Source organism: Staurois parvus, unplaced genomic scaffold, assembly GCF_062004578.1.
Source record: "Staurois parvus isolate SC_StPar_1 unplaced genomic scaffold, SC_StPar_1.0 ptg001052l, whole genome shotgun sequence".
In the NCBI taxonomy this organism is placed as follows: domain Eukaryota; kingdom Metazoa; phylum Chordata; class Amphibia; order Anura; family Ranidae; genus Staurois; species Staurois parvus.
Window position 1 is genome coordinate 294,410 of NW_028318848.1, and position 129,249 is coordinate 423,658.

Sequence of the window (129,249 nt, forward strand, 5' to 3'; positions counted from 1 at the left end):
ACACAATACACAGAGCTCTCCCACACGTACACACGTACACAATACACAGAGCGCTCCCGCACATACACATGTACACAATACACAGAGCTCTCCCACACATACACACGTACACAATACACAGAGCGCTCCCGCACATACACATGTACACAATACACAGAGCTCTCCCGCACATACACACGTACACAATACACAGAGCGCTCCCACACATACACATGTACACAATACACAGAGCGCTCCCGCACATGTAAACAATACACAGAGCTCTCCCACACATAGAAAGCTGCTCTTTGTTACTCCGGTCTCCTCCCCGGCTGTCTTCTCATTCATGTTAGGCACACTGGAACATTTTTGTGCCGGGAGCAGAAAACTGCTAAACACAGCAAAATCATGTGTACACGCGGTACCGTGTTTATGTGCGTTTTGCTGCATGTAGCAGTTGGACATTCATTTGTTTCATTGATCAGAGTACTTGCCATTGAAATTAATAAACCCCCCAGGTGATAAGTGCAGTTAGCGCTCAGGCAGGTCTAGACGCGTGTTGCCATGTTTAGCGGTTTTCTGGCCAAAACATTCCTTTCCTGAACGCGATTCATCTGCATCCAGGAGAGAGACGTGTAACTGGCCCTAAACTTTGCTGCTGGTAAACGTGGTGAAGCCTATGTATGCATGGACACGTGTGCTTTATTGGGTTCAGTTCAGGGGGTTTGGCAAAAAAAACGCCAAAATCTCTTGAAGTCGCATCTATGAGCTGCAGCGTGCATGAGACCTAATAGGTTACTGTCCTCCTCTATATTGTGTACACACAGCGCCACCTGCTGGACAATCCTTGTAATGACAGACAAGTGATTTCCAAGAATCGGCATGACTTCACATAACAGAGGAATGCTGCATCGCCCAGCTGAGTACAGAGAAGTCTTATACTGCCACCTACTGCTCGGATGTAGTACTGCAACAGCATCTCTACTAAGAGGTAGTAAACCACAAGAAAGAAAAGTCCCCTGCAAGGTAATGTAATAATGTGCTAATATGCATCGCCTACCGACACATTATGTAACACTTACCTTGAAACAAAGCCCTCCAGCGGCACGCTGTCACTGCTACAGAGGCTTCCATCTTCACCCGGTCCTTCTTCTGGGTTCGCAATCTACGGTCACCTTCACCCAGTCCTTCTTCTGGGTTTGTGATCTCCAGCCATGTTCATCTGATCCTTCTTCTAGGTTCATGATCTTCGGCCATCTTTACCCGGTCCTTTTGGGTTTTTGATCTCCAGCCACCTTCATCTGGTCCTTCTTTTGGGTTCGCGATCTCCGGTCATCTTCATCTGATCCTTCTTCTAGGTTGATGATCTTCAGCCATCTTCTGGGTTCATGATATCCGGCCATCTTCACCCGGTCCTTCTGGGTTCACGATCTCTAGCCATCTTCACCCGGTCCTTCTTCTGGGTTCGTGATCTCCGGCCATCTTCACCCGGTCCTTCTTCTGGGTTCGTGATCTCCGACCATCTTCACCCGGTCCTTCTTATGGGTTTGCAATCTCCGGCCACCTTCACCCGGTCCTTCTTCTGGGTTCACGGTCTTCGGCCATCTTCACCCGGTCCTTTTTCTGGGTTCACGATCTCCGGCCATCTTCATCCGGTCCTTCTTCTGGGTTTGCGATCTCCGGCCATCTTCACCCGGTCCTTCTTCTGGGTGAGCGTGGGAGTCCCAGGTCACAGCACACAGCTCTGAAGGAATGGACAGGGCAAGCCGTTCCTTCAGTGCACATGCCCCGGCGTTAGAAATTACAGAATATCTCCTACATGGGGCACATTTAGGAAATATTCATTCTACCTACAGATGCACTTTATTATGAGCTCACCTGTAGGTAACAATTAAAAAACAATTTTCCGACCACTGTAAAGGAGACGATCACCTTTGGGAACGTTACATGTTCTGTCAGTTTTTTAGGTAGAATATGTAACATGTTCCCAATACGGCAGCCGCTGCCTGATCCCCCTCCTTGTGACAGAACTATGGGGAGAAGTTCCCCGTACTAGATGTCACTTTTTAAAACCACCTCGGCCGTGCAGGGCTCCGCCCACATGACCACGCCATTCATTCACAGAGTTCTGGGAATGACTGAACTGCCTTCGCGTCTGTCGGCTTGTAGTTCTCAATAGACTACCATGGCACTGTGGAGCGCTGTGCTAGTTCATTGATTCTTCCTGTCAGTATATCTGCCCATATGGGACCTACGAGAACACAGATACACTGACAGGTCTGCAGGAGACCTGCATGGCATCACTGATCTGCTGATCGCTGGTGCAATGCTTTCCAGGCTCCTGCAGTACAAAATAAATGCACATTGTTTACCTGCGAAAAAAAGTGCATTTACTATTTTTTTGTCAAAAGGTGAACTTATCCTTTAAAAATAAAACAGGATAGGTGTCCAGGTCATGCAGGACCTTCTCATCGCAGGGACTGCTTCATCTCAAACAGTGGCTTTAGCCGGGACGGATGGCTTAGACCAGGGGTGGGCAAACTTTTTGACTTGAGGGCCGCAATGGGTTCATATATTGGACCCGGGGGCCGGACCAAGAGTAGATGAATGATGTGTATGTGTCATCCATAGTAAGTATAGTAATATTCCCCCATAGTAAGCATAGTAATTAATCCCCCATATAGTAATTCATCCCCCATAGTAATTCATCCCCCATATAGTAATTCATCCCCCATATAGTAATTCATCCCCCATATAGTAATTAATCCCCCATAGTAATTCATCCCCCATATAGTAATTCATCCCCCATATAGTAATTCATTCCCCATATAGTAATTCATCCCCCATATAGTAATTCATCCCCCATATAGTAATTCATCCCCCATAGTAATTCATCCCCCATAGTAATTCATCCCCCATATACCGTATATACTCGAGTATAAGCCGACCCGAATATAAGCCGAGGTACCTAATTTTACCACAAAAAACTGGGAAAAACTATTGACTCGAGTATAAGCCGAGGGTGGGAATACCAGTGGGAAGAATCGTGCCTCATCATTGGTGTCAGTGGGAGGAATAGTGTCCCATCATTGGTGTCAGTGGGAGGAATAGTGCCCCATCATTGGTGTCAGTGGGAGGAATAGTGCCCCATCATTGGTGTCAGTGGGAGGAATAGTGCTCCATCATTGGTATCAGTGGGAGGAATAGTGCCCCATCATTGGTGTCAGTGGGAGGAATAGCGCCCCATCATTGGTGTCAGTTGGAGGAATAGTGCCCCATCATTGGTATTAGTAGGAGGAATAGTGCCCCATCATTGGTATCAGTTGGAGGAATAGTGCCCCATCATTGGTATCAGTGGGAGGAAGAGTGCCCCATCATTGGTGTCAGTGGGAGGAATAGTGCCCAATCATTGGTATCAGTGGCAGAAATAGTGCCCCATCATTAGTATCAGTGGGGGAAATAGCACCCCATTATTGGTGTCAGTGGAATAGTGCCCCATCTTTGGTGTCAGTGGGAGGAATAGTGTCCCATCATTGGTGTCAGTGGGAGGAATAGTGTCCCAACATTGGTGTCAGTGGGAGGAATAGTATCCCATCATTGGTGTCAGTGGGGGGGTGGAGGAATAGTGCCCCATCGTTGGTGTCAGCGGGGGGGAGGAAAAGTGCCCCATCGTTGGTGTCAGTGGGGGGGAGGAATAGTATCCCATGATTGGTGTCAGTGGGGGGTGGAATAGTGCTCCATGATTGGTGTCAGTGGGGGGTGGAATAGTGCCCCATCATTGGTGTCAGTGGGGGGGGGGAGGAATAGTGCCCAATCGTTGGTGTCAGTGGGGGGGGGAGGAAAAGTGCCCCATCGTTGGTGTCAGTGGGAGGAATAATGCCCCATCATTGGTATCAGTGACACCAATGATGGGGAACTATTCCTCCCACTGACACTTGCTGACCCCTGTTCCAGTATGGTGCTGCTGCAGCCAGCATATGTGGTTGCAGCAGCACCTAAGCACGGCACACTTACCTGCATCTCCTTCACTCGATTTTCGCGGGGCCGCTCAGCTCCGCCTCCTCGCCGGTGATTGGCCGCCTGTGTGCCTTTCCTGAGCTACAGTTCTGGCGGCCAATCACCGGTGAGAAGGCGGAGCCGAGCAGCCGCGCGAACATCCAGTGGACGAACCGAATGAAGGAGCAGCCACGCTTCCTGGACCGGATCGTCGTGGGACCGGAGCCAGGTAAGAGACAGCAGCCCCCTGCAGACGTTGACTCGAGAATAAGCCGAGGGGGCCGTTTTTCAGCACAAAAAATGTGCTGAAAAACTCGGCTTATACTCGAGTATATACGGTAGTAATTCATCCCCCGTATAGTAATTCATCCCCCGTATAGTAATTCATCCCCCGTATAGTAATTCATCCCCCCTATAGTAATTCATCCCCCCTATAGTAATTCATCCCCCATATAGTAATTCATCCCCCATAGTAATTCATCCCCCATATAGTAATTCATCCCCCCTATAGCAATTCATCCCCCATATAGCAATTCATCCCCCATATAGTAATTCATCCCCCCTATAGTAATTCATCCCCCATATAGTAATTCATCCCCCATATAGTAATTCATCCCCCATATAGTAATTCATCCCCCATAGTAATTCATCCCCCATATAGTAATTCATCCCCCATAGTAATTCATCCCCCATATAGTAATTCATCCCCCATAGTAATTCATCCCTCATATTGTATTTCATCCCCCATAGTACTATTCCCCCCCAAGTAGTAAGCCAAGTCCCCCCTGTGTCAATTCACTTACCTTTGCTCCGCGCGTTCCTCTCGCCGTGTTCCCGCGCCGTTCCGGTCTTCAGGGCGGACTGTGAGAGGAGCCTAGCTCCCCTCACGTTCGTCACGCTGCCCCGCCTACACACATCCTGACAGGCACATCCGCGGGCCGGATTAAAAGGTCCGCCGGGCCGTAGTTTGCCCATTGGTGGCTTAGACTCTCAAATGCAACAAACCAAAAATATATATACATATTTTATTTCATATAAAACCTCTTACTATCTTTTAGTGAACCCTTATTATGCCTAATCAATGGGGGGGGGGGGGGGGGCTGCATTAACGAATCTAAATGAACTAAGACAGGTGGGAAAAATGGAGAACCCACAGGGACCGTAACACATGTGAACCACAACTCAAGTACCACGAGTGTGCTAGTATATGTGAAAATAACACAAATAAACACGTCCTCAACTCAAGACATGTGCCAGAGTACTACAAGTGAACTGTATATATGAATAAAGTGGTAAAAAAATATATATAAAATACAAATAACAATAATAAACTGGTATAACAAATACAGAAAGAGCCAAAAAGTTATATATATATATATATATATATATATATATATATATATATATATATATATACACACACATATCTCAATGCAAATTAAAACGTGAATGTCAGGGAAGAATGTAAATAGATGATGAGTGAAACATAACCAGAGAAATATATACGGTATAAATAACGGCATAAATCGTGCCACTGAGGTGTGAATGAGCACAAATATCACAAGTGCACCACCGTATGTGACACCAACACAAATGGACACGTCCTCAGCTCAAGACATGTACCGTAGTGATAAACGTGAACTGTACATAAGAACCAGGAAGAGATAATGTGAATAGATGGTTTGATATATATATATATATATATATATATATATATATATATAAAAATATCTGAAACTACAGGTATAACAATATTAAAATAAATGAAGAACACAAAAGTGATATATACCAGTGCGGGACTAAACATGAATGACATAAATGTCACAAAAGAATATAAATACTGAATGAAAGAGAAGCACAAAAACAAACGCGTCATAAAAATTGCAATAAATTATGCCACAAAATGTGAATAAACACAAAGGATGGTGTAATAGTCCCCGATACACTAATACATGTAAAGTCCAATATTTAACTTCCCAAATAAACATGATGGGTGATAGTGAAAGTGATCAACTTGACAAGATATCCACCACTAGCTAAATTGCCTCCTCACCACCATGCTGTGACTCCTAGGGGCCAATGCACCTCCAAGGCGCTCAATGCCAAACAGATCAGCATCCCATGGGGGCCTTACACACTAATCCAGGAATCTCTAATCACTAAGCTCTTAGATTGTAAGCTCCCAGGATCAGGCCCTCATAACCCTCTTGTATTGAACTGTATTGTTGCTGTATTGTCTCCCGTTATATTGTAAAGCGCTGAGCAAACCGTTGGCGCCATATAAATCCTGTATAATAATAATAAAAAACACTGAAACTGTACTAATGGCACTGGGCAGGAAGTGGATAACATCTGGGGCAATCAAAGGGTTAACTGTGTGCTGTGTTTGTTGTACTGTGTAAGCATGCTGCTTTGTATTGCTCTGCTATGCAGTAGTTGTAAACCCCCAACATGAAATATGAACAAAGCATATTCCTCTATAGTGTGTACTTGTCTCAATCCAGAGCACTGAGTGTCATTTCTGTCTGCTGTCTCATTCCTCAGCTATCAGCACGAGTCACTTCTGATGAGTTTTCCTGATGGTGACAGGGGAGGGATCTCCTGCAGATTGACAGTCTCAGCTCCGCTCTGAAGATAAATGAAGGGGGGGGGGGGGGGGTCTCTTCCCTCCAGTCAGCTCTTAGAGCTCTCCTCACTGAACTAAGCAGTGTAATTTCAGCTCTCCGCCCCATTTTTTCTGCACTCTCAAACAAGCTTTATAAATTCAGCCCTTCAAACGTACAACTTATGTAGGAGGATTTGTTTCATCTCAATGTATCACCTGAAGCCAGTCACTTCACTGCGTATAAGGAAGAGTTCACAACCACTTGAAAACCGGCCAAATCTGACATTTCTCAAATTCTCATGAAAAATTACTTCAGTGACTTTTAGTGCACAAATACTCACTGAAATTACCAGAAGACACGTGTAGAACGAAAACGGATGTTTCATCTCAATTTGTCACTTAAATAATTTTGTTTCACTAAAAAACTTTGTAATTTTTAGAATTCCTTTAGCTTTGTTTAGTTTTGTTTATGAATTGATTTCGAATTTTCCTAATTCTTTGGAATTGAATTCGACCGAATCGATAAATATCGAAATTGGTATTCAAATTTGTTCTATTCAGAATATGAATTTTGGAAGATGTTCATTCTATTCTACTGTTTTTTTTTCTATTCTGTTCTTTACTATTCCTTTATTTTTTATTCTATTCTTCTCTTCTGTTCTACTCTCTTCTATTCTATTCTATTTTATCCTGTTTTATTATCAAAATTTTAATTTCAGAAGGCGGCTATATTCTATTTTATGCAATTCTAATCTATTTTTTTTCTATTCTATCATATTCTATTCTCCTATTTCTTCTGTTTTATTTTATTCTGTTTTGTTTTACTCCATTCGTTTTTATTCTTTTATTTTCTCTTCCTTTATTTTCTATTCTATTCTGTTCTACTCCATTCTTTGCTATTCTTTTATTTTCTCTTCCTTTATGTTCTACTCTATTCTTTTCTATTCCTTTATTTTCTACTCTATTAAATTCTTGTTTTCAAATTTGATTCAAATTCAACAAAGTTTTCTTTCATTATTTCAGATTTGTTTGAATTCCCTACTATTGTAATTTAGATATTTGTATACATCTCAATCTCCCAATAACAAAAAATCATCCAAATTTCAATTTGGAATGAAATGAACCACATGCCTACTATCCAGCTTTTTGATCAAATATAAAGCTGATGTTACGTCGAGTATATAGATACCGAACGTCACACTTTAAAAACAAACATGGTCATTGAATGGAGACAAACAACACAACCTGACAATCTCTATAGGAAATGCTTCGTAAGTCGTTATAAGTTACCAGTGTAGAGTCACACAGGAGGTCTGTTGTTCAAATGATCCATGACGATACATCACATGTGTGGTGCGATCACCATCTACATACAGTGGGGCAAAAAAGTATTTAGTCAGCCACCAATTGTGCAAGTTCTCCCACTTAAAAAGATGAGAGAGGCCTGTAATTGGCATCATAGGTAGACCTCAACTATGAGAGACAAAATGAGAAAAAAAAATCCAGACAATCACATTGGCTGATTTGGAAAGAATTTATTTGCAAATTATGGTGGAAAATAAGTATTTGGTCAATATGAAAAGTTCATCTCAATACTTTGTTATATATCCTTTGTTGGCAATGACAGAGGTCAAACGTTTCCTGTAAGTCTTCACAAGGTTGGCACACACTGTTGCTGGTATGTTGGCCCATCCTCCATGCAGATCTCCTCTAGAGCAGTGATGTTTTGGGGCTGTCGCTGGGCAACACGGACTTTCAACTCCCTCCAAAGGTTTTCTATGGGGTTGAGATCTGGAGACTGGCTAGGCCACGCCAGGACCTTGAAATGCTTCTTACGAAGCCACTCCTTCGTTGCCCGGGCGGTATGTTTGGGATCATTGTCATGTTGGAAGACCCAGCCACGTTTCATCTTCAGTGCCCTTGCTGATGGAAGGAGGTTTGCACTCAAAATCTCACGATATATGACCCCATTCATTCTGTCCTGTACATGGATCAGTCGTCCTGGTCCCTTTGCGGAGAAACAGCCCCAAAGCATGATGTTGCCACCCCCATGCTTCACGGTAGGTATGGTGTTCTTTGGATGCAACTCAGCATTCTCTCTCCTCCAAACACGACGAGTTGTGTTTCTACCAAACAGTTCTATTTTGGTTTCATCTGACCATATGACATTCTCCCAATCCTCTTCTGGATCATCCAAATGCTCTCTAGCAAACTTCAGACGGGCCCGGACATGTACTGGCTTAAGCAGGGGGACACGTCTGGCACTGCAGGATCTGAGTCCCTGGCGGCGTAGTGTGTTACTGATGGTAGCCTTTGTTACGTTGGTCCCAGCTCTCTGCAGGTCATTCGCTGGGTCCCCCCGTGTGGTCCTGGGATTTTTGCTCACTGTTCTTGTGATCATTTTGACCCCACGGGGTGAGATCTTGCGTGGAGCCCCAGATCGAGGGAGATTATCAGTGGTCTTGTATGTCTTCCATTTTCTAATTATTGCTCCCACAGTTGATTTGTTCACACCAAGCTGCTTGCCTATTGCAGATTCAGTCTTCCCAGCCTGGTGCAGGTCTACAATTTTGTTTATGGTGTCCTTCGACAGCTCTTTGGTCTTCACCATAGTGGAGTTTGGAGTATGATGGTATGATGGGGGTCCGGAAGGCTAGTACCGGAGGGACAGAAACCAGGGAGCGCCATGATTCGTTCTGGGGCCTTGGGAGTAATTCCAGACTGGAAAGACCCAGTACCTCCTGATTTGGACGGATCTACCTTGGTCTGGCCTGGGGCTGGGGACGCAAAAAGTCCGCAAACTCAGTGCCCCCTGGGGAAGACGCTCTCAGGGGTGTCACTAGTAACACTTGGGTGTGGGACCCCACGGTGTGAAGATGACACATGGCCACTGTTTTTTACCTCTTTTTGCACAGCGCCCTAAGGACCAGGTCTTTTGGCTAAGTCCAGGGCAATTTTTGCTACGGGCCTCAGGGCCTGGTCTGTGCACAATTCGGCACGGAACCACTTTTTTATTTTTTCCTTACTATTATTTATTATGCACTCCCACGTTTGTCACTTTTTTTGCTCTTCTGTGTGTGTTTTTCACGGATGGAGGGTGTGGGTCCTCGGGCCTACCCTGAAGTCTAGGGGGAGGATGTGTGGCCCTTCGGTTCCTTCCTCCCCTGATCCCTAGGGGGCTTTTCTTCGGGAGAGCCCCCTTGCCTAGTACTGGATGTCCGGCTTCGGCTGGGCATAGGGAACGGTGGTCCACCAGGCCTTTTGGGAACCTTGGGAACCTTGTCCCCGTCAGGAGCTTCGTGCCCCGGGGGATCAGGGTAAGCGGTCCAAGCCCCTTTAGGGGTAGGACACAGCACACCCCTAAGTGCACTTTTTCGTGTGGTGTTTTGCACTTGCACTTTTTTTGTGAACACTTACGGGTTTTTTCGTTATAGTTGCACGTTTGAGGACTTAAAAAAAAAATAAAAATAGTGGAGTTTGGAGTGTGACTGTTTGAGGTTGTGGATAGGTGTCTTTTATACTGATAACAAGTTCAAACAGGTGCCACTGATACAGGTAATGAGTGCAGGACAGAGGAGCCTCTTAAAGAAGAAGGTACAGGTCTGTGAGAGCCAGAAATCTTGCTTGTTTGTAGGTGACCAAATACTTATTTTCCACCATAATTTGCAAATAAATTCTTTCCAAATCAGCCAATGTGATTGTCTGGATTTGTTTTCTCATTTTGTCTCTCATAGTTGAGGTCTACCTATGATGCCAATTACAGGCCTCTCTCATCTTTTTAAGTGGGAGAACTTGCACAATTGGTGGCTGACTAAATACTTTTTTGCCCCACTGTATACAGTCACATATGTGGATATAAATTCACATACATAAATATACATTCACTTATACATTCACATGTAGATATACATTCAAACACATAAATATACATTAATTTATACATTCACATACACGGATGTACATTCACATACACGGATGTACATTCACATACACGGATGTACATTCACATACACAGTGAAGTGTTTTTTTCTGGAGATTTTCGGGCACTTTTTGTTAATGTAAAAACGCTCCAAACCCTCCTGAGTGTGAATGCAGCGAAGGGCAGCGGGATCCATTGTCAGCCCCCAATTCCTGACCCTTTGTGTAACAGATCCGGGAGTCTCTACCCCCACCGACGTCTGCTGTGCTGGGAATGTCAGAATTCTAAGCCCCCTTCACACCAGTGCGGCGTGTCATGTGATCTGACAGATTCGGGTCACATGACAAGTGACACCCCATTCTCTGCACTCACATTGTGAAAGTCATTCCTGCACGACTTCCTCCACATTCAGGTACAACTTCCATAGACATCGGGGATGAAGCCGCACACACGTCTTCCACGTCGCACCGACATGTGACTTCCAGTGAACTTGTATGATTTCACAGCGACGTACAGTGTGGACGGGAGATCCGTGTTCCTGACACCCCCCAGGAATTCCCCGCATTGCGTCTCTCAGAGCCGGAGGAGAGGAATGGAATGAAGTCTGCCTGGAAATCATCAATAAATACCAAATACAGAGAGAAGTCCGATCCCAACCCGACGGAGGAGAATGTCCGATCCCAACCCGACGGAGGAGGAAGTCCGATCCCAACCCGACGGAGGAGAATGTCCGATCCCAACCCGACGGAGGAGGAAGTCCGATCCCAACCCGATGGAGGAGAATGTCCGATCCCAACCCGACGGAGGAGGAAGTCCGATCCCAACCCGACGGAGGAGAATGTCCGATCCCAACCTGACGGAGGAGGAAGTCCGATCCCAACCCGACGGAGGAGGAAGTCCGATCCCAACCCGACGGAGGAGGAAGTCCGATCCCAACCCGACGGAGGAGGAAGTCCGATCCCAACCCGACGGAGGAGGAAGTCCGATCCCAACCCGACGAAGGGAGGAAGTCCGATCCCAACCCGACGGAGGACGATGTCCGATCCCAACCCGACGGAGGACGATGTCCGATCCCAACCCGACGGAGGAGGAAGTCCGATTCCAACCCGACGGAGGAGGAAGTCCGATCCCAACCCGACGGAGGAGGAAGTCCGATCCCAACCCGACGGAGGAGGAAGTCCGATCCCAACCCGACGGAGGAGGAAGTCCGATCCCAACCCGACGAAGGGAGGAAGTCCGATCCCAACCCGACGGAGGACGATGTCCGATCCCAACCCGACGGAGGACGATGTCCGATCCCAACCCGACGGAGGACGATGTCTGATCCCAACCCAACGGAGGACGATGTCCGATCCCAACCCGACGGAGGACGATGTCCGATCCCAACCTGATGGAGGACGATGTCCGATCCCAACCCGACGGAGGGCGATGTCCGATCCCAACCCGACGGAGGAAGATGTACGATCCCAACCCGACGGAGGAGGATGGCCGATCCCAACCTGACGGAGGAGGATGGCCGATCCCAACCTGACGGAGGAGGATGGCCGATCCCAACCTGACGGAGGAGGATGTGCGGGAACATCTCAGGAACAACTCCATGTTGGTTTTGTGTCTGGGAGGGTCAGTGTTCCCAGATAGGATCACAAAGCACAATGCGCACCACTTGGATTCCTCCTACTAGAGCAGCGGTTCTCAACCTGTGGGTTGCGATCCCTTTGGGGGTTAAACGACCCTTTTTACAGGGGTCGCCTAAGACCATCGGAAAACACATATTTCCGATGGTCTTAGGAGCCGAGACACCGCTCCTCTATCTGTCTCCAGTCTCATAGACTCTATGAGGTAGTGGTGATGGCGGTCGGAGGGGCTCGGAGGGATGTCCCGCACTCCCGGCTTGCTGCGAGCCTTTCCTGCTGAACACCAGCATACTGACTGGTCCGCTCCCTCTTCCCTGTGCGTTATGAGTGGCCGGCCAGGCTGGAGGCTCCTCCCCTGCAAGGGGCGGGTCGGAGGTGCCCCGCTGCCGCCCATTGGCTGCCCTTGCACCTGCTGCATGTTCTTCCCCAGCAGGCAGCTGCTCACAACAGCTGGATAGATGTGAGCCGGGCCCCCCTTTGTCTCCGGGGAGGGGGATCTGGTTACCCGCAGAGCGTGTGCCCTACAGCCACTCACCTCCCACGGAGGCTTCTCCTCACAGCACTTGTATGAGGGCTGGCACCGGGACCCACGGCCCGCTAGAGGTAGGTACACAGCGACCAGCAATCCCAACCTTTCCGGGGTCATACAAGGAGCCTCAGGACAGACGACTTGGTGTAGGAGAGGACTGATATCCCTGGGGGGGAGGGGGGGAATACTGGCCATACACACTTCAATTTTAATATCAGATCCAATTAGCAATCAGATTAACTTCCGTTCCCCTCAAATTCCTTCAGTCGATTGACCAGGGCGCAAAATGGAAACGCTTTCTGATAATCTGATGGTTAGTACTCCGCTGTCACGGGCTGGTCATGACAGTTCATGAGAAAATATCCCAAGGGACAGGCACAGAAATGTCCTCGTACAATCACAGAAGGAACTATCGAGAATACGTCCTGCATATCAGATATTTACATTACAATTCACAATAGCAGCAGAATTACAGTTATGAAGTAGCAGCAAAAATCATTTTATGGTTGGGGGGTCACCACAACAGGAGGAATGTATGAAAGGGTCGCTGGAACGGAATGGGACCGACTGTGCTTGGGTATTTCTGTTAGACTCCCGCTTCCCTGTCCGGACACAGATCCCCCCGGACACAGATCCCCCGGACACAGATCCCCCAGGACACAGATCCCCCAGGACACAGATCCCCCCGGACACAGATCCCCCCGGACACAGATCCCCCGGACACAGATCCTTGTGACAGAACTATGGGGAGAAGTTCCCCGTACTAGATGTCACTTTTTAAAACCACCGCGGCTGTGCAGGGCTCCGCCTACATGGCCACCCCATTCATTCACAGAGTTCTGGGAATGACTGAACTGTCGGCTTGTAGCTCTCAATAGACTACCATGGCACTGTGGAGCGCTGTGCTAGTTCATTGATTCTTCCTGTCAGTATATCTGCCCATATGGGACGTATGAGAACACAGATACACTGACAGGTCTGCAGGAGACCTGCATGGCATCACTGATCTGCTGATCGCTGGTGCAATGCTTTCCAGGCTCCTGCAATACAAAATAATAAATACACATTTTTTACCTGCAAAAAAAAGTGCATTTATTATTTTTTCTCAAAAGGTGAACTTATCCTTTAAAAATAAAACAACAGGATAGATGTCCAGGTCATGCAGGACCTTCTCATCGCAGGGACTGGTTCACCTCAAACAGTGGCTTTAGCCGGGACGGACAGCTTAGACTCTCAAATGCAATCTGAAAATATATAGTTTTTATTTCATATAAAACCTCTTATTAAACTTTAGCGAACCCTTATTATGCCTAATCAATGGGGGGGGGGGGGGGGGGGGGTTGCTGCGCTAACGGATCTAAATGAACTAAGATAGGTGGGAAAAATGGAGAACCCACAGGGACCGTAACACATGTGAACCACAACTCAAACAGCACAAGTACCACGAGTGTACTAACATATGTGAAAATAACACAAATAAACACGTCCTCAACTCAAGACATGTGCCAGAGTACTACAAGTGAACTGTGTATATGAATAAAGTGGTAAAAATATATATAAATACAAATAATAATAATAAACTGGTATAACAAATACAGAAAGAGCCAAAAAGTGATATATACCAGTGCAAACTAAAACATGGATGTCATGAATGTCAGGGAAGAATGTAAATAGATGAGTGAAACATAAACAGAGAAATATACACGGCATAAATAATGGCATAAATCGTGCCACAGAGGTGTACAAGTGCACCACCGTATGTGACACCAACACAAATGGACACGTCCTCAGCTCAAGACATGTACCATAAAAAATTTCATCATAAATTTAGGCCAAAATGTATTCTGCGACATGTGTTTACTAAAAAAAATCCCAATACGTGTAAATTAATTGGTTTGTGTGAAAGTTATAGCGTTTACAAATGGTGGTGTATATATACTGGAATTATATATATATATATATATATATATATATAAATATATACACACACACTACTAATGACGGCGATCAGTGACTTATGGCGGGATTGCGGCGGGCATTCTGACACTGGGGGGAACTGACTAACTGCCACTGACATCCCCAATGACACTAATACAGTGATCAGTGCTAATAAAAAGGACTGACGCTGTACTAATGACACTGAGCAGGAAGGGGTTAACATCTGGGGTGATCAAAGGGTTAACTGTGTGCGTTGTACTGTGTAAGCATGCTGCTTTGTATTGCTATGCTATGCAGTGGTTGTAAACCGCAGACATCAAATATGAACAAAGCATATCCCCCTATAGTGTGTACTTGTCTCAATCCAGAGCACTGTGTGTCATTTCTCTCTACTGTCTCCTTTCTCTGCTATCAGCACGAGTCACTTCTGATGAGTTTTCCTCATAGTGACAGGGGAGGGATCTGTTCCGGAGATGAGTGAAGGGGGGGGGGGGTGTGTATCTTCCCTCCAATCGGCTGTTAGAGCTCTCCTCACTGAGCTAAGCAGAGGAGAATTTCAGCTCTCCACCCCCTTTTTTTTCTCAACTCTCAAACAAGCTTTATAAATTCAGCCCTTCAAACGTACAACTTATGTAGGAGGATTTGTTTCATCTCTGTGTATCACCTGAAGCCAGTCACTTCACTGGGTATAAGGAAGAGTTCACAACCACTTGAAAACCGGCCAAATCTGACATTTCCCAAATTTTCATGAAAAAATACACTTCAGTGACTTTTAGTGCACACATACACAACGAAATTACCAGAAGACACGTGTAGAATGAAAACGGTTGTTTCATCTCAATTCGTCACTTAAATAATTTTGTTTCGTTAAAAACAAAATTACATTTTTAGAATTCATTTAGCTTTTTTAGTTTTATTTGTTTTTGAATTGATTTCACATTTTCCAAATTCTTTGGAATTGAATTCAATTCGGCCGAATCGATAAATATCGAAATCGGTATTCAAATTTGTTCTATTCAGAATTTGAATTTTGGAAGATGGTAATGTTCATTGTATTCTATTGGTTTTTCTATTCTGTTCTTTTCTATTCCTTTATTTTTTATTCTATTATTTTATTTTCTATTCTATTCTTACTCTCTTCTTTTCTATCCTGTTTTATTATTATTTTATTCTTTTCAAAATTTGAATTTCAGAAGGCGGCTATATTCTACTTTATTCAATTCTAATCTATTCTCTTTTTTTCTATTCTATTCTGTTTTATTATGTTTCGTTTTACTCCATTCTTTTCTATTCCTTTATTTTCTACTCAGTTAAATTCTTGTTTTCAAATTTGATTCAAATTCAACAAAGTTTTGTTTCATTATTTCGGATTTGTTTAAATTCCTCACTATTGTAATTTATATATTTGTATACATCTCAATCTCCCAATAACAAAAAAATCATCCAAATTTCAAAGTATAATGAAACAAACCACACATGTCTAATATGCAGCTTTTCGATAAAATATAAAGCTGATGTTACGTCGAGTATATAGATACCGAACGTCACACTTTAATAATAAGCATGGCCATTGAATGGAGACAAACAACACAACCTGACAATCTCTATAGGAAATGCTTTGTAAGCCGTTATAAGTTACCAGTGTAGAGTCACACAGGAGGTCTGTTGTTCAAATGATCGTTCTCACTCCACATCCATGACGATACATCACGTGTGTGGTGCGATCACCATCTACATATGTGTGCGTGACCAACATATACATTGGCATTTATGAGTGAGTACGGGGAAACGGCGGCACTTTAATTTTTTTTATTATCTATTTTATTTAAATGTATTTTTTACACAGCCCCTTTAATTTTTTTTTAAATCAACTTTATTGCTATCACAAGGTATGAACAACATCTGTTGTGATAGCATGGCCTGTGACAGATCCACTTTACTGAGAGATCTGGGGTCTAATAGATTATTATAGATCTCTTTTCTCCCTGCAAAGCTACCAATCGATGTTAGACTGGTTTGATCAGTTGCTTTACTAGCCGGTAACAACTAGTAAACAAATAGCCGAACCCGGAAGTGAAAAAATTCTCATTGCTTCTGGTTATGTATACCATAGAGATAAGCAGGGAGTGTAAGTTCCTCCATCATCTCTATGGTCAGCTGACATGACTGGTGGGACAGGAGAGGTCAGAAATGGTGCCACTTGTAAAAGTGATCCCGTGGCTATTTAGCCACTCAGGTCACTTCTACCATTTAGGGCATCGCTGGATGTAAAACATGATATATGGGCAGCACAGTGGCTAAATGGTTAGCACTTCCGCCTGGCAGCTCTAGGGTTGTTGGTTCGAATCCCAGCCACGTCACCACCTGCCTGGAGTTTGCATGTTCTCCCTGTGCCTGCGTGGGTTTCCTCCGGGAACCGGTTTCCTCCCACACTCCAAAGGATATGCTGGTAAGTTAATGAGATCCTGTCTAAATTGTCCCTAGTATGTGTATGTATGAATGTGAGTTAGGGCCCTTAGATTGTACGCCCCTTGAGGGTTAGGGACTGATGTGAATGTACAATATATATGTCAAGCGCTGCGTAAATGGACTGCGCTATATAAGTATCTGAAATAGATAAATATCTGGATGATGGCAGCACCTGCAGCCACGTCACCACTTCCAGAGGATGTATATACAGTATATGTATATCAGGAAGTGGTTAATGCATTCCCCGCATTCATGTAAAAAATGCCCCCTAACTGTTCTCCCCTCCCCCACCCTGACTCCTGTCACTGCTCCAGTACTGACTGGGCTGCACTTCTGCTCCTCCCACTTCCTGGGCTCCCAGAAGACACCAAGGCTGCATTATCACCCGGGCATTTCTGAAACGCACCACAAAGCCACAGAAAATGTGCGTTTTGCTTTCCGTTTCAGAAACACTCAGCACACGTGTCTCCCACCTGCACTGACAGTAATTGTTCATGGCGCCCAAAGAACTGGTAGCAGACGCATGTTCAGCAAATGTGCTACTAATGTGCAGGTCACACTCCACGCTCCGCCCCAAAAAACGTTCCGGAGCTTCTTTGGGGCGTTTGTCACACATAGTGCAGCCAATCCAGTAAGAGCGCTGGCCTCCGCATGACCAGCAGAAATGCTCACACTAAAAACACGCCGGAACGCCAGATCCTGATATGAATGCAGCCTAAAGCAACTGTCAGGCGGGGATCACACTCATGTGGTGCGGGACATCACACGTGATTCACATACAAACCGCACCGCGTGAGTGTGCAAATCACATGATAGTTCTGTGCGGTGCGATATGAGCCATGCATTATGTATGATGCAAATCACACCGCATCCGCTCCAAAAAGGTGCAGGACTCTTCTTTGGGTCCGCACTAGAATCGGATCGCATCGGGGCGTTTTTATAAACTCACCAAACATGCCCCAAAGATGCTGCAAGCAGGAGTTTTTACACCACAAATGCAACACCTCATTATGAAAACATATATAGACGTACATTCACATACATAGATGTACATTCACATACATAGATACACATTCACATACAGATACACATACACAGGTATACATTCACATGCATAGATGTACATTCACAGATGTATTCACATACAGATACACATATACATTCACATACTACATTCACATCCAGATATACATTCACATGCAGATATACATTCACATACATGGATATACATTCACATGTAGATGCACATTCACATACATAGATCTACATTCACAGATGTACATTTACATGTAGATATATATTCACATACATAGATGTACATTCACATACATAGATATTCATTCACATACACAGTGAAGCGTTTTTTTCTTGAGCTTTTCAGGCGCTTTTTTTAATGCAAAAACGCTCCAAACCCTCCTGAGTGTGAATGCAGCGAAGGGCAGCGGGATCCATTGTCAGCCCCAAATTCCTGACCCTTTGTGTAACAGATCCGGGAGTCTCTCACCCCCACCGACGTCTGCTGTGCGGGGAATGTCAGAATTCTAAGCCCCCATCACACCAGTGCAGCGTGTCATGTGATCTGACAGATTGGGATCACATGACAAGTAGCACCCCATTCTCTGCACTCACATTGTGAAAGTCATTCCTGCACGACTTCCTCCACATTCAGGTACAACTTCCATAGACATCGGGGATGAAGCCGCACACACGTCTTCCACGTCGCACTGACATGTGACTTCCAGTGAACTTGTATGATTTCACAGCAACGTTCAGCGTGGACGGGAGATCCGTGTTCCTGACACCCCTCAGGAATTCCCCGCATTGCGTCTCTCAGAGCCGGAGGGGAGGAACGGAATGAAGTCTGCCTGGAAATCATCAATAAACACCAGAGAGAACCCGACAGAGGAGGAAGTCCGATCCCAACCCGACGGAGGAGGAAGTCCGATCCCAACCCGACGGAGGAGGATGTCCGATCCCAACCCGACGGAGGAGGATGTCCGATCCCAACCCGACGGAGGAGGAAGTCCGATCCCAACCCGACGGAGGAGGATGTCCGATCCCAACCCGACGGAGGAGGATGTCCGATCCCAACCCGACGGAGGAGGAAGTCCGATCCCAACCCGACGGAGGAGGAAGTCCGATCCCAACCCGAAGGAGGAGGAAGTCCGATCCCAACCCGAAGGAGGAGGAAGTCCGATCCCAACCCGAAGGAGGAGGAAGTCCGATCCCAACCCGACGGAGGAGGATGTCCGATCCCAACCCGACGGAGGAGGAAGTCCGATTCCAACCCGACGGAAGAGGAAGTCCAATCCCAACCTTAGGGAGGAGGATGTCCGATCTCAGGCACGGCACCACCTGCCTGGAGTTTTCATATTCTCCCTGTGCCTGCGTGGGTTTCCTCCAGGTACTTCGGTTTCCTCCCACACTACAAAGATATGCTGGTAGGTGAATTGGCTCCTGTCTAAATTGTTCCTAGTATGTGTATGTATGAATGTAAATTAGGGACCTTAGATTGTACACTCCTTGAGGGTTAGGGACTGATGTGAATGTACAGTATATATGTAAAGTGCTGTGTACAGTGATGGCACTAGCAGTACCTGAAATAAACAAATAAATGTGCGGGAAGATCTCAGGGACGACTCCATGTTGGTTTTGTGTCTGGGAGGGTCAGTGTTCCCAGATAGGATCACAAAGCACAATGTGGACCACTTGGATTCCTCCTACTAGAACGGGTGTCGGCAAACCGCGGCTCTTTTTCACCTTTGCTGCGGCTCCGGAGCACACTGCCCACCAGGTGACAGGCAATAGAGTTGCCGTAGCTGCAGTGGTCGGCAAGCCGCGGCTATTTACACTCTTTAATGCGGCTCTTCTGTGTGCCGGGCGCCCGCTCCCCTCCCTCCTCCAAACATTGGCTGTCAGGATGTAGGCGGGGCAGCGTGACGAACTCCTCTCCTCTCACAGTCCGCCCTGAAGACCGGAACGGCGCGGGAACACGGCGAGAGGAACGCGCGGAGCAAAGGTAAGTGAATTGACACAATATGGGGGATGAATTACTATATGGGGGATGAATTACTATAGGGGGGATGAATTACTATAGGGGGGATGGATTACTATAGGGGGGATGAATTACTATATGGGGGATGAATTACTATGGGGGATGAATTACTATGGGGGATGAATTACTATGGGGGATGAATTACTATATGGGGGATGAATTACTATGGGGGATGAATTACTATATGGGGGATGAATTACTATGGGGGATGAATTACTATGGGGGATGAATTACTATATGGGGGATGAATTACTATGGGGGATGAATTACTATGGGGGATGAATTACTATATGGGGGATGAATTACTATAGGGGGGATGAATTACTATATGGGGGATGAATTACTATGGGGGATGAATTACTATAGGGGGGATGAATTACTATGGGGGATGAATTACTATAGGGGGGATGAATTACTATATGGGGGATGAATTACTATAGGGGAGATGAATTACTATATGGGGGATGAATTACTATATGGGGGATGAATTACTATGGGGGATGAATTACTATGGGGGATGAATTACTATACGGGGGATGAATTACTATATGGGGGATGTATTTTCAGTTTTAAAAATGTGTCTCTCAAAATAAATTTCAATTGTGGTTTTGGCGAGATTTGGCTCAGTTGAAAAAAAAGGTTGCCCACCACTGACCTAAGGCTATGATTGTGATTATGACGATACACTGTGGCCCTAATTAACCCTTTGCTTACTGGGCCCTTAAACCCCCTTCATGACCAGAGCGCTTTTTGCAATATATGCAGTGTCGGATTTGTTTTAAATGTTGCAATGGTTTTGCGGCTCCCAGTCTTTTTTTCCCTCTCGGAAACGGGTCCAAGTGGCTCTTTATGTCTTAAAGGTTGCAGACCCCTGTACTAGAGGAACAAACACAACACTTTGTGGCATTGCTGTGATGTCACAAGGAAGACAATGAGAAGGTGAAATGTATTGTCAGCGGATACACTGTGTACACTGTGTATACACTGTGACAGTCTGTGTACAGGAGGGCGGAGCTCTGTGCTGATTGGAGGAGGCATCCTCTCTACCCAATAGGAAAATCAGGAAATGGAGGGTCAGCAGTTACCGGGCAGAGTGACACTGAGAAGGTTGGAGAGGAGAAGCCACAAAGTGAAAATGAAATCTGGAGACATCCAACCAATAGGATTCCAGGAATCCAAAGATCGTGAATGTGCAAATCCCCCCAATCATCTCCTGATACCGGGCATGGGAGGGATCCACAGGAAACCCCGGAGACCAATCACAGGAGGGATCTCTATTGACCTACAGAGATCCCTCCGCACCATTCCACCCCAGAGAAGGAGCTTACAATCTAATGCCCCCCCACTGACATACAGACACACTCAGGACAATGCCGGGGAATCCCCATCATCTCAGAGAGACCATTCCCAGCTTGTTCCCAGATTCCCCCATCCATTTCCCACTGACAGGGGTGCTTACAATGGTCAGCATTTATTCATTCATGGAAAACTTTTATCTGGAATAGAAGAAATGCGTCTATAAGGCTCCATGTACACCGGAACGCTTTTCTGCTGGTGGAGGAAAAACACGAAATGCGGCAAAAACGCGTGTAAATGCGGTAATGAGATGAGATGTGTTTAGCGCTCGGACGTTCAGTCATTTCATCGGTCAGAGAACTCGCCATTGAAATGAATAAACACCCAAACGCTAAACGTGGTCGGCGCTTAGACTTTGTTTTTGCAGCATTTAGCGTTTTTTCAACCAAAATGTTCCTTTCCTGAACACGATTCTTCTGCGCTCCGGAGAGGGACGCTTTACTGGCCCTAAACTCTGCTGCTGATAATCCGGATAAAAGTCGATGTGTGCATGGACGAATAGGCGTCTATGGAGCGAGTTCAGGGGCTCTGGTGCCTATGGACCCGGGAGTTCTTCTACTGGGTGTCTGTGATGCATTGAATACAACCCATCATAACCCCGGGTTCACGCTAGTGCCGGCCACGCGGACCACGTGTGCTCAGGACTGGCAGCCTATTCCTCTGAACGGACTGCTGTGCCACGTGAACCACAAAGAAAAGGCTGCATGTACCTGTTCCCAAATGTATCCGCAGGGAATCCCACCATCCCTTTGTCCATGCAGTTTCCCTGCGGTTCCCACACCTGCGATCGCGCTGCGGGATGAGATGTGTTGGGGTGACATCAGAATGAATGGCACCCCCGCCCGTCTAACAAGAGAAATGTGATGCAGCTGCAGGTGGGTGCAAGTTTGGGAATCGCATGGATTGCACACCCCCAACCAGCCTGCAGCGTGCCGCCTAGTGTGCACCGAGCCCAATGATGGATTTTGTTCTATGCTTTGTATTATGCAGGAAATGGATTCTTCATCATTGGAAGTTGCCGGCTCCACCTACAATACAGCAGTGGCTTCTCTTGTCACTCCGGGGTTGTCTTTGTATAAACGGACGCATCTTAGCGGGAACTGACCTAAAACATTCCACAAATATGGGGGGCCGGGATCAAAGCTGGGGGCCCGACGCTTTATGTCGTTACTATATCTCTGGGGTCAGTCTATTCCAGGCCACAACTGTCTTCCCTTCTTTGCTCCTCCCCCTTCTTTGCCCCTCCCCCCTCTCTCTCACCTTCGGTGGATGACCCCCATATTTCCTCAATAGGTGGCAAAAAAATAATAATAATTTCCCAACTTCTGAATGATTTTGGTCAAACCATCGATTGTACAGAGAATTTCTGTATACATTTTCATTGTAGAATCTTCTAGTACACGGGGCCCCAAACTGTAAAAAAAAGGGCCAGTTTACTGTCCTCAGACTTTAGGAGGATCAGTGCTGCATGCTTGGTGTCAGTGGGAGGAATAGTGCCCAATCATTGGTGTCAGCGAGAGGAACAGTGTCCCATCATTGGTGTCAGCGGGAGGAACAGTGCCTCATCATTGGTGTCAGTGGGAGGAATAGTGCCTCATCGTCGGTGTCAGTGGGAGGAATAGTGTCCCATCATTGGTGTCAGTGGGAGGAATAGTGCCCCATCATTGGTGTCAGTGGGAGGAATAGTGCCCCATCATTGGTGTCAGTGGGAGGAATAGTGCCCCATCATTGGTGTCAGTGGGAGGAATAGTGTCCTATCATTGGTGTCAGTGGGAGGAATAGTGCCCCATCATTGGTGTCAGTGGGAGGAATAGTGCCCCATCATTGGTGTCAGTGGGAGGAATAGTGCCCCATCATTGGTGTCAGTGGGAGGAATAGTGCCCCATCATTGGTGTCAGTGGGAGGAATAGTGCCCCATCATTGGTGTCAGTGGGAGGAAAAGTGCTGCATGCTTAGTGTCAGTGGGAGGAATAATGCCCAATCATTGGTGTCAGTAGGAGGAAAAGTGCCCCATCATTGGTGTCAGTGGGAGGAATAGTGCCCCATCATTGGTATCAGTAGGAGGAAAAGTGCCCCATCATTGGTGTCAGTGGGAGGAAAAGTGCTGCATGCTTAGTGTCAGTGGGAGGAATAATGCCCCATCATTGGTATCAGTGGGAGGAAAAGTGCCCCATCATTGGTGTCAGTGGGAGGAATAGTGCCCCATCATTGGTATCAGTAGGAGGAAAAGTGCCCCATCATTGGTGTCAGTGGGAGGAAAAGTGCTGCATGCTTAGTGTCAGTGGGAGGAATAATGCCCAATCATTGGTGTCAGCGAGAGGAACAGTGTCCCATCATTGGTGTCAGCGGGAGGAACAATGCCTCATCATTGGTGTCAGTGGGAGGAATAGTGCCTCATCATTGGTGTCAGTGGAATAGTGCCTCATCGTCGGTGTCAGTGGAAGGAATAGTGCCTCATCGTCGGTGTCAGTGGGAGGAATAGTGCCTCATCATTGGTGTCAGTGGGAGGAAAAGTGCCCCATCATTGGTGTCACTGGGAGGAATAGTGCCCCATCATTGGTATCAGCGGGAGGAATAGTGCCCAATCATTGGTGTCAGCGAGAGGAACAGTGTCCCATCATTGGTGTCAGCGGGAGGAACAGTGCCCCATCATTGGTGTCAGCGGGAGGAAGAGTGCCCCATCATTGGTGTCAGCGGGAGGAAGAGTGCCCCATCATTGGTGTCAGCGGGAGGAATAGTGCCCCATCAGCGGCCTCAGTGGGAGGAATAGTGCCCCATCATTGGTGTCAGTGGGAGGAATAGTTCCCCATCACTGGTATTAGTGGGAGGAATAGTGCCCCATCATTGGTGTCAGTGGGAGGAATAGTGCCCCATCATTGGTGTCAGTGGGAGGAATAGTGCCCCATCATTGGTGTCAGTGGGAGGAATAGTTCCCCATCATTGGTGTCAGTGGGAGGAATAGTGCCCCATCATTGGTGTCAGTGGGAGGAATAGTGCCCCATCATTGGTGTCAGTGGGAGGAATAGTGCCCCATCATTGGTGTCAGTGGGAGGAATAGTGCCCCATCATTGGTGTCAGTGGGAGGAATAGTGCCCCATCATTGGTATCTGTAGGAGGAATAGTACCTCATCGTCTGTGTCAGTGGGAGGAAAAGTGCCCCATCGTCGGTGTCAGTGGGAGGAAAAGTGCCCCATCGTCGGTGTCAGTGGCAGTAACTATGTCCCAGTGTTGGTATCAGTGGGGCAAATAATGCCCAAGGGCCAGATAAAGGAGGCAAAGGGCCACATCTGGCCCCTGGGCCACAGTTTGGAGATCCCTGTCCTAGTATACAGGCAGCCTTAATCTGTTAATTCATCTAACACTTCCCTCTCCAGACAATGCTCCTGTCCAGGGGCAGCTCCATCGCTTCTCCATAGATAGAGGTACACATACACACTGCCACCTGATTGTACAATCTCTGAACAATCTCATTCCAATTCAAAAAAACGATGTAATAATGTAATATGAGGACAAATCTCTACAGTCTAATCCATTTCCATCAAATTTCACAGGATTTTATTTGTTATACTTGTTGGTAGATCTAAAGGAGATTGTACAATCAGATTATATCGTGTGTGATCATCTTAAGGTAGGAAGTGTGTTGCCGGGCAGATTACGAGGTGAGAATCCTAAAACAAGAAAACTAAATCTTCCGTCACATCTAAGAATTGTTATCTGCAACATAAAACCGTTTTAGGTGGAGATACGCTTCAATTATTTGATTGTTAATTTACAAAATATCAGATCCTCCCATGTGTGGCTTCAAAGCCGTATCTGAGACGGTATAAACCAGCCATACAGCTTACAATCTGATTGTACAATCTCCTTTAGATCTTCCACCGACTATGTAGTGGAAGGGTCCACCAGATTGGACTCAGATTGATTGGATAGTTTAGAAAGGTCCTCATATGACATACATTTGGTAAATCTATAGTTGATTGTACAGAGATTGTATGGTGAGATTGTAATGTGTATGGGGAGTCTTAAGGTGGTCACACCCGATATAATCTCTGTACAATCTGCTGTATAGTTATGAGGACGATGTAACGGGAGGACACACCTGAACCATCCAATCACTTTGTATCCAGACAGACCGACCCCCACACTACATATCTGATGGAAGATCTAAAGGAGATTGTACAATCAGATTGTATAGTGTTTGGGGAGCTTTATACCAGCCATAGAGGAGACGAAAAGCGGCCTATATTTCATCCTAAAAAAAAATTGTCTGATTTTCGCACTGTTAGTGGGTTAATTGGTCGGCTGTTTTTCGGGTTTTTTGCAAAATTTTTTATCGGTCATGTTGTAAAATTTGCGGCCGATTTGGACGATTGGCTGATTTTCCCGGCAATGATGGGCAAATCGGCCAATTGTTTTACCGATAAAAAATATAGATATTTCCTCAGTTCTGGAAATGGAATGACAGTCCCTAGTGAATGCACACACATGTATGTATATATATCACTTTATTTCCCCCGGAATCCTTCCTACGAACCAACATAATGTGTTTATTCCGATACAAATGGATACATTGTTGCAGCTGCAAGACTTCATATAAAATATAATAGCGGACTGGACTTCCCGCTCATAGGAAGGATTCCGTGGAAAATAAAATGATATATATATCCGTGTGTGTGCATTCACTAGGGACGATCCCTGTACGTATTGCTGTCACATTGTACGGTGCGCTCCCGTCTGTCAAACTGGTTTCTTCTCCCATTCTTTCGTGAGCATTGGTGGCAGCATCCATGGCGGCAACGACCGATTTTTCGTTTATCGGCCAACAATTCAGCCGATAAATGACCCGTCTATGGCCTGCTTTAGATTTACCAGATCTATGCGATGTGAAGGTGTACCTAAAGTATCCAACAAACTCCTCTACAGGCAGACAGACAGGACCTCACTGCTCCCACCCATACACATGTACACAGACACCGTACACAATACACAGAGCACTCCCACCCATACACATGTACACAGACACCGTACACAATACACAGAGCGCTCCCACCCATACACATGTACACAGACACCGTACACAATACACAGAGCGCTCCACACATACACATGTACACAGACACCGTACACAATACACAGAGCACTCCCACCCATACACATGTACACAATATACAGAGCTCTCCCGCACATACACATGTACACAGACACCGTACACAATACACAGAGCGCTCCACACATACACATGTACACAGACACCGTACACAATACACAGAGCGCTCCACACATACACATGTACACAGACACCGTACACAATACACAGAGCGCTCCACACATACACATGTACACAATACACAGAGCGCTCCACACATACACATGTACACAGACACCGTACACAATACACAGAGCGCTCCACACATACACATGTACACAATACACAGAGCGCTCCACACATACACATGTACACAGACACCGTACACAATACACAGAGCACTCCCACCCATACACATGTACACAGACACCGTACACAATACACTGAGCTCTCCCACACATACACGGAGCTCTCCCGAACGTATACACGGAGCTCTCCCACACATATACACAGAGCTCTCCCACACATATACACAGACAGCTGCTATTTGTATTCTCTCTTCTTCATGTAATAGGTAACTTTCCTCTACTTTGTGTACACACAGCGCCACCTGCTGGACAATCTGTGTAATGACAGACAAGTGATTTCCAGGAATCGGCATGACGTCACATAACAGAGGAATGCTGCATCACCCAGCTGAGTACAGAGAAGTCTTATACTGCCACCTACTGCTCGGATGTAGTACTGCAACAGCATCTCTGCTCCAGACAGAGAACTCTGTGACCTTGTGTAAACTGGCAGCAGCAGGATGGTAACAATAGCAAGTTGAGCCTCATTTTTGTGACTCCCACACTCTCCCCCCTAACCTAACATGGTGACTGGAGGGGGTGGTACACGTTACAGACACAATGTTGTGCTTTGCAGCCATGGTAAATGAGGGCCTCAAGTTTAGCTGAGTCCTTTAACCCCTCGCCTACCAGACACTGTCACCCCCTTCCTGCCCAGGACAATTTTCAGCTTTCAGCGCTGTCACACTTTGAATGACAATTGCGCGGTCATGCAACACTGTACCCATATGACTTTTTTTCATACAAACAGAGCTTTCTTTTGGTGGTATTTAGTAACACTGGGGGGGGGGGGGGGGGGTATTTTTTTGCACTATAAACAAACACATTGAAAAAAAAGTTTTTCTTTGTTTTTATTATAAAATTTTGCAAACAGGTAATTTTTCTCGTTCACTGATGTATGGTGATGAGGCTGCACTGATAGGGCTGTATTGATGAGGAAGCACTGATATGCAGCAATGATGGGCACTGCTGACTGATGGCACTGATGGGTGTACTGCTGGGCACTGATGATCAGTGCTGATCTGTTCTGTCACATTTGCCGGTTATCGGCAATACTTTCCTTATACTGTGACAGCGTGAGGAAAGTGCTGCCAATAACTAGCAACTGTATTTACATTGTGATCTGTTGTGTCATTGGACACAGCTGATCACGTGGTAAAAGGACGCTGTGATTGTCTTTTTACCTCATCATGTGATCAGCTGTGTCCGTAGGATGGAGTTCGTCGGCACACAGGAGGGCGCGTTCTGGGAGGACCTCATATGACACCCTCCCAGGACTGGACAAGCGCACTGTAGTTATCATTCAGCTATAGCACGGTTGGCAAGTGGTTAAGGACTGTGGCCACTAGATACTTATCCCAGGCTCGCCAGGCCTTCTCATTGCTGGGGGAGGTACACATGTGGCAAACGCACTGGGTGCCAGGAAGAACTAATGGCCCCAATGTGAGAAGACCGGTTATTTCTGTGCGGTGTGGGAAAACACACCATTTTGCACACATTTTTGCACCACACTAGGTGTGAGGAAGCCCTGAGGCTCTGTTCACATTTGAGGGTTTTGTAGTTTGTAGCCCAAAAACCCTCAACAAGCAAAACCGATTGTTTTCATGAGCCATTGTTCACATCCCAGCGTCTCGTTGCTTGTAGCAAAACGCCTGTCACTCAAAAAAGTACATGAGCTGCTTTTCACACAGAATTGAGTGTTTTTGTCCCCATAGACTTCAATGGAAATGCCTGGAAAGCGTGGCGTGCTTTTTTGAGCTTTTATTTGCTGGTTTTCGGCTCAGAGAGCAGCTCTCCAGCCCATTTTTAGTCGCACTCTACACCTTTAATTTGAAAAACGCCTGGAAAAAGCTGCAAAAACACACAATTCTCATAAATGATCGAAAACACCACTTGGAAAGGTGACACTTAGGTGTGGATGTAGCCTGAGGGTGTCGAGGGGCTTTTGCTCCCATCAGAATTCCTTCTCTTCCCTCACAAATACAAAGCAGCCTGAAGCAGGTCCGGAGGAGGCCCACTGCGGGTCACATCCAGCAGTCATTACATTCGGAATGATCTCAGAACAATCCAAACTGATGTCCAAAGCTCATGGACATGAAGCTAAATGTCACCGACACCGGAAGAGTCTGGCTCAGCTGAGGTGGGAGAAAGCAATGCAATGCCCATTGCTGCCAGAAACCTGCACATTGGATGGAGGTCAGTGTGTGAGTCCTAAATAACAATGAATAGACAGAACCCCGACTAGGCCGAGGCAGTGGGGTGAAAATCGGAGGGTTTGGTGAGGAGGATGGAACTATGGAGAACAACAAAAGAAGAATCAGAAGGACAGAAAACGGCTGAACAACTCAAGTCCATAGAAATAGCAAGAAGAACCCTTGTGGCCGAGCAATATGAATGTCATTGTATAGAGATGAATTATGGGTACAACTTTAGGAGAAAAGAACTTTGTAGGGTGGGGGGTATAAATTCAGTCACAACAGCTTAAACCTGCCCCTCCCCCCCAATCTAAGCCTTTTCACACCACCCTGTAAAGATGTCTTTACTGACCTATTCTGAGGGGGTTCCAGTCCAATCTCATGACCGGCTTCAGTGTAGAGAAGGGACAGCAAATAATGGAGGCCCCATAGGAAGTCTATGGCTGATGTCATTGCATCGGCTCTGCAGCCATCGTCAGCAATCTCTCCTCTTCACTGAAGCCGGCCACTGAGGAGCGGACCAGAGAGCCTTCAGAATAGGTCAGTATAGAGATCTGTCCTTCTGGGGGGGGGGGGGGATAGTATATGGGGTGGGAGCAGGTTTAAGCTTGGATCGGTTTTGAATGAACTTCTACTTTCAGCTAACAAAGGATTTAGTGACATCGCCTCCTCATCACTATAGAAGCCATTCTGTACAATAGTCCAAGAATAATTATCCCCTTACAACAATTCAATGCCTAAGCACAATTTTGCAACTTTGACATGTGTCAGCAAAACCGTACATATCATCATAGCTACTTGTGCATCCGGGTGGATTATACCGCGTTTTTACAGCATGAATTGGACTTTTATTTGGTGGTAAATGGTAATGGATATTCTCCAAAGGAAAACTGCCCAAAATGGTAAAAAAAAAACATTTTTTTTTTTAAATTTAGCTGTGTATTTCTTGCTGATAAAAAATATATGGAATAAAATGAGCGCTAGATCTATGCGAATGGAGCCGCTATCATAAAAGGTAATAACCTCGGAACCTTCTAAATATAATGTATACAACAACATCCAGCGCTGAGATGGATGGTAATTATCATAATTTGTTAGTAATATAATCAATGTCAAACACCAGTATAGTGTACTGATATATATAGTGTCTCTCAATATCGGAAGGAATACATTGAACAACACTCCAAAACGGTGCAAATCAGTGGTATGAACGTGACAGTCTTTCAAAAGATCAGGGTAGCAATGGTGACATTGGTGGTAGATAGAGATGTAGATTGCACTAACCAGATAGCGCTTATTAATGCGCACATGAATGATGACACATGGGTCATCTGAAGTTGGACATCTAGGATTCGGATGATCCGATGGGCAGCAACAGGAATTACAGCATGTCAGCCACGTTTCCAGATGCTTGAAATGCAGTCAAAATCCACCAGAGGGAGCCAGCGATCAAGAGGTCATCTCAGGTCTTTAACCCAGCATCGAGGTGTATGTAGTACACACGAAATCCACTAGAGGGAGCCAGCAGTAATGATGTCATCAAAGGGTTTCCTTTTAAAAGGCAGGCTCATAGGGGAATGAGCCCAAGCACAAAGAATGTCATAGTGCAACATTGCTTAATTAACCATTTGCCACCCGGCCAATAACCGTTTGGCAGCCAGCAAAATGCTTTACCTTTCCGGGTGGACGCCATTTGGCGTCCTCCCGCACATGCGCAGTTTTCGCGCTTGCAGAGCAGCGCAATGTCACTGGCCGTGTACCTCGGACACGGCCGATGACAGATCTGAGTATCGGCCCTGTTGCCGGTACCATGTGACCTGCTGTGACCAATCACAGCAGGTCACATGACAGATGTATACAATGGATGACTTCATTCATGCCATCCATTGTATACTAGTGCCTAGCTGTGAATGGTCACAGCGATCACATGCACATGTCATGTGATTAGCTGTGGCCAAATCACAGCTAAGCACCAAAAAAAAAACCTGAATGAATCAATGTTATTCAGGTAAATGCTTGCATATAGCAAAGTAATTCTTTGCTATAAGCAAATTGTGTAAAAAAAAAAACTGATCACTTCCCCAAAGTAGTACAATGTTACTATGGTAACATTGTACTACTTTGGATATAGTGAAATATGAAAAAGAAATCTTAAAAAAAAAAAAATGTAATAAAAAATTAAAAATAAACAAAAATGTAAAAAAATTTTTTTTTTTTTTTTTTTTATACTGTCACCAGTCAGTGTCCCTGATCACCGCCATGCCAGTTATATGAAGACACTGTACTGCACTGCTGACAGTATGTAAAAACAAAAATTGCGAAAATAATTTTTTTAATTTGTTCATTTTCCGAAAAATTATGACAAAAAAAAAATACAACTTCAAAAAACTCGCCATGCCTCTTATGAAGTACGTCGGACTGTCTACTCTGCAAAAAGGGGTCATTTGGGGGATATCTGTACTGTTCTGACATTCTTGGACCTCAAGAAATTAGATTGGCCGTCAGTACTTCAGGATTGATCAACATTCAGATCTATACCATAGTTTGTGAACTCTATAACTTTCCTACAAACTAAAAAATACATCCTAATTTGGGTTATTTTCACCAAAGACATGTAGCAGAATACATCTCGGCCTAAATTTATGAAGAACAATTATTTATTTGCAAACTTTTATAACAGAAACAAACATAAGTTTGTTAACTTAGCAAAAAATAAAAACCTCGGCGGTGATTAAATACCACCAAAAAAAAAGCTCTAGTTGTGTGAAGAAAATGATAAAAGTTTAGTTTGGGTACAATGTTGTATGACCGCGCAATTGTCATTCAAAGTGTGAGAGCGCTGAAACCTGAAAAATGGCCTGGGCAGGAAGGGGGAAAATTGACTGGTATTGAAATGGTTAAGATGGGTAACAATGAAAAGAATAAAACTTACAAATAACTTTTGGCACCTAGCCAACTAGAGTCCACGTGGTAGGGTCACTGAGAGCAACTTCCTGACATGTTTTGTGCGATAGCACGTTCTCAAAGGAAGCTGGCCGCTCTCAGTGACTGTGGGCGGCGCATGCGCATTAGATTGCTGTGACGTCAGCGCCATTCGTTCGCACATGCGCAGATCACTCGCGCGGCGGCCATTTTCTAGAAGTCCAGTACTTACATAGACTTCTATTGAAGACAATGCAGATAATAGGGAGAAATAAGGAAACTACCTCTCTACCATCTGTCCATAGGATTTCTTTTATTATAGATCCAATTAATGATAAAAATGACAAGATTCACCTGAGGAAAAGCCCAGGAACTATATGACTGATCTCATGATTCTTTATAAAAGGTTGGCAATATTAATCCATATGGATAGAGTTGTGCAAAATGGCATTAGAACTACAAGTGCCCACAAGTCAGAAAACGTTATGTATGGCATGCACAGACCCACATGTATATTGAATAAATAAATAAATATAAAAAAATGATTAAAACATTTACAATATTATGGCAATTTGAACCTGCAGAACTCAGAATGTTAATAATCAATAGAAATATAAAAAATTTATAGATATATAAATATAGAAGTCATAAAATTGAGTAATAAAATTGTAACAACATATCTAAATATATAATATAAAACATCATGATTATTTCCAAAAAATATTTTGTGCATAAATGGGATAAAATGTCAGCTAATAAATAATACATACTACCACTGTTGTCTGTTTTCAACGATATCATGTGGAATATTGCTTATAATATAGACGGAAAGCAAAGTACCAATCAATATTATAATGCTCAAAGGCCATAAGCATCTAAAATATGGTAATATAGCGCCTGAAATGGCCGCTAGACTAAAATACTAAGTGCCAGTAATATTATTAAAATATTAACCTAAAAATATCTAAAAAATATATTATAATAGCGCATTTAGACATAGACCTGATCATGTATGATAAAATCCTTGTTTCTTGCTGAGCTGTTGTAACAATTCAGAACGGGGAGAGTTAACTAGTATCAATGTAACAGTTAATATCTAATTCAGCATTAAGGCCTAGTGGTGCTGAAGTCCGTAGTAGATAAATCCACTTCGTTTCGAGCCTCTCCAATGACTGGTTAAATTATCAATCCCGATGAATTTCAGACAGTGTGGGTTTTTGTTATGGGCTACCCGAAAATGCATCGAGCCCGAATGGTCTTTGTACCCTTTTTTAATGTTAGTCAAATGCTCTCTGAGTCTATCCCGTAATCGTCTCGTGGTTCTACCCATGTACTTCCACAGGCACATTCAAGTAAATACACGACATGAGTACTATAACACGTTATTGCCGTTTGTATGTCGTATGTTTTCCCGGTGACCTTTATGATTAAAATTGAAAGAGAGCTGTCTAGGTGGGTTAACTATGTTCGTTGCTAGGGTGCTCCTTAAAGGGAGGGCTTTTCTGAACGTAATTTCTGGATGGCTGGGTAACACTTCTCCCAATATAGGATCATTCTTAAGAATGGACCAATTCTTCCTAATAATACTTGATACTCTTTTGTATTGTATCGAATAATTAGTGATGAAAGGACAGAATCTTTCCTTCCTACGGTTAACCCCAGGAACCAGGAGATTCTCTCTATTAAGATTACCAACTTCTTGAATCTCTTTATCTAGAACAGGGGTCCTCAAACTACGGCCCGCGGGCCACATATGGCCCGCCGAGGCCATTTATCTGGCTCGCCGGCAGGGGCGGGACAGGAAGGGACACTAAGTACAGGGGTGGTAGGGGGCTGCTGTACCTTACCTGGCTCTGGTCCCAGTCCCACGACGATCCAGTCCAGGAAGCGCTGCTCCTTCATTCACTCCGGCCACTCCCTCACTCCTGCCGCTTGGCTCCGCCTCCTCACCGGTGATTGGGCGCCAGAACTGTAGCTCAGGAAAGGCACACAGGCGGCCAATCACCGGTGAGGAGGCGGAGCCGAGCAGCCCCGAGAACATCGAGTGAGGGAGAGGCCAGAGTGATGAAGGACAGCTGACAGGTAAGTGTGCCGTGCTGATGGTGCTGCTGCAACCAGGTATGCTGGCTGCATCAGCACCATGCTGGAGCAAGGGTCAGCAAGTTTTGTGTCAGTGGGAGGAATACTGCCCCATCATTGGTGTCACTGATGCTAATGATGGGGCATTATTCCTCCCACTGACACCAATGATGGGGCACTATTCCTCCCACTGATACCAACAATGGGCACTATTTCTCCCACTGACACCAATGATGGGGTACTATTCCTCCCCCCACTGACACCAACGATGGGGCACTATTCCACCCCCCCCCACTGACACCAACGATGGGGCACTATTCCACCCCCCACTGACACCAACGATGAAACACTATTCCTTCCCCCATTGACACCAATAATGGGACACTATCCCCTCCCCCCCCACTGACACCAACGATGGAACACTATTCCTCCCACTGACACCAATGTTGGGACACTATCCCCCCTACTGACACCAAAGACGGGGCACTATTCCCCTCCACTGACACCAATGACGTACCATTCCTCCCACTGACACCAAAGATGGAGCACTATTCATCCCAATGATACCAATGATGGGGCAATATTCCTCCCACTGACACCAATGATGGGGCACTATTCCCCCCCACTGACACCAAAGATGGGTCACTATTCTTCCCACTGACACAAATGATGGGACACTATTCCTCCCACTGACACCAATGACGGGGCACTATTCCCCCCCACACACTGACACCAACGATGGGACACTATTCCTCCCCCCACTGACACCAATAATGGGGCACTATTTCTCTCCCCACTGACACTAATGATGGGGCACTATTCCTCCCACTGACACCAATGATGGGGCACGTTTCTTCCCACTGACACCAATGATGGGGCACATTTCTTCCCATTGACACCAATGATGGGGCACTATTCCTCCCACTGACACCAATGATGGGTCACTATTCCTCCCACTGACACCAATGATGGGGCACTATTTTGCTCCATAAGGCACACTTGGGGGGAAATGTCTGTGCGTCTTATGGAGCGGCCGGCCTAGTATTCCCGCCACCGTTGTATGTCCGCAGTCTCTGGTCATCTCCTGTACTGTGTCCGCATTTGTTCATAGTTTTTTTTTTTTTTTTAAACTATAGTCCGGCCCTGCAACGGACTGAGGGACAGTGAACTGGCCCCCTGTTTAAAAAGTTTGAGGACCCCTGATCTAGAGTGTTTTTTATAATTTTTATTTTTTACACACTAGTTTTTTGTCTCTCTGAAAGGACAAAGAGATACAATGTATCTCTCTCCTCCATTCAGAGAGCGAAAACAAGGGGGGGGACGGGCTTCACAGTGACTGATCACTGTGATAGCCAATCAGAGGCTATCACAGCGATCCGGTGACTAGGAATTCTGGGTCTCGATCGTTAGAACGTGACCCGGGGCTCTCAGTGACACCCCGGTCTTTGTGCTGGCAGCGCACCATGCGGCGCACTCCCAGCAGAAAGACAGGTACACAAATTAGTAGCCCCACGGAAAAAAGCCCAGTTCTATGAGGCCGCTAATTTGCATGCGGTCGACATCAAGGGGTTAATAGCTTCTGTGAATATCACTGATATCTTCCAACCAATCAGTCATTAAATATCTTCCACAGAGTTCATATTGTTTTGCTGGACCAAATTCTATTTGTTTTTGGTATCTGGTTCATTATATAACATTTCAGATTTATTCAACTTTTTACATCTAAAGAAAGAGAACAGAGGTGATATGAGAGAGGATATATTCTGGTATGTCACCACTTCAGGTGGTAGTATCTGAGCAGCTGCTTTTTCAGTGTCTTCTCTGGCCCATTGCCATTGGTTTGCCAACCAGATCACAAACTGCCAGCCATTCTGTGACATCTTCACCAACACTTCTGGGCGGAGCTTTACTAAGCTACATTTCTGACACCTTTAAATTTATAAGTAATACAATACCAGGAGCAGCTGCAGAATCTGCAAAGACACACCAGGACTAATACAGTAAAATACAAAACACGTCATCTTCATGTGGTTTCACATTTATTTTTCTGATAAAAAACAGTCTTTAGTAACATTTAAAGTAGTTGTCTTCATTTTATTCACATTCTAATTCCATCTTAAAGGGAATTCTTTAACTTGCATTCACATATATACATAACTGTCTATACTGAATCTAGCCAGTGATTACAACATAGATCATGCCCGCATCCAGGACGTCCCCTATCCTCTGGAACTCCCTGCCCCAACCCATCAGATTATCACCTACTCTCCTCTCCTTTAGGCGCACCCTGAAAACCCATCTCTTCAGGGAAGCCTACCCCACCCCCTGCTAACTTGCCGACCTCCTCCACTCTTCCTACCACTCCATCCCCCACAGCTATCTCCTCCTGTGCCACCATCCCCTCCCTCCTAGATTGTAAGCTCCAAGGAGCAGGGCCCTCGATCCCCTCATGTTTTGCATTGTATTGGTATTGTTCTGTCACATGTTCTGTCCCCCTTTGTAATGTACAGCGCTGACCGAACTATTGGCGCTTTATAAATACTGTATAATAATAATAATAGATGCAGAGATGGAAAGGATAATACCCAGGAAGATTTCCCCTCCCCCCTAAACAATACTTACTGCTTTAATTAGCAGAACGTGCACAACAATCCTCAGTCTGTGGCACCCATGAGGACCAATGAGAAGTCTCCGACACATTTGGAGTTGTGGGGTTTGTAGGCATCCTTTCAGTATCTTGGATCATTTTCTAGTTCACAGATTTCAATCCTTTTCTACAGTTAGAAGATAACTCTTCACTCCCAGAACTTTGTCTTCAATTTATTTTCAGTGTTGGAAAAAAGATGCCTTTTCACATCATATGTCTGCTTATTAAATTCCAAACAATTTCTATTCTAGACAGAACTTTTTGGGCACACCCGGATATTGCCAAGTGCAAACAAGTACAGGTGTTAGAAGCTGATTTTCAGATTTCACTGCTGGTACTTCTGATGTTCAGATTAGACAATAAATACCAACTACAAGTATGCTATTCTGCCACATGCTGATAAAAAGAGCACCTGTCACTCACAGATATGAAAAATACATACATCTGGGGTGGGTGGTTCGCTGCAATCGTTCTTAAAAGTCCCAACAATCCTAAAATCACAGAAGTGCACATTTTCTACCAGCCATGAATATTTCCATGTATGTTGTTATAGAATATGACAGGTTCTCAAATCAGACTGTGTATTTCTTAAAAAGAAAGATACAGAGCCAGAATGGAATAAAGAGAAAAGAAACTATCTGTGATCTTCTCCTTTGTGGACTTGCAAAGACAAAAATTGAGTTACTTATATATTCCTATAACAGATGTCTTCTTACTCTCAGAAGAAGTTTATTCGGTAATCCTGTCTATAGATGTGAGGAACGCTTTGAAAAACGGAGTTCAACTCACGAAACGCGTCAGTTTTCCTACCAGGAACCATCATCACAGGACTCCAGTCATGTGACATTGACCCATTTGGCTTCATGTTCATTTTTTACGTTCGTTTTGTGAGTATCCATTTGTTACGTTTTTAATAAATTCACTTGTAACCACGGTAATGCACAAGGAGAGTGCGCCATTTTGTGCTTTTCTTTTCTCACTCTGGTAATACATGCTATCCCATATTTGTGGATATACAGCCCCCATTTTATAAATCTAATGTGGCGCGTATACCATTTCTTTGCACACTTTGACTGTTTCAAATGAATCAGAAGATTTGTGAAAACTAAACAAAAGAAGACATACTGTATCTGCAGCTCCATATCAGCTAGGCTCTCCTCTTTACCTAAACAAGAGAACTGAGCTGTTTATATACTCAACCAATAAAAGTATCTTTTGGGGTCCATTCATATTTATGTTTTATGATAATGATCACAGTGTGGCTTGGGGTATGTAGAGGCGATTCATTATCCATAGCACCCCAATGCTCTATTACAGTAGCAGGCAGTGCACCTGCACTGCAGAACACAATGGTGCACTTGTCATGCACTGCATTAGAGGAAAGGGTCAGGTCCATTCCTCCATGTGATATGGTGCACTGCCAGCCTATTCAAATGAATGGATTGCCTTAATGTGGTGCAACTTGTCACACTGAGTTAGCACAGATGTATTTACACAAATCTTCGTGTGATTTGGCCCTCAATATGTCCAAGAAAAACCCAAAGTGATAAAAATCAGTGACAGCAAATATAAGTGGTTGTGAGTCAGAGAAGCAGTTCAGCTCAGCCCTTATTTCTCCTAATCTGGCCATTCATGGATTGAAATTTGACTGGATCAGCTGGGGCTGGCCAAATATCAATCCATGTATGGAGATGTGGTTGTATAGAAATCAATCTACCATTAAACTTCTGTACAACCACCCTGCCAGATATTCCCCACTCAATCAGCACCACTTGCTATAGTCAGCAGAACTGATCAGTGTGTGGATGGGGGAATCTGGTCCTTTTTGTTTTCATTCAACCCGCTGGTTGAATTAAAAAGGAATCATCTATGGGCTGCCTTACAAGCCAAAAGGTGAGTTTATAGAGGGAGATTTACTCCATTGAAATCCATTATACTTTACATATTATTGGACAAATATAAACTATACTGTATATAACAGAATGATTTCCCCTAACCTATCTAGTCCTATTTATGAACCAGAAATAGTTCCAATGCTTTTATGAGTCATAGCAGACCTGTGATATTTCCTCTAAAGGACTCCTAAAATGTAAGATATCCTCACCCTGGGCATTTCATCATTATAGAACTTCATCCCTTCATCATTATAGAACTGCCAGTTGTAGTTGTTGCTTGCTGCCTCCAGTGCTGTAGTGGAAGCTGCTCTATGTTATGGTGCAATAAGTCAGTGGAGATCCTAATGTCAGGGCCCCTTGCTGGTTCACAGAGGAAATAAGGGAGAGAAGAGGGGCAGCAGCCAGCACACAGCCTGGTTTGCTCCGAAAGACACTTTTTGACTTGTTCAGCCAGTTTTAAGTGTGAAACGCATTTTCATACTCAGATTTTTGAATATCAATTGTTGACAGAGCTGTGAATATAGAACGTTCCTTGGGAATATGAGGCAGTATGTAGTTGGTTTTCTTTGGGCAACTTACATTCAGGTCTTCGCTTCCTTGGAGTTGTCAAGTGGTGTCAGAAGCTGTAAAATATAAAACAATGATTTCCATGTACTTCCATTCTGGTACTAACATGGCTATATCAGTTCATATTATTCACATTCATTTGCATATGTGAAATTAATAATATAATTATTATTCTTATTGTTATAAGTAGTATCATCATTATTATTATTATTATTTCAATATCAAGCAATAGTTATTAAGTCTCTAGAGGTTTATAATATACGATTTCATAATGTAGAAAATTTACATTTAAATGTTCAACTTTTCACCACTACCAATAAAAACAACTTTGACAAGAGGTGAAATAGAATCTGGGACCGTCTGCTGAAGTAAATAGCTTGTAATATGGGAAAGCTTTGTAAATTAATTAAACAGGTCCATAGAAATGGGTCTGCCTATGTCTTAACTAATACTTTGAAATATTCTTGAATAGGAAAACACTCTGGGTAATTAACTTCACATCAGAGTATGTATAATGTATATGTATGTATGTATGTATGTATGTATGTGTATATATATATATATATATATATATATATATATATACACATATATATATACATATATACAGGTGCAAGAAAAAGTATGTGAACCCCTTGGGATTACGTGGAGTTTTGCATGAATTGGGCATAAAATGTGCTCTGAACGTCATTTAAGTCACAACAATAGAAGAACACAATCTGCTGAACAGAATACTACACAAACATTAGATGTTGCCATGGTTTAATTGCACATAACATGTAAACATTCACAGTGCAGGGAGGAAAAAGCATGTGAGGCCCTAGCTTAATGACTTCTCCCAGAGCTAATTGGAGCCAGGAGTGAGCCAACCTTGACTCCAATCAGTGTGATGATATTGGATGTGTTGCTGACAGCTGTCCTGCCCTTAAAAAACACACACCTGTTTTGGGTTTACTGGTTTCAAGAAGCACTGTCTGATGTGAACCATGCCTCGCAGAAAAGAGCTCTCGGAAGACCTACGATCAAGAATTGTTGACTTGCATGAAGCTGGAAAGGGTTACAAAAGTATCTCCAAAAGCCTTGATGTTCATGTGTCCACGGTAAGACAGACTGTCTACAAATGGAGAAAGTTTAGCACTGTTGCTACTCTCCCTAGGCGTGGTCGTCCTGTAAAAATGACTGCAAGAGCACAGCGCAGAATGCTCCATGAGGTAAAGAAGAATCCCAGAGTGTCAGCTAAAGACCTACAGAAATCTCTGGCACATGCTAACATTTTTGTTGACACATCTACAATAAGGAAAACATTAAACAAGAATGGAGTACTTGGGAGGACACCACGGAGGAAGCCATTGCTGTCCAAAAAGAATATTGCAGCACGTTTGAAGTTTGCAAAAGAGCACCTGGATGTTCCACAGCACTACTGGCAAAATATACTGTGGACAGATGAAACCAAGATTGAGTTGTTTGGGAAGAACACACAACACTATGTGTGGAGAAAAAAAGGCACAGCACACCAACATCAAAACCTCATCCCTACTGTAAAACATGGCGGAGGGAGCATCATGGTTTGGGGCTGCTTTGCTGCCTCAGGGCCTGGACGGATTGTTGTCATTGATGGGAAAATGAATTCCAGAGTTTATCAAGACATTTTGCAGGAAAACGTACGACCATCTGTCCGCCAACTGAAGCTCCGCAGAGGATGGGTGATGCAACAGGACAATGACCCAAAGCATACAAGTCATTCAACAAAACAATGGCTGCAACAGCACAGAATACGCCTTCTGGAGTGGCCCAGTCAGAGTCCTGACCTCAACCCGATTGAAATGCTGTGGTATGACCTTAAGAGAGCGATTAACACCAGACATCCCAAGAATATTGCTACACTGAAACAGTTTTGTGAAGAGGAGTGGTCCAAAATTACTCCAGATCGTTGTGCAGGTCTGATCTGCAACTACAGGAAACGTTTGGTTGAGGTTATTGCTGCCAAAGGAGGGTCAACCAGTTACAATAACGTAGATCGTAGCAACCAATCATATTGCACCACATGTAATTCTATGGTGAAACTTTGTTAAAAAAAATGGCCTGGTCCTTCTTTCTTCAGGCAAGTAATGCACTTGCTCCCGGTTGCAGCTGGTGTTAATAAAGCCTTCTGTTCCTTTGGAAATTCACTACCTGGTTGTTTTTGTTACTTTCCACATCAAATAACAGATATATGTCACACATTGCCAGTATACAGCGCACTTCAATGGAGTAACAAGATGGATGGTAGAGGCAGCAACCAATACCATATCCATGGTGGGACCCGGCACAGACTAATACAAGAACTTGGGTCTCTTTTCTCCTCCTTATACCAATATCAACAAGTAACAGCTTATGTCAGGGATGATCAAATGGCCCTCCTAACAGTAAACATTTGTGATGGGTGAAGGAGCGTGGGTTTGAATCATTGCAAATTGCTGACATTTTTACTGAATACACCCAAACATTAATGAAAAGGCGAATCATGAAAATCAATTGTGTCCATTTTCAATGCCAAAAGGTAAGGCATTGTCAGATAAAGCTGGGTATGACCAGACGGAACATATACTAATGATTTTTTTTTTTTAATTTGCCAGTTATTTTTACAAACACCCAGACTTGAAGGCTACTTAAAATGGCTATACAGACAGGATTTAAAAAACAAAAAAAACAAACAAATAAATCATACTTGCCTGCACTGTGCAATGGTTTTGCACAGGAGTAGCCTCAATCCTCCCCTTCATTGCTCCATCGATGGCAAGTCTGCCCCCCCCCCCCCCAGCTGAGTGCCCCCCAAGCAAGCTGCTTGCATTGGGGCACTTGCCCATTCCTCGTTCCTGAGCCACCTCTGTGTGTCTATTGGAGCCCCACCCCCTTCTCCTTCCTCACTGGTGTGACTGACAGCAGTGGGAGCCCCAGAACCTGTGTCATTAATATGTGTAAGGTTTAGGAATGAGATGGCAACCTTTAAGAAGAGACCTGGGAGAGCCTCAGCTCTCATGCACATTGTTCGATCTCAGGAACGAGCTCAGGTAAGTCTTAGGGGGGCTGCGGGGGGAATTCACACTGAAGGCTTTTTCCCTTCATGCACAGAATGCATAAAGGTAAACAATCTTCAGTCTTTACAACCACTTTAAAATCCTTCTAACACTAAATATTTTATGAAAGCAGAGACCCTGGAGAATGAAATAGTACACTAAAGTTCATTTAAAAAAAAACATAAACATAATAACCTTTTTTTGGTAAAATATAAAATATGAGGAAGCACTGAGTAAATAGATAATAACCATGTCAAGCCCTAATATTATGTGCACTCCTGATTGGTGACAAACTTTGACACCCTAAATGTTTCTAATATATCTATATTATAATATAGATTTGAAGGGGACCGCAGGGTCAAAACAAAAAAGTGTGCATTTCCCAAAAGGTTTTTTTAAAAAGGTGAACCCTATGGAAAAGAGGATCTGCAGATATCCAGGTCTGGTGGCTGACGTTTGCCAACTCGAACTTTGAGCTCCCTCCATAGATTTTCAGTCGGATTAAGGTCTGGAGACCAGCTAGGCCACTCCAGGACCTTAATGTGCTTCTTCTTGAGCCACTCCTTTGCTGCCTTGGATGTTTGTTTTGGGTCATTGTCATGCTGGAACACCCATCCACAACCCATTTTCAATGTCCTGACTGAGGGAAGGAGGTTCTCACCCAAGATTTGATGGTACATTGCCCCATCCATCCTCCCTTTGATACTGTGCAGTTGTCCTGTCCCCTTTGCAGAAAAACACCCCCAAAGCAGAATGTTTCCACCACCATGTTTGATAGTTGGGATAGTGTTCTTGGGGTCATAGGCAGCATTCCTCCTCCTCCAAACACAGCGAGTTGAGTTGATGCCAAAGAGCTTGATTTTGGTCTCATATCACCACAACACAGTCAACCAGTTCTCCTCTGCATCATTCAGATGTTCAGTGGCAAATTTCAGATGGGCCTGGACATGTGCTTTCTTGAGCAAAGGGACCTTTCGGGCACTGCAGGATTTGAATCCTTGTCGGCATAGTGTGTTACCAATTGTTTTCTTGGTGACTGTGGTCCCAGCTGCCTGGAGATCATTGACAAGATCCTCACGTGTAGTTCTGGGATGATTCCTCACTGTTCTCATGATCATTGACACTCCATGAGGTGAGATCTTGCATGGTGTACCAGACCTGGGAGATTGACAGTTGTTTTGACTGCTTCTAATCTCAGCTTGTTGCCTGTATGAAAGACACCTGGTAGCCAGAAATCCTGCTGAATGATAGGGGATCAAATACTTATTTCCCTCATGTACATGCAAATCTGTGCATAATTTGTTAGAAATGCATTTCTTTCGAATGTTTTGCTGCTCTTCTGTCTCTCAGTGTTTCAATACACCTACCATTTTTAGACTGATCATTTCTTTGTGAGAAAATATTCAAAATCAGCAGGGGATCAAATACTTATTTCCTTCACTGTACATGTACATCACTGCATTCAAGCAGTTATACCTGAAAGATGGCTGCAGATGTCAGCCACGATCCAGGTATCGTTTGTTCTGTCGGTGATGCCCTACACCGTAAAAGCAATCCTAGCAGCTAATTAGCCACTGGATCACTTTTAGAAGTGTCAGGAGGGATCATCCCCCTCCTGCCGCTCTCCGATGCTCTTCTGGGCTCTTCTGTCCCACTGTCCCATCCTATCCGGCGCCTGCGGCCAATGACAATAGAGGTGATTGGACATTGGAAGCAGTTAGCATTTCATCACTTCCAGTTAGGGAAAACGTAAACAGAGCAATTTAATCTGGAAAACATGAGATCAATGTTTTTTTTATCTCATGCTTTCAAGGGTAGGGGAGAGACCTGGGTTCTTAAAGATCCCACATGTCTCCATAAAGAGGACCAGTCATGCTTTATTGCTATCACAAGTGATGTTTACATTTGTTGTAACAGCAATAAAAGTGATGAAACTAAAAAACTAAAAGGAACAGTGTAAAAATGAAAAAATAAATACAAATTTTTAAAGCACCCCTATCCCCTGTACTCATGCGCAGAGGCAAATGCTTATGTAGGGTTCGCATGCAAATGTAGATGGTGTTCGCACCACACATGTGAGGCATTACCTAGAACGTTATAGCCAGAGCAATCATTCTAGCTCTAAGCCTCCTTTGTACCTCTAAACTGGTAACCTGTAAAAAGTTTTAAAACATCACCTATGGAGATTTTTAAATATAGTTTGTCGGCATTTGCGAGCATGTGCAATAAAGCGTGAGATGTTAGGCATCTATTTACTTAGTGAAACATCATCTTTTATATTTTACCAAAAAAAGGGTTGTATATTGTGTTTTGCATTAAAATGTAATAAAGTGTATCTTTTGCAACAAAATTGTGTTTAAAACACTGCTGCACATATACCGTGTGACACAAAAAAATTGAAATGACCACCATTTTATTCTCTAAGGCCTCTGCTACAAAAAATATATAATGTTTGGGGGTTCTAACAAAAAATACAGATTTTTAAATGTAGGAGAGAAGTGTCAGGATAGGCCTGGTCTTCACGTGGTTAAATGAGTGCTGAGGATACTATAATAGAATTTCATTACTAAGTTTTACTTTAAGGGTGTCCATTCAATTGTAATAATAATTAGTGAGGTACAACTGTAAATTCAGCAATCGTTTTCAACAGCAATGATGAGAAAATTCTGGAGGAAAAGGATGGGAAATTTTTCTTAAATTAAAATATTTCTAACAGCATATGTAATTTAGTTCGGGAAAGTCCATTCACTATACACTGAAAGTTAAATGCAAACAAAATTTTGAACTACTTTTGAATGGCATTTGTTAAGTCTTCAAAATGTACTGAGAATTTTCATATGAATGTTTTTTTTTGTATGGAAAAATATATTAGTGTATAGCCAGCTTTACTAGTAAAATCTATTTGGATGAGGTCAGGATGTCCAATCTTTTTTTCATATATTTTGGCTTTATGGACGTGTTAAACCCTTTTGAAGAGAAGTTCTAACTGTCTACATCTTGACGGCTGCCAGGAGAACCATTCCTCTACATTGGCTATCTACTACAACTCCCTCTTTGTCTGGATTGTTGAAGGTTATAGGAGAATGGAGTACCTAACTGCTCTTTATAGTGACACCCTTACTCTGTTTAAAGTCATATTGATCGATGGGTACTTTGTATTTCTTCCGTTTGCGAATAATCACTCCAATTGTCTCCTCACCAAGCTTCTTGCTGATGGTCTTGTAGCCCATTCCAGCTTTGTGCAGGTCTATAATATTGTCTCTGATGTCCTTTGATAGCTCTTTGGTCTCTTTTGCCCATTATGGTGAGGTTTGGATGGAAGAAAGAGCTTTTGTGGACAGGTGTCTTTTATACACATAATGAGTTGTCGTTAGGAGCACCTTCTTAAATTGACAGGACTAATCTGTGTACCACATGAGCACATAGCCAGTCTGTGGGAGCCCGAATTATTGTTGGTTGGCAGGGGATCAAATACTTATTTTACTCACTGAACTGCAACTCAATTTATAACATTTGTGTCTTGTGTTTTTCCTGGATTTTTGGTTGATATTCTGTCTCTATCATTTAAAATACACCTATGGGGGCACATGCGCGGCCGGCTCCCGTATGGACGTGTAGTGTGAACCGCTCTGTCCAGCCGCCAGAACGATCGCGGCTCACACAGACCCCAGGGGATTCTGACACCACAGCGACCTGTAATAGAGGTGCCCGAACCTCCCCAGACATGCCCCGCAGGAGGAAAACCCCGGGGCAGCCGGGGAAACTGACACATTTCTTCCCTGCCATCATGGCAGGGATCCAAGATGGCGCCAGCGGCAGTGACATGAGAGACAGCAGGCAGCAAGGGGACTACTCTGCCCAGCAACAAGACCACAGGCTGCGATATCCACTGTATCCAGGGGACCCTGGTGAGTTGTCTCCCCCTCTGTCCCCCACCACAAGAAGCCCAGCCAAGTCCAGAATCAGACTGGACCCTGAGCAGCAGCAGACATACCAGGCCCTCAGTGATTCACCCCCACAGCTACACACAGACCTCCCTGTCATAGAGGCATTCCCAGCAACAGATCAACCAGTAACTGAGATATGCATGAAGAACATGCTATTATCTCTTAAACAAAGCCTGCATAATGATTTATCATCATCTTTGGTACACATCACTAACGTGGTCAAACACCAAGAACAAAGAATACAACATATTGAAACCAAAATGGGCGACATCATTATAGCGCACAATGATTTGATTGACGCACACACAGATCATACCTCGGACATTGAACAAATTAATTTGAAACTAGCCGACCTGGAAGATCGTTCAAGGCGTAACAATATCAAGTTTAGGGGTATACCTGAAAGCGTCACTAATGAAGCATTACTATCCTATATACAACAATATATAAAAGTCCTCATTCCATCCATCTCAGATCTGGAGCTGGCTATAGACCGAGCCCACCGCCTACCTAAACCAACATTCCTATCGGCCTCCATTCCTAGAGATGTTTTAGCCCGGATTCATTTCTACCACATAAAAGATAAAATTATGCTGACAGCCAGAAATACATCTACACTCCCACCATCACATGCAAATATCCGGTTATTCGCAGACCTCTCGAAGACCACGCTGCTTAACCGCAAAAAGATGATTACCATTACTAAAGCCTTAAGGAACCATGGTATAGCATACCAATGGGGATTCCCCACGAAACTAACCGTAAAACAACACGGTAAAGCCTTCACCATTAAAAACCTCGAAGCAGGCCTGGACCTGCTTAAAGCCTGGAAAATAATACCTGAAGACACACCACAAAACGCACCTACTCATTCTCAGAGTATGGAAGCTGATTAAGCGTGTCACTACTCTCACCCGCTATAACATCAACGTAGCACCTCAAAGATGTCGTTTCCCCTCAATAATCTCTGGCGATCGGCCTAGTTTTTGGAAATTATATGTTACCAGGAATTGTTTGGCTTGACTATTTTTATGGCCAAAGCCTGTTTGAACCCCCCACATCTGAAGTAGCAATACAAGCTACTCAGACCAGTTGCATTTTCCGCAAGTCTTTTTTTTACCCCCCTCCTTTTTTCCTCTCACCTCCCTCCTTGGCACCATCACCAGTCGCTCAAATCCGCCTTAACACCTACAGATTAATGATGAACTTTCATGGAAACTTCACCTTAATCCAGCAACCGAACCTAAACCGATTTCTCACTTCTGATTACCTCCTCCCTCACATGGAGATGCTCGCACAATCTCACATCCCCTCAAATATCACCTCAAACATTTCGCTTAGCACTTTAAGACCTGCACAATGATCAACATCACATCCCTTAATGTCCGTGGCTTAAACTCTCCATTCAAGAGATCGATGCTCCAAAAAGAAACTAGGAAATTCCAGACCGATATAGTCTTTATTCAAGAATCCCACTTCGCTACAAACAAGATACCCAAATTCCACCTCCATCGTTTCCCAAACATCTTCATGGCCACGAACTTAAAAAAAAAAAAAACGGGGTCATTACAGCCATAAAAGACTCTATCCAGTTCCGACACATATCAGAAACCATTGACCCTCAAGGTCGCCACCACAAAAATTCCTAGACAATACCAACTTACCACGTCTCTCAGCATCCCAACTTACTTCGCTATCGATACCAATCTGCCCTGCAGAAATTGACCGTAGCATAAAAACACTACCCCTAAACAAATCCCCAGGAAATGACGGTTTTACCAACGAATACTTTAAAATAATGGCATCCAACCTCACAACGCATTTATCTGAAATATTTAACCATGTTGCCTCTACGGGAATATTCCCCTCTGAAATGCTACAGTCAGTAATTACAACCATTCCCAAACCAAACAAAGATCCCCAACTGGTACAAAACTATAGACCGATCTCTCTATTAAACACGGACATAAAGTTATATGCCAAAATAATTGCCCAAAGATTACTTCCTTACCTCCCCACACTAATCCACCCTGACCAGGTAGGATTTATCCCCGGTAGACAAGCACCAGACGCTACTAGAAGAATAATATCCCTCCTCCACAAGCTTGAAACCACCAAACAACCCTCATTACTCTTATCTTTAGACGCTGAAAAAGCATTTGATCGAATCCATTGGCTTTTTATGAAACTCACACTCCAAAAATTTGGTCTTACAGATTGGATGTTATCGGCAATACTCGCCCTCTATTCCAAACCATCTGCTACAGTTCTAACTAATGGTACACTCTGAAAACCCTTCCAAATTTCTAATGGCACCAGACAAGGCTGCCCCCTCTCTCCCATAATTTTCACTTTATTAATTGAACTCTTGGCCTCTAAACTCAGGGATGACCCAACATTCACAGGTATTACACATTCCAAAATGGATCATAAAATTAGCCTTTTTGCAGATGATATCATCCTAATGGTTACTAATCCCTACAAATCACTTCAATCGATACGCAGGCACCTCCACAACTACTCAGAAGTCTCCTACTACAAGCTCAATGAACCAAAATCCTCCATCTTAAGCCTATACACTCCTCCTAAGACCCAAACTTTGCTGAGCAAGCATTTTTCCTTCACTTGGGAACTACACAGCATTCCATACCTGGGAATAAAGATCACACCCTCAACTAACCAGTTATATGAAGCTAACTACAAACTTCTACTTGACTCCATTCCACGGGAGCTTAAACAACTGCACACACCCACATTATCGACAATGGGTAGAATAGCAACTTTAAAAATGTGCATATTACCTAAAATACTTTACATTTTCCGTACTCTTCCTATTCCAGTTCCTAATACCTTTTTTTCCAAACTCCAAGCGATACTAAATAAATTTATGTGGAACAAAAAAAAGCCTAGATGCACGACAAATCTACTAATAAGACCTTCCTCCAGAGGAGGAGCAGGTCTTCCTCACTTAAAATCTTACTACAACGCTGCGCTCCTAGACCAGCTCTTCTTCTGGTGGCATCCTACCAGAGATAAATTATGGACCCACTTAGAAATTCCGTCACATCTCCCACATACTCCTGACAATCTATTATTCCTTCCTCTAAATAGCCACATTCTTCCATTATCTAAACATCCATGTATAAAAGCCTCCTTACAGGCCTCGTCTGACCTCTTATCCTTTAATTACCCAGACAATGAAACAACAAAAATTCCTACTCCAATTTCTACACTGCACCTCATCATTCCCTCATTAAACCTGACACAATGGGAAAATCAAGGTATAACCCGTATTCGAGACTTATATACAGATCATAAGCTAAAACCCTTTGCTAAAATCCAAGAAAAGTTTAACCTCCCTGACAATGAAAAATTCACATACATGAGAATTGCTCACTCCTTACATACAATAGATATATCTCTAGAACTAACAATTCCCTCCACGGCATACCTCTTCTTTCAGAGAACACATTACCCCAAGAAGGGAATCTCAACCTTCTATTCGATTATAAATAACACTCAGTTTAATATACATACCACTTCCCTGACTAACTGGGAAAAAATATTCCACCAACCGTTCTCTCCTTACACTTGGTCGAAAACCTTCAATATCACATACAAAGCATCCAAATGTAACTCCCACTGGGAAGCATACATGAAAATCCTACATCAGTGGTACCTAACACCTGTTAAACTCAACCTCTACTACACACAACACTCACCCAAGTGCTGGAGACAATGCGGAGAAATAGGAACGATCCTCCATATACTTTGGTCATGTAAATCTCTCACATCGTATTGGAACAGAGTATTCCAATTGATCTCCACCATATCTAAAGTTCCAACGACTCCAAACCCAGCAATAGCTCTCCTTCATATAGGAATAGAAAATTTTCCCGTGGACTCTCGTACTATCATAATTCACGTACTAGCAGTAGCAAAAAACATTATCACTAAATTATGGAAATCCATCTCATCCCCCTCGCTCTCAACCCTCATTATTGAGCTTAATCTCCATTGTGAGATGGAAAAGAGAACAGCAATCCAAAATTTTTCATATCACAAATTCTACTTTCAATGGTCTCGGTGGCTTCAAGACCCTAATTGCTCTGTTAATTGACATCTATAATAATATACCACCATACTACTCTCAACACATTTGACTGGTGCCCCCCCTCCCCCCTCCTCTCCCTCCCTTCTAGCCCTTCTCCCCTCTACGGTTTATCACATATCCAACCATACTAAGTTCACAATCCTCTGAGCATACCTCTCAAGTATCCGAGGCCCTGCTACATCGTTCCCAGCTAAACAGTGGGAACTCGTTTTCTCTAATGTATGTTTGTTTTCTTGATTATACAATTTATTGTGAACATTTCTCGTTCTATATTTGTGTCACATGTTGTGATAAATTGTTGAAAATTTCTTCAATAAAAACCATTTGAATATAAAATACACCTATGATAAAAATTATAGACCCTTCATTTCTTTGAAAAGGGCACACTTACAAAATCTGCAGGGGATCAAGTAAATATTTTTCCCACTGTATGCAGTCATCTTCAGGTGATTGGTCACTGGAAAAAAAGCTTCCGCGACATCCCCTTTATAACCCCTCCCACTGCCAGATAGCCTCAATTTTGTAGCAAGCAATGGGGAGATCAAAAAAACAGGGGGAGGGACCTGTGACCTGTACTGTACTCCAAGAAATAGATTGTACAGGTACAATTTCCCATTTTATTAGTCATACAGTACGGCACACAGGATCTCTTGTCTTTGTCATGGGATGTCCAAAAGCAGTCCAACCGAGTGGTGAGCATAAAACACACACAGCTCCAAGTAACAATCAGTCCAGATGGGAAAACCTCATCCCTAAACAAAATGGCCCAGGACCACTTTGCCTTCTTTTTGTACTTTATATGAGGAATTAGTCCCTATGGAAAGCACTGTTAATAATAAGTAGGAGGTTGTCATGAAAGTCTGGATTACATTGTTCATTAGTCTTAGAGGATCCCTATAGGATTCTGCATAAGGATTACAGTCTACAAATCCTAATCAGATAAAATGCTACATGGAGGAACACAGCAACAGTACTCACTGTTGGTGCTGCTGTAGCCAATCTTCTTCTTCTCTGAAATATGAAGACATGGAGTTAGACACCAGAAATAGAACTTCAATCCATAAAATGTATTTAAAATATTTTCAAGCCAACAATATCACAGCTGAAAAATAAGATTGTTAGATAGAATGCACAGTTTGATGTAAATACAATTATCTTTGTTTTGTTAATGTTGTACATGAGGGCAGCCATATTTGTCCCTTAGATATGCAGGCTGTGCGTTCTGCTTTGCTCTGCTACATGATGGTTTTCACTTTACTAAATTCATTTGGGAACAGAATTTGTTTTTCGGACACAGAAATCTCAGGAGTGGATTAAGAAATCCTCCAAAAGGGGCCTCATTTTCTGGCTGTTTTCTTTTGCTGCCGAAGGAGACACATCCTCAGGTTTGTTTCATGAAGAACTCCAGGAACTGTAGCAGTTTTAAAAGTCTGCTGGTTTATAGGGGGTTAAGTCCAACAAGGTGAATGCCACCCCATGGACTTGTCTCTTTTATTTACTATTTACATTTTTTACTGAGCACCGGAAGTACAGATGTCGGTATACTATTGACACTCAGATGCTGGATCTTCAGATCTCAGATATGGAATCTACAGAGCTGCATGCAGACATTCTTCCTGTCTCTCCTCTCCTTTTGTTCAGTCATGGAAGACATTGTAAAATACAATCCCATTCACAAACTACAAAGTATTCTGTGAATGGATGGTGGGGGGAGGGGGTGGGCACACAGCAGCTGCATCTCGCCTTCCAGAGCACTTCTAGTTTAGTGATAGCTGTACCCTCAGCACTCAATACATCTGCAAATACTAAATAAAAGAGATTAATCCACAAGGTGGCATTAAACCTGTTGGACTTACTCCTAAACCGGCAGATTAGTAAAGTTTCTTTGATTTCTGGACTTTTCTTTATGTACACATGAAGGCTGTTCTTTGTCAATCTGGTCCCCAGTCCATACAGCAGGCGCCCGTTCTAAGCCTTGGGTAACCCCCTTATATTCAGAGATTCCCAAACCCTGACTGAACTGCTAGGGCTCATAAACACTTGTGTCATCCTCAGAAGAGCGATCCATGGTGGAACACTTTTCAGAGGGCTTTTGACAGGTGGATATGAGGTGTTATGTTTTTAAGTGTTACTAAACCCACAACAGTAAAATCAGTCTGTAGATGCAGATAAGCATGCTTGTTATACTCACTGTGGAACCTAAGGGGTTAATCCGCTGAAGTGTGTAAAAAGGCTGTTTGATCCTGCTTTCTCCGCCCCTCCTCTTGTTCAAATGTCCACCTGCTAAGACAGACTGAACCCATAGTCACATGCACATGCTCAGTTTAGTGTGTATTGCTAGAGGTTTTTTTTTTTCTTGGGAGAGTGCATGTGATCAGCACAGGACCAATCAGCAATGTCCAGACAGAGGTCAGGGGCTTTGCATCCTCCCAAAGCAGAAAGAAAACTCCTCCGACAAGCTTTAACCAGTGCTCTGCTGGACACTGATAGAAGACAAAAGACTACTCTAACTGTTGATGGTATTTAGCAGGTTATATTACTAAAACAATTGCACTTCCGTGTTGTGTGTACTGTGGGAGACCAGATACAGTGAATTCAGGGTCCGGGGAGATCAGATATAGTGAATGCAGGGGCTGGGGAGACCAGATATAGTGAATGCAGGGGCTGGGGAGACCAGATATAGTGAATGCAGGGTCTGGGGAGACCGGATATAGTGAATTCAGGGTCCAGGGAGACCAGATACAGTGAATGCAGAGGCTGGGGAGACCAGATATAGTGAATGCAGGGGCTGGGGAGACCAGATATAGTGAATGCAGGGTCCGGGGAGAGCAGATATAGTGAATGCAGGGTCCGGGGAGACCAGATACAGTGAATTCAGGGTCCGGGGAGACCAGATACAGTGAATGCAGAGGCTGGGGAGACCAGATATAGTGAATGCAGGGTCCGGGGAGACCGGATATAGTGAATGCAGGGTCCGGGGAGACCGGATATAGTGAATGCAGGGTCCAGGGAGAGTGGATATAGTGAATGCAGGGTCCGGGGAGAGTGGATATAGTGAATGCAGGGTCCGGGGAGAGCAGATATAGTGAATGCAGGGTCCGGGGAGACCAGATAAAGTGTATGCAGGGTCCGGGGAGACCGGATATAGTGAATGCAGGGTCTGGGGAGACCAGATAAAGTGAATGCAGGGTTTTGGGTTTAGTAACACTTTAACTCTATAGAGCCTGCACCAAACCTGTATGCAATGTATGCAGCCACTTGGCTGTGCCATTACCTTGAATTTGTTGTGAGGAGGTATAATTGTTTTGCAATGCCCATGACAGAAAGAACTCTGGCTGTGGCATGTGTACAACCCCCTCTAGCCATTGTGTTAGATTATGGGGGTGGTAAGGGAGGGGTAAAACCACTGCTCAACAGCCTAGTATTACTGCCCCCTGGCCTCAAGTGTAAAAGAGGCCTTATGTAAAAAGTAAATAGAGCTTTCATAATCGCATTTTGGCTTTCTCTTTTCTATTTCTCATGCCTTTGTGTTGGTCACCAGTTTTATTAGCTGCCTCACTGACCAATAAGAAGACATGGGATGGGAAGGCAGAGTGCTACAAATCTTAGGATACTAAAGAGCTCTAATGACATTCAAATGGTGCAGGTACCTAGAGGATTCTGTACTGCAAACTGGGGACCAATTTAATGAGGTTTACTTAAAAAATAGTTACTAGTTCCTGGATTTAATAGGAACATTTCAGGATAGAATATACTTACTCATCAAAACAACAACTGCAATAATAGCAGCAAGAACAGCAAGGACTCCAATAACAGCACCAATGATCACTCCGACTGAGAGGCCATTGCTTGGTGGATCTGACAGAGATAAACAAAGAGAATGTGAGATATTAGAGACTTTAGGATACTGGTATACAAATTATTGAGTTTACAAAAATATGAAAAGTATTGGCCACCTTTAAATGCATTATTCCTGCACTATGTATAGAAGAATGTGTAAATGCCATTTTTTTAAAATGTAAAATTTGTTTAAAAGTACTTTAAATGAATTTTGTAGTAAATACAAATTACAAGCTGAATTATTAGAGGGGTTTCGATTCATGTTCATTGCAAATATAGGAAACTTAAGCTGCCATGAAATGAGTGAAGAAGAGAAGACAGAAATTTCCTGATAACCTCCTACACAGAGCTGTGTGATGTGTATAGATAGAGACAGAGTGTACACACAAAAGAAAAAAAAACAGGAAGGTAAGAAACTTTTATGCAGAAGAAACACACAATGTAGTCTAATGTCTAAAAAAATGTTCTTTGGATGTCTTAGGGCTCATGTACACGGGGCGTTTGTAACACTTTTCTGAATGATGGAAACTGACTGCTGGAAAACATAGGTTAAAAAAACGTCAGTTTAGCCGCGTTTGCATAACGCATTTATGCACGTTTGCGTTTAGAAGCCTTTTTAAAAGATAACCTCAGGAGGCATTCCCAAATGCCCAGAATGCACTGACAAATAGTAAATTCACTAAAAAAGGCTACTAAAATACCACAGGAGTTATTTTATCAAGTCATTCGGAATTTTAGTAGTGAAAAGCATGCATCATATTTCAGCTGTCAGCGGGGTTCCCACTGACAGCTGAATGTAAAAGAAAGAATTGCCGGCAATTAAAAAATAATAAAAAAACAGCTTACTATCCCCCCTCCCATCCATACCAAGTCCTTCGGGTCTGGTATGGATCTTGAGGGGAAGCCCCACGCCAAAATGTGAAAAAAAAATGGCATGGGGTTCCCACCCAAAATCCATACCAGACCCTGAGCATGAAGCCCGGCAGGTCAGGAAAGGGGGGGGGGGGGGTGAGCGAGCACCCACCCATCCTGAACCATACCAGGCCACATGCCCTCAACATGGGGGGGGGGGAGCTCCCCCCCCCGAAGCACCTTATCTGAGACAAGGACAAGGGCCTCTTCCCTACAACCCTGGGCTGTGGTTGTGGGGGTCTGCAGGCGGGGGGCTTATCGGCATCTGGCCCCCAGATCCCCCCCCCCCCACGTGAATAAGTATGGTGTACATGGTACCGCTACCCATTCACAAGAAAAAAAACCTGTAGTGTGGAAAAAAGACAGGAGTCCTGCTTGTGCTGCCCCCCCCCTTTCCTGACCTGTCGGGCTGCATGCTCGGATAAGGGTCTGGTATGGATTTTGGGGGGGAACCCCGTGCTATTTTTTTTTGGCATGGGGCTTCTCCTCAAAATCCATACCAGACCCGTATCAGGAATGGATGGGAGGGGGGGGACCCCACGCCGTTTTTTTAAAATTATTTTTTAATTGCCGGCAATTCTTTCCTTTACATTCAGCTGTCAGTGGGAACCCCGCTGACAGCTGAAACATGATGCATGCATTTCACTACTAAAATTCTGCATGACTTGATAAAATCATGCAGTATTTTAGTAGCCTTTTAGTGGATTCAAATGGGGTTTTTTAAAAAAATGCTATGCGGTATCCTACCCCATACTCAGATGCGGTAGGACACCGCTTAGTGAATTGTGCCCTGGATATGGACCAGTCAAAAAACGCTTATAAACGCAAACTCTTATAAATGCGGTTAGCCACGTTTACAAGCGTTTGGCATTTGAAATGCTGATAAAATCTACTCCTTAACGCAAGTTTGGTGTGTTCAAAAAAATTACTGTAAACGTAACTGCCTGTAAATGACTGTAAACGACATAGCGTACATGGACACATAGGAAAATATTAGGGAAAGTTCAGGGGCTGCTGAAAAAAAATGCAGAAAAGCTCCTGAATGTCAGTTTATCAGCTGCAGTGTACATGGAGCCTTATGCATTCACATGGGTACAAGGAATGATTGCAGTATTGTGTGTGATAAAAATCATCTCCTATGATCATCAGCTCCATCTAGTGGCCATAATGAATATTTTTTTGTTATTGAGCCATTTCTGATAAATACCACATTATGGCCTCTAGATGGAGTATATGATCATAGAAGATAATTATGTAACACACAATACTTTGTATACAGACACAGGTCCCATCTGCAATATAAAGCCTTCCACTTTCCACTTTTTGGGTACACTTTTCACTTTTGTTTTCAAGTGCAGTAATTCATAGCAACCAATCAAAATATACTCTGCTAAAGTCAGACTATTATAGGATAGATTCTGATTGCTTGCTATGAGTTAGTGCACCTAAGGATACAAAATGTCTATATCTGCAAGTATTACTGGGAAGGGAGTGGGACGGCTCTGTGTGGAGATGAAATGTCCTCAATATTTAAATATTAGAATTTCATAGAAAATTGATGTCACATGGAATAAGAAAAACACTTTCAGTTGCACTCTTCCTCCACTCTTCCAGGTGTCATGTATTCTCTGTAGATATCACTCACCCCATATCACACTGAGAGTCTCATCCCCCAGACTGCTGTGGTCCACATGACAGAAGTAAGTGTCTCCCTCCTTTGTTGGCACTTCCACACTGACTCTGATCTGATAGGTGCCATCAGGATGGGGGAGAATTGGAGTCATTTCATCTGAAGGAACATGGTCCTCCCCATTCCTCATCCACTTCACATCCACAGGTCGGGGGTGAAATCCGTACACCAGGCAATGAAGTCTGGTCACATCATCCGACTGACGGCGGCCCCACACCTTCACCTCTGGACGCACTGAGAGAGAGAAAGAGAAAAATATAATTCTGCTGGTTGTACAGGAGGTCATGTTCTGATGAGTTTCAAATGAAAATTATATAAAATGTGAAACTTCCCTGGGATAGATCCGTGTAAATATGGATGATAGTAGCCAACCGTACAGTGAAAAGGATAAGACAACAGACATACCTGTGCAATAAATTTCTATATAAATTGTTTAAAAGCCTCTACAACCGATTCCTTTTCCTCATAGAGTCATCAGTGTGAAGGTGTGACAAGTGAATGTATGTAATGGATAAAGGAGACTGAATGGTATAGGAAGCAGCATGTGACATCATCTACTGGAATTATTATTTACAAGGAAGTAATCTAACTGGTACTTGTAGTCACAATTGTTTATATACATCAAACCTATTTGTCCATTACATGTGACAGCTGTGCTTCCTGCTTAGCATTGCCGCACAATTGTGCTTTATACAGAATGTATGGAGGAATCTCCCTCTGCGGTTATTGTATTTTCACAGCCTCAGCCTGTCAGAATATCAGAACAGTGGCTGCATATAACTGAATGCAGCTGCTGTATGGCCAGGTTTTCTGCTGGTCTTCTTTCGATTTTCCAAATGAAGTGTCAGGAGGGAGACAGCGACCGAGTCAACCATGCAGAAAATGTTGTCTGGTTTCTTAGGAATCGGCTATAAACACGTAGATGTGTATGCAGCTTATGGCCGACCCCAGTGTTCTCACAACCAGGGAATCATCGTCTGGGAATCCAGAGGTATCCGACTTTTATCTGATATCCTTCACCCTAATGGGAATATTGTGTCATTCTACCTGGTACAAGACACCGCACCGAAATCTCACTTCTCCAACCACATACAAGTATTTGGAAGACTCGAGGCCCAAAACCTGGAATACAGACCATGGCTCTACTGTCCCTGATTTCAAGGGACTGTCCCTGATGTGGACCAAAGTTCCTCTTTCCTCCTCATTTGTCCCTCATTTTGGTCTCATCTATATAGTTGTATATAAAAACGCATTTTTATCTTTCAAAAAGTGTTTCACAGTCGTAAACCTTTCATCTAAATTCTAAATTGCTGCTTCTGTAAATTTCAAAAGCTAGTATAAAGTAAAAGTAGTGATAAAAAGAAGCATTTATTGGTTTAACTAATCATTTTTTATATAATTCTCCTTTAAGGGGCGTGGCAAGGGGTGTTTCCGGTGGCTCCATACATTTGCTAATAGGTGTCCCTCGCCCCCATCTGGAAAAGTTGGGAGGTGTGATACAGACTCATCTGCCTGTAAAGGCTCAAGGTTTTACCTACATGCATTTTGTGCACGAATGTAAAAAACCTTCTGTGTGCAGCATCCTCCCCAATACTTACCTGAGCCCCATCTCCATCCAGCGATGTGCGCGGGAGCCTCAGCTGTCCGGAGACTCTCCCTCCTTATTGGCTGAGACAACAGCGGGAGCTATTGAGCCAATGAGAAGAGAAGTGGGGCGGGGCTGAGCTGTGGCTGTGTATGTGAAGGGACACGCAGAGCAGAAGCTGGGGGGCGAGCCTGCTTGGGTGCCTCCATAGCAAGCTGCTTGCTCTGGGAGCACTAGCCAGGAGGGAGGGGCCAGGAGCACTAGCAGGGGACCTGAGAAGAGGAGGATCAGGGCTGCTCTGTGCTAAACCATTACACAGAGCAGGTAGGAATAACATGTTTGTTTAAAAAAAAATTGCCTTTAATATCGCTTTAATCCAAAAACAAATATTTCACCCCTTGGATAAACTCTTTGCAAAAAAAGTCCAGGAAGACTTTTCCCACAAACACCCAAATGTGACATAATGGATGAGATGAACAAACCTCCCAGAAGAAGAAATTCCAGAATGAATACAAGACAGTTGGATAAAGATTAGGAAAGTCCTGTCATGTGGGACTTGGTGAGAAAATAACAATATAAAATACTTCATGGCGTCTGATATGTTTTCTACATTCAAATGAAAGAACATCAGACACCCAGACCAAGGCTGACCTACCCCCCCACTATGGTGATGTCCCTATAATGGTGGATGTATACACAGCAATGTGTGGAGTTTAGTGGGATCCATTTATTAAAGGTATACAGGCTGTTCACCCAGGAAAGTGAAAGGTTCTTTATCAAAGGTAAAGAAAAACTAACGGCAAAACTATTTTTCATTTGGATAGAGTAAAGGAGCGTTATTATCCCGGCAATGTGTGTGTCCCATTGTGGAGACTTCCCTTTACTTCCTGTCCCATAGCCAATACAGGAAGTCAGAGAAAATCTCCCCATAATGATGGAATTCCTGGTTGTCACCAAAGCTGCTGTCCCCACTGGAAGATGTCCCCTCTTTTCCTGTTCTGGTGACAACCCAAAATTTGGGGATTTTCTTTCACTTTCAGTGATAATGGTCACCAGGAATACTAGAGAGGGTGAATCTCCCTAATGGGGACAAAGACAACAATAAAAACCTGACGGGTTCTAATTTATCTCCACTTTATCCAAAATAAAATCTAAATGTTGCCTTTAGTTATAATTTAATGCTAGTAAATAAGATGACATTGTGTTCACTTTTAATTCCCAACAATGTGCCGGAAAAATTACAGAAGGCATGATTTTTGTTGGCACATGATTGGGTATTTAGGCCTCATTCACACAGATGTGCATTTTTCAAAACGGCCCGCAGGTTCCTGCTGGCAGAATCTTACATCAGAAATACATCAGTTTAAATGTATTTATCCATCGCATGGAACCCATTTACAGTTGCAAGAAAAAGTATGTGAACCCCTTGGGATTACGTGGAGTTTTGCATGAATTGGACATAAAATGTGCTCTGAACGTCATCTAAGTCACAACAATAGAAGAACACAGTCTGCTGAACATAATACTACACAAACATTAGATGTTGCCATGGTTTAATTGCACATAACATGTAAACATTCACAGTGCAGGGAGGAAAAAGTATGTAAACCTTTGGACTTAATAACTGGTTGACCCTCCTTTGGCAGCAATAACCTCAACCAAACGTTTCCTGTAGTTGCAGATCAGACCTGCACAATGATCTGGAGTAATTTTGGACCACTCCTCTTCACAAAACTGTTTCAGTGTAGCAATATTCTTGGGATGCCTGGTGTGAATCGCTCTCTTAACGTCATGCCACAGCATTTCAATCGGGTTGAGGTCAGGACTCTGACTGGGCCACTCCAGAAGGCGTATTCTGTGCTGTTGCAGCCATTGTTTTGTTGAATTACTTGTATGCTTTGGGTCATTGTCCTGTTGCATCACCCATCCTCTGCGGAGCTTCAGTTGGCGGACAGATGGTCGTACGTTTTCCTGCAAAATGTCTTGATAAATTCTGGAATTAATTTTCCCATCAATGACAACAATCCGTCCAGGCCCTGAGGCAGCAAAGCAGCTCCAAACCATGATGCTCCCTCCGCCATGTTTTACAGTGGGGATGAGGTTTTGATGTTGGTGTGCTGTGCCTTTTTTTCTCCACACATAGTGTTGTGTGTTCTTCCCAAACAACTCAATCTTGGTTTCATCTGTCCACAGTATATTTTGCCAGTAGTGCTGTGGAACATCCAGGTGCTCTTTTGCAAACTTCAAACGTGCTGCAATATTCTTTTTGGACAGCAATGGCTTCCTCCGTGGTGTCCTCCCATGTACTCCATTCTTGTTTAATGTTTTCCTTATTGTAGATGTATCAACAAAAATGTTAGCATGTGCCAGAGATTTCTGTAGGTCTTTAGCTGACACTCTGGGATTCTTCTTTACCTCATGCAGCATTGTGCGCTGTGCTCTTGCAGTCATTTTTACAGGACGACCACGCCTGGGGAGAGTAGCAACAGTGCTAAACTTTCTCCATTTGTAGACAGTCTGTGTTACCGTGGACACATGAACATCAAGGCTTTTGGAGATACTTTTGTAACCCTTTCCAGCTTCATGCAAGTCAACAATTCTTGATCGTAGGTCTTCTGAGAGCTCTTTTCTGCGAGGCATGGTTCACATCAGACAGTGCTTCTTGAAACCAGTAAACCCAAAACAGGTGTGTGTTTTTTAAGGGCAGGACAGCTGTGAGCAACACATCCAATATCATCACACTGATTGGAGTCAAGGTTGGCTCACTCCTGGCTCCAATTAGCTCTGGGAGAAGTCATTAAGCTAGGGCCTCACATACTTTTTCCTCCCTGCACTGTGAATATTTACATGTTATGTGCAATTAAACCATGGCAACATCTAATGTTTGTGTAGTATTATGTTCAGCAGACTGTGTTCTTCTATTGTTGTGACTTAGATGACGTTCAGAGCACATTTTATGCCCAATTCATGCAAAACTCCACGTAATCCCAAGGGGTTCACATACTTTTTCTTGCAACTGTATGTCCATTGTGTTTAAACACGTTTAGGCGCACATACACTCATGTACACGCATTTATATGTGTTAACCACTTCCTGTCCATCCTATAGCAGAAATAATGCTACAGGGAGGCACGGGTGCGCAAAACCACATAAATATACATGTGTGATTTTGTATCTTTGGATAGGGGGAGCGCGTGAGGCACGCAAGCGACCTACCATTTGCGGCTGTCAATCACTGGGTCCCGGCCAGTGATTACCAAGCATCTCGGACAGAGGGAGAACTGTTTGTAAAACATTTCTCCTCCCTGTCAGTTCCTGCACACTGCTCTGCATGGCTGTATAGTAAAACAGCACACAGTTAACCCTTTGATCGCCCCACATGTTAACCCCTTTAACCCCTTCCTGTCCAGTGCCATTAGTACAGTGTCAGGGATTTTCTATGAACACTTACCACTGTATTGGTGTCACTTGTGATGTCAGTGACACCAAGTCAGTGTCCCCCCCCCCCCCCCCCAGTGTCAGAATGCCTGCTGCAGTCCACTATAAGTCGCTGATTGCCGCCATTACTAGTAAAAATTAAAAATTCCAGTATCTATACCGCCATTTGTAAACACTATAACTTTCATGTAAACCAATAAATTTACACATACTGAGTTTTTGTTAGCAAAGACATGGAGCAGAATACATTTTAGCCTAAATTTATGACAAAATTAGATTTTTTTACTTTTATCACTGGACATGTTTAATAGCAAAAAAGTAAAAAATCTTGTTTTTTTTCTCAAAATTGTCGGACTTTTCTTTTTATAGCGCAAAAAATAAAAACCGCACAGACAATCAAATAACACCAAAAGAAAGCTCAGTTCATGGGGAAAAAAGGATGTAAATTTTATTTGGGTGCAGCGGTGCACAACCGCGCAATTGTCAGTTAAAGTAATGCAGCGCCGTATGGCACAAAATGGCCTGGTCAGGAGGGGGGGGGGGGGGGGGAATTCTCTGGAGGGCGAGGGGTTGAAGATCATTAGTATGTGTACACGCGGTATCAGCACAGACACTGTACGGCCACAGAGGCATCTCTGCTCTTTCCGCTGCTAAATGCAGATCTACAGAACGGCTCCACATGCCCGTCTGAACGGCCCCATAACTCTCTATTATACGGGGTACAGATGATTGTAGAACTAGAGCCGGGACACCTCTGTATACAGCATTGTGTTTATGTCGCTGGGAATGAAGAAAGATTCATTGTATTTACTAACATTACAAAGGAAATTCTCAGCCACAATCCACAAAGTAATATACAAGAGTCGGGTTATCAGACAGATGAGAAGAACATTCTCACCCTGCAAATATACAGATGTGACACTTCTACCTGTGACATCCTTCTCTGATTGGCTGCGGGATCCTCTATCCTCCGGCTCTCAGACTGGTAGGTGGACACATAACATGGATGACTCTCTCTGTATACAATGTCCACCACTAACAGACACGTGTGGCGTCCTCCATGTGTGCGCACGTTGTGCTGTGCAGAGAGGGGCCCCTGTGCAGCCGCTGTAATGAGCGGGGCCCGCTGTTCTACCATGTAAGTCACTGATTACGTTTTCATTCTCCACTTCACCTCCGGGAGATTTCCCCCCTTCCTGACCAGGACATTGTTGATATATGGCGCTGCGTTACTTTAGCTGACAATTGCGCGGTCATGCAACGCTGCGCCCAAAGGAAATTTATGTCTTTTCCCACAAATGGCGCTTTCTTTTGGTGGTATTTGATCACCTCTTTGTTTTTATTTTTGTGCTATAAACAAAATAAGACTGACAATTTTGCAAAAAAAAGAAAAACAACAAACAATTCAATATTTTTTACTTTCTGCAATAAAATATAACCAATAAAAAAATGTAAAAATCTAATTTCTTCATGAATTTAGGCCAAAATGTATTCTGCTCCATATTTCTGGTAAAAGATCCCAATAAGCTGACATTGGTTGGTTTAGTGTTCTAGTGTACAAACTATGGGATATATACTGGGATTTGTATTTATTTCTATACTAGTAATGGAGGCCGTCAGAGACTTATAGTGGGACTGCGATATTGCGGCGGACAATCTGACACTAACTGACACTTTGTGGGAACCAGTGATCAGTGCTAAAAATATACACTGACACGGTACTAATGACACTGGCTGGGAAGGGGTTAAACATCTAAGGCAATCAAAGGGTTCAATGTATGACTAACCAGTGTTCATGTGTACAATACTGAGGGATGTGCTGGATTTTATTTCTTGCTTTGCAGGGACACAAAATCCAGCACATCCCTGCTGACAGGACGGAGCACAAACCGCATCAAAAATGCACAAGTGTTGCGTTTTTTATGCGGTTTGCATTTTTTAATCTACCCAGCAACAAGTTAATCAAAAAAGAACTAAAATTCAAAAATCGCAAAACGCATCAGAAAACACATCAAAAATGAATTCTTGATGTGTTTTTAATCTGCTCAACAACCAGTTGGACAGAAAAATAAAATTCAAAAATCATAAACTGCATCAGAAAACACATCAAAAATGCAAAAAAAAAATGCAAAATAGGCAAAGCACAAACTGCATTGGTGTGAGAAAGGCCTGAAATGTATTGAAAATGCATCAAAAATGAGCACACACTGCGTTTTTTATGCGTTTTTAATCTGCCCAGCAACAATTTGGCAAAAAAACTTTTAAAAATCGCAAACCGCAGCAGAAAAGCATCAAAAACGTACACATATTGCGTTTTTGATGCAGTTTTAATCTGCTCAGCAACAAGTTGGCCAAAAAAATAAAATTAAAAAAGAACAAACCGCATCAGAAAACGCAAAGAACACTGCAAAATAGGCAAAGCACAAACTGCATTGGTATGAAACAGGCCTGAATTGCCTTTAAAATGCAACAAAAACGCACACGTGTTGCGTTTTTAATCTACCCAGAGACAAAAATCTGAAAATGTGTACATTGTGGTGGTTTATGTAAGGATTTATTCTACTTATAAAGGGCGGTGTCCCTTTCCCTTAGATGAAATATTACAGTGCCTCCAGCCGTCAAATACGGCAAATATTTAGTGAACCAATAATTTGGACACCTTGATAATTTGATCACCACTTATTATTATACCCTGAATCCTTTTAGCCAGTATGATTTCGTACCATACACACAAAATTTGCCTTATAATAGATAAATATAAAAATTTATTTATGTACAAAAATTATATATATATTAACACAAAACGCAAAAGACTGGTGATGAATGAATATTGATACACACGATCAAAGATATACTTTACCCATATCATACACGATACAATATTTCTAAATAATGAAAAACAAGATAACAATTTTTCTAGATGATAATGATTAAAAATGAAATCTAGTAATAACTGATAATTTAGAGTATCTCAGAGGTTATTTTCTCTCATAACGTGGCCATAGGAATGGGAGAAGATATTCCCTGATAAATTATACTCTAACTACTAAAATTTAATAATTTATGAAATATGAAAAATTTGCAATATGACACCAAACAATATCTAGCAGTAATACAGGATCTCTCTATATATCTAAACACCCAATGCAGCTGTTATCACTCTAATGTAACGATTATTACTCTAAACAACAGAGGAAATATGCAATACAATATTAGATAGACAGTCTCACCACACCCAGAACTTGGACTATGGCACCTTCCCAGTGGATTCAGCTGGCAATGGAAACGCCTTCAGAATAACGGCCACAGGGCAAGTGATAGATAGGTAGGGTTGGAAAATGTAGAATGGTATAGATTCAGAGAGATTAGAGGTTTAGTAAAAAGTTTTTAAAAGTTTGAAAGGGTGAAATAGTGGTTATTCAGCAGGAATGGATTTCAGCCTCTTCAGCTCCTTCAGTCAGTTTTCAGTCAGGTTCTCTTTTTCCAGTGAGGTTTTTTCTTAGTGAGGGTTTAGTGAGTTTTTTATTAGTGAGTTTTTTAGTGAGGGTCTTTCTTTTAATGAGGTGCGTGGCTTTTTATACCATCTAAACTATTGTTCTAAAAGACCCTCCCAACAGGCTTTTGATTGGCCGGTCGAGAAGTGTATGTACCAAAGCTATCTCTCACCTGTCCGCCAGATGGCAGTCATGTACCATAGAACAATTTGAGTATTGATGATGACTCACACCTCGGGTGGAATTCAAGGTGATTTTAGGTATTAAATATATGTCTCATCCAGATATATATATTTGATTATACCTATAATGTTCTAAATAGGAACCATAGGAGATATATGTGTATTCAGTTATTCATTTCCCTGAAATACAAACGTGTGTGCAAGCATTTGTTTTCTGATATAAATCTCTAACTGATACCAATTCACCATATATCTTTCTTTTCATCATTTCATACTCAATTTAGTGGTATACCATCCTCAACTCTGCTGAATATTTTTGTTTGAGAAAGAGTGGGAATAATGTATCTTTCTGTTAATGTCTTTGTGGGTAAAAGTTCCAAGCTTTAATTTTTAGTCTTAAGACTGACACAGGAAACTGTTATTTACGTCCATTGTAAAAATCAGAGGGTAAACAAACAGTTGTCCTGGTCGTTTGAAAAGACTATTTGAAAAGACTGTTGGCTCATCACTCTCTTCAATGGCTTTGTTTAACCTTCTCAGACTTGCAAAGATGTCTCATCTATTGTCCACTTGTTGTGTGGTGACTCATGTTTGAAGGTCCAAGGTCTTATTTGACTGTCTAATTAACTTTTGTATATGCGTTCTCCCCAACCCCAATATACAAACAGTATTTGTTGACATATGCACCTTTTAGTTAGTCTCATAGTCGCCAATTTAAACTTCTCAGAATTGTCAGTCTTAGGCCACCTGTAGATAGTCAAACAGTCTATTGTCTCTGGAAAAAGTTCCCTTCACCCATTATCTGCATGTCTTCACTAGAGGGTCCTTTGAATTTCAACCAAGAAAATTTAACTCTTAACAGGCGGCTAGGCTGGTCTGCTGTTGAAATAAAGTTATGTTTTTGATAAATCTCTTCAAAAGGCACTACAACATGTTGAGTTTTTGATGCGTTTTGCATTTTTAATCTGCCCAGGAACAAGTTGGGAAAAAAAATTAAAATAAGCAAACAGCATCAAACAACATGACAAAAACACACTGCAAAACGGATAAAAGCAAACTGCATTGGTGTATAAAAGGCCTGAAATGCATTGAAAACGCAGCAAAAACACATCAAATACGCACGAGTTGAGTTTTGCTTTCCCAATGCATTGCGTTTTTAATCTGCCCAGCAACAAGTTGGTAAAAAAAATCAAAAAAAAAATCACAAACCGCATCAAAAGATCAATAAGAAATGCACACATGTTGCGTTTTTCATCAAGTTGACAAAAAAAAAAATTTAAAAACCGCAAACCGCATCAGAAAACGCAAAAAACACTGCAAAATAGGCAAAGCACAAAATGCATTGGTGTGAAACAGGCCTGAAATGTATTGAAAAAGCAACAAAAACGCACAGGCACATTTTTAATCTGCCCAGAGACAAGTTGGCCAAAAACATTTTCAAAAATCACAAACTGCATTAGAAAACGCATACGTGTTGCGTTTTTAATCTGTCCAGCAACAAGTTGGGCAAAAAAAAAAAAAAAGAAAATAAGCAAACAGCATCAAACAACACGACAAAAACACACGTGCAGAAAACGCACTGCAAAACGGACATCAGCAAACTGCATTGGTGTATAAAAGGCTTGAAATGCATTGAAAACACATCAAATACGCACGTGTTGCGTTTTCGATGCATTTTGCATTTTTAATCTACTCAGCAACACGGCCAGAAAAAAAAAACATTCACACAACGCATCAAAAACGCACACGTGTTGCGTTTTTGATGCGTTTTTAATCTGCCCAGCAACAAGTTGGCCCAAAAAATTTTCAAAAATGGCAAACTGCATCAGAAAATACACCACAAGTGCACAAGTGTTACACTTTTGATGAGTATTGCTTTTCTAATCTGCCCAGCAACAAGTTGGCCCCAAAAATGTTAATAAATTACAAACACATGTGCTGCGTTTTTTATACGTTTTGTGTTTTTAATCTGCCCAGCAACAAGTTGGCCAAAAAAAGTTTAAAAAAAAATTGCAAACCGCATCAAAAATGCACACGTGTTGTGTTTTTGATGCATTGTGCGTTTTTAATCTGCCTAGCAAAAAAATGGTCCAAAAAATTTTCCAAAATCGCAAACCGCATCAGAAAATACACCAAAAATGCACAAGTGTTGCACTTTTGATGCGTTTTGCGTTTCTAATCTGCCCAGGAACAACTTGGCCCAAAAAAATTTTCAAAATCAAACCGTATCAGAAAACACATCAAAAACACACATGTGCTGCGTTTTTTGATGCATTTTGCTTTTTTAATCTGCCCAGCAACAAGTTGGTTAAAAAAAATTCAAAAATTACAAAATGCATCAAAAATGCACACGTGTTTTGTTTTTGATGCATTTTGCGTTCTTAATCTGCCCAGCAACAAGCTGGCCCCCCAAAAAATTTGAAAATCACAAACCGCATCAAAAAATGCATCAAAGACACACTTGTAAAAAAAACGCACTGCAAAACGGACAAAAGCAAACTGTATTGGTGTGAAACAGGCCTGAAATGCATTGAAAACGCATTCCGGGCCTGTTTCAAACCAATGCAGTTTGCTTTTGCACAAAATGCATCAAAAACACACATGTTGTGGTTTTGATGCGCTTTAATCCGTCCAGCAACAAGTTGGAGAAATTTTTTTCAAAAATCACAAACCACATTAACCACAAGTGTTCCATTTTTGATGTATTTTTAATCTGCCCAGCAACAAGTTGTCCAAAAAATAAAATTCAAAAATCACAAACCGCATCAAAAACACACACGTATTGCGTTTTTGATGCGTTTTTAATCTTCCCAGCAACAAGTTGGCAAAAAAAATTGCAAACAGTTTCAGACAACATGACAAAAACAAGCGTGCAAAAACACAAAACGCTGCAAAATGGGCAAAGTGCAAACTGAATTAGTGTGAAACAGGCCTGAAATGCATTGAAAACGCATCAAAAACACGCGTGTCCCTGACCCTTCCCAACAATGCAGCGGATGACAAACACATGGATGTGAACGTGTCCCATAGGAAATCATGTTATATCCACTGTAGTGAGTTTCTGCAAAACGCACTAAAACCGCATAGATGTGAGCCACGCCTTATACAGTATATCTCTGGTGCATGGCGTGTATACCATGTGGTGTGACTACATACAGCCGTGTACATAGAGCCGTGTCTGCACAGTGTAGTATGTGTACTGTATGCAGAGAGTATATAGAGTGTGTATACAGTGCGGGGTATATACGGCGTGTAGATGTAACATATATGATGTATGTAGTGCGGTGTATAGATATAACATGTATGATGTATGTAGTGTGGTCACCTCTCCTCTCCAGATCTTCTCTCCCATTGTTGATGTGTTTCTTCAGGAACTCTATACAGATATTCTCCAGATAATTCTTCCTAATCTCCCCATCTCTGACCTCCGGACTGTTCCATCTCTGTGTGGTGATCTGAGCCTCATTCATGGTCGGGATCCAGATCCCTCTCTGTGTGTCCAGAGAGCAGAAATCTCTCCCATCATATCCATACTGACCATACCCCGCAGTGGTGCCGTCATCTCTCAGCTCACAGCCGTACATCAACTGGAAGATATGGATCCCTGCAGAGAGAAGAGGGAGATGTGAGCCGGTGTAGCGGTAGGATGGTATCTACACCGGGAACCCAGGAAGAGAACGGACATCTCCTCTATACAGAGGACCTTCTACTACAATGTACCGACACCGGGGCGCCCACCCCTCCCCCACACTCAGCTCTGCATCACACATATACAGGAAAGCTGAGAATCCCAAATCCCACAAACCTTCTCCTGTACAGGACTAGGATGACCTCTGATGGGACCGGGATCCATTGTGAGGCCCGGGGAGGTCAGGGACAGGAAGGACCCGGGAGGGAGACGAGGACTTCCCATGGATCTTCCTTCCAGATGGTGTTTAGGGGGAATCCTCATATACAGAGATGATATGTTAGTCTAAGGTCACTAGGAAATGGGATCTCCCCCATGGAGGGTCTTCCATCATAGTCCGGAGACCTGCCTTCTGCATTGGAGTACACAGCTCACTGCTGGACACATCCTGTACATAACAATTGGATTCTGGGCGCCCCATTAACAGCGCATTGCTGGCGTGATGTGCGGAACATTGCAGAAATATATACCATGTACACTGGATGTACTGCATGTCACTGCACTGCTGAGCAACACACCCGCCTGTGTGAATGAGGCCGTATATATCTGCTGGGGGGACCTGTCTGTGTCATTTCTGGTGAAGCCTCCATCTGTCAATACACACAGCAGACCTGACAGGGGACAGCTCTCCATACTTCTCTATGGAGTCCCCAGACAGGAAGTCAGCTGTGCATGGAGGAAATTCTTCCCCTCACTCTGCAATGTGTGTCCTGTGTTCACTTACAAAAAAAAAAAGGAAAAAACAGAATAGTTGGTCGCACACGAATGGTTGATTGAAGTGAACACAGATTCCATTTATTTACCAATATTCACTTTGCTGAGTCAAGAAACTTTACATTCTTATCCCCCGAGCAAGCTGGACGTTTATCTCCAATGTATGGGGCTCCGGGGTTTAGCTGCAGGAGGAGGGCACGGGGGTCATGTCCAGGTCCACTGCTGTGGGGGAAGGGCACGGGGGTCCTGCTCAGGTCCACTGCTGTGGGGGAAGGGCACGGGGGTCCTGCCCAGGTCCACTGCTGTGGGGGAAGGGCACCGGGGTCCTGCCCAGGTCCACTGCTGTGGGGGAAGGGCACGGGGGTCCTGTCAAGGTTCACTGCTGGCAGCCTGTTAACCACTTGCCCTCCAGAGGATTTACCCCCCCCCCCCCCCGACCAGCAAATTTTTCGTGGCACAGGTCTGCGTTATTTTAACTGACAATTGTGCGGTCATGCAACACTGCACACTAATTAAATTTATGCCCATTTCCCCCCACAAGTAGAGCTTTCTTTCGGTGGTATTTGATCACCTGTGCATTTTTTTATTTTTTGCGTTATAAACAAAGAGACCAACAACAAAAAAAAACATCATTTTTGACTTTTTGCTATGAAACATGTCCAGTAAAAAAGTTTAAAAAAATCAAATTTCGTTATAAATTTAAGCCAAAATGTATTCTGTGTCTTTGCTAAAACAAATCCCAATAAGTGTAAAATAATTGGTTTACATGAAGGTTATATGTTTACAAATGGAGTACACATACCTGTATTCTGGAATTTTTAAAAAATGTTTTTTATACTAGTAATGGCAGCGATCAGCGACTTATAGCGGGACTGCGGGGGGCCGTCTGACACTGGGGGGGACTGACTAACTGCCACTGACATCTCCAGTGACACCAATACAGTGATCAGTGCTAATAAAAAGCACTGACACTGTACTAATGGTACTGGGCAGGAAGGGGTTAACATCTGGGGCGATCAAAGGGTTAACTGCGCTGTGTGTGTTTTACTGTGTAATGCAGGCCATAGATGGGGAGAAAAACGGCCGATTTTTCGTCCGAAAATAAAAACGGCCGATTATCTTATCGTTAGTGGACGATTTTGTCGGCCGTTTTTTGTGTATTTTGGACTTTCAGATTATCGGTGATGTTGGAAAATTTTGCGGAAAACGCCCGACTTTATCCTCATTGATGGTCAAAAACGAACGATCGTTTTCCGAAAATTTTATGCGCATGTGCAGTGACCTGGAAAGATAAGTTTGCAGCGTACGAAGTTTCGTTTCCGGTACAAGTTCTAAAATGTAAATATCACATCATTGTATGCACTAGTGTGTAAATAAGTTCTGTGTGATCTGTAATATATTTATTTAACTGTGCTGAAGTACCCCACATATTAAAATTGTTTATGTTCAATCTCACCATATATATTAACTATTATAAAAATAAAAAGTCAGATTTTTAAAGCAGAAGTGCTTTATTGAACAATTTTGCAAGTATCCAAAATAACATTATCCAAAATAAAATATTTTTTATTATTTTAGAAGCATTATGTTTATTGTTCATAAAAAACAATTTACTTTCTATTCTCAATATAAAATGTGACAATATAGATAAATATGGTTTAATGGCAGAAACCTTCAATAAAGAAGAATTTCAAGTTTGCTAATTGCTGACATGACTGTAATCATTTTGTAAAAATATGTACATGTAAGCATAATTCCAGTGCTGACATGAATGAAAGCAGTTGAAAAAATTAGTCAGCAAAAAGCATAATGGACATCCTTTAGCAAAACCTTTGTGCAGGCAAGACTGTAATCAGTTTTTTAGAATATCAGGTAAAAGGATATGCAATGCTCAAATCAACAAGCATAGCATAACCCCAGTGCTGACATTCATAACAGCAGTTCTAAAAATGTGTCTGAGAAAAGGATAATCAACCTGTGTGCAGGCAAGACTGATCAGTTTAGAATATCAGGTAAAAGGATATGCCAGTGATGGCGAACCCGTGGCACGCGTGCCACAGCCGGCACGCCGAGCCTTATCTGTGGGCACGCCAGGAGAATCTAGCGGCGCGCTGTCTTCCCGGCTGTAGTGTGCGTGACAGCCGGGTCCCAAGTGCGCATGCACAAGAAGCAGTGCTCTTTGTGAATGGTAAGGCGGTACCTGGGACACATGACAGATCCCAGAAGCCGCCGGACCAATCACAAAGCGCAGCGCTTCTCGCGCATGCGCACTGGGCATCCGGCTGTCCGACGAGCGCCCACACTACAGAAGCCGGGAAGACAGCGCGCGGCTGGATAAAGGAGCAGGTAAGATAAAAAAAAAAAAACTCTGCGGAAGTAAGAGCGGGTACCTGTCAAATTCAGGTACCCGCTCCCCCCCCCCCTCCCCAAAGGTCAGCAGTCATCTCTGTACTGTCCGCAGTCTCTGGTCATCCCTGTGCTGTCCGCAGTCTCTGGTCATCCCTGTGCTGTCCGCAGTCTCTGGTCATCCCTGTGCTGTCCGCAGTCTCTGGTCATCCCTGTGCTGTCCGCAGTCTCTGGTCATCCCTGTGCTGTCCGCAGTCTCTGGTCATCCCTGTACTATGTCCGCAGTCTCTGGTCATCCCTGTACTGTGTCCGCAGTCTCTGGTCATCTCCTGTACTGTCCGCAGTCTCTGGTCATCCCTGTACTGTCCGCAGTCTCTGGTCATCTCCTGTACTGTCCGCAGTCTCTGGTCATCTCCTGTACTGTCCGCAGTCTCTGGTCATCCCTGTACTGTCCGCAGTCTCTGGTCATCTCCTGTACTTTCCGCAGTCTCTGGTCATCCCTGTACTGTCCGCAGTCACTGATCATCCCTGTACTGTGTCCGCAGTCTCTGGTCATCTCCTGTACTGTGTCCGCAGTCTCTGGTCATCCCTGTACTGTGTCCGCAGTCTCTGGTCATCCCTGTACTGTGTCCGCAGTCTCTGGTCATCTCCTGTACTGTGTCCGAGGTCTCTGGTCATCTCCTGTACTGTGTCCGCAGTCTCTGGTCATCTCCTGTACTGTGTCCGCAGTCTCTGGTCATCTCCTGTACTGTCCGCAGTCTCTGGTCATCTCCTGTACTGTGTCCGCAGTCTCTGATCATCCCTGTACTGTGTCCGCAGTCTCTGGTCATCCCTGTACTGTCCGCAGTCTCTGGTCATCCCTGTACTGTGTCCGCAGTCTCTGGTCATCCCTGTACTGTGTTCGCAGTCTCTGGTCATCTCCTGTACTGTGTCCGCAGTCTCTGGTCATCCCTGTACTGTCCGCAGTCTCTGGTCATCTCCTGTACTGTGTCCGCAGTCTCTGATCATCCCTGTACTGTGTCCGCAGTCTCTGGTCATCCCTGTACTGTCCGCAGTCTCTGGTCATCCCTGTACTGTGTCTGCAGTCTCTGGTCATCCCTGTACTGTGTCTGCAGTCTCTGGTCATCCCTGTACTGTGTCTGCAGTCTCTGGTCATCCCCTGTACTGTGTCCGCAGTCTCTGGTCATCCCTGTACTGTCCGCAGTCTCTGGTCATCCCTGTACTGTCCGCAGTCTCTGGTCATCTCCTGTACTGTGTCCGCAGTCTCTGGTCATCCCTGTACTGTGTCCGCAGTCTCTGGTCATCCCTGTACTGTCCGCAGTCTCTGGTCATCCCTGTACTGTCCGCAGTCTCTGGTCATCCCTGTACTGTGTCCGCAGTCTCTGGTCATCTCCTGTACTGTGTCCGCAGTCTCTGGTCATCTCCTGTACTGTGTCCGCAGTCTCTGGTCATTCCCTGTACTGTGTCCGCAGTCTCTGGTCATCCCTGTACTGTGTCCGCAGTCTCTGGTCATCCCTGTACTGTGTCCGCAGTCTCTGGTCATCCCTGTACTGTTAATTAGTTTGCACTACTGTACGAGTTGTTTTTTCTAAACCAAAAGCTCGATATTCAGGTTTCATTGCAGTGTTGGCACTTTGAAAGAAATAAGTTGGTTTTGTGTTGCAGTTTGGGCACTCGGGCTCAAAAAGGTTCGCCATCACTGGGATATGCAATGCTCAAATCAACAAGCATAGCATAACCCCAGTGCTGACATTCATAACAGCAGTTCTAAAAATGTGTCTGAGAACAGGTTACAATGTGCAAAACATCCATTGACAAAACAATTGCCGACATGAATCAAGTGTAACATTCAGAGAAAAAGGGTTAGACATTTAACAGTGGAACATTTTTAAAACAATGGTAAGGGATATACAATACGCCAATCATATCAGTTTGCAGAGTGTATCCAAAACTGTATTGATCCTGCATTGCATGGTGTTCAAAGTTTCCCTCATGTCCTCAATCTGGACGTTACAAGCCATCAATTCTGCCGTCAGTTTTTGGGTGGTATAACTGTTTAGTGCTGGTGACTCTGGATTTCCTGTTAATACAAATCAGAATTATTAATGTATGTTTTCAGACAGATGAATGCATGTATAGATAACTGTATATAGATGAATACTTGCCCCAACTTGTGCTATTGACTGCATCCTCCTCAACAGGCATGAGGTTCAGTATTACTTCCTCAGAAACCTCCACAGGGTCATCCATAACATTTTTTGCCAAGTCCTTATAGACAGATTCATGTTTCTCAGATTTATCTTCATCAATATTCTTGCGTTCTCCTGTGTGAATTAATGTGAAAGTAATCAATACAGCACTGAAGTTCTATTGACTGATGACTGTAACATTATTGATCATAATAAAATATGTCACATTAAAACAGCATATTACATCAAGAAAGAGGCATAACACTTTTATCATACATATAGGGAAAACATTATACAACCTATACAAAATATTTTTTTATTGAAGACAATACTCACTTTTTTTGAGAATTTTTCTTATTCTCTTAAACTGATCAGCTTCCCTCAACTTCAGATCAGACCATCGTTTTGTCAGTTGGTCCTTTGTGCGTTTTACCCCAAATTTTTTCCAAAGCACTTTAAGTATTTTGCCCATTATTGCATCCTTCCTTTGATTGGTGTTGTTGTAAACTTGCAGCTTGCAGTCATAATCCTTTCTGAGCAGGATTCTAACCATCTCCACCATTTCCTCCAAAGACATGTTGGTTGCCTTTCTTTTTGTATCTTTCCCAGTTTGTAGAAGCTGCTGCTGCTGCTGCTGCTGTGATCCTTCTTGCTCACTAGGTTTGTTGACCTCCTTCTGCTCCGCCATCTTGTTCCCAGCAAAAGAGGGAGGAGGAAGGGGCGGTGTTTATAGTGTGAAAGAGCGCCAAAAAGCACGTACGTTCGGACGTTCGCGGACAGAACGTTCATTCGACCGCGCGATCGTATCTGCTGAGGAGGGCTGCTAGTGTCTGCGGAGGAGGGCTGCTGGTCGGAACGATAAATCGTGCATAATTCGACAGGAAAACGAATTTTCCGTGTCAAAACGACATCAAGTCATCTTTACCAGTAGGTACCTTGCAGAATTCGATACATGTTTATAGTTATGCAACATGTTGCAAGGCTTTCCTGTCTCATGTGCTGGGTGCTGTGTACAATTTAACCCATTGTGACAGCATAAGCATATTGTATTATTATCATTATTCATTATAATATATATTTGGGCCTCATTGTAAACCTTTTTTTTTTTCTTCTTTCAGCTATGGCACAGAAATTCACATCTGTGGCGTTTTTGCCAGAGTTTATTGACATGTACAGGGAGATGCCCTGTATGTGGAAAGTGAAATCTAAAGACTATTCCAATCGTTTGATGCGTGAGGAGGCCATGAAAAAACTCATAGACTTGTGCAAAACTGTGTGCGTACATGCAGATGAGACCTATGTGAAGAACAAGATTTCAAATCTGCGTACTGCATTTAAAAAGGAGTTAAATAAAATTGAAAACTCCAAAAAATCTGGTGCTGGCACAGATGAGGTGTATGTGCCACGGCTGTGGTATTTTAACAGCCTCATGTTCCTGCATGACTCAGATGTGCCAAGGGAGTCTCAATGTACTCTGCTGCCTGGTCCCTCTGATGAACCATCCTTTACACCTCTGCCTGAATTCGAGGTACCAGAGACACAGGTAATTGAAGTCAAACATATACTTTACAATATATGATCATATGTAACCTCAGAATGTACAATTAAATCAATGAACACAAATTTTGCAATATATATTTATTATTTAAATGCACACATGCACCTTTTTTTGCACAACTAAAGTCAACTTTAATCTATACATTAGACAAACTTTAATATATACTTTAGACAACATTATCCTGCCAAGATACTGCACCATGGCCCACAAAATATTGCATATAATTGACACGATTTTCACGCGCTGTCGCAGTTGACAAAACTGGACGCGCAGGAGCCAAATTTTCAAGGCCTCCATTATCGCTCCTCCATTCTCCTGGCAGAATTTCACCGCTTAACGGATCTTCTCTGTCCACTGATAGTGGTGACATATAAGCTGTGTTGGTCGACCTGAGAAAATTGTGGATTAGGCAGCAGCTCTCCACAATCACATCAATTGTGTCAACGCTCACATTGATGGGAGTGTGGAAAATCCTGAAGCGACTTGCCAGGATGCCAAAGGCATTTTCCACCACGCGTCGTGCCCTTGACAGCCTGTAATTGAACACTTTTTGATTGTGATTCATATTTCGCCATGGAAATGGCTTTAAAATATGTTCACTCAAAGGAAAAGCATCATCCGCTACAAAAACAAAATTAAGTCCTTCAACTGTATGCTCGGATGTTGGAAGATGTAGAAGTCCACCCTTCATTCTTCTGTGGAATTCAGTATTCTCCATCACTCCTCCATCGGAATTACGGCAATTTTTTCCAATATCCAGATACATAAACTCATATTTGGCGTTCACAATGGCCAATAGTATGATACTGTAGAAGCCTTTATAATTAAAGTAGTAGGACCCGGAGTGAGCCGGCAGTGTAATGCGCACATGTTTGCCATCTATGGCACCACCACAGTTAGGAAAGTTCCACAGGTCTTGGAAGTCTTTGGAAATCTGCATCCAGTCTTAAGGGCACATTGGAAACTGAAACAGATAAAAAGGTTTTTATTGCCTGTTTTTGTAACATTTAACATGTGTTCTACATTTCTGTTTGTTATAGGAAAGTGAGGCAACACCAGATAAAAATACAAGATCACTGCACGTGAACAAAGGAAAAAAAAAAAGAAACCCAGAGTCGGAAACAACATTATTTTTAAGGCAAGCATCTGCTGTCCTGGCCGAAAAAGAGGATGAATGCGACGCATTTGCAAAACACATTGCCCACAAGCTGAGAAACATGAGCCTGCAACAACGGGATATAATAGACCCACTGATGTACCAGCTATTGACTATTGGCCAAAGGGGACAGGGTACCTATGACACCCGAATTGTTGGATTCACTAGATATCCACCTCCACAGGGCACAGCACAACCACATAACATGCCTCCAAACACACCAGCCAGAGAGCCTCTTAATTTGGCTGTCTCCCCAATTAATCCACAGTGGCCAGAACAATCCCACAGTACTTGGGATGTGAACTACCTCAACCTGTGAGATAGTGCAAAAAAAGTGTTCACATTAAAAATCTTAAAATGTTTTTTTGGATCTGTGTTTAGTTCAATAAACTTGTTAAAAGTTATATAATATAAGACTGGAATCTTATTTTTTCAGAATCGTTTCTCATTGTGGTTTTCCTCTTTATTGTGTGGGGGGGTGGGGGAAGTAAGAAGAATTTATTAAATTTTTTTGCTTTTGTTCTAAATGTTTGATAATTTCACTATGACCAAAGTAGAACAATATTACCATGGTAACATTGTACTACTTTGGTGAAGTGATAATAACTTATTTAACTATTTGCAAAGTATTACTTTGCTATTAACAAGCATTTACAGTAGGGGTCCTCAAACTACAGCCCGCGGGCCACATGCGGCCCGCAGAGCAGATTCATCAGGCCCGCCGGCAGGGGACATTAAGTACAGGGGCGGGCAGGGGGCTGCTGTCTCTTATCTGGCTCCGGTCCCAGTACCACGATGATCCAGTCCGGGATGCGCAGCTCCTTCTCTCCGGCCGCTCCCTCACTCGATGTCCGCGCTGCCGCTCGGCTCCGCCACCTCGCCGGTGATTGGGCGCAAGTGCTGTAGCTTAGGAAAAGCACACAGGCAGCCAATCACCGGCGAGGAGGCGGAGCCGAGCGGCCCCACGAAAATCAAGGGAGGGAGAGGCCGAAGTGCAGGAAGGAGGACAGCTGACCGCCCGATAAGTGCCGTGCAGATGGTGCTGCTACAATCAGGTATGATGGCTGCAGCAGCACCATGCTGGAACAGGGGTCGGCTAGTTAAGTGTCATTGCTGTCAGTGGGAGGAATAGTGCTCCATCATTGGTGTCACTGATACTAATGATGGGGCACTATTCCTCCCACTGCCTCCCACTGACACCAATGATGGGACACTATGCCTCCCACTGACACCAATGATGGGACACTATGCCTCCCACTGACACCAATGATGGGACACTATGCCTCCCACTGACACCAATGATGGGGCAGTATTTTGCTCCATAAGACACACTTGGGGGAAATGTCTGTGCGTCTTATAGAGTGGCCGGACCAGTATTCCCGTTGCCGTTGTATGTCCACAGTTTCTGAACAAATGCGGACACAGTACAGGAGAGGACCATATTTTTTTTTTTTAAAAAACTATAGTCCAGCCCTCCAATGGTCTGAGGGACAGTGAACTGGCCCCCTGTTTAAAATAGTTTGAGGACCCCTGATTTACAGGTAAGACATCAATTCATTCAGGTTTTCTTTACTTAGCAGTGATTTGGACACGGCTAATCACATGACACAGCTGGCCTGTGCTTGCGATCGCTGTGACCATTGACAGCTAGGCACACTAGTACACAATGTATGGCATGAATGAAGCTATCCATTGTATACAACTGTCATGTGACCTGCTGTGACTGGTCACAGCAGGTCACATGGTACCGGCAACAGGGCCAGTACTCCGATCTCTCATGGGCCGTGACTGAGGTTAACATGTGGGTTGATGAAATGGTTAACTGTGTACTGTTTCACATTACATGCTGTCAGTGATTTGCACTGTATGCACATTGCTTTTTATGAGTAAGATAAGCAGAGTCATATAAACCAGTGTGCAGGAGCAGAAAGGGGAGAGAACTGTTAGATTTACAAAGACAAAACAATATAACAAAATAATATAATATTTCAGTTAAATATATATATATATATATAAATATATATATATATATATACACACACATATGTAATAACTACCTTCATATAGTCAGCTTTCAGCACGCGGGATATTGCTTCACACGTTTCTGGGATTATCCGACCTAAGGACTGTGCGGATATACCCGTTGAAAACTTGAGGTCTTCATAGGATCTTCCTGTTGCTAGGTAACGTAGGGTTGCAATGAGTCTCTCCTCTGCGCTGATGGATTTGCGCATGCAAGAGTCTTTTTTCTTAATGTGGGGTCCAACCATGGATAGCAGGAGCTCAAAAGACTGCTGTGACATTCGCAAATAGTTTTTAAAGTCATCAGGATTGTGTACTTTTAAATTGGAAAGCAGGTTCATGTGTGAAAACATGGCACGTTGAAGAAGCCATTGTTTGGACCATACTCTGCTCTTCCTTGCTTTCTTACTTTTGTTTTTCTTCTCCACTGCTAACAGGCCAACCATTATTAAGGCCAGTTTTTGTTTGGTGATATTTCGTGGCATTTTCGTCCAAGAAACAACGATACCTCGTTCGTACGACACGATTATTATTTCCCCTTTCGTCAGGTTCCGGTGAGAAGGATCACAAAGGTCACAAAATGACATCATTTCCCGTTATAGGTTACTCGTTAATCGGCCGATTTTCGTAATAATTGGTGGTCAGGTAAGTTTTTTAGACCGACCGATAGTTCGTTAATCGCCCGAAAATCGGCCGAATTACGATACATCTATGGCCTGCATTAGGCTCAGTTCACACTAGATTTGTCAGCAGGCATCAGACAGGCGTTTGGGAAGCATTTTTAACTCTTCTCAAACGCCTATCAAAAAATCTGCACATGGAGGCACACAGTGCTGTTCACACTGAAATGTTAGCGTCATGGCAAAACGGACGCCTCATGTGGAGTCAGGAGGAGTTGAAGCCTTCCATTCAAGTCTATGGTGTCGCTCCGCAAATGCCTGGTAGGTGTTTGCGGTGCGGTTGCGGAGCGTTAAGACCATTTAACTTCATTATAGGTGGTTTTAACGCTTGGCAAACGCCTATCAACCACCTCAAAACCGCGCATGGGGCGTTTGGGGAGTGTTGAAAACCCTTCCCAAACGCTATAGAGGCGTTTGGAAAGAGTCAGAAATAAAGTCAAGTGTGAACGAGCCCTAAGAATGCTGCTATGCAGAGCAAAACAAAGCAGTGTGCTGGAGCTGACAGGGGAGAGATCGGTATTGTTTTCATACAGACCTCTCCCCTGTCAGTGTTTGTTGACGATCCCCAGTTGCTGGCGGGGAATCTCTGGCCAGGATCCGGAGACCGACACCTCTAGCAGCCAATAGCAGTGCGGGTAGGGTGACACATGCACACGCACGCCCCCTACACGGGAATACATAATCACGTATATAAATAATGTGTGATTTTGCGCAACCCTGCCGTCCTGTAGCAGTACTTCTTCTATAGGGCGGTCAGGAAGCAGTTAAACCCAATGAGAGGCTTTCAGCTGCTTTGTCTGGATGGGGCTGAGCACTTCACCTAGTAATATGTACAATTAGGGCAGAGCCCCCCGGGACACATCTACAATACAAGCAGTCTGTGTTCTGGGCATTCATCCCCGGCCACATACTGCAATAAAGGTAAGTACCACTCGGGGCCCCATCCAGACAAAGCCGCTGTCACACTCTCAAAGCATCTGACAGGCTGCTGGCCGTGGGGCTGGACAGGACACCTCTGCCCTCCACCTGCAGCAAAATGCCAGAGCCTCATGACTGGAGATAAATGCCCACCATGTATGACGCCTGAACCAGCCCAGAGAGGAGTCTTTTTTCCTTTAACCAGCTGACTGAATGAAGAAATATGACTCGATTCCCCCATCTTTACCATTTGAGGTGGATGGGGAATCCTCCCTGCTGAGTTATTGTACTCTGACAGCGGGGAGCCTTCCCTGTAGTCAGAATACACTGATCAGCATTGCAGGCTATAGCCAGCAGCACTGATCGAGCAGAAAAAACCTGACAGGTTTGTTGTACAGAACCCAATCTGTAGATCAACTTCTGTACAACCCGCCTGCCCATACATGGGTCCAGATTCCTCCACTCCCTGCTGAACCAGCTGAATCTCGATCCCTGTATGGCCGGCTTTACTGGTAACAGTTATTGTAAGAGATAAGAGATGGGAGATAGAAGTAACTGACTGACAGATAAGGATTCCGGCATTATTCTCACCTCAAATGACAGCGAAACGCACAAGGTGCATGAGGCCTTACGCCAAGTACACACTGATCGAAATTCAACAGGTGCAGCAGGGATCGGCCAATGTTCAATCAATGTGCGGACACTCTCATTCAGCAGAAGCTGATCAATAAATTGGCTTTTGTCAAACGTAATTGCTGGAAAACCTCCACTGATCAGCGGCTGCAGCCAATCAGCTGCAGTACAGATCTGTGTATTCTGACAGCGGAGCAGTCCCTGTGTCAGAATCCAATAGCACAGCGGGGGGACTCCTGCCTCCACCTTGCTGGTGTGGAATGCAGGAATCTGTTTTTTCATTCTGCCTGCTTGTTGAACATAAATCTACTGTTGTGTGCCTGGCTTAGGGCTCCTTTCATACAGCATCACCAGACGGATCACAACGTTTGTTACAGCGGAACTAACCCTCATATTATGGAGACTGAGCAGGCAGATCTTTATTGCAGAAGAGACATGCTGAGTCTGTACTGAAATAATACCCACTGATCTGTCTGAATGCAGGCTTCTACTGAATGGACACCGAGCTGTGCATGTGCAGCTCAGCTTGCATCCCGCCACACTCTGCCTGTGCTGGAATCACCGACTTCTGTGCGCATTTAGGGGATGATGTCATCTCCCACCAGCCAATCAAGAAGCAGAAAACTCAGCACCTGGGGAGAAGGTGAGAGCGGCCAGGGAGGGATGGAGCTGTCACATCACTGGAAGGCAGAGGTGAGCAGAGCAGGGAGGTTAGTTTAGGGATACAACTGATGAATGCGGATTCCAGTTCCATCAGAATACATCACAATACACCTCCGGCTTCACTTCTCTTCACTTTACATCAGCTTTTGCCTTTCTTTAGCTGGTGAAGAAAGTAGTCAGAGGCAACAAAATATAAACAAAGAAAATGTTTCTTACCTGAAAACAGACAAACAGAACAGACATAAATGGAGGACATCTGTTTACATTTGTTTATGTCCACAACAATGGAAAAGGATGCAGAACATTTCATTTCCTGCTGCAGGCAAACTGATTTGTCTATCAATAGACATGCGTCTGTTTACATCCACCCACCCATAGACATACATTGTGCTTCAGTCTGGATCCCCCTGAAAAAATGACAGATGGATTCAGACTGAACACTTGTGTGAACGGCCCTTAGTAAGTCACCCCAAATGCGTCCCATAAACAGAACCACCAAGAAGGGCCACACATACTATAATCACATCCAGATGTCCCTTTAAAAGCCCCCCGGCCTGCAAATGTGACCCTCCAACTGCCTAGTATGGAGGATAGGAATGTATCAACATTTCCCACAATGCACTGCTCTGGGTATCCTCTCCATAGGGGTGATATGTACTAACACCGTATGATATCTCAGTTTTATTGACCAGTTCCACTTTAGAGATTTTTGGCTATAAAATGATTTCACCCCCCAGAACATTGTATATTTCCTGATAGGAGAGCCCTAGTAGAATACAAAGATGGTAGTTGCAGTTTTTATGTCACAACATACTTGTGGAACTGTTAGGCCTCATTCACACGGGGTGATGACATACATGTCCCATGCAGGACCGTGTTTTGCCAGCACAGGGATGTAGAGGTGTTGCATGCATCCCTGTGCCGGGTGTCCATTTCTGTGTACTGGGACACATGGTTACACGGACACAGCCGCTGTGTCCCCATGTGACATCCATGCGTGTGAGAGTTCATGGCCCCGAATGCACCCAGGGTGAGTTTGGAGACACGCACCCACACCTGCATGGATGTCACATTGGGGGACAGCAGCTTTGTCTGTGCAGCCGCTTGTCCCAAAAGACAACAATGGGAGATCAGCACGGGGATGGCTGCAACACCTGAGCCTCCCTGTGCTGGCAACACACGGCCCTGCATGGGGCAAGCATGGCATCACCCGTGTGAAGGAGACATTTATCAGATCTATATTTTCAGGAAGTCAGTATTTCTGTACATCATAAAAGATGAGGTAGTACAGAGTGTAGTATGAGATAACAAATGTGTCAGCCCTCAAAACTGCGTGCCCCCGCAAAATGGCACAAAATGATGGTGACACCAATACATTATATACAGCACTACGTGTAATATTAAGAAGAAACCCTCAACCTATACAATACCTGTGCAAACAATTATCCACATATTATTATTATTATACAGTATTTATAAAGCGCCAATATTTCGCTCAGCGCTGTAGATTACAGAGGGGGACAGAACATGTGACAGAACAATACCAATACAATGCAAAACATGAGGGGATCGAGGGCCCTGCTCTTTCGAGCTTACAATCTAGGAGGGAGGGGATGGTGGCACAGGAGGAGATAGCTGTGGGGGATGGAGTGGTAGGAAGAGTGGAGGAGGTCGGCAAGTTAGCAGGGGGTGGGGTAGGCTTCCCTGAAGAGATGGGTTTTCAGGGTGCGCCTAAAGGAGAGGAGAGTAGCTGATAATCTGATGGGTTGGGCAGGGAGTTCCAGAGGATGGGTGACACCCTGGAGAAGTCCTGGAGGCGGGCATGGGAGGAGGAGACCAGGGAACTAGAGAAAAGGAGGTCTTGTGAGGAGCGGAGTGTGCGTGTTGGGCGGTACTTGGATATTAGGTCGGTGATGTAGTTCGGGGCAGTATGGTGGACAGCTTTGTACGTCAGCGTTAGGATTTTGAATTTGATACGTTGCGCAATCGGAAGCCAGTGGAGGGATTGGCAGAGGGGGGTGGCGGAGACGGAGCGGTTGGAAAGGTGAATGAGTCTGGCAGCCGTATTCAGGATCGACTGAAGCGGGGATAGCCAGCGGCGAGGCAGGCCAGTGAGGAGGGAGTTGCAGTAGTCGAGCCGTGATATGATGAGGGAGTGGATGAGCTGTTTAGTGGTTTCTGGGGTTAGGAACGTGCGTATTTTGGCGATGTTGCGGAGATGGAGTCTGCATGAGTTTGTTAAAGAGTGGACTTGGGGCTGGAAGGATAGGTTGGAGTCCAGAATGACACCAAGTACTCTGGCCTGCGGGGCGGGTTTGATGGTGGCGTTGTTGGACATGATGGAGAAGTCAATGGGGGGTGGTGTCCGGGCTGGGGGGGAAGACAAGAAACTCGGTTTTGGAGAGATTCAGTTTAAGGAAGTGGAGCGACATCCAGTCTGATATGTCGCTCAGTAGGTGTGTGATTCGGGCGGAGACCGAGGGGGTGAGGTGGGGGTTTGAGAGATAGATTTGTGTGTCGTCGGCATAGAGGTGGTAGTTGAAGCCGTGAGAGTGTATGAGTTGGCCAAGGGAGGAGGTGTAGATGAAGAAGAGAAGAGGCCCGAGGACAGAGCCTTAAGGGACCCCAACAGAGAGGGCGAGTGAGAGGGAGGTGGTAGCATTATAGGTAATGCTGAAAGAGCGTTGTGACAGGTAGGATGAGAGCCAGGAGAGAGCAGGATCTCTGAAGCCGAGGGAGTGTAGTTTTTTGAGGAGGAGGGGGTGGTCGACTGGGTCGAAGGCCGCAGAGAGGTCAAGGAGTAGGAGCACTGAATAGTGGCCATTAACTTTGGCGGTTAGCAGGTCGTTGGAGAGTTTGAGTAAGGCAGTTTCGGTGGAGTGTAGGGAACGGAAGCCGGACTGTAGGGGATCGAGGAGGTTGTTGTCGTTGAGGTGAGAGCATAGGTGGATGTAGACTAGGCGCTCGAGGAGTTTAGATGTAAATGGGAGCAGGGAGATGGGTCTGAGGTTGTTCAGGTCATTGGGGTCCAGGGAGGGCTTTTTAAGTATGGGGGTGATGTGTGCATGTTTCAGAGAGGAGGGGAAAGTGCCGGAGGAGAGGGAGAGATTGAAGATGTGGGTGAGGGAGCGTAGGATGGAGGGGGAGGGAGGTCGTAGGAGTTGTGAGGGGATAGGGTCGAGGGGACAGGTGGTGAGGTGGGCATCAGAGAGGATCTTGGAGACTTCCTCGATGGTAGTAAGGTCAAAGGTGCGGAGTGTTGGGGGAGCTTCAGTATGAGAAATGTAGGGTGGGGTGGAAGAGGAGGTCAGAGCAGTGGTGGGGCCGTGGGGGAGGGGTGATGAGGGGGTAGCTGGGTGAGGGGGTTGGAGGGAGTTTGAACAGCGATGAAGTCCCTGCGGGTTATGTCGAGGGGGAGGGGGGATGAGGGGGTAGCTGTGTGAGAGGGGACGGGTTGAGAAGGCGTGTGAGTTGTGGCAATGTCCTTGCGAATTGAAATGTCTATACTTTGAAGTGATCTCGTGCCGCTATTTTCCACCAATTCCGGCTCTCCAACTCCACCTCTTGAGAACATCAGGGTGACAAAAACGTCACGCTGAGACGGGCCAGGAAGTGACGCCATCCCGCACAGTACACCCGAAAGTGACTTTGTAGACACCCAGGAAGGAGCAGGAAGGGACCGCTCAGCATGTAAACTATGGAGCAGGTACCCAAGGACTGCTAATAACCTATGTACATGCACCTTAGTGCTAGGAAAAGAACTTTGTATTGTGATAAAGTGTTTGAATGTTTTCCACTATGGCGGTCTCCCTCTATTCCCTCTCTACGTGGCATGAGGTCATGTGGCTGGAACAGAAGTACAAGGAGAGTGCAGTGTGTGCCCCCGGTGGGAAGTGGATGATGCCATAAAAGACCCCGGATAACAAGCACATTATGACTGACCTATAGCGGATGGTCATATAGATCTGGTGGGTTCTCTGTGTTGGTGGTGGGGGATCACTGGAGCACAGTACTAAAACTACACTGTGTTTGTGTGAATAATATGCAGAGACACCTGCATGACATGAACGGCACTGACATTTTATTGAGGCCATAGAGCCAGAACAGAGCTAGAACTGTGGAAAATAGTGGCACCAGATCACTTGTAAGTATGGACGTTTCTATATGTGGATAAATATTTGCAGTTACTGGATAGGTTGAGGATTTTTTCTTAAAGTGGTTGTAAAGGTTCAAGATTTTTTATGTTCATTTATTCTATGCATGAAGGTAAAAAATCTTCTGTGAGCAGCAGCCCCCCATAATACTCACCTAAGCCTCCTCTTGAACAAGATATGTGCACGAGAGTCTCGGCTATCCCAGGACTCCCTCTACTGTCAATCACAGCCAGTGAGCCATTGAAGAGAGAGGGTGCGGAGCAGAGCTGGGGCTTCGTATGTGAATGGACAGACAGAGCAGTGGCTCAGGAGCATGCCTGCTTGGGTGCCCCATAGCAAACTGCTTGCTATGGGGGCACCATATAGGAGGAAGGGGCCAGGAGTGCCAGCAGGGGACCCGAGAAGAAGAAGGGGATCAAAGCTGCTCTGTGCAAAACCACAACACAGAGCAGGTAGGTATGATATGTTTGTTTTTTTTAAACCAAGCCTTTAGTTTTGCTTTAATATCACACATAGCGCTGTATAGAATTTATTGGTGTTAGTATTGAGTGCATGTATGGCACTTTGAGTACAGCTGCTCGTGTTTTTTTTTGTTTCTTTTCAGTTATTTGTTTTAATCTCAGCACTGCTGTACAATATTAAGGATTGAATAAAGGATGGTACCCAGAAATATCAATAGGAAATTCTTTAAATGTCTTTACAGCTCATCAGTTTACACCATAAATGATGGTTCTAGAATTATTGCTCTCACTCAGATGTTTGGGGCAACATGCTTTGTGCATTCATAGTTTACATACATGTGTGCACGTTTGCATTTCCAGGTGTGCACAGAGCAATGAGGTTACTTTAAGTTGCTTTATTATAATTTTTTTACTTTTCTTCCTTTATCTTTATTGTTATCCGGAGGGAAGACTATACTGGCCACTCTGCAAAAGTGATCATACGGTTATATAGCCACCTGGATCACTTTTACATGACAGTCCAAAGCCAACTATACAACACAAACACAAGCTCATGTCTGTTCCTGCAGCCCCGAGCTTGTGTTCTCCCCTTCACTCTCTGGACATACGTTGTACACAAAGGAGCTGAAGATGTGGAAGTCTATGTATAGCCACAACTATTTCCAGTTATGGATAGTGTAACAAAGGGTAAATCTCCTTTTATATTTGCATCTTTGGAAGATATCTCACCACAATTTAGGATGTCCCTCAATTTAAATTGAAAAACTATTAGAAGGACATCTTAACAACTGCAATATGCAGGGATTTGGAAATTACTATTGAAATAAACACACACACGTTGAACTGGATGGACCGGTGTTTTTATTCAACCTTACCAACTACCATATTTTTCACTCCATAAGACCCACATAGGTTTTACAGGAGAAAAACAAGAAAAAAAATATTCTGATCCAATGGACTGCAGACATACAGTTGCAAGTAAAAGTATGTGAACCCCTTGGGATTACGTGGAGTTTTGCATGAATTGGGCATAAAATGTGCTCTGAACATCATCTAAGTCACAAAAAGAGAAGAACACAGTCTGCTGAACATAATACTACACAAACATTAGATGTTGCCATGGTTTAATTGCACATAACATGTAAACATTCACAGTGCAGGGAGGAAAAAGTATGTGAGGCCCTAGCTTAATGACTTCTCCCAAAGCTAATTGGAGCCAGGAGTGAGCCAACCTTGACTCCAATCAGTGTGATGATATTGGATGTGTTGCTCACAGCTGTCCTGCCCTTAAAAAACACACACCTGTTTTGGGTTTACTGGTTTCAAGAAGCACTGTCTGATGTGAACCATACCTCGCAGAAAAGAGCTCTCAGAAGACCTACGATCAAGAATTGTTGACTTGCATGAAGCTGGAAAGGGTTACAAAAGTATCTCCAAAAGCCTTGATGTTCATGTGTCCACGGTAAGACAGACTGTCTACGAATGGAGAAAGTTTAGCACTGTTGCTACTCTCCCTAGGCGTGGTCATCCTGTAAAAATGACTGCAAGAGCACAACGCAGAATGCTGTATGAGGTAAAGAAGAATCCCAGAGTGTCAGCTAAAGACCTACAGAAATCTCTGGCACATGCTAACATTTTTGTTGACACATCTACAATAAGGAAAACATTAAACAAGAATGGAGTACATGGGAGGACACCACAGAGGAAGCCATTGCTGTCCAAAAAGAATATTGCAGCACGTTTGAAGTTTGCAAAAGAGCACCTGGATGTTCCACAGCACTACTGGCAAAATATACTGTGGACAGATGAAACCAAGATTGAGTTGTTTGGGAAGAACACACAACACTATGTGTGGAGAAAAAAAGGCACAGCACACCAACATCAAAACCTCATCCCTACTGTAAAACATGGCGGAGGGAGCATCATGGTTTGGGGCTGCTTTGCTGCCTCAGGGCCTGGACGGATTGTTGTCATTGATGGGAAAATGAATTCCAGAGTTTATCAAGACATTTTGCAGGAAAACGTACGACCATCTGTCCGCCAACTGAAGCTCCGCAGAGGATGGGTGATGCAACAGGACAATGACCCAAAGCATACAAGTAATTCAACAAAACAATGGCTGCAACAGCACAGAATACGCCTTCTGGAGTGGCCCAGTCAGAGTCCTGACCTCAACCCGATTGAAATGCTGTGGCATGACCTTAAGAGAACGATTTACACCAGACATCCCAAGAATAATAATCAAAATAAAGGTAAGTGAGCGAAAAACACAGAGAGAGCCGCTAGCATATAAGGCAATCCTCAGCACCTCAAATGAAATAATATGAAAAGGGTATGCAGCGCTATAGAATGATAAAATGAATGATATTGTGATTTACAGATATAGAGATCAACCAAATACCAACAACATATAGCAGTCCTTGTATTGAGACTCATATATTCAAATAGTCAGGAAAGGCAGAACCTGTAGTGATAAGTTCATAAATCAATGCTAGTTGATATAAGAGGTATGAGATACACCAGGTGACATCCACAGCAATTGGTGCATTCCAAATCCAGATTCGTATATTCAAAAAATCTAGTATAATTATGCGCTTACCACAGGGACATACAAACTGAGCGTTGTATGTATGACATCAAGTAGATCATCGGTGGACATCAGGGCCCCATCAGCGGTAAAAACAGCATCCGGTCATCAGGGATGGTAAATCTCACTCTGGGGTCATCTCAGTCTCCCTGGTGGGTCCAACAAAGCTCAAACTCCCGATAGCATGCTTACAAAAAACGCTCCACCTTGCAAGGCTCGATAAATAACGAGCCAGGGGGCAAATATCATTCATCTTATCATTCTGAAGCGCTGCATACCCTTTACATATTATCCCAAGAATATTGCTACACTGAAACAGTTTTGTGAAGAGGAGTGGTCCAAAATGACTCCAGATCGTTGTGCAGGTCTGATCTGCAACTACAGGAAACGTTTGGTTGAGGTTATTGCTGCCAAAGGAGGGTCAACCAGTTATTAAGTCCAAAGGTTCACATACTTTTTCCTCCCTGCACTGTGAATGTTTACATGTTATGTGCAATTAAACCATGGCAACATCTAATGTTTGTGTAGTATTATGTTCAGCAGACTGTGTTCTTCTATTGTTGTGACTTAGATGACGTTCAGAGCACATTTTATGCCCAATTCATGCAAAACTCCAAGGGGTTCACATACTTTTTCTTGCAACTGTAGTACAGGAGATGACCAGAGACTGCGGACACGGTACAGGGGATGACCAGAGACTGCGGACACGGTACAGGGGATGACCAGAGACTGCGGACACGGTACAGGGGATGACCAGAGACTGCGGACACGGTACAGGGGATGACCAGAGACTGCGGACACGGTACAGGGGATGACCAGAGACTGCGGACACGGTACAGGGGATGACCAAAGACTGCGGACGCGGTACGGGGGATGACCAAAGACTGCGGACGCGGTACAGGGGTTGACCAGAGACTGCAGACACGGTACAGGGGATGACCAGAGACTGCGGACACGGTACAGGAGATGACCAGAGACTGCGGACATGATACAGGAGATGACCAGAGACTGCGGACACAGTACAGGAAATGACCAGAGACTGTGGACATAGTACAGATGGCCAGAGACTGAAGACAGTGCAGGGGATGATCAGAGACTCAAGACAGTAAAGGAGATGACCAGATACTGCGGACCTTTGGGGAGGGGGAGCGGGTACCTGAATTTGACAGGTACGCGCTCCCACTTCCGGAGAGTTGTCCTTCCTTCTTCCCACGCCAGCTTCTGTGACAGCCGCGTGCCTACTGCGCATGCGCGAGAAGCGCTGCGCTTTGTGAATGGCCCGGAGCCTTCTGGGACCTGTCATGTGTCCCAGAAGACGCCGGACCATTCACAAAGCGCAGCGCTTCTCGCACATGTGCAGTGGGCACCCGGCTGTCACAGAAGGCGGCGCGGGAAGACTGCAGCGCTGGAGCGAGGAACAGGTAAGGTCCTGCAGGAGAGAAGAGCTGAGCGGCCGGCCCGATATTCTGACATGGTGGAGGCAGAAATACCGGACCGGCTGCTTTATATTCGCTCCATAAGACGCACTGACATTTTCACCCCTTTTTTGGGGGGAAAAAAGTGCGTCTTATGTAGCGAAAAATACAGTATGTAACTTTCTGATTTGGTGGTAATGATCACTAAGACATGTAGCGCCCTTTAGAGTAGAGTTTTTTTCTTGTGTATTGCTAGAGGCTTACCAAAAGCCTGGGTATGAGTCATCAAGGTTACTTCAGGTTAAGGCTGGAGGGCTCTACAGGTCAGTCCGCTGGCACTTCACCCTGTTCTAGAAACTTGGAGAAGTTTCTAGAAGTCAGTAGTAGGAGGTGAGCAGGGGCTGATCTGCATATTTATGGGAGTCTGAACAATCCCAGGCAGGAGGCCTGGTAGTGTCGGAGACCAGCCCATAAATATGAGAGAGCCTGACCAGCAGGGGAATCAGGAAGAAGATGGAGTGAGGAAGTGCTGCTGGTGTGGAGCCTGGGAGGGGATCCTGGAGGAAGGGGAGTCTACCTACAGGATGGGAGCTGGAAAGAGGGACCTCCATCGCTCTACAACCTACTGAGAAGGACCTCCTGTCAGCAGGGGATGAAGCCAGCATAAGGTCTGAAAGCAGCTTCACCCTTTAAAGCTACAGGAACAGGAGCACCTCTACACCCCCTGAGCCTACTAGAGACAGGGCTGTCAGGTGCCATAACCAACTAGTTCTCCCTGGGAAAGTATTTACATGTGTCTTGGAATCCCTCGCCCTGGGACACACTTCATAACAGCAAGGTGGATGAGGAGATTTTAATCTGGGGTCTGAAGAGGTTCATTTAAAGGGACTAAGTGCTCCTAGCAAAGATTGTGTGCTTATTTCTTCAAAGACAAGATCCACTCCTGAAGAAGTAGAGTGTCTAGGATCTATTGTTGTACTTTTTGCTGAATTCTTGCGTTTTTTGTATATAAGAACTTGTCTTGCAAGTTGTTTTGGTTTCATTGGGCATCCTATATACCCCTAGACACCATCTAAGTTGTTTAACGCCTTAATAAAACAACAAAACCAAACTAATGGATGAATTTCTGACTTTGGATAGAAGAGTGGAAAATACGTGTTGCCAGGCTGTTCTGGAAATAGGGATCCCAAAACCGGGGGTTTCCAAGAGGGTAGTGCTACAGACAAATAGGAAAATCTCCGCAGAGGAAACACCGAGATCAATGCACTGATATTAACCTCTATAGAAGAATAAATGTACAAACTGATCTCTGTCATTAACTGATCAGAAGTTTGTGTACATTGACACTAGTAGAGTACTGTACCGTGTTATCCATCATTTAATTCAGAAAGTTTGGAGTATAAGTGATCCCTTTATTACATAAATTTAGTTTAGATGTAAGATTTCAGTATAAATCAGATCCCTTCATTAGGATATATATGTAGCACTGCCCTCGAAGGAGCCACTTGAATGTTTGGGTCGCCTTTTGCTTTGCCTCAACCTCAAGAACAACCTCTACCCCCCTGGCACACCAGGTTAGAGGGGTCACTGCAGACACCAACACAGATATTAGAATTTTAGATACTTTACTGGATATATGAAGTCAATAATGAAACAGACCCTGGACCAACAAATATACTCTCTGACTACGGAGTTTAGTCACTCACAGATTTATAACAATATATATTGAGACAAATCTTCAGTAGATCTATGATCCCAGGGGTAAGAGGGGGAGAGGAGACCCTTGGTCAGTCAGCTCCCTCTAGGCCCTGACACCACAGGCAATAAACAGTACAATATATTGACTCTGGGTAGGAGTGTCCCCTTTAAATGACTAAGCAGTAATTCAGCAATATTAATATACAGTCAGCAGCCTCCCCACAGATGGAGGCCCTTTGGATGGGGGAGTCCCAACGCTGAGTGTGTTCCTTAATTCCAGCCTGCTTATGATGAGGCACAGATTTGTCATTGTACAATAGTAACAACTGGATGAAAGAGATTAGCAGATAGAACTCCTCAGCAGCAACTTCTGGCAGTTGTAATCCAGATCATGCTGAGGAGGACAGTATAACTAGGCTGGAAGACTACAAGTCCCAAGATCCTCTGCTTTCAGACACACTTCCCACTCTGTCAGCAGGAAATGACATAATTACACTGCACTGAACACTAGAGGGAAAGAAAGGGAGTCCAGTCTGTGCAGCAAATGTCTTTGAATTGCAGAATAACACAGCCTGAACCGGCTACATATACATTTCTGATGGGACAGAATGGTTCTGAAGCTCACATATATCTATGCAGAGAGTTACAAGGAGGGGCAATGAAATATACACATAGAAAAGTACAACTTTTGTTTTTACACACTTTAGGCCTCATGCACACTGGGCATTTCTCTGTGGCTGGAGGGCACAGGCACACCATATATCCCTGCTGCCAGCAGCCTGTCCGTCTCCTTGGGGGTCTGACAGCTGCTGCGGCTGGACAGGGCTGGGCAATGACTTAGCAGTTATTCTATCTAGGGCAGTATACACCCAGAGACAATTTCCTGGAATGCAGATTGGTTGTGTTCCAGGCATTCATCTCTGGGCACATACTGCCCTAAACATACATACCGCTAGGTGCCCTGTCCAGACACAGTAGTGTTCACATTCACACAGGCTGCTAGGCTGCCAGCAGCAGGAATGGATCTATTATGTTGCTTTTGGCGCCATGCAGAGAAGAAGTGAAAGTACAGTGCCTTGAAAAAGTATTCATATCCCTTGAAATTTCCCACATTTTGTCCTGTTACAACCAAAAATGTAAATGTGTTTTATTGGGTTTTTATGTGATAAACCAACACAAAGTGGCACATAATTGTGAAGTAAATGGGACCCTCTCTGTTGGGGTCCCTCAAGGTTCTGTCCTCGGGCCCCTTCTCCTCTCCTTCTACACCTCCTCCCTTGGCCAACTGATACACTCTCACGGCTTCAACTACCATCTCTATGCCGATGACACGCAAAAGTACCTCGCTACCCCTCGCCTCACCCCTTCAGTCTCCGCCCGAATCAATAGCCTACTGAACGACATACAGTGGGGCAAAAAATTATTTAGTCTGCCACCAATTGTGCAAGTTCTCCCACTTAAAAAAATGAGAGAGGCCTGTAATTGGGATCATAGGTAGACCTCAACTATGAGAGACAAAATGAGAAAAACAATCCAGACAATCACATTAGCTGATTTGGAAAGAATTTATTTGCAAATTATGGTGGAAAATAAGTATTTGGTCACCTACAAACAAGCAAGATTTCTGGCTCTCACAGACCTGTACCTTCTTCTTTAAGAGGCTCCTCTGTCCTGCACTCATTACCTGTATCAATGGCACCTGTTTGAACCTATAATCAGTATAAAAGACACCTGTCCACAACTTCAAACAGTCACACTCCAAACTCCACTATTTTTTTTTTTTTCGCAAACGTGCGAAAAACCCGTAAGTGTTCACAAAAAAAGTGCAAGTGCAAAACACCACACGAAAAAGTGCACTTAGGGGTGTGCTTTGTCCTTCCCCCGAAGGGGATGGACCACTACCCTGATCCCCAGGGGCACGAAGCTCCTGACAGGGACAAGGTTCCCATTTGGTCCACCTAGCCAAAAGGCCTGGCGGACCACCGTTCCTTGTGGCCAGCCGAAGCCAGCCACCCAGTACTTGGCCAGGGGGCTCTCACAAAGAGAAAACTCCCCAGGGACAGGGGAGGAAGGAACCTAAAGGCCACACATCCTCCCCCTAGACTTCAGGGCAGGCCCGAGGACCCACACCCTCCATCCTGTGAGAAAAACACACACATAAGTAAGAAAAAGTGACAATACATGGGAGGTGAAATAAATTAAATAAATAGAAAATAAAAAAGTGGTCGTGCCAAATAGTGCACAGACCAGGCCCTGAGGCCTGTAGCAAAAAAACTGCCCCGGAGTTAGCCATAAGGCCTGGTCCTGAGGGCGCTGTGCAGATAAAGTTGAAAACACAGTAACCATCTGCCTTTTCATACTGTGGGGTCCCATACCCAGGTGTTACTAAGAGCACCCCTGAGGCGACCACTCAGGGGGCACTGGTTTGCGGATTTTCTGCCTTCCCGGCCCCTGGCCAGACAAGGTAGATTCGCTCGAATCACGAGGAACTGGGTCCTTTCAGTCTTCCCGGAAGAATTACTCACGGGCCCCAGCTACTACTCGTGGGCGCCACGCTTTCTGTTCCAGCCGGTACTAGCCGTCCGGACCTCCATCATTCCAGCAGGGGTACTATACAACCAGCCATCCCCGCAAAGCTAGAATGACCGTGGAGCACCCCTGCTGGACACTGATAAGAACAGATACTACACTTGATCTTAGCCAAAAGGCCGAGAAGCGATTGTCCCCAGCAAGGAATTTTCTTTTTTTTTAAGTCCGCAAACGTGCGAAAAACGAAAAACCTGTAACTGTTCACAAAAAAAGTGCAAGTGCAAAACACCACACGAAAAAGTGCACTTAGGGGTGTGCTTTGTCCTTCCTCCGAAGGAGATGGACCACTACCCTGATCCCCCGATGCACGAAGCTCCTGACGGGGACAAGGTTCCCATTTGGTCCACCTGGCCAAAAGGCCTGGTGGACCACCGTTCCTTGTGGCCAGCCGAAGCCAGCCACCCAGGACTTGGTCAGGGGGCTCTCCCGAAGAGAAAACCCCCCAGGGACAGGGGAGGAAGGAACCAAAAGGCCACACATCCTTCCCCTAGACTTCAGGGCAGGCCCGAGGACCCACACCCTCCATCCTGTGAGGAAACACACACATAAGAAGAAAAAGTGACAAAACGTGGGAGTGAAATAAATTAAATAAATAAAAAATAAAAAAGTGGTCGTGCCAAATTGTGCACAGACCAGGTTCTGAGGCCTGTAGCAAAAATTGCCAGCTCATTCACTCCCTTATCATATCACCACTTGACTACTGTAACTCCCTCCTCACTGGCCTACCTCACCGCAGGCTATCCCCACTTCAGTCTATCCTGAATACTGCAGCCAGACTCATCCACCTTACTAACCGCTCCGTATCCGCCACCCCCCTGGCCAATCCCTCCACTGGCTTCCGATTGTACAACGGATAAAATTCAAAACGCTAACACTGACGTATAAAGCCGTTCATAATACTGCCCCAAACTACATCACCAATCTAATATCCAAATACCACCCAAAACGTACTCTCCGCTCCTCACAAGACCTCCTACTCTCTAGTTCCCTGGTCTCCTCCTCCCATTCCCGTCTCCAGGACTTCTCCAGGGCTTACCACATCCACTGGAACTCCCTACCCCAATCCATCAGACTATCACCTACTCTCCTTTAGGTGCACCCTGAAAACCCATCTCTTCAGGGAAGCCTACCCTGCCCTCAGCTAATTGCCAATCTCCTCCACTCTTCCTAGCACTCCATCCCCCACAGCTATTTCCTCCTGTACCACTATCCCCTCCCTCCTAGATTTTAAGCTCCAAGGAGCAGGGCCCTCAAACCCATCATGTATCGAATTGTATTGTTACTGTACTGTCTCGTGTACTGTCTCCCATTGTAATGTACAGCGCTGAGCAAACTGTTGGCGCTATATAAATACTGTATAATAATAATAAAAAAAGAAAAATGATAAATGGTTTTCAACATTTTTTACAAATAAATATGTTAAAAGTATGGTGTGCATTTGTATTCAGCCCCCTTTACTCTGATACCCCTAACTAAAATCTAGTTGAACCAATTGCCAACAAACAGCATCATGAAGGCCAAGGAACACACCAGACAGGTCAGGGATAAAGTTGTGGAGAAATTAAAGCAGGGTTAGGTTATAAAAAAAATCCCAAACTTTGAACATCTCCTGGAGCTCTGTTCAATCCATCATCCGAAAATGGAGAATGTGGCACAACTGCAAACCTACCAAGACATGGCCGACCACCTAAACTGACAGGCCAGGCAAGGAGAGCATTAATCAGAGAAGCAGCCAAGAGGCCCATGGAAACTCTGGAGGAGCTGCAGAGATCCACAGCTCAGGTGGGAGAATCTGTCCTCAGGACAACTATTAGTCGTGCTCTCCACAAATTTGGTCTTCATGGAAGAGTGGCAAGAAGAAAGCCATTGTTGAAAGAAAGCCATAAGAAGTCCCGTCTGCAATTTGTGAGAAAACGTGGGGGATGCAGAAAACATGTGGAAGAAGGGGCTCTGGTCAGATGAGACCAAGACTGAAATTTTTTGGTCTAAAAGCATAACGCTATGTGTGGCGGAAAACTAACACTGCACATCACCCTGAACACACCACCCCCACTGTGAAACATGGTGGTGGCAGCATCATGTTGTGGGGATGTTTTTCTTCAGTAAGGACAGGGAAGCTGGTCAGACGGATGGAGCCAAATACAGGGCAATCCTAGAAGAAAACCTGTTAGAGTCTGCAAAAGACTTGAGACTTGAAACATCCAGCCAGAGCTACAAGGGAATGGTTTAGACGAAAGCATATTCATGTGTTAGAATGGCCCAGTCACAGTCTAGACCTAAATACAATGGAGAATCTGTGGCAAGACTTGAAGATTGATGTTCACAGATGCTCTCCATCCAATCTGACAGAGCTTGAGCAATTTTACAAAGAAGAATTGGCAGAAATGTCCCTCTCTAGATGTGCAAGGCTGGTAGAGACATCCCCAAAAAGACTTTCAGTTGGAATTAGTGAAAGGGGGTCCTACAAAGTATTGACTTCGGGGGGCCGAATACAAATGCCGCCACACTTTTCAGATATTTGTACAAAATTTGGAAAACCATTTATCATTTTACTTCCACTTCACAAATATGTGCCACATTGTGTTGGTCTATCACAAAATCCCAATAAAATACATTTACGTTTTTGGTTGTAACATGAATACTTTTTCAAGGCACTGTATATCCGTGTCCCAGAGCATGGGGTGCAGGCTTATCCTGATACCAATCCAGACAGCTAGTAATTGTAAAGAGGAAAGGATTTCTGCTACTCCCGACCAGCCCAGGTGAAGAAATGATAAGGAGCAGCCTCAGCCTACATGTCTCCATCACACCACAGGAATGGATAGTGCACCTGTGCCCTCCTGCTTCAGCTAAGCACCAGAACCTCATTCTCTGGTGCTGAATGCTCAGTGTGCATGAGGCCTTAAGCCCAACAAAAAAAAGCCCCACAGACAGATTGAAATTCAGTCAGTTCAGCAGGAAACAGTCACATTTTGATCCATCCATGAGCAGGCTGGTTGTACTGAAGTTGATCTATTGATCTAAGTCAATCTATTGACTGAATTCAGTACAACTAGCCTGTTGGGTTTTTTGTATGACCACTGCCAGCGGCTATAGTCACCAGCAGCGATCATTGCATTGTGACAGCGAGAAAACCTCCCAGAGTCAGAATAGAATATATTGGCGGGAGGGATTCCCCCATAGACACTGATTGTGCAGACGGGGGAATTGAGCAATTGTCTTTCCTTCAACCTGTGGATGAAGTAAAGAAAATTGCATAATGTATGGCCAGTCTTAGACGGTGTACACTCAGGCCAAAAAACATCAGAAAACAGTTGGTTCAGGGGGGATCGGTTGACTTCAGCCAGTGTGTACGGCTCCCTGTACATGCTGGAAAACCATCTTCTGATCATCGCTTGCAGCCAATGAGCACTGATCAGGGTGTTCTGTCATTGGGCAGTCCTCCTGTCACAACACAATCGATCAGCGGGGAGATCGCTGTACTAACATCTTTGTGTTATTGTGGCAATCAGTCATTTTCTTTCATTCAGCCTGCTGGGTTGAACAAAAAAAAAAAACCTTCTAGTGTGTACCCAGCATTAGTTGTAAAGGATATTGTACTAGATGAGAGATTAGAGATAAAAGTGTTATTGGGGTAATTAACTCAGAGAAAAGGATTGGAGGCATTAAACCGGACATAGATGGTGAAAATCTCAGCTGGTTCAGCAGGAACTGGTCGAGATTCAAACCATGTATGGGCAGGCTGAATGCACCCTAGTTGATTGATTGATCTATCAATCTACTTGGGTACAACCAGCCTGTCTGATTTTACATGCGATTTTAGCTAGCCGTTAGCGGTAATCACTGTGTTCTCCCAGTGGGGGTGGCAACCTCTGCCCCCCCAGGGGGAACAAAATGGCTCTGCGGGATGGATACCCCCATCAGCGCTGACTGTGTTGATGGGGAATCAAGCACTTTTCTTTCCTGCAACAGAAAACGATCCGTCTACAGATAGCTTTATTCTCACTGTAAATTATAGTCCTCTGAAATGTCCATAGAAGAAACTATTGTCACCTCAACTGTCACCTCATTGATTCCTTCTGAACTGCCCATTCCTTCAGTGAAAGGCTGTGTATAAATATAGGAATTTCAACATCATGTTTTCAGAAATGTATAAAGGTGATGCCAGAACGTCTGTAGTAGATGATGGGTAAAAGAAGGTTTCAATCAATTCCTTTCTTTTGAGGTTTTGTCCCTCCACTGAGGCCTGGAACCGTCCTCAAGAGGCCATTCATATACTGAGTGTGTCAATGTGGGTGTACTGTATATATGACATCAGGCACACAACTTTGAAATCACACAAATTCACTGTTAGTCGCACGATTTCAAAGTCGGGCTTGATGTGACCGGGGTGTAAGAGGCAAATTTAAAGATGTTGTAGAGGCTCGAAGTTTTTTTTACCTTCATTTATTCTATGCATGAAGGTAAAAACCTTCTCTGTGCAGCATCCCCCCCAGCCCCCCCTATTACTTACCTAAGCCCCCTCTCGATCCAGCGATGTGTTCTGGAATCTCAGCTATCACAGGACTGCCTCTCCTCATTGGTTGAGACACCAGCGGGAGCCAGTGATTGGCTCCCACTGCTGTCAATCACAGCCAGTGAGCCAATGAGAAGAGAGGGGGGCAGGGTCGAGCCATGGCTCCATGTGTGAATGGACACACAGAGCAGCAGCCCGGGTGCCCCCATAGCAAGCTGCTTGCTGTGAGAGCACCTGACAGGAGGGAGGGGCCAGGACCGCCGGTGGGGGACCCGAGAAGAGGGGGATCTGGGATGCTCTGTGCACAACCACTACACACAGCAGGTAAGTATAGACATGTTTGTTATTATTGTTAAAAAAATGTAAACCTTTAGAATCACTTTAAAAAAGAAAAAAACACTATTAAAGTAAAATGAGTCTGTGAAGAAAAAACATATGGCAGGAGTACCCCATGGCAGGACCTAAAAGTCATATGACCAAGGCTCTGCCAATCACACAGTTCTCTCCGCTAAATTGATCAGAGATGACTCTGTAGGATAGTGAAGGCTCCGCTCCGTGGCCTGTATTCCTGTATTTAGGCCCCATTCATAGTACTGATACTGAAACACACACACTCCCACGCCCGGTACCATGATATCTGGCATTGCATGCTACTTGAGATGGGTGATGTGGTTCTGAATTGCACCCAATGCACCTTGCTGATAAAGGTGAGCTACACAGCAGCACAATGTGTGGTATGGCGCTCACATACGCTGTAGTGTGGTGTGCTGCCATGAAAGGTGGAGGTCTGATTCCTGGGCAGCTGAGGTGGTATCCCATGTATTCAATCAGAATTGGATACCTAATGCAGCACATATAAATGCACAAAAACAAGCGTGCTTTACCACACCACAGCACTTCACGTTACCCTCACCTTAATGTGAATTTAATCCCAATGATTTATTATTTTTCCAAAACAGTTACATCCAAGGCCAGCCATGAATTGCTTGTACTCAACCAAACTGCCAAGTCATCAAATGGCCGGTGTCAGAACTGATCACATGTGCAGCACCATGGCAACTGCAGATCAAAACAGAGGCCAAGATGGCGGCTTCCTTGGATGTAAAGATTAGGAGGATTCAGTTCTGCTTTAAATCAGTATTGTACCCCAGAGCAAAAATGTGATACATTGCAGCTTACCGATTCCTAGATATAGTGGCTGCATTCGTTTTTCAGACCAGGTGATACAGCCAGTAAGTCTGTTGATTTTCAACCTCCTTTAATAAACCAAGCTGTACAGAAAAAGTGTCAGAGGGTTGAGACAAACCATTTACCACTGACAGGGGTGCTTACAATGATCAGCTTTTATTAATTTATGTAAAATTTGTATCACAAAAGGAAGAAAAACTGTTGCTTTAACAGTTTATAAAATGTTAACTGGAGTTCAGTTTTCATTTGTTAGTCAAGTCCATCTAATATTCCCCCCAGAATGTTAATGATGTCTGAGCATGGGTCTATCACCATCCACAGGTGAAAATAAAGAAAAAATCCTCCTCTGCTCCACTGACAACGGTTTTCCTGTACAGCTGAATATGGCTGCTCACAGGGACTTCCTTGTGCCGTTGTCAGTGTCTGTACTAGCAGGACAGCACAGCCCCACCCTGGGCAGCCCCAACCTATCCGTCCCCACCTATGTCCCATTCTGCCCCTCAGTGGTCACAACCTCCAACTGCAGAGGGGCAAACACATCACTTCTGGAAGCAATGCTCCTAGGTAAAAAGGTACAAAAAACAAAGCTTAATCTGGCCATAGATGGTGCGATTTGTGTTTGCGGGAAAGAAAATCGCTGGATTCCCTCATCATCACAGTCAGTGTTGATGAGGAAATGCCTCCCATGGAGCTATTGCTGCCGGCAATAATTGCATAAAAAATCCAACATGCTGGTTGTACCCAAGTTAATCGATCAATCAACTTGGGTACAATCAGACCACCCACAGACTGTTCGAATCTCAGCCTGCCCCTTTTAAACTGGGCAAGATTCGAAGTGTCCACGACCGGCTTTAGTCAGACCAATTGATTTACATTCCTGAAATGATCGAGGGATTTGTTTAAACACAAACCTTTTATTCCACTTTCAGTCTCTGTTCACATCTCTGCTTTTTGCTTTTTTCTGTTTTGCAGTGTTTGCATTGGCACAGCGGCCCATTTATTTGAATATGCTGCTCTACCTGTTGAAAATGCAGGGAACAGATCCTTCCACCTTCTCTGAAATCACAACCACACAGAAACCTCATGGTTCTATGTGTTCCTGTGCACAAGAAAATGCCCCACATTTTCCAATACGTGGGGGTGCCATTAAAGCCTAAGTTCACCCTTAGAGTCCAGCACAACCCAAAAACAATTGATCATGTTGAAAGCAATCGATCAATATAACAATAACATACAGTGCATGTAAGTGAATATAGTACACACATAAAAAAATCCATATCGATCCAAAAGTGATTGCTCCACAAAAAGTGTTAAATAACCCGAATGTTGTGCAATAAATACAATATAACACAGAAATAGTGTCCAGGTGTGTTATTTTGAACATCAAAAACCAAAAACAAATTGATCCAAAAAACAATCAACCTATACAAAAAAATTGAAAAACAATCTTTTGTACTATATTCTCTTATATGCACTGTATTTTATTGTTATGTCTATTGATTGCTTTCCACACAATTGATTTTTTTTTTTGCACTGCACTCTTTGTATATACATTTTCAGTTGTGGGAACATGTCAGAGAATTAGTGGTAACCTGTATTTTGTTTCCCTGGATTAGGGGTGGTGTGGGGTATTGCTTTATTTTTATCACCTTTGGAACATGTTACATGTTGTACCAGCTTTTGGGATGGAACTTGTAACATGTTCCAGCATCTGCACCTTCTCCCCAGATCCCCCCCTCCCTGTGATAGCAGATGTGGGGAGAGGATCCCCCGTTCACTGTCACAGGGAGGGGAGATGGGGGAGAGGAGGCAGGAGCTGGAACATCTTACATGATCCTCCTGTAACGTGTTCCAAAGGTGAACTTAGCCGTTAATTGTTGTTTATTCAGAGATTGGTAAAAGGGATTAAAGTGGAAGTTCAGCCAAAACTGAACTAATGCTAAACCTGCTCCCACCCCCATTCTAATCCTCATCTATCTAACCCTGTAAAGAAAAGATCGCTGTACTTACCTGATCTAAAGCTGCTCTGGGCTGGTCTCCAGCTGCGGCTTCTGTGTAGAGAGAGAAAGCCGACAACGGCTGGGAAGGGACTAGGAAATGGAGCCACCCATAGACTTACTATGGGGCATTCATTGTTGGCTGTCACTGCTCTACACAATAGCCGCTGCTGACAGCTCAGCCTGGGACCAGACCGGAGCAGCTCCAGAATAGGGGAAAATATACAGCATCTACCAGAAGTGAGTCCACCCCTCACATTTATGTAAATATTTTATTCTATCTTTTCATGTGACAACACTGAAGAATTGACACTTTGCTGCAATGTGACGTAGTCAGTGTACAGCTTGTATAACATGTAAATTTCTGTCCCCTCAAAATAACTCAACACACAGCCATTCATGTCTAAACCGCTGGCAACAAAAGTGAGTACTGCATTTGTCTTATGCTTTTAGTAGGGTAAAAGTGCAGCAAAGATGCATCAATGTGAAAGGGTCCAAACTGAAAGTCTGGAGATTGCTGAAGAGAACAGAAACATCTCACAGCTGCTATTCATCAGCTTGGTTTACCCCTTTGAGGCCAAGTAAAGTCAGAGTGAAGTCTGGAGTAGAGGAGATCAGCTATGGCGGCCTCCATATCTCTCAGTACAGGGTTCCTATAAGAAGTAGTTGTGTATATTTATAGGTGAGGTGATAATTCTGATCAGATGATGGAGGAATTTATTAATCAAGCTGTGATCTTCTATAAATCTGTCTCATAGAATGTCTCATCTCTCCTGTGTTTGTCGGCCTTTCCCCCCCTGTATCCTGTCTGCAGGGTTTGTATTTGGTGTAATAAAGAAATAGAAATGTAAGAATTGTCTCACCTCCAGTCTGGTTGAATCGTCTCATCACTGTTTGTGCATCGTGCTTGAAAACAGCCTCAGTGTTCCGACCTATTCGTGTCTCTCTCTCCCAGTAGTCAGGTCCCGCTTTCTTCATCCATTCAGACTTGGGAAAGAACTGCCGAGTGTCGCTGTTATAATGCTCTGTCTCCGTATCATCCACATATCCGACTATAGAGAACGCAGGGAGCCCGGATCCCGGAGAGGAGACTCCAGTGTAATAAAACTGCATAGAGTGACTGTCTGATAGAGAGACATACAGACTGTTATATATACATCCTGTACACATCACACAGCATAATGTATATAATGGATACATACAAGTGTCATCCCTGACCCAGATCACTGCCGGAATAAGATCAGATCATGTCTACTTCAATGTGAAGTGAACAATGTACTGAGAAAATCCCCTCCAATGTAACAAAGATGGTATGAATTTACTATTAGTACAATCAGGGGCCCCCAGGATCACTGGGCAGCCTGGCAGATGAAGGGGTGGATTTAGATAGGAGGGGTGCCAGATTTTAGTCTTCCCTAGGGCAGCCCAAAACCAAAATACACCACTGAGTACAATCCCATCTATGAACGGCAATCCAAATCTACACACTGACCATAATGTATGATGTAATTAGGGATGAGCTCAGCCATGGCTGGACACAAGTCTGGACCTGCCTCACCGATCCCACCAGGATGTTGTCACAGCGAACCACAAGCAGCAGAGGCATCCCCCACCCTGTATCCGCACATATACAAGGGGGGTATAGCAATGGCTGACAGGAGTTCAGGAGGTGCTACTGCCACCTGATAATACATTTCTTAGACTTTTTTAATTGCTGAAGTGCGTTTTTACATCGTGTGACATTTCTCCAACAGTGAGCCAAGTGTTTGGGTTATAGTCGTGGTGCGGCCCCATTAGTCTCAATGGGTGAGTTTGACAAGCAGTGAGACCCGTCAGAGCCGGCAACCCAACATAAAAATGGTGTAGCCATGAAGCAAAAGCATCGCAGCCACAGCCTCTGCACAGCCCTGTCAGGCTGTAATATTAGTATTTGGGTGGTTGGGGGCAGTAAAACTGTGGATCAGCCACCCATTTTCATTATCCCACAGCTAACCATGTGAAAGAGCCCTTAGTGCTTGAACTTCTGTACTAAGATCCGTCTCTGTGCAGGAGAATACCCCCCAACCCCCTCCCCCTACACACAGATCACTGAGGATTCGGGGGAAATTTACACCTAAAAAAACATTAAAATCGCAGAGCAACCGGAGCAATTCCCTGTTGTGGCCGCTCTGCATTGTCAGATGTGCTAGGGGGCAGTGTGGTACGTGACTCAGCACATCACACAGCTCCATTTTTTTGTTTTGTACCAACTTTATTTGAACTGTGCAAAATGTACAAAATGCGCTGTGCTGCCTGACATTGCAGTGCGATTCGGCTCAAGGCACTGCGATAAAATGCCGCATGTCTGCATTATACCGCAACACTAGGCTGCATTGCAGTGTGAATGGGACACAGAGGAAGCAATCGTTTCCTGTCACTGCATAGAGTATGAATTGGCCCTTATACAATCTCGGGTTTATTACAACATCCTCTAACAATCATTGTATGTACATGACGCAGCTTTATTGTTATATAATACTGACAGAGATGAATACATTTTGTGTATATGTTGTAGTCTGTGTGTGCACATTGGTACACATGGAGGGCGCACATTGGTACACATGGAGGGCGCACATTGGTACACACGGAGGGTGCACATTGGTACACATGGAGGGCGCACATTGGTACACATGGAGGGTGCAGACTGAATGCTGTGATCATAGGCTTTCACATGAGCTCCAAGCCCTGCCATACACACATATATGGTTTAGTAAATCAGACCCAAAATAATTCATCCACATCACCAATGTTTAATCTGCTACAAATAACAAGGACCATTGTGTACTGAGAATACAAGCTTGATGTCCACAAACAAAAATAAAGTGATAAGAGGAATGAAAGGATTAAAAAATGTGATGAGAGACAGTAAGGGTGGGGGAGGGGGGCCCTGCAATACTACCAATGATGAGAATTACAGGACAATGTGGGGTCTGTGTATGAAAAGTGATCTGAGATCAATGATTTGTCACCAGCAACCAACTCTCTGCAATGCAGTGTTGAAAAATAAACAAGGATCCTTACTGTAGGAGAGAAGAAAGCTCCTGATCGCTGCAAACCAACGAGACCCGACGGTCATAGAGGTGAAAGCAGCCTCAGCCAGCTCCGTCCAAGCCACGCCCCAATCTATGTAACCCTGTGGGACAAAACGCGTCGGGGAGGCATGACCTGGATGAAGTCTCGGTGGTGTGCGGCGATCAGGAGCTTTCTTCTCTCCTACTGAATGTATTGAGCCGCAATGGGCTCTTCCCAAGCCAGTACCATCAGTGGGAGTCACCAAGTTAAGATTAAAACATGAGAGGCACCCAAAGTATTCACAATACAGGTTCACAAGGATCCCAACTGGTTACTATTGGCAACAATGAATCTTTTTGTTATATATATATTCTCTGTTCAAATGGGAAAAAGTTTTGCATTCAATTCTATTAAAATGGGATATATATATCCCATTTTAGTAGAATTGAATGCAAAACTTTTTCCCATTTGAACAGAGTAAGGGAGGGTTATGACCTTTGTCAGTTTTTGCTATATTTGATTTATTTATTTCAGGTACTTATATAGTGCTGTCAATTTACGCAGCGCTTTACACATATATTGTACATTCACATCAGTCCCTAACCCTCAAGGGGTGTACAATCTAAGGTCCCTAACTTACATTCATACATACACATATTAGGGCCAATTTAGAAAGGATCCAATTAACCTACCAGCATGTCTTTGGAGTGTGGGAGGAAACCCACACAGGCAGAGGGAGAACATGCAAACTCCAGGCAGGTGGTGCTGTGGCTGGCATTCGAACCAATGACCCTAGTACTGCCAGGTGGAAGTGCTAACCATTTAGCCACTATATGTCCAATTGGCGAGTCTTCCTGTACTATAGCCAACCCAGGAAATGAGAAGAAATCCCTCCGAAGTTCGGTAAACTATGGTTGTCACCAGAACTAGTGTCCCCATTGGAAGATTTCCCTTCTATTCCTGTTCTGGATCTAACCATAATTTGGGATTTTCTTTCCCATTTAGGCCGGGTCCACAGCAGTACAATCTGAGATGTGATTTCAGATGCACAGAATCGCATGACAATGGAGATCACGTTGTTCTCAATGGTGCCCATTCACATCAATGGAACTCAGCATGGAGTGATTTTGGAAAACGTTGCTGGACTACTTTGCTGTGATTCCGGTGTGATTTTGGACCAAAAGAATATGCAAACCAAATCCAAAACACAACCAAGTCACACGACATAATCACACTAAAAATCAGATCAAAATCAGATGGCCGAGCCTCACCCTCAGGGATACCAGTAATAGGATATATAGAGGGTACATTGGGGGGTCTCATCCCTCCCCCACTCTGTCCAATGATAACAAAATACTGCCATTACTTCTACTATAATCTGGAGAGCCCCTTGTAAGGATCAGCCACACAAAACTGATTTTTGGGCATTTTGCAGAATCCCCCACATTCATATACAACATAAAATTGGGAGTGCAGCGCTATAAAAAATAGATGAATAAATTAATTAATTAATGGTATATGCAATCAGCCGGATATGAATCCTACGTAATAGAGTCCTATAAACTGAATGGTAAACAGTCCAAGGTAATAAATATGACATCAATCAAAACGAGTGTATTCCTGTATCCCGACATGGAGGTATAGAGAGATTGCCCACTCACCGGAAGCGTTATCTTAATGCGCGTATAGAGATCTCATGTAGCCGAAGGTCCTGTGAAGGTATAGCCTGGTAATGGGAGTATCCTCTGGTGGACGCTCAGATGGCAGGTGCCGGGGATAATGGTCTGGTCTAACACTCTTACTTCTCCAGTCTGGACAGGTACCTGGAATACTGGGCTGAGGTGTGGAGGCTCAGTGCCAAGTAGTAAAGATACAAATGCTCATAGTGTAGTATTGTAAAGATTTATTTAGATAAATATTAATGAAGTAACAATATGAGCATAAATGTACAGGGTGATTGTGAGTAATAATAAGCTCCTGAATACACTGACCAGTGGAACCATGGAGTGGCCGCTGGACCTGGAACAGGCTGATCAGAAACGGGTATACTACTGATATATTCCTCCCTCTGGAGGTATCTGAGAGATATAAATTGATTTAGGAAGAAAACCAATTAATATAAAAAAAAGTTCTCTACAGGGGGAAGAAAAATCCCAGAAAAGTGTAGAAATCTCCCGACTCCCAACTAGAATCCTGAATCCAGCGATGTATGAAGAGCTGCAGGTGTCCTTCATAAAACCAGCAAAAACCAAAATCAATGCATACAAATAGGGACACAGCGATGTTTCTGCTGCCCAATGATTGGCCGAAAATAGGGTTATCTGCGTTCTGCCGATAATGGCCACCAAAAAAGTGGCATTTTGCCACATTTTACTATGATTTTGCCAAGTTTTTGCTGCGATTTTACCAGTTTATGGTGTTTTTCACAGGTCAGGCGACTCAAAAACCGCACCAAAAATGCAACACGGGTGAAATTTTGCCACGTTTTCAATGCATTTGCCCTGGTTCATACTAATGCAATGTGGAAAATACATAAAGTCCTGTGCGTCTCCCACACCGCATCGCAATCACATGGTGTCTATACAATCTGCTGCAGGTGTCAATGTTGTTAAGTTAACACTCTGAAACAGATCACAAAACAGTGTGATTGCCAGAATCGCATTACATGGGCATACATAGAATTTAAATGGAGGCATTTTTTTCAGCTTTTCTTGCACTCTTTTAATCGCAAAAGTGCTTCAAAAACTTCTCAGTGTGAAACCAGCCGAAAAGGTGCAGAAAATAAATTCATATTGATTTAAATTGATGATATTAATAAAGAAATTAAACACAATTATATATAAAATGTATAGAAATATATACGGGGCTATTTTTTTCCTCAGAGAATAGGTGCAGGACCTCCCTCCTTCTGAGTCACTCCTTGTCTCCACCCTCTACCCACCTCTGAGCACCGTCCCTGGCAGGGGCAGACTGACAACTCATGGGGCCTCCGGGCAATAGGGGATCATGGGGCCCTTGTGTCCTTGCCCAAACTCAGAAAAGCCTATGAAAAAGGAAACAGGGGCATCTCATGGGGCCCCCTACTGACCCCGGGCCCTCAGGCAGTGCCCGAGTGCTTGGTCAGTACGCCCCTGGTCCTTGGGTTCCACCCCCTACCCTCCTCTGAGCACCGTCCCTGGGTTCCACCCCCTACCCTCCTCTGAGCACCGTCCCTGGGTTCCACCCCCTACCCACCTCTGAGCACCGTCCCTGGGTTCCACCCCCTACCCACCTCTGAGCACCGTCCCTGGGTTCCACCCCCTACCCTCCTCTGAGCACCGTCCCTGGGTTCCACCCCCTACCCACCTCTGAGCACCGTCCCTGCATTCCACCCCCTACTCACCTCCCAGTACCGCTCCTTTTAGAGAGTACAGAGCCAAGTATCATTTTTGGTGCTAAGTAATTTGCATGGAATTTGTTAATAACAAGAAGAGCAGTAAAACAGATCCCCCGCAGCCAGCAGCAACAGACCTTCCAGCAACAATAGATCCACCAGCAACAATGGACCCCTACAACAAAATACCACCCCATCAACAACAGACCCCAGCAGCTACAAAAGATCTCCCAGCAGCCAGCATAGATAGACTGCCCAGCAGACAGCAGCTAAGACCCGTCCCTCAACAGGATACCCTGTCCAGAAACAATGGACGCCCACAACAAAATACCCCAGCAGCAAAAATAGATCTTCCAACAGCCAACATCGACAGACTGCCCAGCAGACAGCATGTCAAGGTCCTACCTTTTCCCAGAGGTTATGTTACTCCATGTGCTGGCATCCATCTTGGATTTTTGCAGAGCATGGTGGGAATCTTTTATGCCTTCAGGTCTCTGAGGTGCAGCCCCCAGAGGGGTGTGGCTGATTACATATAAGCCTATGGTCCGCACATGCTCTTTGCACTTGTGTCTTTGTGTTGCTACAGCTCTGTTCTGACTCTCGTGACTCTCCTGGAATCTGACTCGGCTTGTGACTCGACCATTCTTTGTGTTCTCCTTTGATCTGACCCTCTGTTGCTGAACCCGGCCCGTGACCTGTGATTCTCGTCTGCTGTCCTGTACCGTTTTGTCCCGTTGTTGTCGACCCGGCCTGCCCGACTACTCTATTGCCCTTTCCACCAGCTACACGCCATTGGCGGCGGCCATTACCGCAACTGGGGTGTCTCAGGGGCCGCGACCTGGTTCCTGGCTGCGTCAAGTCCATCCCCACCATTAGGGGTCCTGGTGAAGGGCAGCCTGAGACTTAGACTCCGCGTCCTGAGGGACTTCGGTCTGTGGGTGGTGGTTGTCGTCAGCTAGTGTGTTACATTGATATTAGGCCTGCCTGTTCGTTTCTCAGCTCCTGCCCTGACACAGCAACTAAGACCCCTCCCTTAACAGTATACCCCTTCCAGCAACAATAGATCCCCCACAGCAACAACAGACCTCCCCAGCAACAAAATACCACACATAGATCCCCAAAAGTGACAAGAGATCCCCCCCAGCAGCCAGCATCAATAGACCTTCCAGCACACACCAGCACCCCTTGCCATTACATACATCCAATGCTGAAGGTGCCGGAACCGCGTTTCCCCGCGTTCCCACTGAAAAAAGCCCTGTATACTTCGGCCAAATGCATCCTGAATTTTCAGTTTTGGTCCAGAATTTTAATTTCATTTTTTCATCTTTCAAAAGATTTTTTTGAAGAATATATATTTCTATTCACAGAACTGCACCCCCAATAATAAAATAAAATCAATTCCACTAATCACATCTCCTAGAAGGAACTGATGATAAATCTAAAAATCAGAAAAAGGAAATTAATTAAAAATAGATAAAAAAAGAATAATGGAAATGATAAATTATAGAAACATTCTACATAACCAATAATATAGAGACCGCACTTTCAAAACATAAAAAAACCTAAAGTAAACCTTTAATAAACCTAAACCCCTCAGTAAGCCTAAAGGAAACCTTTTCTCCGGCCTCATTCACCCGAGGGGCGAGGACTGCTATGCCTCAGAAAAGTGATCCAAAGCTGGACAGGCAGCGAGGAGGAGATATGTTCTTTTAGTTTTAAAACTTTAAAGAAGTGTGGTATATCAAAGAAGCAAAAATTCATACTGACCTATACAGCTGCAGCTTTCTCCTCACTGGCTCTAAGACCAAGCACTGAGTGATCACATCACCGCTGGTCATTCAGTTCTCAGTCTTCAATCTGCAGAGAGCAGGTGACTGTCATTCACCAGCTCTCTGCTCTGCTCCTCCAGCACTCACTGAAGTGTCAGGCTGTGGAGGGGGCAGTGGCATGCTGAGAGACTGAGCCAGCTGTCAGTCAGACATCTGGGTGGATCCTGACATTGTTGGCGGGATATATCCAAAGACTGGAGCTGCTCTGTAATGTCAGCTGACAGCAGACTTTAGCAGGAAATAAGGTAACTCCTGTGACCCAGAAGAGAAGTACGACCAAAAAAGCTTTGGACACACTTCTTTTTTAACAATGATTGCAGGTTCACTTTGAAGGAGAACTCCGGACAAAACACAAAACTTAGCAATCATCTGGAAAGAATATATTCAGTATTTAAATGTCTCCAGGCTTTTTGTTGGCCTATGATGGTGAGTACACACTGCTGGGGACTGGAGGAAATGACAGTCAACATGTTACTCAGCTCTGTGCGGGGAAATAACTGCTTCACTTTCAGGCTGAATTCCCACTTCTGCGTTCCCTTGTGGTGCATTAATGGCGGTCACAATGCACACTGAAATATGCCGTGTTAAAGGGGTTCTAAAGATAAAATATTTGTTACCTCAATGCATCCTCTGCAGGTCTTCCCTCCCCTCTTCCTGATGTCATAGACTTTGCTGAAAGCAGTGGGAGCCATTGACTATTGCTGCTGTCAGTCCAATCCTGTGTGGAAGGGACAAGCTGCACTGTGTGTGTCTATGGATGCGCACAGCCTGGCTGGGGATCAAGCCTGCATATCTGAACCCCATAGCAAGCGGCTTGCTATGGGGTCAGAGAAGAGGAGGAGAAAGATTGCAGGTGGGGGACTTCAGAAGAGAAGGTTTGAGGCCTATCTGTGCAATACCATTGTACAGGTCAGGTGAGTAGAACATGTTTATTATTTTATATTACAAAACAGTGCCTGTAGAAATGCTTTAAGGCAGTGCGATCATTATAAATGTCCTGATAATTTACTGCAACAAATAAAAAAACTACATCTGATCGCATGTTAGCAATGCGGCACCACAATGTGCAGTGAGTTGTAGTGCAGTGCATTGCCCTTTGCTGTACTGCGCAATATTTCTCCTTTATTTTAATTGCAGCAATTTGCAAACCAAACCATTAGGGCTCATTCACATGGGTGCTTAGTCATGTACAGCATGCAAAGACATTTGTTTACTTTTATCCACCAATGAGCTGCATGCAGGCAGTCCATAGAAAGTAGATAGAAATGAGCAGGTATGTAGAGATGGGTGCAAAGACTGTACATCCAGGTCCTATGTGAATGAGTAGGGGTACATTGTACCCCTACTCATTCACTAAAAAAGTGTCAAAAAGTAAATAAAAATGCACACAGTTTTTGACAAGTAATTTATTGAAAAAAAATTAATTTTCCAGGGTGTATATCCATCATCAGTCATCAACCATGATGAACGCCGGAAAAAAAAAGGTCCGCACCCGACGAAGATTCCGCCGTCTGACAGTTCTTCCATCTCCCGCCCCTAAATAAACTGATGTCACAAGGGAGCTCAGCAATATGGTGACATCACAGGATGCCCCAACCCTTAGTTTATTTCTCTGGTCAGCGGCTGGTGTTCATCCTGATTGATAATGGATCTACATCGATTGTGTGTTGTTTTTTTTTAAATAAAGGAATTGTCACAAACAGTGTGTGTGTTTTTATTTACTTTTTCACACTTTTTTGGTGAATGAGTAGGGGTACAATGTGATCCGGCAGCTCCAGAACCACACAATCACTTATAAAGGACTCTGCAGGTGCTGTCACTCCCCATCCCCCCATAAACACACAACTATTTTATTTTACCAAAATCTCTGCTATGTGTTTGTTGTAAATAGATAGTGCCGCGCTCCTATATAATAGTATATATGTCTCTTACTCCTAGAGGTACATAAATATATATCTAAAGCAATACATGAATCTCTGTGATCAATAAATAAAGTAGCAATTTTGAATTATTGGTGAATCGCTCTGACTAGTGAATCAAACAATATATATGGATGTAAGTTACATACAGGTGACTGATAACAATCACTCCTAAATTGATTGTGACTTGAAAAGTGCAATAGAATTCAAATACATACAGTCTAAATAGGTGCCCCTCTGTTCTGCTGTGATCACTCTATTTATATTGTGCAAAAGCATATAGAATTGTGCACGTGCATATATTAAAATAAGTAAATAAAAAGTCTTTCAGAATAAAATGTGCAGGTGGAGTCCTTATTCCCTCTCGCCGAGTGCTTAGTGGTCTCCCTATGCGCTCACCTTTATATTTGCCTGAATAAATCCAGGCAAATACGCTTTTAATCCTTCCAGGATTGATGGGATGGGATGGTACTCTTATACAAGCTGTTCCAGAGGGTAGGTGTGGATCTATAGGGGTTCTCCTGTTCTCTCCTTAATCCCCTTGTGCAGCTGCTCATGAATGGATATCCTGACCAGCTCTCTGAGGATCTCCTAATTCCCCTCCTGGGGTTGACACCTTCTCCAATCCTCCTCGGTGATCCCAGCTTGAGGAGTGTTGGTCAATTGGAAAAGGGAAGAAAACAGACCATGGTGCCTTATCTTTGTGCATAAAAGGAGATTTATTGCTGCCAATTAATCTAATTAGATTAGATTCAATCATTTTTCCCTGATGAAGTCACGTGACCCTGTGACGCAACGCGTAGGGGAGGGGCTCTGACGTCACGACGTTGCATTGGAGAGGCTCGGTGATCCCAGTACAGACGGAGGCAGACAGCACTGCAGGGGCAGAGGCAGAGTATTTCTGTAGATTGTCATCTCTGCTGACCTGGATTACAACAGAGCTGTATACCATTGTGCAACACCTTAATTGGCAGCAATAAATCTCCTTTTATGCACAAAGATAAGGCACCATGGTCTGTTTTCTTCCCTTTTCCAATTGACCAACACTCCTCAAGCTGGTATAAGGAGGATTGGAGAAGGTGTCAACCCCAGGAGGGGAATTAGGAGATCCTCAGAGAGCTGGTCAGGATATCCATTCATGAGCAGCTGCACAAGGGGATTAAGGAGAGAACAGGAGAACCCCTATAGATCCACACCTACCTTCTGGAACAGCTTGTATAAGAGTACCATCCCATCCCATCAATCCTGGAAGGATTAAAAGCGTATTTGCCTGGATTCATTCAGGCAAATATAAAGGTGAGCGCATAGGGAGACCACTAAGCACTCGGCGAGAGGGAATAAGGACTCCACCTGCACATTTTATTCTGAAAGACTTTTTATTTACTTATTTTAATATATGCACGTGCACAATTCTATATGCTTTTGCACAATATAAATAGAGTGATCACAGCAGAACAGAGGGGCACCTATTTAGACTGTATGTATTTGAATTCTATTGCACTTTTCAAGTCACAATCAATTTAGGAGTGATTGTTATCAGTCACCTGTATGTAACTTACATCCATATATATTGTTTGATTCACTAGTCAGAGCGATTCACCAATAATTCAAAATTGCTACTTTGTTTATTGATCACAGAGATTCATGTATTGCTTTAGATATATATTTATGTACCTCTAGGAGTAAGAGACATATATACTATTATATAGGAGCGCGGCACTATCTATTTACAACATTATATATACACTAGCGAGTGAGTCGGTGCAAGTGCCAGCGCACCAAACACATCACATAAGAAGATAAATATATATTACCCACTGAATACCTCATTTCATAATAGCTCACAAGCATTCACCATTTATATTATTTTACTCTGCTATGTATTTGCTCCAAATGTCACTATAGTGTATTCCTTCCTGAAATTATGACTTTGATAAACAATTTTGTAACTGCAGCCATTTTATTCTACAGGGTCTCTGCTTTCAGAAAATATACAATAATTTGGGGGTTTTAGTAATTTTCTAGCACAAAATGCTGATATTAACGTGTGATAAAAAAAATGGTTCTGGTAGAGAAGTAGTCAAACCTTGTCTGTGTCCCCATGTCCTCTTCCTGCTCTGTGTGACACCCATCATCTGGACAGGAAGTGAGGGAGAATCTCTCATGGCAGGACAGACACCAATACAATGCAGACAGAGGTCCTAACACTTCCCCAATCTATCCGAAACTGAAAACGTTTTTCCTAGAGTTGGGTTTAGGGTTCATGTACACTGCGGCTGATAAACTCACGTTCAGGAGATGTTCAGCGTTTTTTTCAGCAGCCCCTGAACTCTCCCTAATGTTTTCCTATGTGTCCATGTACACATCTTCGTTTACAGTCCTTTACAGGCATTTGAGTTTATAGTCGTTTTTTTGAATGCAGAAAACTTGCGTTCAGCAGTCGATTTTATCAGCGTTTCAAACGCAAAATGCTTGTAAACGCAGAAAATCACGTTTATAAGCATTTGCATTTGAAATTTTAACTCTTCCAGTTCCCGATGCTGTCCAGAGCCTTTTTTCATCATGAAAAATGCATGTAATGTGTTTTCAAGGTACTCAGATGGACAAAACACTGAACACAGGATGTTCCCACCAAGCTTGTCACACATTGTAATGACCAATTCACACCTCAGACCTCTCCCACCCTTGGAAACAAAAGATATGTTAATGACCATTCACACCTCAGATTCCTCATGAAGACCTCCTGCCAGGTGACCTTAATGACTCCACCAGACACCTTTCCCACCCTTGGAAACAAAATGTTAATGAGCAACTCACACCTAAGCTGATCTCAACACATACTGCTGTCTCTGCTTCTACTCTCTGTATTTCTCTGAAACAGTCTGAAATAGTTAATAATTTACCACTTTTCACTGCATTCTGGCCATTTGGGAGGTTCTCCTGTGCTTATTTTTAAAAAACGCTTCTAAACGCAAACGCACATAAACACGTTATGAAAACGCTGCTAAACAGACGTTTTTTAACCTACGTTTTCCAGCAGTCAGTCTCCATCGTTCAGAAGTGTCCCGTGTACATGGGGCCTTAGGTTTGGTTCACACCGGATGCGATTTAAAATAGCGCTTTTTATTTGCAATTTCACCGCGTTTTCTGAACATTTTTTGCAACTTGTGAAGATTTCCCAACAATTTCTTGCGTCTTCCATTGTGTTTTCTGGTGATTTCTTACATTTTCCATGTCCTGCTACTTGTCAGAGGGGACATCAGAGGGGATGTGGGGGGGAGGGGGGGGGTGTACTAGTCTCAGGGAGGAACAATGTGAGGGTCAGGCTTGAACAGGCAGAGACAGCCGGAAACAACTAGGAAAGGGTTAATAAAAATGATCACAAATCGCGCATATTTCCACACACTTGCGTTTTGCGTGCGATTTCTATTGTCGTCTATGTATGTGAAATCGCAACAAACTGCAGGAAAAGTCATACAAGAACGGCTTTGGAAATGGCGCTGCAGCAAATGGCGTATGTTCAGACACTCACATTCATTAGATCCGATTCCAATTCCCAAATCTCGGCGGTGTGAACCGGCCCTCATCCTCCGCTCACATCAAACCCGACTCTGAAATCCTGCGACTTACAGGAAAGTAAAGTCAGGGGACTCGCTGATTTAGGTGCGATTTGTAAGACATCCGATACAGGTATCTATGTAAATCGCACCAAATGTAGTGCATGTACTACTGTAGAGATCGCTGCGGCTGCGACCAAGTCAGAACCGCGCCGATATGATCGCTCTGATAGCGGACAATAGGGGGCGACTTGGCATACGATTTACAAGTCGCATGACACACAAATCTCATGCCAAATCGCACCGATGTGACCGGGGGCTAAAGGAAGATCTAAAGCTGAATGTTTGTTATTGTGGATAAAGTAGGGGAGGGAACAACCTCTGTATTCTGCCATCTGGGTCTCATTAGGGGGATTTTCCTTCACTTCCTGTCCTATAGACTCAACAGGAAGTGAGAAGAAATCCCCTCCTAGTTGTCACAGAAACAAATGTCCCCATTCTTCCTGTTGTGGTGACAACACATCATGTTGGTTGTGTCCTCACTATTCTTCCTGTGATTTGGTGATCAGCACACATGGGGGGGGGGGGGTGAGTCTCCCTAACGGGGTCACAGACAGCAATACAATCCATCCAGAGGATCTGACCCCTCACCACTCCATCCAAATCTGAACTACAAGTCCCCCCCCCAGTTATATGTCCATGCGACAGAGGAGAATGAACACAGCGCCCCCTCCAGGATCACATCTAGAACAGGAAATAGGTGTGAGCAGTGAGAAGGTGAAATGTATTGTCAGCGGATACACTGTGATGTCTGGTGAGCCCTGACCTCTCCGCCCATCCCCCGCTCCGTACACACGATCCAGGAGCAGCCTTCAGAGCCTGGAGAGCCGTATTGTCATCTTCACACAGACAGGACATGGCTGTCACTTCCACAATACTTCTACCTTTATCACTACACATTGATTTCTACCATTCTATACAACACTTGGAGGAAATCCCCCCCACTGACAACATGGCATCTATATTGTCCTCTACTTACCACACTGCACCCCTGACACCCCCACAATCATCAGGATGAGGGGGGTCACCATCTTCATCCTCCCCGCTGTCATCTATAGAGACCCCAAAACACCTCACCGACCACTTCCCCCAGCTCAGGGACAGTCTGTGTACAGGAGGGCGGAGCTCTGTGCTGATTGGAGGAGGCTTCCTCTCTACCCAATAGGAAAATCAGGAGATGGAGGGTCAGCAGTTACCGGGCAGAGTGACAGTGAGACGGTTGGAGAGGAGAAGCCACAAAGTGAAAGTGAAATCTGGAGACATCCAACCAATAGGATTCCAGGAATCCAAAGATTGTGAATGTGCAAATCCCCCCAATCATCTCCTGATACCGGGCATGGGAGGGATCCACAGGAAACCCCGGGGATCAATCACAGGAGGGATCTCTATTGATCTACAGAGATCCCTCCGCACCATTCCACACCAGAGAAGGAGTTTACAATCTAATGCCCCCCCACTGACATACAGACACACTCAGGACAATGCCGGGGAATCCCCATCATCTCAGAGAGACCATTCCCAGCTTGTTCCCAGATTCCCCCATCCATTTCCCACTGACAGGGGTGCTTACAATGGTCAGCATTTATTAATTCATGGAAAACTTTTATCCCGAGTAGAAGAAATCCGTCTATAAGGCTCCGTGTACACCGGAACGCTTTTCTGCTGGAGGAGGAAAAACACGAAATGCGGCAAAAACGCGTGTAAATGCGGTAATGAGATGAGATGTGTTTAGCGCTCGGACGTTCAGTCATTTCATCGGTCAGAGAACTCGCCATTGAAATGAATAAACACCCAAACGCTAAACGTGGTCGGCGCTTAGACTTTGTTTTTGCCGCATTTAGCGTTTTTTCCACCAAAATGTTCCTTTCCTGAACACGATTCTTCTGCGCTCCGGAGAGGGACGCTTTACTGGCCCTAAACTCTGCTGCTGATAATCCGGATAAAAGTCGATGTGTGCATGGACGAATAGGCGTCTATGGAGCGAGTTCAGGGGCTCTGGTGCCTATGGAGCCGGGAGTTCTTCTACTGGGTGTTTGTGATGCATTGAATACAACCCATCATTGAAGGAATTAGTCTTTTAGCCTAAAAGTACCGCCATTTTGTGCTAAGAATTAGTTAAGGCCATTTTGTCTAATGATAGCTTAAGTTCTGCCATTTATGAATAAGTATTATTTCATATTTGTTAAAACTTGTATTTCTATGTCTTTCAAAGAACTTAAAAACTAACTTCCTCTTTCTGTTGTATGTTACTTTTTACAAGAAACTTAAAGGTTCCTCTTTTTTGTCTCTTTTTCTCAAGAAACCTAAAGAACTTCCTCTTTCTCTTAAACTCCAAGTTCTCTTTTTTTATAATCAGATCAAACTGAAAGTTAGTGGTTAAGCGCATCCTGAATATATTAAAAATAAATATACACATTTCTTTTCTTAAGAATTTGGAAATTTCCATAAGTGCTTAGAAGTTCAAATATGACGTATATCACATATGATTGGCTTATGCATATCTGATATTTGATTGGCTTCCATACTTTTATGCATTGTTTGAAGTTTCATATATAAGCTGAAACACAGAAGAATAAAATCAGTTCATTCTGAGATACCACCTTGTGTCTGCGTTTCCTGTGTCTCAGAGTGGGCTCCAGGCCTGAGGACAGTCACTGATCAAGCCAGGGACAGACGGGGGTCAGTGTATCTTGAGAGGGATGAGAGTCAATTCCTTTCAGCTGGGGGCTCGTTCGCCGGGATGAAATAATCACCCTTCGGTAAGTAAGATTTCTTGTCATTTTTGTCAATTAGTCTGTCTTGCCGTAAGGCTCTGATAAAATTTCAGGCCCTTTGTTGCACTGGACTTCGCGTCATAAGACGCCAGTGGCCAGGCGCAGTGTGCTTTTGGGAAGCACCAGGTCTTTTGGGAAGACCAGAGCACTTTGTAGAAGTGCCAAGTCTCTTAGAGAAGAGACTGAAAGAGTCTCTTTTGAGAAGAAACCAGGAAAAGTCTGGGTTGATCAGTTTTGTCCTGCAATTCTTTGCTTATCTTCCTATCGCATAGAAGTATAAGATAATTTGTTTGTGTGACACAAGTGTCCAGGTGGTAAGTGTATGGACCAGAAGTCACTGAAGGTTTTGTCAACGAAAGTGTAAGACGCACCACCCCTCCAGCTAGACCTTATTGGTTGATGACCTGGGGAAGGTGAAAGCATGGTGACACTGAGTTGGGTGCCTATGTAAATGTCTTGTTCAGATTGTGTTGTAGGCTTATTGTTAGAAAAGGTTGGAGATAGTCAGAGTCAGGATATTATTAGAAGTATTGTACAGTCAGGTCCATATTTATTGGGACATCGACACAATTCTAACATTTTTGGCTCTATACACCACCACAATGGATTTGAAATGAAACTAACAAGATGTGCTTTAACTGCAGACTGTCAGCTTCAATTTGAGGGTATCTACATCCAAATCAGGTGAACGGTGTAGGAATTACAACAGTTTGCATATGTGCCTCCCACTTGTTAAGGGACCAAAAGTAATGGGACAGAATAATAATCATAAATCAAACTTTCACTTTTTAATACTTGGTTGCAAATCCTTTGCAGTCAAATACAGCCTGAAGTCTGGAACACATAGACATCACCAGACACTAAGTTTCATCCCTGGTGATGCTCTGCCAGACCTCTACTGCAACTGTCTTCAGTTTCTGCTTGTTCTTGGGGCATTTTCCCTTCAGTTTTGTCTTCAGCAAGTGAAATTCATGCTCAATCGGATTCAGGTCAGGTGATTGACTTGGCCATTGCATAACATTCCACTTCTTTCCCTTAAAAAACTCTTTGGTTGCTTTTGCAGTATACTTTGGGTCATTGTCCATCTGCACTGTGAAGCGGCGTCCAATGAGTTCTGAAGCATTTGGCTGAATATAAGCAGATAATATTGCCCGAAACACTTCAGAATTCATCCTGCTGCTTTTGTCAGCAGTCACATCATCAATAAATACAAGAGAAGCAGTTCCATTGGCAGCCATACATGCCCACGCCATGACACTACCACCACCATGCTTCACTGATGAGGTGGTATGCTTAGGATCATGAGCAGTTCCTTTCCTTCTCCATACTCTTCTCTTCCCATCACTCTGGTACAAGTTGATCTCGGTCTCATCTGTCCATAGGATGTTGTTCCAGAACTGTGAAGGCTTTTTTAGATATCATTTGGCAAACTCTAATCTGGCCTTCCTGTTTTTGAGGCTCACCAATGGTTTCCATCTTGTGGTGAACCCTCTGTATTCACTGTGGTGAAGTCTTCTCTTGATTGTTGACTTTGACACACATACACCTACCTCCTGGAGAGTGTTCTTGATCTGGCCAACTGTTGTGAAGGGTGTTTTCTTCACCAGGGAAAGAATTCTTCGGTCATCCACCACAGTTGTTTTCCGTGGTCTTCCGGGTCTTTTGGTGTTGCTGAGCTCACCGGTGCGTTCCTTCTTTTTAAGAATGTTCCAAACAGTTGTTTTGGCCATGCCTAATGTTTTTGCTATCTCTCTGATGGGTTTGTTTTGTTTTTTCAGCCTAATGATGGCTTGCTTCACTGATAGTGACAGCTCTTTGGATCTCATCTTGAGAGTTGACAGCAACAGATTCCAAATGCAAATAGCACACTTGAAATGAACTCTGGACCTTTTATCTGCTCATTGTAATTGGGATAATGAGGGAATACCACACACCTGGCCATGGAACAGCTGAGAAGTCAATTGTCCCATTACTTTTGGTCCCTTAACAAGTGGGAAGCACATATTCAAACTGTTGTAATTCCTACACCGTTCACCTGATTTGGATGTAAATACCCTCAAATTAAAGCTGACAGTCTGCAGTTAACGCACATCTTGTTCGTTTCATTTCAAATCCATTGTGGTGGTGTATAGAGCCAAAAATGTTAAAATTGTGTCGATGTCCCAATATTTATGGACCTGACTGTATATCCAGGTTATAATCTCCACTTTTGGTCAACCACTAGAGAGAGACCAAATAAATACCTTAAGTCCAGACATTTTTATAAAGTAAATTGTCATTTGGAAGTTGACCCCTGTCTTTTGGGACAGCCTATAGGACAGATTTGTAACACAGACCTTTGCAAGTGTAAAACATGGGGAGTAGTCAAAGTAAGGATAAACTCCCTCCCCCAAATGTTGGTGAAACGTGTAAATATTATGTAGCCCGTATCTGTGGGACAGATTACTATCTAATTAATCCCTGGGTAGATAAAATAGCGGACTGGAGTGAATTAATGGGTAGTGTTGACCCGTTCCCCCGTGATGGGGATAATGATATTTTTCATATGGACATGGTTAAGGGTCTCTGTTTAGGAGATAAACAGGCTTTTCCATGGTATGAGGGAGATCCTGCGTGGGACCAAAAATACATGACCAAGGGAGGACAAAATTGGTTAGAGTTTGCCCCTCTCTGGTTTCATAGACAAAATGGGAAACAAAATAAAGCCAAAGTTAGAAATATAAATGCAACAAAAATACATGCATTGGAGTCAGAAATAGACAGACCCACACACCCTCTCATGCCATTTCCTCCCCCATATGTCCCACCTGTCCCATAGCCCACAAAACTTTATCCATCTCTTACTGAAGAGGATATTGATTTCCTAGCCGGACATTATGCAGTCCAGAATCCCACTGCACCTCCAGGCCCATCACCACCATTACCAATAGTTTCACAGACCTACCAGATACCTAGTGCAGTTCAAATTTCTGCCACACAGCCTAGTACAGTTCAAACTCCCACGGACTCCCAGAGTGTAGTTCAAACTTCTGCCACACAGGGAGCGACAGGGGGAATAGCTGTTTCTTCAACTACTGAAGCAGATGACTCACTTGTTGAAGAATCCACTAGTTCAGGCTCTCTGCTGTTTAGAATGGCTGATGGTCTAGGTATAACTGACATCCTAAGTCCATCACACACACGTAATAATACCCAATATGGTATTGATTCCAATACACAACAAATGCCCTTCATGACAATAGGAGACAATCTATTGAAGAAACCCATTGAGATAGAAGACATAAATAGGATTATCAAACACTGTCCAAAGCCTACTGTTTCTTCGATGGCTACAGTGAGCTATTTGAAGAAAGCATGCAAAGGTAGAAATTACACACAAGAGGACATGCGTCTTATCATCGATGGAATATTGGGACAAACTTCCCCTTGGAATTGGGGTAATGTTAGGACCATATCTATCTTAGAAGCAGGTGACACTACTGCCACAAATTATCAAACACAGAAGATGGTAGAAACAATATGTGGAGAGAGATCACTGAAGAAATGGAAAGAGCTTTCCAATCTAGATCCTCTCTTCCTACCGCAGTAGCCTGCAAGCAAAAGTCAGGAGAAACTGTGTTAGAGTTTTGGAAAAGGTTTAATGAGACATGGACACAAGAGGCAGGGCTGACATTACAAGACACCATGCATAGTCTACTGATTCAGACTTTCCTGTCCAATCTAAAACCCAGTGTCATGTTAACTGTAAAACAGATGATTTCTGAATGGCCCACTTGTACCAGAGAACAATTTCAATTGAAATTGACTGAGAAAGATGCTGCTGGATGTCTGGAGATACCCAAGGCCGTGGCCACTCATTTTCAGGAAGGTCCTTTTCCCCGGGTAAACCCACAGTACAAGAGAAGGGGTGGTTTTAATAACTGAGGTAGAGGTCGGTTTAGGGGAAGAAGAGGGGATAATAGGGGACGGGACATGGGTTGTTTCAATTGTGGAGCTGAGGATCATTGGAGAAGTCAGTGTCCATATGAAACTCAGGACCGCATCCAACATAACCCCTCCCAAGGCCAACCACAAAAGGATCTGCCACAGCAGAATGTGAGGTTTCCATCTCTTGGCAGACGCAATCACAAAACAAATGAAGGTGCCCAGAAGGTGGTATCCCAGCATTCCCACTTGTCTCTCACTCTTATAAGGAACAACCGCTTGTATCCTTACATCTACAAGGAAGACTCCTCCCATCTTTACTCGACTCAGGAGCCACGTGCTCAAGCCTGAGTGAGGACTATTATAAGGGAGAGATAATGAATGCTGAACCTTCTATGGGAATAAATGGGATACTTACCAAAACTTTTAAAACACCGCCTCTTCCAATCTTTGATCCCATACACGGGACCACTCTGTTAGATCACTCATTCAGAATCATACCCAATTGTCCAGTTAACTTGTTAGGGAGAGATCTCCTGGGAGAGTTGAACATCAACCTAAAATCCACAAGGAGAGCTGGTATTGTGGCCCACTCTGCCAAAATACCAATTATCCCTGCCATGACAATGATTACTAAAGATGACCCTTCATTTCCTGCTGGAACAATCAATGATAAAGTTTGGGTAGAAAGTTCCTTGGATGTGGGATTCATTTCCTGCACTCCATATAAGGCCACACTGAAACCATGGGCTCAACCTGTGTTTCATAAACAATACCCTTTGTCAAAAGAAAAGGAGGAAGGAATAGCGCCCATGGTGGAGCACTTTCTCAAGGAAGGAGTCCTTGAGGAGGTGATTTCACCATACAACAGCCCAATAAATCCAGTTAAGAAGCCGGACGGCTCTTACAGATTTGTGCAGGACCTGAGGGCCATAAATGATCTTGTGACTCCCATTGCCCCTATAGTGCCTGACGTACCGACACTCATTTCCTCCATCCCAGCTGATGCTGAGTTTTTCACAGTAATTGATTTAACAAATGCATTTTTTGCAATCCCTGTTGCTAAGGAGACACGCCCAATTTTTGCTTTCCATTTCAGAAAAAAGAGCCTTACCTGGTGTAGGTTACCGCAAGGGTATGTAGATTCGCCTGTGGTCTACTCTGTTGTCCTCCAGGCCACCCTCAAGCCATGGACTCCTCGCCATGGTTCAGTTTTGGTTCAATACGCAGACGATCTGCTTCTTTGTAGTGTTAATCAGGTAGCCAGCCAGGTGGACAGTGTAGATCTCATGAACTGGTTATGTGAATGTGGTCATAAAGTGTCTAAGAAAAAGCTACAATGGTGTCAGGAAATTGTTGAATACCTTGGTTTTGTTCTCACAAAAGGTGAAAGCCAGAAAAGAGCTGCGGCTCTCATGGGTCTGCCCCGCCCATTGACCAAGAAAGACATGCTCACCTTTCTTGGCATGATTGGTTACTGCCGCCAATGGATACCTGACTGTTCCTACTATGACAATATTTTGAGGCAAGCCACAGGTTCAGAAATGTCAGATCTTGTGAAATGGTCAGATGAAATGTGCAATGCTTTTGTGTATTTGAAAAATGCTATGGTAATAGCCCCTGGTCTTGGTTTTCCCGCATATGATCAAATGTTTCATCTGTATGCTAGGGAAAATTGTAAAACTATGGCAGGAGTCCTGGCTCAGGAGAATGGAGGTAAACTCCGCCCTGTTGCTTTTTTCTCAAAAATGGTTCCGGTACAGGTTCAAGGCATGCCTGCGTGTCTCAGGGCGCTCGCATCGTGCGTGATGGTAGTTCAAATGGCTACGTCACTCACTCTGGGACATGAGACCACCTTACACACCACCCACAATGTGTCTATTCTACTCAAGAATATACATACCCAACACATGTCAGCCCAAAGACTTAGTGGATATGAGGTCATACTGTTGTCAAGCTGAGAATAAAATATACCTCTCCCACTTCAGGTCCAGCTCCAATTTTAAATGGCTTATTAGGCTTAAAAGGAGAGCAGGATGAAGTTGTTCCACAGCATGATTGCCTGGAATTGATTCATCAAGACACCTCCCCAAGGCAGGATATGTCTTCTGTGGCTCTTCCAGAGGCACAGAATGTTTTTGTAGATGGCTCTTGCTCGAGACCCACTGACACTGTTTACCATGCAGGATATGTGGTGGTGCAGTTGCCAGATAAAGTACTTGAAGCAAAACCCATCCCATATCAGTCAGCTCAGGCCGCTGAGCTGATAGCCCTTACAAGAGCATGTCAGCTTTTTGAGGGACAGGATGTAAATATTTACACAGATTCCAGATACGCGTTTGGCGTGTGCCACGATTTTGGAATAATTTGGGAAAAGAGAGGATTCATAGCGGCAGATGGAAAATCCATCTCACATTCATCTCTGGTGAAGGCTTTACTCAAAGCCATACAACTGCCAAGATCCCTTGCTATCCTACACTGTAAGGCACACACAAATGAACAAACTGATATTGCAAAGGGAAATGCTCTAACTGACAAAATAGCAAAAGAAGCGGCCCTTACCCAGCCTGCCATGATCCAGATGCCAATGCTCACCCCTGAAATGCCACTGTTGGATCAAACATTGCAGGATTTACAGACATATGCTACCTCCGAAGATATTAAGCAGTGGAATGCAGCTGGTGTGACCAAAGATCCTCAAACTGGACTTTGTGTCACAGAGGGGAGACCATGTATTCCAGAGGCCAGTGCAACTCTGTTCATCTCACAGTATCATGGAGTAGGTCACAGGGGATGGCAGGTTACATGTGAACTGCTGGACAATGATTTTTTCATCCCTGGCCTCCCCTCTTTGGTAAAATCATATGTGTCTAGATGCATTACATGCATAAGGAATAACCCAAACAATCCTCACAAGGCAAGACATGAACACCTGACATACCCATCAACACCTTTTACCCACCTACAGGTAGACTTTACACACATGCCAAAGGTAGGGAAAAGACAGGAATATCTTTTGGTAATTGTGGACATGTTTAGCCGCTGGGTAGAGATTTTTGCAACCACAAAAGAAGATGCCCAAATGGTAGTGAAGATCCTCACACAGGAAATCATTCCTAGATGGGGATGTCCACTCCAGATTAATTCTGACAACGGCCCAGCATTTGTGGCCAAGGTATGTCAGGATTTGGTGAAAACACTCAAAATTGAGTGGAAATTTCACATTCCTTACCACCCCCAGAGCTCAGGTATAGTGGAAAGGATGAATAGGACCATCAAGGATAAAATTAGGAAAGCTACTGGAGGTACCTATGCAAATTGGAAGAAAGTACTGCCTGCAGTCTTGGCAGAGGTAAGAATGACTCCTTTTAAAAAGACAGGTTACTCCCCCTTTGAGGTTCTAATGGGTAGGCCCTTTCCCACTCCCTGGGCCAGACAGCCACTCATGGTAGAAAGAGGGGACTTAGAATTGATTCAGGAGGAATATGTGAGAAAACTTATTGAAACTTTGGACAAAGTTGAAAGAAATGTTGCTCGCACCTTTCCTCCTTCTTCACAGGAACCAACTCACTCTTTCCAAGTCGGGGACCGTGTGGTGATACAAGCCCTCCATAGGAATCGGAAGCAAGAGTATCCTTTTGGACCCCCCACTTCTGTGATCGCTGTCACTAGGACCGCTGTCCTGACTGAGGATTCCAAGGCCTGGATCCATGCCAGTCGTGTAAAAAGGGTGAACCAAGCCCCTAATAAGAAAGGCAAAGACACAGATACAGAAGAAGAAAAAGGAAGTGAAGCCGGTGTTAAAGTCTTTGAAGAAGATGACCTTTCTGATGCTCTCACAGAACTCTGGGCAGACATTTTGCTTCCTCATAATAGCAACCCTGATTGTGTTCCTCCCTGTATGGACAATAACTGACTGTATTTATCACCCAGATGATTTTGGAGTGATTAAGAGTATATGTAATACCTCCATCCAAGCTAGTGACCCAGATAATGCAGAACCAGTGCACACACAAAACTATAGTACACAACATCCTAGTGTCAGAAAGAAACGAGGTCTAACCCGCACTAAGAGAAGACTGAGAAGAATGTCCTTTGTGGTAGATAAGGGATGGGGGGTACAGGAAACACCAGTCTTGACTACTGAGGATTCAAATCAGACCATAGTGTTTACTCTAAGAACCAGGTGTTTGACCCGACTAAAGTTACTTATGATCTTGGACCTTATAATGTATATATGTGTGGGAAGGATAAGTCATGTGGTGACCCGGGAGAATGTATGGTGGACAACAGACCCCCATAAATGGGAGACCAAATCAGCTAGAATTTCCCCAGATGACGTAGGCACCTATCAAAGAATCTCTATAGCAAAAGGCCAAGGGAATATTATCTTCACAATAAGAAACCCAGAGGTCAGAGATAGTGGGGAATATAGGTTGGGAATAACTGTGTCAGGAACAGATCCCTGGGCCAAAGTCATATTACAGGTAAAGCCCTCTCCTAGAATCCCTGTCAGTACCATAGACAATTCATTCCCCAAAGTTAGGGATCGACTGGATAACGAGGTGACAGGAGTAGTGATGCAATCAGAAGACAGATTAAGCATTGAAATGGGTTACTCTGACAAAAATGAATGGATAGAATGGGTGAGATGGACAACTAAGAACAAGGGCCAGGGAGACTGTATTTCATGTGCCAACCCCCACCCCTTACTTGCCACAGTTCCTTTTTTAGAAGAAGAAACTAATATGTCCTGCCTAATTAGAATGTATAAAGATAACATCACTGAGAAGGAATGTTCTGATTTTGTTAAGAAGTTCCCTGTAACCGAACTAAGAAACTTACCTTTAGCCTCTAAACCGGTACCAGGAAATTTCACCTGTTTTGAACATGATGATGCTAAAGGTAAAGATTTAGGTACATTCCCACCTAATTACTGTATTAAGACCATCCGAACCTCTGCAGAAGGCTACCGGAAGGAATGGTTTCAGGACCACCGGCAGCAACTGTCAGATGTGTGGTGGCTGTGTGGAGATATGAGACTCAGAGCCAGACTCCCCAACAGATGGAAGGGAAGCTGTGCTCTGACCCATCTTCTCATGCCTTTCTTTATGATCAAAGTAGAAGATGGGATAAGAAGCTTTCCCATCTTGGAAAAATCCGGATCAAGAAGGCATAAGAGAAGTGCACCCCGTGGTTCCTTTGATAATAGAGTTTATATAGATTCTATAGGCGTACCAAGAGGAGTCCCTGACGAATTTAAAGCTCAGGACCAGATTGCTGCAGGGTTTGCTTCTATCGCTTTATGGGTACAGCCTAACAAAAATGTGGACTGGATTAATTACATTTACTATAATCAACAAAGGTTTGTTAACTATACTAGGGATGCTCTGAAAGGTGTTTCTGCCCAACTTGATGCAACATCCCTTACTGCTTGGCAAAACCGTATTGCTCTTGATATGTTATTAGCTGAGAAAGGAGGAGTATGTAAAATGTTTGGTTCCTACTGTTGTACTTTTATCCCCAATAACACCGCTCCTGATGGAAGCATTACTAGAGCCCTTCAAGGCCTCCAAATGTTATCTGAAGAATTGGCTGAAAACTCAGGAGTAGAAAATCCACTAGCCAGCCTATTCGAAACCTGGTTTGGTAAATGGGGAACCCTGATGAAAACTATGTTAGTTTCTATAGTAATGGCTGCTGCAGTATTAACTCTGTGTGGTTGCTGTTGTATTCCCTGTATCCGGGGTTTATTGCAGAAGCTTATTGACGCCACCATTACTAAAACTATGTGGAATCAGTGTCTTGACAAAAGACGTACTAAGGGCTTCAGGTACAAACCTGTAATTAAGGTGTAAGGTCACGTTCGTGGCCTAAGAGGGGATTTGAAGGAATTAGTCTTTTTAGCCTAAAGGTACAGCCATTTTGTGCTAAGAATTAGTAAAGGCCATCTTGTTTAAATGATAGCTTACGTTAAGAATTATTTCATATTTGCCAAAACATTGTATATTCTCTGTTTTTCAAAGAATTTAAAAACTAACTTCCTCTTTCTGTTGTATGTTATCTTTTACAAAGAAACTTAAAGGTTCCTCTTTTGTGTCTCATATTCTCAAG

At 44.1% G+C, this 129,249-nt stretch overlaps 1 protein-coding gene and 1 pseudogene across 4 annotated transcripts; both read right to left on the minus strand.

Moving 5' to 3' along the window:
* Positions 1 to 36,131: 36,131 nt before the first annotated feature.
* LOC149440792 (class I histocompatibility antigen, F10 alpha chain-like) lies at positions 36,132 to 117,561 on the minus strand. 4 transcript variants are annotated; one of them, XM_089658130.1, is made up of 8 exons: positions 117,417 to 117,561; positions 103,512 to 103,772; positions 68,802 to 69,080; positions 56,733 to 57,011; positions 54,095 to 54,193; positions 51,314 to 51,346; positions 39,229 to 39,274; positions 36,132 to 37,415 (listed from the first exon to the last, which is right to left on the minus strand). In XM_089658130.1, exons 1-7 carry the CDS (start codon positions 117,487 to 117,489, stop codon positions 39,258 to 39,260), a joined length of 1,041 nt encoding a protein of 346 aa, XP_089514256.1. In that variant the 5' UTR covers positions 117,490 to 117,561; the 3' UTR covers positions 36,132 to 37,415; positions 39,229 to 39,257. The 4 variants fall into 4 exon arrangements, with proteins under 4 accessions (XP_089514256.1, XP_089514255.1, XP_089514258.1 ...); XM_089658129.1 differs by having other exon boundaries at positions 36,132 to 39,274; XM_089658132.1 differs by lacking the exons at positions 103,512 to 103,772; positions 117,417 to 117,561 and adding an exon at positions 89,258 to 89,400 and having other exon boundaries at positions 36,132 to 39,274.
* Positions 94,961 to 95,078, minus strand: LOC149440793 (U2 spliceosomal RNA; annotated as a pseudogene).
* Positions 117,562 to 129,249: the final 11,688 nt, after the last annotated feature.

Excerpts from the sequence above, each read along its gene's own strand:
- LOC149440792 (XM_089658130.1), bottom strand. The coding sequence starts at position 117,489 with ATGACAGCGGGGAGGATGAAGATGGTGACCCCCCTCATCCTGATGATT. Across the intron at positions 103,773-117,416 it reads GGTGTCAGGGGTGCAGTGTG|ACAGTCACTCTATGCAGTTT; the intron begins GTAAGTAGAGGA and ends TCTCTCTATCAG. Across the intron at positions 51,347-54,094 it reads TGCAGTTGTTGTTTTGATGA|AGAAGAAGAAGATTGGCTAC; the intron begins GTAAGTATATTC and ends TTCATATTTCAG.